The sequence below is a fragment of the Eschrichtius robustus genome, chromosome 10 (assembly GCF_028021215.1).
Source record: "Eschrichtius robustus isolate mEscRob2 chromosome 10, mEscRob2.pri, whole genome shotgun sequence".
NCBI classification, from domain to species: Eukaryota; Metazoa; Chordata; class Mammalia; order Artiodactyla; family Eschrichtiidae; genus Eschrichtius; species Eschrichtius robustus.
In genome coordinates, this window is record NC_090833.1 from 94,353,886 (window position 1) to 94,480,719 (window position 126,834).

Sequence of the window (126,834 nt, forward strand, 5' to 3'; positions counted from 1 at the left end):
ATAAAAATATAGATGAAACAACAACCAGAAGGTAAAGCAGAACCACAATAGTAAAAAAGAGGAGAAAAAAAAAAAAAAAGCTGGAAAACGCCTTGGCTGTGGGGGGCCAGGCTTAGGCAGGTGTAGGGTTTAGGTGGTGGGTAGGGCCTATGCTTAGGACCCACAGGCCTGGAAAAGGCCCTGGGGGGTGGGGCTTATACTCAACACACTAGGCAGTGTCCAGGAGTGCCTCTGGCCTTGGAGGTTGGAGGACCAGGTCCACGACCCCAGCAGGCTCACTGGGCCCAAGTGAGTGAGGGAAATGTTAGGTGCATTCCCCCCTGATCCTCCCCTGAAGGGCCCCTCCCCATTGGCCTCTCTTCTTCTTCCCCTCCTTCCTCCCTCCTATGCCCCTAGGAGCTACACGGCCAAAGGGGGTCCTGAAGGCAGGGGACGAGACCCCAAAGCCCAACAGGCTTCCTGGGGTCGAGTGGGTGGGGGAAACACCCTCTGCACCTCCCCTGATCCTCTGATCCTGGAGAGCCCCTACCCATCTGTCTCTCCTCCTCTTCCCACCCCCTGCCCATGCCCCAGGACCCCTGCAGCCAGAGGGGGCCTTGGAGAAAGGAGGACCAGGTCCAGGAGACCAGCAGGCTTCCTGGGGCCTGAGTGGGTGGGAGAAACATCTGCCACACCTCCCCTGATCCTCTGGTCCTGGAGGGTCACCCCCCCACCGTCCACCTCTCCTCCTCTTCCCCCCTCTTCCCTCCCTCCCACGCCCCTAGGACCCATGGGGCTTGAGGGGGCCCCAGAGAATGGAGGACCAGGCCTGGGAGCCCAGCAGGTTTCCTGGGGCCTGAGTTGGTGGGGGAAATGCCCTCCGTGCCTCCCCTGATCCTCCAATCTTGGAGGGCCCCTCCCCATCTACCTCTGCTTTTCTCCCCCCACCTCCTCCTACACCCCTAGGACCAACGCAGCCCAGAGAGGGTCTTGGAGGGTGGGAGACCTGGCCTGGGAGCCCAGCAGGCTTCCCAGGGCCCGACTGGGCAGGGGAAACGCTAGGCACACTCCCCCTGATCCTCTGAGCCCCAGAGGGTCCCTCCAGGCGTGGGAACCCCTCCCCCTCCCAGCCACCCCTCAGGGGCACCGGTCTTGTCTGGCCCCCACTTCTCCTCCCCCTTCACTCCCCCCACGTCTTACCTGGTCACTCAGGGGTTTCTCCCATCTCCTTGGGCATCAAGGTCCCCCACCAGCATCCAGCAGGCACCCTAGTTGTTGTCTATTGAGACTTAATTTATGGCCTAACATATGGTCTACCCGGGAAAATGTCCCATGTACCCTTGCGAAGAATGTGTATATTGTTCTTGGGTGAAGTGTACTGTATATGTCTGCTAGATATAGTTGGTTTAGTGTTTGTTTACATCCTCTATTTCCTTATTTATCTTCTTTCTGGTCGCTCCATCCAGTATTGTGATTTTTTAATTTAAAATATATTTTGTCTGATATTAGTATAGCTACTCATGTTCTCTTTTGGTTACTATTTGCATAGAATCTTTCTCCCATCCTTTCACTTTCAACCTGCTTGTGTCTTTGGATCTCAAGTGAGTTCTTGTAGACAATACCTAGTTGGATCATGTGTTTTTATCCATTCTGGCAATCTTTATCTTTTGACAGAAGAGTTTAATCAATGTATATTTAAAATAGTTACTGATAAGGAGGAATTATTTCTGTCATTGTGATGATATTTATTTTCTATTTGCCCTTTTGTTTTGTTTTGGGTATTTTTTGGGGGGGGCTGTCATTTCCTGCATTCCTACCCTCTTTTGTGTTGACTTTTCTGTAGTAAATTGCTTAAATTCATTCTTAATTTCTTTTTGTATATATTCTATAGCTATTTTCTTTGTGGTTACCATGGGAATTACATTTAACATCCTGAAGTTATAACAATCTAATTTGAATTTATAGCAGCTTAACTTCAATAACATACAAAATATTTGCTCCTTTGTAGCTTCATTCTGCCCCTTTCAGTTGTTGATGTCACAAAATTACACCTTTATACATTGTGTGTCCAAAACAAAAACTAATAATTCTTTTAAAAGCATTGGTTTGGGGTTACAAACCAGTGTTTCAGTAATACTAGCTTTTACACTAATTTTTTTCCCTTTAAATGTAGTAGTCTCTTGAATCATGTAGAATGCAAAGAGTGTAATTACAAACCATTGTTACAATAACACTAGCTTTAAAAATTGCCCATGTATTTACCTTTATTGTGATCTTTATTTCTCCATACAGCTCTGGGGTACTGCTGAGTGTTCCTTCATTTCACTTTGGAGGACTCCCTTGAGCATTTCTTGCAAAGCAGGTCTAGTGGCTACACCCTCAGCTTTTGATTATCTGGGAATGTCTTTATTTCTCCCTCACTTTTGAAGAGCAGTCTTGCTGGATATAAGATTCTTGGTTGACAGGTTTTTTTCTTTAGCACTTTGAATATATCAGCCCACTGTCTTCTGGCCTCTAAAGTCTCTGATGAGAAATCTGAACATAATCTTATTGAAGATCCCTTGTATTATGTAATGATTTGCTTCTCTCTACCTGTTTGCAAGATTCATTCTTTGTCTTTTGAAAGTTTGATTATGTGTCTCAGGGTGGGTCTCTTTGAGTTCATCTTATTTGGAGTTCATTGAGTTTCTTGGTTATTTATATTCATGCCTTTCATCAAATTTGGTAAGTTTTCAGCCATTATTTCTTCAATGTTCTCTCTGTGCCTTTCTCTCTCTCTCTCCTCCTTCTAGGACTCCAATGATGAGTAGGTTGGTATGTTTTATGATGTCTCACAGTTCCCTTAGGCTCCATTTCTTTTCTTCAGTTTTTCTTTCTGTTCTTCAGCCTGGTTACTTTCCACTCTCTTATTTTCTAGTTCACTGATTATGTCTTTTGCCTGCTCAAATGCCTTTGAATCCCTCTAGTGAATTTTTCATTTCAGTTATTGTACTTTTCAGCTCCAGAATTTCTTTTTTATTTCTTTTTAGGCTTTCTCTTTATTTGTACTTTTATTTTGTTTACACCTCATTTTCTTGACTTCCTCCACATCTTCATATAGTTCTTTGAGCATCTTAGGACAGTTGTTTTAAAGTCTTTGTTTAATATATATTCCATTAGGTCTATTTCATGGACAGACTCTAAATTATATTTTTTTCCTTTGAATTGACCATACTTTCCTGATTCTTTGTATGCCTTGTGTGAGTTTTTGTTGAATGAACACTGGACATTTGAATCTAATAATATGGTAACTCTGGAAATCAGATTCTCACCATTCCTCAGGGTTTGATGTTTTGATTATTTTTTCATAATAAAAATAATGTCTTCTTAGGTCTTTTCTGAGCCCTTCTTTGAGCACATTTAGTCACTTTCTAATTTCCCCCACATATGTAGTTGTTTTTGAATGTCCTAGTCTTTAATATCTGACTACCAAAAGGGGAAAAGCAAAAAATTAAGGCAGGAGAAAAGGGTACTGGCCTTTTAAGTTTCCTAGAAGGCTGTTCAGCTAGAGGAGAGAAGCTTGCAATGAGGTGGCAGTGGGGGGGGGGATGTGAGGGGAGGTGCAGCAACAATGGCTGCCTGCCTTTTTCCATGCACCTCTGTGATCAGAAGAGGCAATCAGTGACCAGAACACAGATCCCCAATATTTGGGGAACAGGGTCCTTTTTGTCCACCCTGGCTCCTGCAAGCTGTGTGCAAGCTGCTCAGTGCCTGCCATGTGGCTGGAGGTGGGGATGTGTAGCTACTACTGTCAGCTAAGAGCTGAAATTGACTAAAATTAACCAAAATTTACCATCCAAGTCTTCCCCAGAAGTTGCAAGTCTTCAACAGACTCCAGAGTTCCAAATTAGTTATGTCAGACAGAGTCTGCCAGTGTCATTGTTGTCTAGGTGGGAGACAGATTTCTGGTGCTTCCTACTCCATTATCTTCCCAGAATCCTTGTCTAGAGTTAATTTTATCTCACTACTAGAAGAGCCTTTTTAGTACTCTAGCTGATGACTTTTGAATGATGTGATTTTCCAATCTGTTGGGACAAGCACTACTTCTGGCCTCATGTGAACTTCAGGCACTGTATCCTTTCATCCTTCCCAACGGATTTTTCCTCTGCCTCAGGTAGCTTGCTCACATGTATTCACTCATTGATTCTCAGCTGAATATTTGTGGAGGAGTCTCTGCAGATCTCTGGAGTCCTCTCTTTGTACATCACTCCTCTTTCCAGTACTGCCCTGTGAATTCTAGCCATCTTGCCCAACCCAGATTCCCAGTTTCATCCCCTCAATTTAGGGAGGCTGCCAGGCTCTGTGGGTTCCTTTCCTTACATCATGGCCTCAAAACTCAACAGGCAGTGAGGTGGGTCAATTGTAGGGCTCATCTCCTTTGTTTTCCATTTCTCAAGGATCTGTCCTTCATTGACTTATGTTCAATGTCTTGAGAACCATCGTTTCACATATGTTGTCTGGGTTTTTTTGGTTATTATTATTTCAGGTGAGAGGGTAGTCAGTTCCTGTTACTTCATCTTGGCTGAAAACGAAAGTTTGAAGCTTCAATTTAAAATTAGTTTCTTCCTTATATGATCTCCTAGGATATATTCTCTGATCTTCCCATTGGTACTAATCAATATCTTTCTTGGTAATACAAGTTATATATGCAATTATTTTCTTTTCTTAGTAGTCTGTGAGTTTGTGGAGAATAAGATATAAATCTGAGTCACAATATGTACTTTACAAATATGAAAGATATGAATGCTTAATAAGCATCTACTTAGTGGATTAAACTATTAAAAATTAACCTTACTTGGCATAGATTTCTAGACTTGTAGGTCATGGAAATATCATGATGTATGTTGATAGCTGCAAGGAGTTCCATGATGTTTCCTATGAGAACTTTTGTGTTAAGATATAGATATCGATTTCTTAGGGTAGTTAAGTGAATTTGCAGTGAGTTAAATAAATGCAAAGAAAAAAAGAAAAATGGATCAAATAAAAATAGGACATGTTCTTTAGACACGTAGCTCACCAGTGATTCAGTATATAACCAGTGGCTTAAAATTCAGAAGGCATGGCTTTACAGTGTCTATATCTTTTAAGGACAGGGTATAGGAAGGGTCTTATCATGCATGTCATGAACATATATCTATTTTGGACATTCAGCATTCCTTTTCCCTTCCTAAAGATATCCAGATATCTTTCTCAGAAGTTGTATATTGTTTTGGTGAAATGGTCAATCCAGGTACTTGCTTACCATATTAACAGCAAAGGAGCCATATTCTTTTCACCATCAGGTTGGAGACATTAAATGTAATCTAATATGGGGCCAGACTGATGCAATTGTTCAGTTTGTTAGGAATTAAGATCCTTTGCTACAGTATCCACTAGACACATGCAGCTATTTAAACTAAAATTAAATAAAATTAAAAATTTAGTTCCTCAGTTGTATACATCAAGTGCTCAATAGCCAGCTATGGCTAGTGGCTACCATACTAGACAGTACAGCTCACTTCCTTCATCACAGAAAGTTCTATTGAACAGTGCAGCTCAAGGAACATAAATGTTAGGATAAGATTATTGAGTATATAATCTTTTCTTTTTTAGGGACATGGAAATTTTTATTTTAAAATATTATATTTATAGTGCTTCTTGGTTTGACAAAACTGTAGGTATCTGTTATAAGATAGATAGACTAACAAGCATTGTCTCATGACTGTGCTGAAATCCTTATTCCGGGTTGCACTGAAGTGGAAGATGGAGCTCTAGGCCCCAGTCCCCCATCCTGGGCCAGTGCTGCCTGTACCACCTACCTGGGACCCGCAAGAAGTGAGGGAGGGGGAGGAGGCAGTGATGGGCAGGGGAGGAGGGGCTGTTTCTTGCCTTCAGCTCTTTCCCAAGCTCAGGCTACTGCTCCACCCTGAGGGCATCTGCATTTAAGGCAGAACTTTCTCCCTGTCTTCCAGAGGCACTTGCATTCTTGTAGTTCCAAAGGCAAGCCTGACCTCTTCCTTTGGGAGCAGAGTCTGTGCCAGGAGCCTCAGCTCAGTTTCCAGAGAATGACTATGTGCTCTCACCTGTCTGAGGCCCCAGACACCCTGGAGGAGGTCAGATTCATGTGTTCCAGCATTGTCAGGGCTGGGTGCTTTTCATATTCTGGTGGGAGAGAACTGCTCCTACCAGAAACATTTTTATGGTTTTTATCAAATGCAATAGACCATTTAATGATAACTAGTCTCTACTTAAATCTTAAAATGGTTTTGTACTTATGAATGGAGATTCCTGGTTTAAAAAAATAAAATTTTCATTTGATTTATATCATGTTTAAAAATAAGATTTAGTTTACTAAAAAAATTTGGGGAGGGGGAATTCCCTGGTGGTCCAGTGGTTAGGACTCTGAGCTTCCATTGCAGGCAGCGTGGGTTCAATACCTGGTTGAAGATCCTGCAAGCGGTGTGGTGCGGTGCGGCCAAAAAAAAAATTATTTTTTGAAGATTCCATAAGGTAGTATGTAAGGGATGACTATAAAGTTCTTCTATTCAAATGAGAGAATATATGCCCAACTGAGTACTGTCTTCCAAAGCATCCCTATGGATGTTTGTCTACTTACTCCTCAGCACCTTCCAGACGTGAGGGTGGGAGTCAAGGCAGACTGATGCCTCGTGTCAGTAAGGACTGATGTGGAGAGGAAGAGGTCTTGGATACACAAGAAATGCCAGGAAGGCCTCTGTGTATTTCCACAAGTGGTGGAGAGGGGACACAGACAATCCTTTACAGACTTCAGAAAGAATGGGCACCAAAGAGTTCCCAGTTGTTGTTAGATAGGGAAGAGAAAATTAGTAATGAAGGAGTACAGTAACCCTTCAGCTGAGATGGTAACCAGCTGATTATATAAAATGTTTGTCAGCCACGCATTTGGAAACTCCCTCTATTCTTGAAAAGCCCCAGAAATTTGCATTTAATGAAATTCACTTATACTTTCCCATTGACGTACAATTTAAAACTATAATGTATACCTGTTTTAAAAAATTATGGTTGAAAGAGAAAATGTATTCATACTTCTGAAGAGAACATGACTTTTAATCCACATAACTAAAGACAAAAAGCACTTTTTAATTCCAGAATACCAAAACAAAAACAACTACAAAATCCTCAAGACTGCAGAGATACCTGTGTGTTCTTCCAGGTAATTTAAATTGACAATCAATTAACAGATTAGAGCTTAATGCAAGGTAAACATTACATGTTCAAATCCCAAGCAGAGATTAATTTGCTCTCTTCCAGGGTCACACATTTCACGCTTAGCCCCAGCCTGCGCCCCAGCCTGCTGTTCTCCTACTATATGCTAATGTTTACATGGGTCTCAATCACTTTAGTTGAAACACTGAAAGCTTAACCTTTTAGTGGATAGAAGCCTCAGCTAAGTAGAATATTAAGTAAAGTTATCATTCTACTACAAAACACTTTAATTGGGAAAGAATCATGTAAATAAGATAGACAATATTTTCCTACTTTGGGCTATAGATTAATTGATCAAAACTAAATTGGCTAAAATGTGAAAGAGCTGAAAATAAGTATTTCTGTCATTGGTTTTCCACACACCAGTAATTTTTGCATACATGGGCTGGCTCTCTTTGTCTATTAATCATAACTTTTTTCCAAAATCTCTTTTTGTAATTTTTATAAAGCATGGGGCCATGTCTTTTTTAGCATTTTTGTTTATTTTTCAGATTTTTTTCTTGCTTGTGGGGCAATCTCTTAGTGAAATTAAAAGTTTTCTCATATGCTGTAAGTGAAATGTCCAAAGATAAAGGTGGTTGCAAATAGGAAAGTCCCCAACCATTAGTTATCATATATTGTGAACCCAAGAAGATATTATAATTTTTATTAAATTTTAAATACAGATGTTTGCTTTTACCTTGATACTTAAAAAATTTAACTTCAACCAACCTCTGAATTTGAAGATTATATAAAATATTTGTCAGCCAAACATCTTGCCAGCCACTAATAATGTTACTCAAAACATACGAGAGTTTTTTTTTTAATGTGAACACATACCTAAATAGGGAAAGTAAGCATAAATCAATTTATGTTTTATACTTATGAAAATGAATTTTAAGGTTTCAAAAAGTAAGATAACTGATCCATGTTCTTAAGGATAAAGTTTATACAATTATAGGATGTGGAAGTAATAGTTACAAAAGCCAACATTTATTGGACATTTACTCTGTGGTAAGCATACAAATTGTCTCATTTAATCCTTATAATAATCTGGAAGGTAAATACTATTAATATCCTCATTGTACAGATGATAGAAAGCAAGGTTTTAAAAGATTAAGTAATTTATGCAAGGGCACAGAGGTAGGACTAGACAAATTTGGTAGTCTGACTCCAGAACCTTAGTCCTCTATACTGTCTTAAGATGAAAATAAATTTATTCTCAGAACCCCAGACACTGGCACCAAAGCATTTAAAATGTTAAAAGCAAGCACATTTAAAAGAAATAAAAACAGTACATAGCAAAAGTATATATGGAATGCAATGCTATAAATTAAATTACAATGAGTGATTAAAATTACTACTCCTAATCTTGTGTACCTACAGTGGATTATAGAAGGAAATTTGAATATTTGTGGTGTTAGAATTTAACGTGGCTTTAAATGGTTAAATAACATAATCCTGGCTTCATCTCTAAGTTTGTGTATGAGTAAGTGGCTTAACTTGCCAAAGTCTGTTTTTTAAAAATTAAACATACTTATCAAAATACCAAGAGCATTTTACTTATGTGTATATCATACTGGCCTATATTTGAGGTGAAGTTATAAGAAATGGAAAAATTCAACTTGCCTTTGCGGGGACAGAGAGTATGGAGGCTTCTTGGAACCTACATGGGTGCAGGCTCCATCTGCTCTGCACCTGCTGTCTGGGCCTGCTCCTCTACAGAGGTTTCTCCAGAAAAAAGAACAGACAGGAGGATTGGAGGTAAGTAAAAACGCCACTTCCAAACTTCAAAGAGTTCTGAGTTTTTAAATGCTTCATTCTGTAAGACATTAATCTGTTTTAAAAAACATTTTATCGAAGCATAATATACTTATAATATTAACCTCATTTAAAAAGCAATTACTGCTGAGCTCTGGGACAGAAGTCATGAAAGGATCTCCTTCCAGAAGATGCTACTACAGCAAGGATTTAAATCATTTTCCTTAGGAGGGGTTGCACAGCCTCAGGAAAGTGAGAGTTAGGGAAGATAGGCATTCCACAGTTGGAACTAAATAGAAAGGAGGCATTTCACATGCTGTAACAGATCTACTGTTTTTAAAGTCTCTTCGGTGATTATCTGACACTAAGGCTACTTGTATACTACATTATAGATTGTCATTTCAGTGTCTGGGCCATGAAATCTGTTACTGGTGTGAAAATGAAAAAGGGGAGCCTGAGGCTCCTTCAGACAGTGAAACCACTTTGAGTGGGTTGAGTCAGATCTGCCTGTAGGGAACCGTGCTACCTAAAAGGGAGCTCCAGTGAGGGTCCCGGCTCACACCGCCCTATTTCTCCCAGAAAAGCAGTAAACCCAGCGGGCAGTGGGGTCAATCTGCCACCTTTCCAACTTCCTCAGAATTACGACTCCACTCCTTGTGAACAACCAAAAGTCTGGAGAGTTATTTCCCAAGTTAATTAAAGATACCAACGCGATTAAGGTTGAGAGAGCAGGTGATCATTTCTAAAACTCGGTAACTACACTTGGGGACACAGCGCAGAGACTTATTCCTTTCTCCACTGGGGACTGTGGCTTCTGCTCCCTCCTCCCTCCCAGATGCACCCCGACTTCCAGTTCCTGACCAGCCTGCCCACTTTCCCTCTGCAGCCACCCCGGCCAGGGCACTGGTCCCACCTCGGGATGACTGGCCCTCCCGGGACGAGGACGGGACCTCTTTGGGGTGACCAGACCCCAGGGATTAGGGCTTCTCAGGGCACAGGGATGAGAAAGGGCCTCCTCTGCGTGACCGGTCCTTGGGGATGAGACAGGGCCTCCTCGGAATGACTAGACCCGGGGACTAAGATGGGGCTTCCAAAGGGTGACCAACGACGGGACGGGGCCTTCTCGGGGTGACCGGCTTCCGGGATGAGGCCTCTTCAGGGTGACCAGATCCCGAGGACCGAACGCGGACTCTTCGGGGTGACCGGCTCCGAGCGGGTACGGGGAGAGGGCTGCCTGACCGGCTTCCGGGGATAAGGCCGTCTCGGGGTGACCAGATCCTGGAGCCGGGGATGTGGCCTCCTCGGGTGACCAGCTCTGGGAGACCAGGAAGGGGACGAGATGAGGCCACCGCTCTGAGACCTCCCGGGAGCTCGCGCAGGCCCAGCGGCGCCGCTTGGGCCCGGTGCCCCCTTCCCTGGACTGGACCTCGCGGACTCTCCCAGGTCTGTCCTCCACGGTCTCGGACTGGGGTTCAGGATCGGAGTCCTGACCCTCAGTGTACCGACCGCTCAGTGCTGTGTACCGGCAGCTGAGCCGCGGCACCGCCTCTTCCGCCTCTTCCGCCGGCCCACGTAAGTCAGCTGGCATCGCCCCGCCCCTCCGCCGCCGCCCGCCCGCCCGCGCGAGGCCGCCTCAGCCTGGCCTGGGCCTGGAGCGGCGCACGGCGCAGGTCCCTCCCCGCCATGGCCCTGGGAGGCGGCAGCACATGGCGGCAGCAGCGGCCATGAGCGCGCCCGCGGCCCGGCCCGGCCCCCCCTAGAGCCCGCCGCCCCGGCCCCGGCCAGCGCCACGGCCCCGCCGCCCCCGGCCCCGCCGCCCCGCCGCCCCGCGCCCGCCGCCGCCGCCGCCGCCATGGGCGTGCAGGGCTTCCAGGACTACATCGAGAAGCACTGCCCGAGCGCCGTGGTGCCGGTGGAGCTGCAGAAGCTGGCCCGGGGCAGCCTGGTGGGCGGCGGGCGGCAGCGGCCCCCGCACACGCCGCTGCGCCTGCTGGTGGACGCCGACAACTGCCTGCATCGCCTCTACGGCGGCTTCTACACCGACTGGGTGAGCGGCGGCCAGTGGAACCACATGCTCGGCTACCTGGCCGCGCTAGCCAAGGCCTGCTTCGGCGGCAACATCGAGCTCTTCGTCTTCTTCAACGGCGCGCTCGAGAAGGCGCGGCTGCACGAGTGGGTCAAGCGGCAGGGCAACGAGCGCCAGACGGCGCAGCAGATCGTCAGCCATGTCCAGAACAAGGGCACCCCGCCGCCCAAGGTCTGGTTCCTGCCACCCGTCTGCATGGCGCACTGCATCCGCCTGGCGCTCATCCGCTTCCACGTCAAGGTGCGGCCCGCCGGGCGGGCAGGCTGGCCGGGGTCCGCGTGGGCCTGGGGGCTGGGGGCGGGGTTGGAGGCCGGGGCTGGGCTGGGGTCTGCGTGGGCGTGGGGCCGGAGTAGCTGGAATTCAGAGTCAGGGTGGGTCGGGATCTGGAGTCCGAGGTCGGGGTTGGACTGGAGTTTGGGGGACCAGAGAAGGAGCGGGCCAGAGTTCTGGGCCTGAGTCGGGGTCTGGGGTCCGGGCTTGGGCCAGGGTTGGGGTCTGGGGTCCGAGCGGGTCGGGGTCTGGGCTCGGGGCGGGCCGGGGTCTGAAGTTGGAGCTGGGCCGGGTTCGGGGTCTGGGTCCTGGGGACCGCAGGCGCCTCTCCCCTCCTGGTCTGAACTGCTGCAAAATGGACGCGCGGCCTGGAGCCCGGCCGGCGGCTGCGAGTGCCCGGGGTCTGGGGACTTCGGCTGCTCCAGGCCGTTCGAGAACCTTAGGACCAGCGGATAGCTGCAGGCTTGGAGGGTGCAGTGCCACCATCGCTGAGATCCGGAGTATTCCTCCACTCTTTGAAGCAGGTAGATTACTAACTTGAACTTTTATGAGACGCTGGTTTTCCTTTAGCAGGGCTTGAACAGCAACAGGTTTTTTTGGGGAGCAAGTGGGATATATGGCGACAGGAAGGGGTCTCCAGCCACTGAGGGTGGATGGAAGGTCTGCCTACTGCTGTCACCCCGGCTCAGCTGGGGGCAGTGACCTGGGCAAGGCCTGTGGAGTTAGCCTCCTCTTGAGAACGCAGGGCTGGGTCCAGGTTCCCTGGAAGATGACAGTTTTTAGAGAAATTGTCGGATTTTCGTGTGTGTTAGATTTCAAAGAATCATAAAGTTTGACATGCTGAAATTTTGTCAGTTCTGTGACTTAAGAGTCTACGTGAAAAAGTCTTTGGTTCTGTGTATCTGATGTGAAGAGAGTAGTTCAGAGTCAGGGCAAAGAGAATGTGAATCAGAGTTTACAGGATTTATTTCTCTCTGCACAGTGAGGATTCCACCACTTTGGGCTGTGCACTCAGGTAATCAGAGCTTTGACTGTCCGGCATTCTGCTGTGCTTTTGGCAGAGGTCTCCTCCCTGAACCCAGGCCAAGGAGTGCTTGAGGACCTAGCAGCCACGGCCGAGATAACATGCAAATCAATGACCCTTGACTTGAGTTTTGATTGCTTCCTTTTTCATTGTTCTTTGTTTAAAATTTTTAGGGGGGCTGTTTTGGTTTTCTGACTTTTGCCACTCTGCCTTCCAACGTGTTTGTCATTCCTTTATTTCTTCTTGAAACTGTGCTTGTTCCCAAAGTTTGTGAAATTCAAACTTCCTGATTGCTCTTGCCTGTGCTGAGATGGTGGTGGTTAAGCCTAAAGTGATAGCGGAAGTCCCACCCCGATCCTGTTGCAATTGGTGACAGGGTTTCTAAGTCTGCGGGTCGAGGCTGCTGGAAGAGCGGCGATTGGTCTGTGAGTATGGCAGAGACCTAGCCTGCGTCCCTGGGGAAGTTCGGCTGAGAGCCAGGGACTGCTGCTGGCATTTTCTGCCCTGGAGCCTGGGCTCTCTGAGAAGTAAGACAGTGCCGACTCCCAGGTGTGATCCACCTCCAGAAGATGCCCTGAGTGTTAACAGTTTTATCTTGTTCAGAGATGGAAACTGCTACTGGGAAGACAATGAGCTTTCTAGTCAAGTGGCTTTCAAAGGAACACTGTGAATTTTACTTAGGATTAGAGTCAGTGTTTGTACACAGTTGCTGTATCTTTTGAAAGAACTGCTAAATTCTTTTTTAATTGTAAAATTTCTTCATGTTTATCTTTGTGCCCCTGTAAATGTCTCACTTACCTGCTGGGTGCCCAGAATTTTGACCAATGTGTGAGTAAGTGAGTAAGAAACTAGATTTAAGATCATTTCTTCCACTTAGGTTTCTGCACTCAAGATATAATTGAGTCTATAATTATTTTGCTTTAGATAAGCTTTTAACTCCTTATATAGAATCACAATATAGTGTTAATTGTACAGTTTAATGTAGTAATGACTCAATTCCCTGGTGGACACTTAACTGGCAGCCTCACCTTTTTGGAAAATGCCTAAGAAATCTAACTACTAAAAATTTCTCAGCAGCCAAATGAGAGGTCAGGAAGCTTTGGTATAGTGACCCAAAAAGGAAAAAAAAAAGCTTTCTGTTTCCTCATTGAAGAATCAACTTCTCTCCCTTGTAGACTGCCCTCTCCTTTTCAGATGTAATTCTGATAAGCTTAGTTATCTATTTCTAAACTTAGCTTGAGAAAAGGGTGCCGAGGAAAGTCTGCCAGGCAGGCGCACCATTAATAGAAGGAAGTGACACTTCACAAGGGAGAAGATAGAAAAAGCTATAAAAAAACACACATAATTCTGGGGCTTCCTTAGAAAAAAGAAAGCAACCCTATGTACTTCAGTAGCCCGTGAGGGTGGTATGGTTTACTCTCTGAGGATGATTTTGAGCCAGAAAAATTTATGTTCAGCATTCTCTAAGGGAGTGAAGGGAGTGTACTGTTTTTTAAAAATGCCCATTAAATGGTTAAGTGAATTAAAACCATGATGGCATATCACTACATACTTGTTAGAATGGCTAAAATAAATAATTCTGGCAATGCCAAGTGCTGGAGAGAATGCTGAGCAATTGGAATCGTCCCACATGGCTGGTGGGAATGCAAGATGGCACGCCACCCTGAAAAACAGCTCCCTTAGTTTCTTATAAAATGCATTTACCATGTGGTCCAGCAATTGTACTCCTGGGTATTTTCCTAATGAAACTATTATTCACACAAAAACTGAACTTGAATCTTCATAGCAGTTTTATTCATAATAGCCAAAACTGGAAACAACCAAAATATCCTTTAATAGGTGAATAGTTAAGCTATGGTACCGTGCAGTACTACTTAGCAATAAAAAGGGAGAAACTACTGATACATACAACTTGGATGAGTCTTTATAGCTTCATGTTGAGTGAAAGAAGCCAAGCTCAAAAGGTATGGTTCTATTTATATGACATTCTCTTGAAGATAAGGCTGTAGTGATGGGGACCCGATGAGTGGTTGCCTGAGGGTGTGAATATAAAGGGACAGCAGGAGGGAGCTTTTTGGTGTTCTGTAACCTGATGGTAGTGGCGGTAGCATGTTTTAAAATCATAGGACTATACATCAAAAGTAAATAAAAGTTAATTTTACTGTATGATATTTGTATTTTTTTTAAAGGTTAAATAAAAATTGGCAAAGGAATTGATGCAAACATCTCACTATATATAATGTTGGGCACATGAGGCATTTTTCTTATAAAAATCTACCATCGTATTGGTCGTCTCCAGGGTTCTGTAAACTGGCAGAAAGTCTTAATTTCCTGTCAGCTTTAATTAGAGAAATCTTTTTTGGCTTAGAAGAGTATGTCTTTGCTAAAGTAATAATTGCATTTCTTTAACCATTAGAAGTTGGCCCACACATCAGCTAATTTTGTTCAGGTCATTAAACTGCCCGGCCTGAACTTGGCTTCTGTTAGTTACTAGGAGCATTTCCTCTTGTGTGCCTTGAGTCATCATAACCTTTGAAACTTGGTGAGGACTGATGTTGATTTAAAAATCTTGGTGGCATTAAATGCCTGGAGCTTTACTAAATGTTTCTGCCTGAAGACTTGTGGTGTTGGTGTACAGGTTTATAATGAAGTCCTTGAAATCTTATCCTGAATTGGTACTCTGGGGTATTTACTCAGATCTTACATAAAGCAGAGCTCATGTTTTAAGTCACTGGAAGAATGTGAGATTAGGCTGTGGCCTGAGATCTTGGGATGATGATCTCTTTCTTTGTATACTTTGTAGGGTGCCAGTCCCATGCTAGGTCATCTCTCACAGAGCTGTCTCATTTAGCCCTCAGTGTTTTGTTAATATGGGAAGAAACGGGATTGCTGATTGAGCAACGTCTGGGGACAAGTAACCAGTAACTTCAAGAGGGAAGTGGTGTGCTGAAGTCAAAGTTCAGTTTCATTGTGCAAGAATGCTGTGGGGTGTGCCTACCTGCAGTTCACTCTCAGGTCAGATCTGATAGCAAAACGCCTCTGCTGCTTTTCCCAGGTGGCACAGTTTCTATCCAAGAGACACTGAAAACTAGCAATATACTGTTATTCTTAAAGCTCTCTAATTGATCAGGGAATACTTACAATTCAGAATTGACCACATTATAACTCAAACCAGCCATACATTTAAAATACTTATTTTAAAATATTTATTTTCTTCAAGTGTACCAGTTTTGTGACTGGCTTATTTTACTTAGCGTAATGTCTTCAAGGTTCGTCCATATTGTAATGTTGTGTCAGAATTTCCTTCCCTTATAAGGCTGAATAATACTGTATCCTGTGGATGGACCACATTTAGTTTATGGATTCTTGGGTTGCTTCCCCCTTTGGCTGTTGTGACTAATGAATAGTGCTGCTGTGAATATGGGTGTACAAAAATCTGTTGGGAGTCCCTGCTTTCAGTTCTTTGGGGTATGTACCCAGGAGTGGAATTGCTGGATCATTTGGCAATTCTATATTTAATTTCTCGAGGAATCACCATACTATTTTCCACAGCAGCTGCCTATGTATATTTTATATTATATATTATATATCATATGTTATCAAAATAGTTTTAGTTTTTAACATTAATGTGATCACTACATTATTCAGCAATTTGTTTTTTTATAAGTATGTAAAAAATCTTTTGATGTCTATACTTACAGTTCTAATTCTTTTTAATGCCTGCATAGTGTATGATTTATCTATCCCCTACAAATGGTATGCACACACAGACTTGATAGATTGAAGAGTGTGCACATTTTAAATGCCTTACAAGACTATAGAGCCAAAATTGCCAGACCTTCAGATTTTTCAAGAAAGTCAGAAATCCAGATTTTTATTTGAAATTATCCCATTTAAAAAACACCTTTAAGCCAAGGAAAATGGACTCCGGGCTAGATTCAGATCTTGAGCCACCAATTTGTGACTTCAGCACTGATACTTATCAACAATTATCACCCATTTTTTAGGTTTAAAGTTAGACTTACCAAAGCCCATTGCCTCTTCCCTTCAACATTGCATTGTTGAAGCTTTTTTGATTATCAAAGCACTTCCATTTCCTGGAGTTACTGAAACACGACTTTCCATAAATGCCATAATTCTGTGGACCTTCTCTGTTATATACTCTTCTCATTATTACCCATATTACCTCTTTAGAGGTTAATACTATGCCCATATTCTTTCAACATCTGACAGTTTCCAGTTCACCTTTTACTGTTCTCAAAGACTTGAGCAGCTGGTTTTATGTACTTAGAGATTACTTCTCCCATATCCCATTCAACACACAAACTGACTATTCTCCTCTCTAATCTGATCTCAGATTACTCACCTCTAGTGACTATTGTAATTTCACTTTAGCTACCCTAGGGTTTGTTCCCTATAATTAACAGGAAGAATGATACCACCTTTAAGACTTCAAACTGCATGTCCCCCGTAGAGCCTGACTTCTACTGATATACCCTTCATTCTCCTTTCACTTTCCACAATTGTCTCTTCTCCCAGTCTGTTCTGATTTCACTTTTAGCCCTAACTGATTTGAGCCTGATGGTCACCTATTTCAAAGTTACACTTACCACCCTAGACTCATCTTTGGCATTTTTATCATTCCATCCTGCCAGTCCCTGCAACATGACACGTCAGTTCTAGCCCAGCAGTCTCTTACTTACACTTCTGTTCCTCATTTCTAGTATTCCCAACATGTGAACTCACCAAGTTTACCAAAAAGGTCTGGTGGGTTGTGAAACCAAATTATTGGGTGTTTATTAGCATTTAGAAAAATTCACGCGGAATAAAATAGAATAAAAAGTAGAATGCAAGACATGTATTAAGGGTAAATACCATTATATTAAACTGTGTCTTACTGTGGATAGTAGTCAGAATTGCCCCTGGATCTGACCAGGCCCCCATGCCTAGTATCAACAGTGGAACTCATCTTGCACACAATGTCAGAGCAGCCTGCAGGGTCCTCAGGTGAGTCATTCTCCTGGCAACCACTGTCAACAAAACCATTAATCCAAACTCCTTATTCAGGCTTTTACACCCTCCTGCAATCTGAATCCATTCTACCTTCCTTCCGTTTCACAATTCTTCTATTATACTTTTAAAATGCTCCCAACCAGACTGTTCACTGTTTGCCCAAGAAATGTCCATTTCCCAACTCTACTGATGTCTCTCCCTCTGTCTACCCCACTTTCGCTTGTCAGAATTTTGGTTCTACCTCAAAGCCCATCTCAACAGCTTTATTATGGCTACCTTCGTATGTATCTCCCCCACTAACTCTAAGCTACTTGAGGCCAGGGACTAATTTTACTCCTCCTGTATTTCCTATGTTTAGTATAGTCATTCAACTTTTTAATCATAAATTTACTTTGTTCTATTTATATAGGCAAATTTAATTATTTTCTTTCAACACCTGGATCAATGGCCATTAAGTAAGATTTGTTTTCTTACTTTAAATTTCTTATTCTCTCTTCTCTGGTTTCCAGTGATGATTCATTCTCCCTTTAGCAAACATTGAGTGCCTGTTATTGGCCAGGTGTGGAGGAGTGAATATAGCAGAAAAGAATGGAATCCTTTAAGGAGTTTACTCTAGTGGAAGCGGGGGGCTCGTTTACATCATTTTCCCATGTCACGTTTGGAACTTTCTTTGATGCCATAGGACAATCTGTTTAGTCAGTGAAGAGCAGTAAGTGATTCTCAACAGGGGCTAGAGGGCTGGTGATTTTGGCAAGGTCTAGAGACATTTTTGATTGTCACAGATGAGGGCATACTGGCTGCAGGCATCTAGAGGCAGGGGCCAGGGTTGCTGCTAAACATTCTACAATGCCCAGGACAGCCCCACAGTAAAGAATTATCCATTCCCAAATATCACCAGTGCCAAGGCTAGGAAATCCTTGTGTGAACAAGTCAAAGAATTCTAAGCTTTGGGCCTTAGTAAAGCCATATAAATGTTTGAAATAGAGATTTCTAAGTATACCAGGGAGAGAAGTAAAAAAAAAAAGAATACAGCTTAGTTTTCTAAATAAGATACGTACATACACACACCTTCTCTCATATATTTCTAGACCCACATTGCTCTTCATTTCGTTTTATACAATTAGAATTTATACAATGGAAAGAAATTAATTAAAACATACTACACATTCCAGCCTTAGTAAGAAATTGACCATAGGAATAAATAGCATGTAATATGAAGAGGAGTTCCTTTTTTTTTTAATTGGGATATAGTGGACATACAGCATTATATTAGCTTCAGCTGTACAGCATAATGATTCAATATATGTATATACTGTGAAATGATCACCACATTAAGTCTAGTTAACATCCATCACCATACATAGTTATACTTTTTTTCTTATGAGAATTTTTAAGCTCTCTCTTAGCAACTTTCAAATATACAATACAGTGTTAACTATACTCTCCATGCTGTACATTACATCCACATGACTTATTTATTTTATACAGATGACCCTTGAACAACACGTGTTTGAGCAGTGTGGGTCCACTTATATGTGGATTTTTTTCAATAGTAAATATTGCAATCTGTGGCTGGTTGAGTCCATGGATGCAGAACCGTGGATGGAGGACTAACTATAAAGTTATACGCAGATTTTTGACTGCGTGGAGGGTTGGTAAACACCTCCCTCCCCATTGTTCAGGGGTCAACTGTAACTGGAAGTTTGTACATTTAGACTTCCTTCACCCATTTTCTCCACCCCCACCCTAAAGAAGCGATACTTTAGAATTTGAAAAATTAGATTTATTTTCCAATGGGTTTATAGACAAAGTTTTGTAAATAGAACAGTTAGATGTAAATGAATCAGAGTTCAGATAGAAATATTCTAAAATTCTCCAAATGTCTCTATATAGCTGGAATTGTTTATTTTTTACTTATGTTTATGTTTTCTCTAGCAAGTAAGTCCTATGATGGATGACCACCTCTTAGAACATTATGTTATCCATCTCTTAGAACACTGGCATGTAGTAGGTGTTCAAAATATATTTGAGAAATGGACAAATAAATCAATTCCAGACTCACCAGTTAGTCACCTTGTGCAAGGCAGTGATGGCAGAAAGATGGTAGAAAGTTTGTGTGCAAACCCAGAGTCTAGTCAGTTCCACAGATAAGTAGTCTCAGCTTGGCCACCTGGCACAGAGGCTTTATCTTTGAGTAAGCCCTTTATGCTTGTTAATTTAGGAGCTGTGTTGAAGACATCAAAGGGGTGACTGCTTAGGGAAATGGGCTGCATTTAGCCATCTTTTTTTTCTCCCTTGTTATACGTGGCTCTATCAAACATTGTTTCTCGGCATTTTAGGGCCAGTATAGAGTTGAACTTGGCACACTGATTTATCTGCAAAGGTGATGGTAAATCTACAGTAATTAAGGATCTGTGATCTAGAAATGTGATTCTTTTTTACCCTGGTTACTTGGTATTTCCCGCTTGTCTCTAGAATAAATTTATTTCTTTGGAAAAACTGAAGCTACCCTGTTGGTATTTTGCCAATTAGTGTAGGAAAATATACTGGAAGGAGTATTACTGGAGGGTTGAGTTTTCATAGGTCTGGAGTGTATTGTTCATCTTCATGAGCAGGAGTGCCAGCCAGTCCAGACTGGGAGGGCCTCCCTGGACTGCTTGGATGAGCACAGGCACCATGGTTTTTCAATCTCCTGTACCTATGTGAGCCATTAAAGATGTCAGTAAAGAGTTTGCACGTGTCACCATTTTGAAATAAGTTGCATCAATCTGAGATTCATTTTTCTAAATTCCAAAAGTTAAATTTTGATGTATTTTGGAACTGGATTTTTAAGAAGAATACTATTGCTAGGAGTTAGCTGAATCATTAGGAGATTAATATAGTAGGCTGAATAGACACTGAATACAAATAATGTTGGTGTTTCAACGCTCCTTTTTTTTTAAATTAATTTTTATTGGAGTATAGTTGCTTTACAATGTTGTGTTAGCCTCCACTGCACAACAAAATGAATCAGCCAAACACATACAGATATCCCCTCCCTTTTGGACTTCCCTCCCATTTAGGTTACCACTGTGCAGTAGGTGAGTTCCCTGTGCTATATAGCATGTTCCTATCAGTTGTCCATTTTATCCATAGTATCAATAATGTGTATGTGTCAGTCCCAGTCTCCCAGTTCCTCCCACCCCACCCCTTTCCCCCTTGGTTCAACATTCCTTTTATTATTTTATTTTAAAAATGTCTGAAGTTTAACTTGCATTTCTTTTAGGACATTAACTCTCTTATTTAATTTTTTAACAGAGAAAGGAAACAGTTTTATTATTGAATAAGCATTGAAACAGATTGCAGTTGCATCACAGGCAACCTGCTAAAGAGATTGCAAAGAAGAAATCTCACCCTTTTATGTAGGCTGGCAGATATAATACATTACATATATGCTAATGTCATTATCCAAAGGAAAAATGAAACTTCTCTTTTGACAAGGAGGAAGTTATATCTTGGAGCTAAGTGCCTAGGATTTCTGAGAAAACAGGGAGACGGGGTGCCACCCTCTTATTATTATTATAATTTTTATCTTTATTTTTGTAATTGTAAACTATATATAACAAAAGTTTTACCATTTTAACCATTTCTTATTTTTATTTTTGTATTAATTTATTTTATTTTTGGCTGCATTGGGTCTTCATTGCTGCACATGGGCTTTCTCTAGTTGCGGCTATCGGGGGCTGCTCTTCGTTGCATTGCGCAGGCTTCTCACTGTGGTGGCTTCTCTTGTTGCAGAGCACGGGCTCTAGGTGCGCAGGCTTCAGTAGTTGTGGCGGGCGGGCATAGCAGTTGTGGCTTGCAGGCTCTAGAGCACAGGCTCAGTAGTTGTGCACGGACTTAGTTGCTCCGCAGCTAAGCATGTGGGATCTTCCCGGGCCAGGGCTCGAACCCGTGTCCCCTGCATTGGCAGGCGGATTCTTGACCACTGCGCCACCAGGGAAGCCCGCCCATTTTAACCATTTTTAAGTGGAATTAAGTTCAGTGGAATTAAGTACAATCTTCCCTCAGGTATATGTAGGGGACTGATTCCAGGAGCCCCCTCAGATACCAAAATCCAAGGATGCTCAAGTCCCTGATGTAAAATGGTGTAGTACAGTGAGTCCAGTCGGCCCTCCATATCAGCGGATGCGAAACCGCATTCACACTGCTATGCAGCCATCACTACCATCAATCTCCAGAACTTTCTCATCTTCCCAAAGTGAAGCTGTCCTCATTGAGCACTAACTCCCCATTCCTCTCTGCTAGCCTGTGGCAGCCACCATTTTACTTTCTTGTCTCTATGAATCTGACTGCTTAAGGCACCTCGTATGAATGGAATCACACAGAATTTATCTTTTTGTAACTGGTTTATTTCACAGAGCATAATGTCCTTGAGGTTCATCCGTGTTGTAGCATGTGTCAGAATTTCCTTCCTTTTCGAGGCTGCATAATAATCTTTTGTGTGGATAGAACACATTTTGCTTATCTGTTCATCTGTCAGTGGACTCTTAGGTTGCTTCTACCTTTTGGCTATTGTGAATAATATTGCTATGAAAATGGGGGTGCAAATATCTGTCTGAATCCTTGCGTTCAGTTCTTTTGAGTATATGCCCAGAAATGGAATTGCAGGATCATATGGTGATTTTATATTTTGAGAACTGTTATACCATTTTCCACAGCAACTGCACCATTTTACATTCCTACCAGCAATACGTGAGGGTTCCAATTTTTCCACATCCTCGCCAACACTTGCTTATTTCTGTTTTTTTTTTTTAGTAGCCATCTTAATTGGTGTGAAGTGGTATCTCATGGTTTTGATTTACATTTCCCTATGATTAATGAAGTTGAGAATCTTTTCATGTGCCACTCCCTTATTTTAAAAGAAATTGTTTTTCCTTGCTTTTAAGACTACTGCGACCAATTCTTATAGAATAACCAAGAGCTATATAAGGTAAGACATTTATTCAGCCATGATTACAGATTTCCTGAGGAGGAGAGATTTACTTTTAGAGACATTGCTAATGTATGTCATGACACTAAAATTGCTCTTTTAAAGTAAACAACAACAATAAAAATCTTCTACCAAGTTAGCGTTGACTTTCATGTTCTCACTCTTCAGCTTGACTTGAGTAGGGAGTAAGTAGCCTGAGTGAGTTTTACCCGCCTCACACATAGTGTCTAGAATTCTGCTGGATAAAGGTCAGAGCCTGATTTTTTTTTTTTTTTAACAAAAGAATTTAGATTGACTTATCCTCTTACGTTCAGGTTAACTTACATCTTTTAAGGCTGGTAGCTGGTTGAAGGACGTGTCACATTATTCCCTGAGCTTCTGTAAAATTATTCTAAAGAAAAACCACATATGATATTTTTATCTGTGTGTCAGAAAATCTTTTTATGACAACTCATAGTGTTTCAGGTCCTGCATGCAAAGTATGAAGAAGCAGATCCTTTCTCACATAGCTTACTTAAAAATAAATAGTACCTGACATTTATCAAGTGCTTATTATTTATGAATGATTCTGAGCTGTTTACATGTAGTAACTCATCTAATCATCACAGCTACCCTATGAGGTAGGAGAGTACTATTATTTTTGCAGATGAAGAAATGGAAGTACAGAAAGTATTAAAGTAGGCAGTGGAGTTCACCTGGTGCCAGAGACACAAAACCTCACTGTACAAGTGCTTCTTCACTGGAGATTAGGAGTAAGTAACGGTGTTACATTTTCATTCTTGTGGGACTTTCCGCATAGCTGCTTTCAGCATTAATAAATAATTACATTCACAAAGTAAGCTTGAGAATTTTTTAGTCATTATTCTTTGTAAAAAATACTGAATTTTGATGTATCTGCCTTTTTAATGATGAAACTTAAAACTATTGAGATAAAAAGATTTAACTAGGATTCTGTGGCAAATATATAGTTGTATAAAATTATCCCTAGCTAAATACAAAATACTTCATTGGGACCAAAAATGGGGCATTTTGCCAGCTACTGAAGATCTTCAACACTGATTGCATACACCATGTTTCTTGGTGACGGATGGGTGGAGAGGTGAGGCGAGGTGTTTGGTGGTTCCCAGCCTGGTTGTGGCTACCAAAGCACGTATCAAGTGGGCTTCCCTCGTGGCGCAGTGGTTAAGAGTCTGCCTGCCATTCAAGGGACACAGGTTCGAGCCCTGGCCCGGGAAGATCCCACATGCCGCGGAGCAACTAAGCCCGTGCACCACAACTACTGAGCCTGAGCTCTAGAGCCCGCAAGCCACAACAACTGAGCCCACGTGCCACAACTACTGAAGCCTGCACGCCTAGAGCCTGTGCTCCGCAAAAAGAGAAGTCACAGCAATGAGAAGCCCGTGCACCGCAACAAAGAGTAGCCCCTGCTCACCTCAACTAGAGAAAGCCCGCGCACAGCAACGAAGACTCAACACAGCCAAAAATAAAAAAATAAAATAAATAAATTTATATATAAAAAAAAATAGTAAACGACGAATGCTCTGTGCACTGTACACAGGAGCTCTATGGTTTCACTCCCTTGATCTGAAGTCGCATTTTGATGCAGTGGTGATGGCAGCCATGGCAAAAATCAGTCAAGGCCTGGTGCCTTTAAGGTGGTAGGCGGTCTGGTTACTAGCCTGGGGTTTTCTGTGAGGAGGCTATGCATAATTCCAAGTCTGGCTCACTCTCATAGGAGGCCTTAACCCTTTCTTTATCACCTGTGAGTAGGTAGGTCTCAGCTTAATTTTTTAGCTTGCTTTATACTCTTAGGGAGTTCAAATTGAAATAATCTTCCCAACATTGTATTTCATAGTTTTTACTCATTTCTAAAATAAGAATTAAGAACTAGACATACCATTTTCATTAAGCATAATGTGCCCAGTCTGAGCCAGGAGCTGGAAGGCCAGGGAATTGGAGAAACAGAACACGGGGAATAGGGTGAGTAGAAGAGATGGGAAACAGGAGTGAAAGGCATTCAGACCGGAAGAAAGACACACTCAAAGGAGAAAGAACAGCGATACCCTGTTAGACCCTGATTCCTAGAAGCTTAACCTCTGGGATTTAATTTTTATTTTTAATTAAATAACTACCTCTCAGGTTCTGTTTTGATGCAATCCAGGTGTTTTCCTATCCCCACCCAAACCTTGCATCAAGTCTCCTTTGCACCGCATCCAATTCTCTGCCCCTGACTCTTTACCAGGCTCTTTGACATAAGTCTTGAGGAATTGTTCAGTGGGCCTCTTACAAGTATTCTTGGTTGTTGGACTTTATTCTTTCATTCATAGGTTTATGCCGTCTGTGGTGGGCTTTCCTACTTCCCTTAGTTGGACTGTCTGGGGAGAGTTGTGTTTTCACATGATAGACTCTCGGAGACTTTGCCTGTCAGGCCTTTCAGTGCTTTGTTCACATGATGAAATAGCTTAAAACAGTCTCTCAGTTAGTGTCTTGTAGACCAGGGGTCCCCAACCCCTGGGGTACGGACTGGTACCGGTCCATGGCCTGTTAGGAGCCAGGCCGCACAGCAGGAGGTGAGCAGCGGAGGAGTGAGCAGAAGCTTCATCTGTATTTACAGCTGCTCTCCATGGCTCGCATTACTGCCTGAGCTCTGCCTCCTGTGAGATCACCTGCGGCATTAGATTTTTATAGGAGTGCGAACCCTACTGTGAACTGCACATGTGAGGGATGTAGGTTGTGCGCTCCTTATGAGAATCTAATGCCTGATGATCTGAGGTGGAGCTGAGGCAGTGACGCTAGCACTGGGGAGTGGCTGCAAATACAGATTATCATTAGCAGAGAGGTTTGACTGCACAGAGACCATAAAAAATCAATTGCTTGCAGACTCATATCAAAACTCTATCAGTAAAGGAAGCTCAGGGCTCCCACTGATTCTGCATTATGGTGAGTTGTATAATTATTTCATTATATATTACAATGTAATAATAATAGAAATCAAGTGCACAATAAATGTAATGCAGTTGAATCATTCCGAAACCATTCCTTCCCCCCCACCCGCCGCCTCCAATCCGTGGAAAAATTGTCTTTCAGGAAACTGGTCCCTGGTGCCAAAAAGGTTGGGGACCGCTGTTGTAGACTATTGTGTTTTTTTTTTTTTTTTTCTTTTTAAAATAAACTTCTTACTTGGGAATAATTTGGGGTTTATAGAAAAGTTGCAAAAATGGTACAGAGAGTTCCTGAATATCCTTCACTCAGCTTTCATGCGTCTTAGCATCCTATGAGCTAGTACAACTGTTACAACTAAGAAATTAGCATTGGTACAGTACCATTAACTGCATTATGTATTTCATTCAGATTTTTTCCATTTTCCACCTGTATCCTTTTTGGGTTCCCTGTTGCCTTTAGGCGTCTTGTCTACTTAGTGATCTCTGATCTGGGACAGCTTCTCAGCCTCTGCTTGTCTCTGTGGTGACTCGACACTTTTGGAGAACTGATCAGGCATTTTGTAGGTTGGCCTCCAATTTGGGCTGTCTGATATTTTCTTGTGATTTGAGGAGAACGCTCCAGAGGTGCAGTGCCCTTCTTCCGTATATCTACTGGGCGTCTGCTCAGTGTCATGCCTTTTAGTGGAGAATGGTGTTTAGAAACCATATCGGGGTACAGATGTTCTTTCTCCGGGGGTGTTGCTGCTTCTAGGTTTTCTGCTGACTCCTGGGAGATGTATGTGTGTGTTTATAGACTAATCCACGTGCACACACTTACCGCTAATGATTTCTGTGCCTGTCTGTCTGTGTTGTCATCTACTTGTGGGTTCTTACGGACATCTCCATGGCTAACCCAACACCACAGGGTCATGCTAGCCTCCTCCCTTTGCACATTTGTAAGCTCGTTCTCTGATAGGGAGACACTGAGGTCATCTACCATCCATTTATCCCAACCTTAACAGATGTGAAAGTGATTTCAGAGTTGTTCATTGGCACCCCTGTGACAGACAGTTTATAATACAATTCGATACATTTGTCAGTTTGCATTCTGACCTAGCATCCCTGACTGCTGGCTGATTTTTTTTTTAAGTTGTGTATATTAAAGTTTATTCTTTGTATGATATGTACAATGATGTGAGCTTGTACAAATGCATAGAGTCATGTATCCATCACCCAGACTCTTTCATTTAGGTGTTTTGTGGGGTTTTTATTTCCCTAACTGAGTAACTGCTACACCACACTTCCATTGTTCACTTGTTGGAAAGGATTGCATCTCTGTTACCTTGTGGTTTTTAATGCCATGTAACCTTCCTCAGATAAAGGCAAAATGGATTTTAACCAGTGGGGAAGAATACTAGAATTTCAGAAGTTGAAAGAACCTTAAAGATTCATTAATTTTACATTCCTAGCTAGGCAGGTTGGACATCAAGCCAGAACTCGTACCTGTACATTTTGGTTCTCCTCCCCATCCATATCACTCAGGGTACCTGAGGTAGGAAAGGTGAGCACGACAAGGGGCACAGATTGCTCCACCTTGCTTTATTATTATTATTATTCTTTATTGAAGTATAGTTGATTGAACTAACACAATGTTTTGTTAGTTTCTGGTGTACAGCAAAGTGATTCAGTTATACACCTTGCTTTAGATTTGAAGTCTGTGCTTACTTAAGGGCAGGGTTCCTTTATCTTCTGTTTTAGGAGATTAATTCTAGCAGACAGTTATTTGTTTAATGTTAGGTGTGCTTTGGGGGAGGATTAAGATATTATTAACATTTGCAAATTAGTCTTGTAGTGAATTATTAATAGTTCATTCACTTTGCTTATTAATGCCAGGCTGAAACCAAGTGTTCTGAATGAACGAAGAATTGTGTTTGGGGAAGGGTCAGTGGAAGGAGGTGACTGTGGAAAGCGCTACATTCCACTCTCCAGAGATAGATGAAACTGCTCTATAAGGCTCTACTGGCTGTTGGTTTCTACTGTTTAGAGTTTATAGTAATCTTTATAGATAATTTAAAGACTGTTTGGGGCCCCTGAACTGGGACCCCCCAGAGTTTTTCATTTCATAAATAGTCTTTACTGTGTGCCAGGCACCAAGCTAGACCCTTGATATGTAGATGAGCAAATTGCGTGCCTTGTCTGGCAGGAGATGGATGTGAAAGGAGGAGTATTTGCCCCCAGTGCGGTGGCATAGAGGTGGCCAGTGTGGGCGTGGCTTATATGAGGGCCGTTTCAACTTTTTATTAGATTTTTTTCCTTTAAAAAAGTTTTTTTTCTACCATAATTCAAAAAGAGTCATGTACCACAATGTTCATTGCAGCTCTATTTACAATAGCCAGGACATGGAAGCAACCTAAGTGTCCATCGACAGATGAATGGATAAAGAAGATGTGGCACATATATACAATGGAATATTACTCAGCCATAAAAAGAAACGAAATTGAGTTATTTGTAGTGAGGTGGATGGACCTAGAGACTGTCATACAGAGTGAAGTAAGTCAGAAAGAGAAAAGCAAATACCGTATGCTAACACATATATGGAATCTTAAAAAAAAAAAATGGTTCTGAAGAACCTAATGACAGGACAGGAATAAAGACGCAGACGTAGAGAATGGACTTGAGGACACGGGGAGGGGGAAGGGTAAGCTGGGACGAAGTGAGAGACTGGCATGGACATATATACACTACCAAATGTAAAATAGATAGCTAGTGGGAAGCAGCTGCATAGCACAGGGAGATCAGCTCGGTGCTTTGTGACCACCTAGAGGAGTGGGATAGGGAGGGTGGGAGGGAGACGCAAGAGGGAGGAGATATGGGGATATATGTATATGTATAGCTGATTCACTTTGTTATAAAGCAGAAACTAACACCATTGTAAGGCAATTATACTCCAATAAAGATGTTAAAAAAATAATAAAATAAAATAAAGTTTTTTCTCTTTCTTTTTTTTTTTAAGCATAATTGTGCCACCCTGCACAACTGTGTTAGTATTTGCTTACTCCCTTTCAGTCTTTTCCCACAGGTGCAGTTTTCTGTGGTTGTATGTAGCGGATATTGTATTCTGAAATGGTTTTGTTTAATATTTTGTCCTAAGCTTTTCTCAAGTTTCTCCACAACATTGTGTAGTTGCTGTGTTTACCCAGCTCCTTAATGTTAACTTATTTTTCCCATAGAAGGCTACCCTCACCCTTTTTATGCTCCCAACGTTTTTTATCAGATACGTTGGTTTCTTAGGCTCTATTTCCTGGCGTAAGATTGCTCCAGAGTCAAAGAGTATGAGTGCTTTACAGCTCTGGAAATATATTGCCTGTTGTTTTACAACGCCAACAGCCTTCCTTGAAAACCTGCCAGATTAGATCTGTCCCTGCCTACTCTGACTCCATCACCTACTGCTTTCCCCTGGGTCTCTGGGATGAGGCTGCAGACACCACACTCAGCTCTGAGTCAGTACACCTGCTGTTCCCCTGCTTGAACACCCCACTGAGTAACCACACAGGGCTACCTCCTTCTTTCCCCTCCAAGGGTTGTTGTGAGGGTAATGAGGTAATATGTGTGAGGCATGCAGAGAGTGGGTGCTTAGGGAGGATGAGTCTCTGGACCGCTCTTGTCCTGGAGCTGGGCAGAGCTAGGTTCTGAACTGCTGGCAGCCTCAGTGTCCTGGAAGAATAGGTTAATAAACTCTCTTGCAAAATATAGCTTGTACTGTACTCAACTCATACATTTAATTTTGCCCCATCTCCTCTACAGGATATCTGGCTCTATGAAGCAAGCAGCCATGCTGCCTTTTCTAGAACTCCTCCGAGGGGACTGGAGCGAGGGGGTGGTAACTCACAACCTCTCTTCATTTCAGGGCCTCTTAGGACGATTGTGCAGACTTTAATATTAAAGATGTCTGAAAAACAGGAATTGCTGGTGATTTTTAAATGCCTTAAGACATTGCTGTAAATATAAAGTTCTGTGTAATAAAATGATTTGAGGTAGAGGGCATGGACTTGGAGATTATCATTTCTAGATGAAGCTGGGCTAATTAAAAAAAAATTTAACTGTAGTTTTCTATTTTAGTGAAAGTACTCTATTTTTAGATTGAGATAAAACAGCATCATCCTATTCTAAGACAGAACAGTAAGTTGTTATTGTTTTCTTTGTAACGCAAAATATTTTTATCAAAATACTTATCAAGAGAATGCAAAAAATTATTTTTCCTTTAAATATGCACCTTTAAAAGGACTGCTTTGCCGCTGAGTTTTCATTATAACTAACTTTCTAACAAAATTTGGTGAAAGTCAGTGAGAGATGAGAGTAACTCTACAATGATGTCCATCTAGTAGGTGACCATTGAACACTTGAACTTAATTTTTAATGTATTTTTAATTTTAATTCAATATAGCCACAAATCAGGCAGTGTAGTTCTAGAAATTTATGTTTAAGGGCACTTGTTTTTAACCTTTAGGGCTCTATGGAGAGTTAATTTTCCACAGCTGAATCATTCAATTAAGTTTAAAATTCTGTTTTCTAAAATACCTTTATCCATTGTAGGGGGTAAAAAAAAACCTGCCAAATTTTAGTTGGATAAATGAGTGTGGGTAACAGCAGGAGAGGAATTGTCTTTGACTTTATATATATAATTTTAGGAAAATGTTTTTCAATGCCCTTTGGTATGTTTTTTGGAATAGAGAAATTCCGGGGGCTTTTTGCTTTCCTGTGGGCGTTGCTTCTCTGCCCTCTTTAGTATGTGACAGACACCTGAGATAGATGGGGTTGACCTTTCACAATGGGAGAGCCAGTAGATGTAAAGAAGCTTCAGCTTGTAGTTTTCATCACTAAAAAGGCAGTAAATTTAGACCTAGCCTTCACAGTTGTCCTGAACCTGGTGCCACACCACCAGGCATGGTCCTTTGCACAGAATAAACACGTGACAATTATTTGGGGGTAAACATGTTCATTCTTATTATTACCCATATGCTGAATACTTCAGGGTCTATAGTAACTAGTAGGTCGGTGATGGATAATACTTGGCTTTTTTTTTTTTTTTTTTTTTAATCCTTCTGGTTATTTCACCTATTTGCTTTGATTTACTTTGAAGAAATTATTTTGTTTTCACTGAGTGGCTGGCTTCTCTCTGTCTCCTTCCTTTACACTACTTTATTTTCCTCTTCTGTCTCTTTTTTCCCTGTCTGTCTCTTTTCCTTCAAAATACTGTCACAGGGGCCACCTGGCATTGTGTATTTTTAAGCACGGTGATCTTTGAACCTGATAAGAAATTGAAAGTTAATTTGCAGTCTGGATGGGATCGTAAGTTACTGACCAGGAGATTATTTCCCACTGAAATTTCTTATTTGAGCAATGTGCTGCATACTTTATTATTGTCAGTTTTGACTGTTTGGCTCTCTTGCATATCTTCCATATCTGGAATTTACAGGTTCTGTACAGATATGTCTGTGTATTGAGCACATGCTGCAGTGGTGCCTGGCCTCTGACGAAGTGGTCTTCTCACTTGCACAGGTTGCGCAGAGCATCGAGGATCATCATCAAGAAGTGATCGGTTTCTGCAGAGAAAACGGCTTCCACGGCTTAGTTGCATACGACTCTGATTATGCCCTGTGCAACATCCCCTACTATTTCAGTGCCCATGCCCTAAAACTGAGCCGGAATGGGAAGAGTCTCACCACAAGCCAATATCTGATGCACGAGGTTGCCAAGCAGCTGGACCTGAACCCAAACCGCTTCCCTATCTTTGCTGCTCTGTTAGGTAGGTGGGCAGTGTGAAAATTCATTTTATAAAGGAGTTCTATACTCGAAACATACTGTTGTTGTTTTTTTTAAATTTCAATGCTAGAATGTTTTGGATAGTATCGTACTTAAATTTAAAAGAACCAGGGAATGGGCTGGGCTTCTCCTCAGTAACATTCTTTACTCATTATTTTTTGGTGTCACTGAAAATGTGCTTCATTTGTTCTTAAGTGTTTGTTTGTGTATTGTTCCATCTAGGCCGATAAACTAATTTTGTGAAAAAAAAAATGCCCTTAAAGTTTGGGGAAAATAACATTTAAAAATCACAAATGTTAACACAGTCTCACTTATGAAAATTAAACATTTAAACCTTTGGCACAAATTATGTTTGTTATAGAAGAAAATATGCTGTGAAGTTACCACTGTCATGTTTTCCCCTCATTTTCAGGATTCTCACTACTTTAAAAGGAAAAAAAAAAAAAAATTACGTTACCCTGTTTCCAATGCCTGCATCTTAAGTAAATGTATAAATGTCTTTAAAAACTCCCTTGGAGGAATTCCTTATGCTGAATACCTAGAAAGGATGAAATCTGGTTTCAACTAAGATTTTATATATTAATTTCTTTCTCTTAAAAATAACTTGGCAATAAGTAATATATTTATTTATCACTTTATGTCTGTAGATTATAGTTATTTCTTTCTTTTCTGTCCACTTCCCTTTCTTGTGCTTGGAATGTACACGTTTCTAGCTACTTGAATATCCGGCTCTAGTTTGCTCAGAGTTTGTAAAAATTATGTCCACAGTATAAGTAAATGTGTTCTGAGCAAAGCCCTCCTGTGAGTAAAATCCGTGAATTTCAGTGATGGGATTGAGGGCTGTTTGGGACACACAGGCCCTTTTTGAAAGATATGTGGTCTCCAGAAAAGTGCGATCTTATTGTACTCTCTCAATTTCTATTCTGTAGTGCTTAGCAGTGCTGATCTGATACAACTAGACATTATAGTGAGAGAGCCATAATTTTTCATATATTATTTGGTGATAACATTTCAAATCGTATAACTACAAATCAGTCAAAAAATTTCTGATTTTACAAGTTGTCTTTATTGGGATCTAATCTCAAGTACATGTCTTTAAGTTAGTACTTGGCTATTTTCTGTCCATTTTCTTAGTGAACTCTTGGGACTTGGGATTTGGAGGATTAAAACCTAATTTCTAAATATATGTAGTACTTTCATATTTTCAGACATTAAAATATAAAAGGATATTTCCTCAAATGTTAAAAAGTGATGGAGTGGATGGGCACATTATGAAAGTTTCATATTTACTTAAATGTTACCACAATTGACTTTAAATGAATGGGAAAATTGTATGCTTTTAGAATATGGATGCCTTAACTAATTTGGGAAGGATATTTGTTTATCTTATTTAAGGAAACATTGAATAAATTTCTTGGGAGATAATGCCAACTAATACTTTTCTAGCTAACTTATTTTGTGAAATAGTAAAAGAAATGAAAAACAGTAGTAACATTGTGAATAATTTAGTAATAAGTTAAGGCTTGGAATTTCTTCAGAAAATTTAGGCAAGTTATAGATAAACGCTTAATTGGGTGAGCATTTTTAGTTTAGATTTTGTGTAAAAGTTTCAACGTCCTCAAATGAGAAAGATTATTTTTCCTTTTTTTAATACAAAGTATAATTTCTCCTTTTTGTAATAGAAAGTATAGCTATATAAGATGTTTTGTTTTAGAAAGGTTGAGTGAAATACTCATTTAAGTATTTGACCCAAGTTTTAACAGACTATTCTTTTTTTTTTTTAACATCTTTATTGGAGTATAATTGCTTTACAATGTTGTGTTAGTTTCTGCTTTATAACAAAGTGAATCAGCTATACATATACATATATCCCCATATCTCCTCCCTCTTGCGTCTCCTTCCCACCCTCCCTATCCCACCCCTCTAAGTGGTCATAAAGCACTGAGCTGATCTCCTTGTGCTATGTGGCTGCTTCCCACTAGCTATCTGTTTTACATTTGGTAGTGTATATATGTCCATGCCACTCTCTCAGTTTGTCCCAGCTTACCCTTCCCCCTCCCTGTGTCCTCAAGTCCATTCTCTACATCTGCGTCTTTATTCCTGTCCTGCCCCTAGGTTCTTCACAACCTTTTTTTTTTTTTTAGATTCCATATATATGTGTTAGCATATGGTATTTAACAGACTATTCTTGATGTTGGAGTTGGCTTAATATCTTTTCAGATAGAAGCTTCAAAAACAAATCTCAGATACTTAATACTTCACAGTAAAGTTCTATACATTCCATGAGCTGAGGAAAGCAGTACAAAACTCGGTAACTGGACAGTTAGGACTTACCTTTGCTCTTCTGGACATAATGACAGTTCGGTACATCTGTATCATATATTTGTGTGTTTAGAGTATTATGATTAGCAATGTTGCAAATGAACTCACCTTGTTTTGTTTTCTGTTAGCAGCTGATTAATGAATCTGCTTAGTGTGGAGGTGACTAAATCATAATATAAAAATTACAGAATTATTTAGGAAATTACTGCTTTTAAATTGTATCAAGACCACTAACAAACCAAAGATGTTAGTATATCAGGCATCCAAGCACTACACTGAAGGGAGAATGTTCCCCGCAAAATGTAGTTTCTCAGCTGAATACAGTTCTTATTTGTGACACAGCCCTGGTGATAGTGCATAGAGCTGATTGGCACTTCTTGATGGCACTTGTTGTAGTCTGTGCTTTGTACATCTATTTGTGGGTGGTGCTGGAAATTATGGGAGGAGGGTGTTGATCCATGTCACAGGCAGCAAACATTGTCACTTAACCTTCCTTAGAAATTATAACTATAGATTCTGCCTCTGCTGTTGAACCTACTTCACAGAATGCAGTTTGAACTATAGTCTCTCATAAACACATGAAAACTTGTTTCAAATTGACATTTGGCATCTGGCATTATCAGACTGACCTTAATACTGTGCTGGGGAATTACTTAGGTTTTTATGCAGTTTATTCAGTTTGAATGCTGTTGAGCCTCTACTGGAAATTCACGTTGTACTTGAGGCAGCTGCAAGAAGTCTGCCTGCTGTATGTTGCTTTGTATTAGAAGATGAAGAAATATTCTCAATTTCTGTGTGGAAGTTTTATGTGGTGTATCAAATGAGGTGGTCCTATGAAGTCATATGGCAAAGTCTGAAACTAACAAAGATAATCTACAAATTATAACATGCAATGATATTGAGTTTCCCCTGTGTCACTCATGATGATGGCTTTTATGGTATCCCTGTTTGTATTCCAGGAAATCACATTCTACCTGATGAAGATCTGGCTTCCTTTCATTGGAGTTTACTTGGTCCAGAACATCCACTAGCCTCACTTAAGGTACAGATTCATTTCATTTCCAACATTTGTTGATTTTGCTATTACTTTCATAATATAAATAATGTTTCTTTATTGTAGAAGGAAATATACCACAAAATTAGCAATATTCTGCTTCCCCCTAACTTCAGAATCTGTGTTGCCTTAAAAAACAAACAACCTGTCTTATCTTGTTCCCAGCACCTATATTTTAGGGAAATATATAAATGTCCTTAAAAATTCCCTTAGAGGAATTCTTCATGCCGTATACCTAGATAGGTGGAAATTTTTTAGCTAAAGTTTTTATGTATTAATTTCCTTACCTACAAATATTAATTTTTTTCAGTAGATAATACCATCTTCTGTTACTCAGATCAACATCTTAGCATAGTTTGATAAATTTCATAATTTTCTTACTAATTTTTCAATATTGTAAAAATCTATTTATAGTTTTAATGCTATTTGAATGATGGAGGAGACCCAAGTTCATTAGAGAAGTGGTCCATTTGTACTATTTTGTTAATATTTATTTTATTATTTTTCTCCCCTTCCTGTTTGTGAAAGTAATGGACATCCAAGAAGACTCACTTAACTGATTTTCTAGAGTGGGAAGGTTTCCGGTTTGATGTGAACATAGTAGTGAAATTGGTATGAGCCACTAGGGAACTTGGAGTTGTACTTGTGAGTGGCTTCCTGTGATTTTCCGTATTCCCTTTACTGGGTAAAGTGGCTCTGGTGTTCTCTGCTATTTAGTGTTGTGATCATAACTGCCACTTGTTAGGTGGGGAGCTGGGAAGTCAGGACCTACACTGGCTGGCAGCCTGGGCCTCAGTTCCTCATAGTAATAGGGAGGTTGCATGGAATGGTTTCTGAATGCACTTTTTCCTGTTGTCAGAATTGCCCTCCAAATTGGAGTTTTTGTGTTTTAGCTTATAGTGAGCTTTTGTGATACTTGCAAGTTCAAGCGGCATTCCTTTCCTGCCTCTTTCATCTTGTTTCTTGCTGCCTAGAATCCCATTTCTTTTCCACTTCTTATTGATGAGTCCTGATGTTTTCCTTTTTATCATAACAGTTCTTTGTATGGGGCTTTAAAACTTCTGTTCAAAAGTCAGTTTTTCTCCTCTTGTTAGAAATTACTTGTTTTCTTTTGCTTTTTTGTCCTTGAAGGGGAACAGCTTTCTATTTGCTATTGGCCAGAGTGTTCTTCATGTGTATTTTCATTTACAGAGTGCTACAATTTGTAATCTTGATTCCAAGCTCCTGGTGATACCATTATTGAACTGCAGAATAGGAAAAGTATAGTCCGAAATCAGGTGGACTCAGAAGAAGTATTGTGCTCATTAGGTTCATTAAGCAGTATGCTTTTGTAAGTTGAGACAAAATGAAGGCTTGTTTTTTAGAAGGTTTGTAGAGTTTTGAGTAGCAGGGGTGAGAGGCTCCCAGGATCCCAGACCATATACATATATCTAAATTGAGCTTGCCTTGTTTCATGTGTCAGAGGTTAGAAGTGAGGAGCTGTTTGAAGAATTACTGGAAAACCAACTCAAACTATTGGTAGGTTACAAACATCATTATCATGTATTTTTCCTAGTAGTTTGTTAAGAAAAATATTAAGTATGTAAAAAGTTGAAATAGAAAATGTCTATCAATATATCCACCATCTTGGTTAAACAGTTGTTAACAGTTTCTTCTAAAGTATATTTGTATCTGTGTGTTTGTTTTTTAACTCAACTATTTGGAAGTAAGTTGCAGATATCATAACACTTCACCTGTGAAAACTGTGGTTTACATCACCACCACCTAAAAATAAGGATAATCTCTTAATTATATTACTATTATCACATTAACTAAATTAGCAATAATTTCTTAATGTCATTTAATATTAAGTCCATGTTCACATTTTTCTATTGTTCTCTGAAAGTTGTTTATAGGATTGTTTGTTGGTTTTTTTTTTTTTAAAGCAAATCAGATTTTTTTTGCATTATCATCATGTGTATTTTAAATATTAGCTGGGTGTTTTTATGGCATAGTGAAGCAGTCCAAAATAATTTTTCAGTGAGTTAATAAGTTGTAGGATTTTTAAAGTCACATTCTGAAAAGCAAAGCATGTCCAGCTTTGAGTTCAAAAATTGCATAACTTTTATGTTTTGACCTTTTATACATAGTTTTCTGTGTATAGTATCATTTTAACAAAGACTGTGGGATATTGAATGTGGTTTTTTTCTCATGAACATTACTACTGTATAGAATTATCTGTATCCCATCTGCTTTTTTAGTCTCTTCTTTTTCACGGTAATAAAACTAACTACATCTTTTGAAAATTTGGTTAGTTGTTGTTTATGAAACTTTCTTATGATTTTCATTTGTTCCTTTTTAACACAGTATGTTGTATACACAGCTTTTAAAGATATCTGATTTTGCACCCCCAAGTTCAAGCATTCCTTTTATCATCCTTTATTTTGCCAAAGTGTTTCACCAAAGTCACATCTACTAGTTTATTGTTCACAGAGGGTTGGTGTTATATGAACTTATTATCTAATAAATTCAAATCACCCCTTAACATGTAATACCATAATCTTATCCCTGTCAACATTTCAACCATTGTATTCATTTTAATGGTTTTTGTGTTCCTAAACTTCGTATTCAGTTTCATGTATTTCAAGTTTTTATCCCCATCAGTCATTCATGACCCCCCCCAAGTACTTCCGGCCCCGGAGTCCCTTCACCACTTCCTTCATATTGGACAGGCTACTTTGCAAGTTTTATGCTCGCGTTTCCTCTCCCCAGACCTCCCACAAGTGTTGTTCTCCTGTATAGCTATTCAGGTTCTATTTTAGTCTCTCTATACCACCATCCCAATTGTGGCAAGCAGGCAGTGTGCCCCTCCCCTGGCACACTGCCTCCCCCCCCGCCACTCCCCCCAAGCCTAGCTCTGCCCATCAGCCCCGGGCCAGGCAGGTGCTGGTTTCTCTTGAACTCCTTCTCCCTCTGTGTGTCCAATTAAATTAAAATACGTCCTTGAAAGTTCCCTTGCTTGCTTCTGCCTCTTCTCAAAGCTCTAAGTCCTAGCTCTTGTACATTTCTCTTTCTGATTTAAATAGTCTTTAGTATTTATTGATATAACCCTACCTTCAGGTTCACTTATTTTTAGTCACTTTCCTTTTTTTTTTAAATTTTATTTATTTTTGGCTGCGTTGGGTCTTCGTTGCTGTGCATGGGCTTTCTCTAGTTGCGGTGAGTGGGGGCTACTCTTCCGTTGTAGTGTGTGGGCTTCTCATTGCAGTGGCTTCTTTGGTTGTAGAGCACAGGCTCTAGGCACGTGAGCTTCAGTAGTTGTGGCGCACGGGCTCAGTAGTTGTGGTGCATGGGCTTAGTTGCTCTGCGGCATGTGGGATTTTCCCGGACCAGGCATCAAGCCCGTGTGCCCTGCATTGGCAGGCAGATTCTTAACCACTGCGCCACCAGGGAAGTCCCAAGTCACCTTCCTTTACCAGCATTATCTTTTCCCTGAGGCAGCTGTATACCAGGGCAGTCTGTCAGGTCAGATTAGGAATGTTTTGTTTTAAATTTACCTAGAGTTTTACCAGAAGGTATCTCTAACTTTATATTTTTTACATGCCACCAAAAGTCACTGAGTAATCCTTTTTACCAATGCCTTTAGGGACAGGATGTGGCAGTTGACCCCGGGGAGGAGGGAGTCTGGTTCTGGGTGAGTAGCATGTTAGGGTCCCTAGGAACGTGGAGGTGGACAGAAGAGCCATCTGTGTCTCACCATGCAGTCCATGCAACCCCAGCATTCCCAAGGTCAGGGCACATGGCAAGGCTCGCAGTGGGCCCTCAGGATGAAGCCTGGACTCGAAGGATCTCCTCTCTCTTGGCTTCCCTGAAGGGGAAGCGGGTAGCAGCTGCACCTGCTGTGATCAGTGTCCAGCCAACCAGTGATCTTCATATCCACCGTACGTGGCCCCTGTCTGGGTTTCACACTGTGGAGCCAGCTGCCAGAGAGAAGAGTAGCATGATTTCAGGCATTTTGAGTTTTATGGTATATCTAATGTACTGTGCAACCTTACTAGAGTGAGATTGATGATCAGACTTTCTGGGATCCTTTTTGAAAGAAAGTTGAGTATAAATTGTGCATGAATAGAAAGATGGGCTTCAATTATTCTGAGTTCCACCTTTTAAAGCAGGGGTCCCCAGTCCCCGGGCCACAGACTGGTCTGTGGCCTGTTAGGAACCAGGCCGCACAGCGGGAGATGAGCGGCGGGCCAGCAAGTGAAGCTTCAACTGTATTTACAGCTGCTCCCCATCTCTCACATTACCGCCTCAGCTCCTCCTCATATCAGGTCAGCTGCGGCATTAGATTCTCATAGGAGCGCGAACCCTACTGTGAACTGCGCATGCTAGGGATCCAGGTTGTGTGCTCCTTATTTGCAGGGAGACAAGCTCAGGGCTCCCACTGATTCTGCATTATGGTGAGTTGTATAATTATTTCATTATATAAATGTAATAATAACAGAAATAAAGTGCACAATAACGGTAATGCGCTTGAATCATCCTGAAACCATCCCCCTCCCTGTCCGTGGAAAAATTGTCTTCCAGGAAACCGGTCCCTGGTGCCGAAAAGGTTGGGGACTGCTGTTTTAAGGCATTGCAAGAGGTGGCAGTTTGGGCACTTAAGACCTTCCAAAGAAGGAATTCCTGCTTGCATGTTAGAGTTAATTGAAGTTAACTCAATATATTCCTTTCTCAAAAAGTCATCCTATAGTTTCATAAGAGCTAAGAAGTACTTCCTAAAATCTAAAGACTTTTTGGGCTCTAGAGAAAATAACGTTAGGGGCCTGGAAGGTTGAAAAATTCAACCATTATGCATTGTGGAAGTGAGAGCTATTTATAATTGCACTCGTGGAAGAGAACCACTTTTAACAGATTGATATTTGGTACTCCAGAATTGTTTTAAAATGTAAATCCTACTAATATTATTATTATAATGTCATCATCATCATGCATTCAGTGAGCTGCACATTCTTAACAGTCTGGAATTTCAGTGCACAGATTAACGGTACTGGGCTTTAAGCTTTTAGGTCGTGGAAACTTGCTTTTAGTAAGAAGTCTTATTCTTTGCTCATTTAAAATTTATATATGGAATCCTTAAATGGAAAATAAAAGACTGAACTCAAAAGATTTTTGCTTGTTTATATCTTCCCATCAGAGCTTCCTTCCCTGTCCCCAGTTGGTTTTAAAGTGAAGATGGGGGACTTCCCCGGCAGTCCAGTGGTTGAGACTTCGCCTTCCAATGCAGGGGGTGCGGGTTCAGTCCCTGGTGGGGGAGCTAAGATCCCGCCTGCCTCAGGGCCAAAAAACCAAAACATAAAACAGAAGCAATATTGTAACAAATTCAATAAAGACTTTAAAAATGGTCCACATCAAAAATAAATAAATATTAAAATAAATAAATAAAGTGAAGATGGAAAGCTTGGCATTCTGAGGAATCTGCTGAAATCACTGGGACTCAAGAATAGCTTTACTGTCTCTGTTTTACAGATTGTGGGTGGATCACAGGTCACTTTGCTGGGAAGGAGGGACAGAGTCATGGGAGGGGTTTGTGTTCCCTAGTTGTTACAGGATTGCTTTCAGTTTAGCTCCTTCCTCTTGAGGGACTGGGCCTGCCCTGGGCCTGCGGGCAGAATTCTTCCGAGTGAGCTGAAATGCATGACCTAGCCAGAGGAGGGGAGATTCGTGGTCCAAATGCAATCTGAAAGATACAGTGTTTATAGTGCCCGACTTCTGATTCCTGGGGTGGTGAGTGATAGGGTCAATGAAACAAAAAGAAGCTTACTAGGGTATTTTTGCTTTCTCTGTTTCTTCTCGTGACCTGGAATCTTCTAGTTTTATGTTAAATAAGTGGCATATTCTCAGTTTTAAAAATGTGTGCAGACACTTTCAAGCTTATTTCCTCCCCCTGTGGGTCCACAATCTCCGCCTTGTTCATAAGTAGGCCTTCTCCATCACTCTGACTGGAAGAGATCACTTCTGCTGGAAATGTGGCTCTTTTGGCAGTTTCCCGACACTGTGTCTTGGGTGTGCACACATACACCCCTCACATTGCCAGCGGTCTCTCTGCTCTGAGCACTCCCAGGCGGCTCAACCGGAGATGTCACTTTTCTTGAGACTAGCCCAATCTGGGTCCAGAAGGACATGTGACAGAATTGGGGTTTGCTGGCAGTTTACTTCCAAATTGCCATTCTTGGTTAGAATGTTTTTTAAATTTTCTTTCTATAACAGTTTTATTGAGATATAATGACATATCATAAAATCTACTCCTTTAAAGTATACAATTCAGTGGTTTTTAGCTTTCACAGAGTTTGTGCAACCATCATCACTGTCTAATTTTAAAATATTTTCATCACCTCAAAAAGAAACCCAGTATCTTATCTGTTAACAGTCACTCCCCATTTCTCCCCCTCCTCTACCCTCTGGCAACCACTAATCTACTTTTTCCTCTATGAATTTGCCTCTTCTGGACATTTCATATAAGTGGAATTATATGACCTCTTGTGTCTGGCTTATTTCATTGAGCATAATGTTTTTTCAAGGTTCATCCACACTGTAGCATGTATCAGCACTTCATTTTTTCTTTTTATGGCCAAAAAATAGTCTGTCGTGTGGGTATACCTACCATGTTTAATCCATTCATCAGTCAGTGGACATTCAGGTTGTTCAGCCACATTTTGGCTTTGTAATGCTGCTGTGAATATTCAGGTACAAGTGTTTGTGTAGACATGTTTTCATTTCTCTCAGGTGTATACCTAGGACTGGAATTGCTGGTCACATGGTAATTCTATGCCTAACATTTTGAGGAACTACCAGACTGTTTTCCACAGTAGCTATACTGTTTATACTCTTACCAGCTATGTGTGAGGTTTCTGACTTTTCCACAACCTCACCAACACTTGTTATTGTCTGTTGTTTTATTTTTAGCTGTTGCAGTGGGTGTGATGTGGTTTTGATTTGCATTTCTCTGATGACTAATGATGTTGAGCACCTTTTCCTGTGCTCACTGGCCATTTGTTTACCTTTTCTGGATAAATGTCTATTCATATCTTTTGTCCATTTTAAAATTTTTTATTAGTGAGTTGTAAGAGTTTTTTAAAAAATATATTCTGTATACAAGTCTCTTACCAGATACATGATTTGCAAACACTTTCTCCCATTCTGTGGGTTGTCGTTTTACTTTCATGATGGTGTCCTTTGATAACTCTTCTGAGACTCAGGCAAGGTCAGAGTACTGGAGATTACCCACAGACAACTTGGCTGCATATTGTTTCCAGTAAAATAGTGTATACTATACTGCAGCCTTCTAGTCCCAGAGTCATATACTGGGTCTTCTCCCAGAAGAGCTCCATTTCCTATCGTACACTTTAATATCCCTTCTCCCTTTTGTCTCCACTGCTTCTATCTTTAGTATTCTCATAAGCTGACACTTGGCTCTTTTGCCCGCCCTGGGGCCTTCTGCCCATTTATTTGTTCACTGTTTCTTTCTTCCCTAGCTGGCCTGGACCTCTTGGTGGGTCATCTTGAACTGGTTGTACCAACATCACCCTTCTCTTGCTCCTTCTTCCATCTCACCTGCCCAGCAGACCCCTCCACCCTAGATAGGTACTATCTAGAGAAGATTTGAGAACCACACAGCTAATGGATGCCACTGCAAACTTATGGTCTAAGTTAAAGAAGGATCTAAATAAATGCAGAAATGTACGTGTTTATGGCTCAAAAGACTCTGTTGTTATATAGATTTACTGCATCCCAGTCAAAATCCAAGCAAGTTTTTTTTTAAGTAGAAATTGAAAAACTGATTTTAAAATTCATGTGGAATTGCAAAGGACCTAGAATAGCATCAGAGATGTTGAAAAGAAAGAACAAAGTGAAAGGACTCAGTATTAGACTCACTTTAAAGCTATAATAATCAACTCAGTGTGGTACTGACATAAGGGTAAGTTGAACAGATCAGTGGAGCAGAACAGAGTCCAGAAATAGACCTATATATATATTTAATTATTTTCATCAGAAGTCCCTAAGTAACTAAATGGGGAAGGGTTAGTTTTTACAATAGCTGGATATCCCTATGCAAAAATTAAAAGAATATAAAAATTATTCTAGAAGAAAATAGAAGAGAGGATCTTTATGACCTTGAGTTAGTCAAAGATTTCTTAGTTAAGAAAATGAAAAGCAAGCAACAACAGAGGGAGAGGAGCTATTTGCAGAATATTATCTCTGGTAAAGGACTTGTATCCAGAATATGTGAAGAACAACACAATAAGAAGATACACAGCCCAACAACAAAAAAAGATGGGTGAAATTTTGAACAGACGTTTTACAGAATATTCAGTAAGCACACAAAGAGATGCTCCGTGGAATTAGGGAATGCAAATTAAAGCCATCATGAGCTGCACTACCTGACCACTGGAATGGGCCAAATGAAGGAGACAGATGATGCCAAGTGTCAGTGCATGTCAGCACCCATAGCTCTGAGATGTGGCTGTTGGGAAGCAGAATCCAGAATGGTCACTTTGAAAACTGTCTGGTAGTTTCTTACAAAGTTAAACATATACCTACCATATAACCCAGCAATCCCGCTGCTAGACATTTACTCACGAGAAATGAAATCCTATGTTCACAAAAATAATTAAACCTGAGTGTCCTGGCAGCTTTATCCACTGTAGTCTCGAACACACCAAGCAGTAGTCAGCTGGTGAATGGATGAATAAATTGTGGGACAGTCATACAATGACATGCTGATAGCAGCGAAAGGAACCAACTACTTTCTTATAATATGTATGAATCCTAGAAGCATTATCTTAAGTGAAAAGTCAAACACCAAAGAAATATATGATTGCTTTTATGTAAAACCCTGGAAAAGGCAAAAGTGTGGTGATAGAAAGCAGGTTAGTGGTTGCCTAGGGCTATGATGGGAAGGGGCACAGGGAACTATTTGAGGTGATAGAAACGTTATACTTCATAATTATGGCGGTGCCTACACTAATGTATGCGTTTATCAGAGCTCAGTGAATTATGTGCTTAAAATTGATGAATTTTACTTTAAGTAAAATATCTCAGTAAAACTGATTTTTAAAACTATGGTCTCCAACTTCAACCAAACTATCAGTGTCAGCAGTTAATCCTTTTATTCTCCTTAATATTTATCTTAAACATTCATCATTTCTTCAGACCTCTCTTCAGTTTCACACTTTCTCTTACAGAGAGGCCCTTTATCCGAGGATGGTGAGAGTCCTCAGCTTCTCGTTCCCCTGTTTTCATTCTTCTTCATCCAGGCCCATTTTACTTCCTGAGACTAGTCTATACTGACATTCTTGAGCTGTTGTCACTGAACACATCCAGGGAGCCCTGCGTTACTTCGTCCAATCAACTCCTTGCTCCTGTGTAGACGCCCCCCTCTTTTGGTCGTTGGCCCTCAGTTTGTAAATGTGGTCTAGTCTCCCATATTCTCCTAACTCTCTTTTTCATCCTCGACTCTCCCGAAGGCAGCCTTCCATAATGTCCCCAACAGCTTAATCCACCCTCACCGCCCCCTGCGCCCCTCCCCACCGATTTCTGGTGGACACAGTTGGGTCTTTGTCCAAGGCTGTGGATTTGACAAATGCTTTGTCAAATGATTTTCAGCCTCTCTGGAGCACTTGACACTGTCAGTCATCCTGCTCTCCTCACCCCTCGGGGGAAATTCCTGCCTTGATTCCCAGACCCCAGCTTTGTTCTGTATTCCTTATTTCCACACCCTTTCCTTGTCTCTCGTGTGAGCTGGCTTCCTCTGGTTGCATGTGCATTCCCTAGGATCCATCTCTGTACCTTGCTGTGAGCCTCACGCTTTCTTTCTGGCACGTCTCATCTGCCCTTAAGGTTTCAACTACTATGTTGATGACTCTCCAGTGTACTTCTCCCAAGAGACCCCTTCCCTGAACTGCAGGGTGTATCCCACTGTCCACCAAGTCATCTCCACTTGGGCACTGCACCTGTGCACCAAATGTGATGTTTCTAACTTAGAAATGTCGTCACCTTCTCTAAATAGGTTTATCCTCCTGTATTTTGTTTCTCGCTAGTGATACCACTGTCCCTGCAGTCATCAGGTTAGAAATTGAGAATTATCTTTGATTCTTCTCCTCTCTGCCTCTGACTCTACATCTGACCTTTCCCACCTCGCTCATCCTGTCCTTCTCGACCACCTGTGTTATCGTTACTTAGGTTTGCGCAGGAGCTGCTAATGTTCCCTCCTTTGTTCCTCTGCCTTCATGCCCATCCTCCATGTGTCTGGAACTCAGGCCTGATTTCATACCTCTCCTGTTGAAAATCTTTCTGTAGCTCCCTTTGTTGACAACAGGGGTTTGGGTTTCACGGATCTGTTGGGGAAGACAGAAGTTGGGAGGGCTACTGTTGTGTTGCCAACTTTTAACTATTCTAAATAAGAATGTTAGAGGAAAAAGGAACTCGCCGTCTACCATCGTTTCGTAGAAAATGACATTTAATGCTAAAAGAGGCATAATTTAGAGACGACTAGACCAGAGTGTGGTGGCCAGGTGTGCAGTCTGCAGGTCGGGCGGTGGCCCAGCTACTCACCTCGTTGGCTCATATGGGTGCCTGAATGAACTCCTGTCAAATGGGGAGTACATTTAAGAGTACACCTGACAGCATTGTTCTGCGGATTAAATGAAGTGATGCATACTGAGAGCAGTGTGTGGCGTATAGTCTAGAAGAACTCAATCACAGGACCGTACAGCCCCAGCTGGATGCAGACACTTCTGCAGGAGGGAGCCCAGGCCTGCCCTCCTTTCCCTGTGAGCCTACTGGTGACCCTTGCTCATAAAACGTGATGGAATTTTTCTTTGTTGACACTTAATACTTTAAATACTTTAAATTCAAATCCATTAAATCCTTCGGTATATCTGCGTAACAGTTTCCACCTGCAGAGCTCACATTTAGCATTGTTTGTGATTAATTGCATTTTAGCCTCCTTTTCACAGCTGTATTTAAGCAAATGTATATACAAGATGTTGATACACGTCATAACTTTTCAAGAATCTCAAGGCATAGCCATAACGGTTTTGGTGTTTAAATGTTTTCCTTACTCTTGACTCTTTTAGAAAATACTAGCCCTCAAGATGTGTTCAGTGAGTTAGTGGTTGGGGGACTTATTACAACAAACTGCCAGAGCCCCCTCACGCAACTCTGTTCGTTGGTTTGGGGGCGCCAAGACGGCCCTGGGTTTGCACTTTGAGAACCACAGAGGATGCAGAAGCCTTTCTCCCTCCTCAGCTGGGCCATGATTCCTCCAGGGTGTCCTCTGAGGGCCCTGTTGGCGTCTGGTCAGCATTTTTTCCCCAATAAGAATGTGAGCTTCTTGAAGTCAAGACACTGGGGAGCTGCTCCATATTCTTATTTTCTAGAATAACACCTTACCCACAAGTGAATGTTGATCAAGTCAGGTTTCTAGTTTTCTTCCTGAAAACTGCCAAGATTTGCAATCCTTTCACTTTGCTCTTTCCCAAATGGCAGTGAAGTGGATCCGGTTCTTCTGCTTCAGCAACGATATTACGTGAAACTTGTTTTCCGGTTCACGTGCGTTTAAAGAGCAGCCAAGATACGGCTTGGGAGCAGTGGCACCAGCAGTCTCAGAGGAAGATGTGGGTGCTCACCCTGAGCTGGATTTGGAAGGCTGGATTAGGAGGGAAGCTGGGGGAGCGAGGGGTGGTGGGGCGTGAGGGAGGAGTCCGGGCCATGGGAAATTATAAAGGACGCAGTTTCAGGGTGGTGTTAATTAGCCTCTCAGAAGGATTTAGGGGCCCTCTAATTACAGGATCTGCTCACTTCAAGGATTTTATAGCCTTAGTGTTGTGGGGAGTGGGGGTAGTGAAGACGAGGATATCCACAGGAACCAAAATGACAGACTCTGTCATTTTCACTTGAGGTGGGATGGGACAGTGTGCGGCTGCCCAGCCGTCTGTGGTGTCCCGGTGTCAGGGTGCACACGCTGGGAGAGGCTGCCTGCACTACCACATGAGCTCCCAGCTGCTGGAGGAAAGCGCTTTTCATATTTTGGACATTTATGTACCCAGTAAATTCTGTTCTAACCATGTTAATTGTCATTTGTTCTATATATAAACTCCTTCTACAGTGGCCGGCCTTTCCAGTACTGTATGCAACATAATGAGGTAACCCTAGGCTTTCAGACTGCCAGGGGGCATTCTTTGGGCAACTAGTCTCAAACTGTAGTTAAGAGACAGAAAGTCGAGGCCCAGAGAGGGTGTTGTCCAAGGGCCTGGAGCCCACTGGCCATTGCAGACTCTCCTCAGGCAAGGCTGTCCCCTTCCCTGTGGAATGTGCTCACCAAGGGGGAAATGTCGACGGTAGGACAGCTCAGGGTTTCTGTCCTGACTCCTCGTTCCTGGGGCTGCCACCAGCTGGCCCTCCTCCCTGTCCTGGCTGTGGGACTATTAAACACCCCAAAAGGCGGGAAGCGGACAGAACTTCCATTGCACCCAGACTGGCTGGAACGCACTGTTCCAGGGACCTCTTCATCATGAAGCGTGTGTGTGTCAGTAGTTTTTCATTCTGCAGAGGGGGAATTGGGTTTCTAGGAATGTGCTCGTGGTCTGCAGCCTCAGACATTTTACTAGTTCCCTGGAGTTCATTGTGATGAACACTGACCAGAACAAGGAGATACATGCTTCCCTAGGAGACGGAGCAGCTGACATTTTCAAACATGGAAAACATTATTTCAAAAGAAAACCATTGCTTGGGACTTCCCTGGTGGTCCAGTGGTTAAGATTCTGCACTTCCACTGCAGGGGGCGTGGGTTCGATCCCTGGATCGGGGAACCAAGATCCTGCATGCCGTGCGGCACAGCCCAAAAAAAAAAAACCATTGCTTTTCTAAAGAGAAATTGAATATACTCATGTGCATCTGAAAATTTGCATGATGATACCCTAATAGTATAAATATCTATTTTTCCAGAAGTTCTTTCATTCTATTTGTTAATTTTTTTTGTTTTTTCTTTCCTTTTTTCCTTTTTTATTTATTTATGTTTGGTGTCTTAAAACAGCAAATAATATCTTACAGTTCTAGAGGTCACAACCAAAGCGGGTCTCACTGGGCTAAAATCAAGGTATCAGCAGGGCCAGGGGGAGTGTTTCTTCTGGAGGCTCCAGGGAGAGTGTTTCCTGCCTTTTCCAGCTTCTGTAGGTGCTGCATTCCGTGGCTCATGGCCCTTCCTCCATCATCAAAGCTGGCAATGGCCGATGGAGTCCTGCTCTACCTCATGTATGAAACCTGCTCCTCTGCCTTCCTTCTCCATTAGAGGGTCCTGTGATGACATTGGGCCCATCTGAATAATCCAGGGTAACAGGCTTGGCCTGAGGTTAGCAGACAGCCAACCTACCCCCTCCTGCCGTGTAACGTACCACATTCATAGGTGTGGTGGGCAGGAGTGCACAGCTCTGGAAACACAAAGCCTTTAGATGTTTTTGCCATCTTTTTTATCTTTATGATCTTTGTGACTAAATAGGAAATAAAATGTCATTTCATACTGTCATTCAATTTTAAAAAAATTTTTATAAACAGAGTTAGTACCTGATTCATCTTTGTTTCTAAGAACATGGGCATACCTTAATTTTGTTAAATTAAGGTATCTTTTTTCTTTTAGTTTTCATGAAAAAGTCCAAAACAAACCTTTTTTAAAAAAATTTGCTTACTTACCTTTTTCTGGTATCAACTATTCTTGGATAGAAAATATTCCTACACTTTATTCCATGTGTCTTTCACCAGACATTGCCCCTCAGCAGTCAGGGATACCATTATCCTCCCCTTCAGAGCTTACCTGGGCTTTTTGCAGTGGTCTCAGGCGCTTGGGGCTGCATTCATCCAGCACAGCCTCCTGGTGCCTGGTGTTGAAAGAAAGGAAGCATCTGTGGCCCAGGGCTTCTCTGTGCTGTGCTCACATGAGCAGGTTGCAGACATCCCAGAAGTAATGGAAGGCTGTCAGACGCTCTTTTACCTAGCCAGGTTGAAGCAGCTGAGTTATATTCAACAACTGAAAGGGAGATCCAGGGCTTGACTCTCAGACCACCAGAGTCTTGGGGCCAAGGAATCACAAATTGATAATAATCAGGCCCTTAGAAGGGAAACATCACCTGGAGTTTCTGGGCCTGTGTTTAGAATTAGTGTATTGACATGTGTGCTTGTATTCTTAGGTCCGGGCCCACCAGCTGGTCTTGCCACCGTGTGATGTGGTGATCAAGGCTGTGGCTGACTACGTTCGCAACATCCAGGATACCTCGGACTTGGATGCCATAGCTAAAGATGTTTTCCAGCATTCTCAGGTAGAAATACAAGCTCCTGGCTAGCGCTTTGTGCTATGGTGTGTGCTGGGTTTGGCAGGGGTTTGAGAGGCACACACCAGCCGTGTCCAGGAGTGCTTGCCCAGCTCTCAGGCCTCTGCCAGCCAGGAGGGCTGGCACCTCGCCTAGCTCCTCCAGCCTCCCCTCCGGCCTGCACAGAGGAGGGAATGAGGTAGATGAATGGTAAGGTCTCTGCTGCTCCTAGATTTGCCATCATAATTTAATGGGATTTCTACTAAGAAGACAGATGAATCAAATGGGTCAGATGGAATTGTGGATCTCTGATTTGTCCATCCCTTCAGGTGATGATCAGGGATTTCTTCTTCCTTTTTTGGAAAGTAAGGATGCGAGGGGGGTCAGGGTTAGTAGAAGAGGTGAAGTTTGTGTGACTTCCTGTTTGCTCTCTGAAGAACTAAAACTGCTCCCCCACTTGCTGGAGATGAAAAGTAAAACCTTTCTGGGTAGCACCAGAGACCTGGCCAAGGAAAAGTTGGAGGACTGCATCCCAGAACTCAGGTCTCCTGACTTCCATCTCAGACTCTGATAAGTACATTGCTCTAAGAGAGTTAATGTTCGATTTGTTTCTTTAATGATAATCTGTTGATTTTCCTTGAAGATTTTAATGTCATTCTAAACTCTCATCTAGCTTGAAAGGCTGCAGATTATTATACGTGTGCTGAATTATAAAAATATATTAATACACATGACCAGTGGCATACTGATTTACAAAGGTTTTCCTGCGTTTATTTCAGTCTAGAACAGATGACAAAGTTATTCGATTTAAGAGAGCAATTGGATATTATTCAGCGACTAGTAAGCCTATGGCATTTCACCCACCACATTACTTAGGTAAGTAACTCAAAGCCTCTGTGATGGATGCTGACCATGCAATAACCAAAGAGATTTAAATATTCAACCAGTAATCTTGTTGGTTTATTCTTTTGAATTGAGATTTCTATAGTTATACAAATAAGTATAGCAGAACTTCCTGGGCAGACTCAGTGGTAATTCCTGAAAGTGTTGAAGAGCAAGAGAAAACTTATGAGACTGTAGGAGAAGAGCAGGCAGCCATGAGGACCAAGGCTAGCAGATGACGGTGACGCTGAAATCTCTGTCTGTGAGGTGTCCTCTTGCAGAGAGCACCAAGGACATAGAAGACCCTCTGGATCTATAAGTGCCTTCATAAGTGCAGTGGATTTGTGTCTCCTCTTTTGTTGCCTTTTTTGGCAAAAGATCAAATTTCACTCAGAGATTTGAAATTGGGGAATAAAAAACAGTTATAAACTGTTTGCCTGAAGGCTGCTTGATAGTGAATATCTCACGGGAGTTTGTAAAGCACTAACCCTAAATACCAGCCTCCTTCCTGAGTGAGACTGCCTTTCTTAGGCTCCAGAGCAGTAAAGCTATGAGAAATCATATTGCCAACCATTGTTTCAGTTGTGCTTATTTCATGTAATGAAAGAAGTCATGTTCCTGAGATTGTCTGTAGTGACATTCTAGTCCTCATATGACAGTTGTACTTTAAACATTCATTATAGTATACTTGGGACTAGAACATTTAAAGAGAAGGAAAATGTGGGGAGAGAAAGGATAGAGAAAGACACTTGACTTAACATTTGGCATTGATCTGAGCTGATAACAGTTTGGAAGATGTTCTGAAGAGGAAGGTGAGTTTTAAATTAGGTTTAAGTTTGAACTTCTTAAAAATATTCACTGTTCTGTACTGTTCTATAAGTTCTAAAGTGCTTTCATGTTCTTATTAAATCATCAAAGGACATTATGAGGTAAGTATTTTATAAATGAAGTCAATACTCTTAGAATTCTCTTTCACTTTCACTCAGTGGTTTATGGAGAACAGTGGTGTAATTGGTAAAGAATTTGGGGTATTTAGAGTGATGTTTTCAAGCAGGTTAATGTAGGTGATAACTACCTACAAATCCTTCTATAAAGCATTTCCCGATGCTTCTGACTGTTGCAGTAATCTGAATTGTACAGCAAGGGACTTAACAAAGCACAGTCACAGAATTACAACAGGGCAGGAAGTTTGGGGCAGTGTAGAGTTCAGTGTATGGCCTGGAATATTGGGATGAAATTGAGAGAGGTTGAGGCAAGATTGGGAAGGAAGGTTTATTTCAAGTTAGATACACATAATTTGGAGCCAGCAGAAACAGATTAATGTAAAAGTCACTTTTACTGTTTTTTTTTCTGATAAGTATAAAGAAGTAAAAGTATCTGGAGATAGTGCTCATTGATTTCGTCTATATGTGCTGTTAGGGACCCACTAAATGCAGAGTGATGACTGAAACGGAAATCAAGAGCGTAGAAGAGGCAACACTGAGTTGGGGAAATACTTTCTTGGCATCCCAAGTGAGAACCTAAGACATATTTTCCACAAAAATATTCTTATAAGTAATAGGTAGGTCATAAGTGGTCTTTTCCAACCATAGTTCATTATGTTATTCTACAGGAAAACACATTCAGAATTTTGAAGAACCAATATTGGAAAATAACTTTCTTGTTCATTAGACCCTGTCTGTATTAATCGTTTTAGAAACTGGAATATGTGTAGAGTTTTGAAGAAGTCTTACAGAAAAATGGGGAGAGTTGACTCTACCCAGAGGTTTCTAAATCTGGCTGGAATTTAGGTTCTACCGCAGAACAGTTTTCAGAAGCCTAATTGGCCTCAGGGTTCTGTATTTTCAAAAGAAAAACCTTCCTGGCCAGACCCCATGTGGACTGGTGTTGGGGGGGTGACTGCTGTCTCTTCCATGCTTTTCCTTCTGAGTTTGTGGTTCTCTGCAGCATTGAGAAAAAAACCTCAGATCTCCATACTGTTATTGGATGGTGTGGAATTTACAAAGGAAGTGCACATGCTCCCTGTCCCATTGCTGGGAGGCCTGGTCTGCAATAGTGTGTGGTCTTTTTCAGGGTGGAAAAAGAATTTTTTCCAGCCCATGCTGTTTTTGTACTATGAACTCCCAGAAATTATCTATATTATATACCATATTATAGATTATGGATATATTAATATATAATACCTATCTGTATATATGTATATTTCTGAATTATCTACTAGATAGATTTTTTAAATGTTACAGGTGAGATTAATATTATTTTTCAAGCATTTACTCTATCAGAAACACTGTGTTGGGAATTGGGGATCTAGATATGATTATAATTTTTTCCTTTCCATCATAGCACTTAATGTCCACCATCTCCAGAGAATCTGCAGTCTAAATGTAAGATATGTCAGAATTGAGTTGTCAGCAATATTTGGCTCCCTGGTTGAACAAGTAGTTCTTAAACCTTAGCTGTGCTCCAAAATCATTGGCAGAATTTAAAAATAGCAAATAACAGAGATGTTAGAGGCCCGCCTCAGGTCTGTGAACGTGGACTCCGTAGGCGTGAACTAATCCTAGTGTATTTGTGAGAAGCTGCGCAAATAAAACAGAGGCCTTGTTAGTCTGAAGAAGCATGCACTGTGTCCTCTTGGCCTTCCTCAGTGAAAAATAGATGAGCTCTCACTGCACACCTACTAGAATAGCTTACGATCCGGAACACTGTCACCAGCAAATGCTGGTGAGGATGTGAAACACAGAAATTCTCATTTCTTGCTGGTGGGAATACAAAGTGTTACAGCCAGCCACTCTGAAGACAGTTTGGCAGTTTCTTACAAAACCAAACATACTCTTACCACAAGATCCAGTAATCCTGCTCCTTGGTATTTACCCAAAGGAGTTGAATACTTATGTTCACACAGAAACCTGCACGTGGATGTTTATAGTAGCTTTAGTCATAATTGCCAAAACATGGAAGTAACCAAGATATCCTTCACCAGGTGAATGAATAAATAAACTGCTACATCCAGACAATGGAATATTATACAGTGCTGAAAAGAAATTGGCTATTAAGCCATGAAAACCCATGGAGACACCTTTAATGTACATTACTAAGTGAAAGAAGCCAATCTGAAAATGCTACATACTGTATGATTCCAACTGTATGACATGCTGGAAAAGGCAAAACTATGGAGACAGTAAGATGATCAAGGGTTCCAGGGTTTGAGGGTGAGAGAGGAATAAATAGGCAAAGCGTGGGATTTTTAGAGCAGTGAAAATATTCCTTATGATACTATAATGCTGGATTTGTGTCCTTGTAAGTTTGTCCAAACCTATAGAATACACAACACCAAGAGGGAATCCTACTGTAAACTATAGACTTTAGTTAATAGTAATGCGTCAATATTGGATCATCAGTTGTAGCAAATGTAGCACACTAATGCAAGGTGTATACTTTCTGCTTATGTTTTCTGTAAAGCAGAACTGCTCAAAAAATAGTCTGTTTATTTTTTGAAAAATGTAAATGAGCCTTTGATGTATTCGCTTCCTGCCAGGCACTATGCTGAGTGTTGGACAGGGTGGTAGACAAGATAGATGTCATCCTTGCCCTTGTAGATGACTGAGACGAGGAATCATACAGGAATGTGAACAGGAAGGTCGAGGAGGACCAACCCGGTTAAAACAATACTTGATTAAACCAGTGTTTAGTTCTGCTCAATTAAATTAATGTTCAGGTGAGGTTTGAGTGTAGAGTAGGAATTTAGCAAGATGACGATAGAGCGGGAGTATATATGCAGAGGAGACAATGTGTAAAGGTCCTGAGGTGAGAGGACAGGATGTAGAAGAAACAGAAGAATGTGGTTGGAGCACAGGAAAGCAAGGGAAGGAATGGTCAGGTGATGCTTGTCGGGCCATGCATGGCCTTAGATTTTAGACTTACACTTTGGACCATGAAAGCTCATTGAAAGATTTTTTTCATTGTAAAAACTTAAATTATTTTGAAACTATCATACACACAGTATACTTGTACAGTAAATAAAACAAACTTCAGTGGAATATTACTAGTATCAGAGCCCTATCCCTGTCTCTTCCTGGTCACGTTCCCCTGTACTCCAGCACCCTGAATTTTGTATTAATGGTCCCCTTGCTTTTCTTTATTGTGTGTGTACCCTGAGTACTAATTGGAGCAGCGGAAGTAGGTCGGATGCCCTGGGGAGGTTTTCTGTGGAGCGCACTCTGTATGGAGGTCTTGAGATGGTGTACCTCAGATCAGGGAAAGGAGGTGGAGCTGGGGGCACAGGGAGAGCAGTGCAGCAGCCAGAATAGGAGTCGTGGCAAGAACAGTTGTCAGCAGAGGTGAGGAGGAGGCTTCTGTGGCACTCGCAGCTCCCAGACCCCTTGCAGGTGCGGGCGCCTGCGTGATCCTCAACGAGATGCAAGGGGTCCTAGGAAAAATAGTTTTTTAGCTTTGCAGCTTCTTCTGTGCTGTAAAATATGGAAGAGGGTGGGATAGGTGGCCAGCACCAGTCCTCCAAATCCACCTCCAATTGCTTCCATAAAGGGTGGGGCTTGAAATGGGAGGGAAGTTTGAACATGCTTAAACTTTTAGGTTGATGATGAAAGCTGAGAGGGGACTATGAAGGGAGATGGAAGGTTGGAGGTAATAGTGACCCCTGGTCCCTCGGAGCACAGAGGAGTAAGGGTCTGGTGGGGACCAAGGGAGCCCTCAGGGCAGCAGGCCACCATGAACAAATAATAGAGAATTGTGCAAAGAGAACCATATTGAAATAGGAGCTGTCACCACTAAAGCAAAGAACAAATTCTACATAGTGACCACAAAGAAAGGACCTCTGGCTATAGAAACTTCCTAGGTGCTGGCAGAGAGGCCCCATGGGTGTTTTATCTGGACGGGCTTGCCCAGGTCAGGGGCCTGCATCAGCCTGTGTCCTGACAGGCCCCCAAGGCTGGCCACGTTCTACCTGACTGGGTCAGAGGATCCTGATTCACAAAATGCCAGATGGCAAACTTCAGTGCCAACTGCTGGTGACCCATCTACAAGAGAACGTAAATGCCTACTGTCTTAACAGGAACAATTAGACTCCGTAGTTGGTGCTCCTGGACCACAGCTCTTGGGACCAGGGCTCAGAAAGGTGCATCTTCAAGTGTAAGGGAGAAGCAAGGACCAGTCAGTGGGCCCTCATTCTGAGCCATGGCCTTACTGGAAGGCATCACTTTCTGGTGTCTTGAGAAGGTGGGTCCCTGAGGCTACACAGTCTGCACAGTGCTCACCAAACTGTTCTATTGATTGTTGCTGGGCTTCTAGGTTGTGTTGACAGTCTTTTTGAAAATACATCTCTACCTCCCCAACAACACACACTCCCAGCATGAGAGGGGATGGTCAGGAAATGTCCCCCCTGAACATGAAGACACAGTCTGTGAAGAAGGATGTGGCATCTGCTGGGCTTCCTCAGCTGATGAGAAGAGGCTGTTAGGTCTCCAGGACCCAAGGTCACTCATTCGGGTCCACTGTGGGACACAGAGGTCATGCAGAGTCCATAACGTGACCTGCCCAGAATAGAGGGCGATGGCATGTGCACATGTGCCCGGGGAGCAGAAGTGAGAGAGATCGGAACGCTGCCCGCGCTGCTCCTGTGGCTCGAACTGTTGAACTCCTCAGCGTCACTGCTACCCTATGCCAGGTGACATGGCCCTCAGGACCTCGTCCACCTGCCATCGTCCATGCGCCCAGGCTCACTATGCAGGGGTGACACAGGCCTGCTGCAAGTGCTGGCTGTAGCCAGGCCGCAGGACCCATAGTGGGACTGACCGTGCATACTATAAGGCAACTTGCCCTGTTCCCACCGAACAGTGTGCCTTTGGAGCTTCCCTGTAACTTCACAAAGGTTTGCCTTAGTTTTGTTTTTGTTTTTTTTTGCCTTAGTATTTTTAAAGCTTGTCTAATGTTCCACAGTGGGGATGTGCTGTAATCTACTTAACCATGTTCTGTGGTCATCACTAGAATATTTTCAGTTTTTCTACTGTTACAATGATCAGTTTAAAAATTTTTTGTCACCAAGTAGATGATATTATACTGTTGCTCTACTCTACTAATAAGTTTTTGAAATTTGGCAAGTTATATAATATTCATTCTTAAAGTTTTGATTACTAAACCCACTCTTTCCAAGGTTTTTGCTTAAATTTTCTTATTATGGAAAGCTTTAAATATAACTGAAAAATACAAAGGATAATATCATGAGCATTCGGGTACCCACTAAACAGGTTTAACAAATGTCTTTAAAGAAATACATTAGGCTGTTCTAAAAGTCATGTCTGTCCCCCTCTAATGGTTTTTATAGTTCCTTACCTCGTATGGAATAATAAATCATAGTGTTTTGATTTTTAATTAAATGCTGTATTGTACCTGTCATTCTGTACTTGCTGTTTTTGAGATGTGTGCATGTTCATCTTTTTCAATTTTTATCTTTTTAAAGCTAATGCAAATGGCATCGATGTCAAGCCCCGAGGGGTCTGACAGAACAGGTGCTGCCAAAGAGAAGCTAAGATGCTATCACGTTAAACAGGAAGTCCACTTATTCTTTCTCCTTGATTCCTATGTGGATCAGTGGATTCTCTCAGTCTGTTCCTGTGACCTTTCATTCAGTTTTTAGTCAGTTCATTTCAGTTGATGTGGTATGCAGTGCTATAGGCTGTCTGGTCTTACGGGTTTTTGAAAGGTCATTTTTTTTAAAAACCTGAAAGTTAGTCATTTTAGAAGAACTGAAAATACATCTCCTTTCGGTTGCTGTCTGGTTTAAAAGACTGCAAGGTGTGTCTTCCTGAGATGGGCACAGCTTGTCATCAGGTCTGTTGGTGGCTTCTCAGTATTCAGTGACAGAAGGGGACTGCTAGTTCAGTTTATCAGTGACTTCCAAATAAAGGCCTTTAGACTTTTCTTTTAGGTTGTGCTTTTTAGAATTCACAGATGGACAGAAACTGCTTTGTCTTGATTTACCATAGACTTATAAAACCATGTAGGTGGCTGAATGAGATTTAAGAGTTCTTTTCTTTTGCTGTTTAACGCCTACGATTCAAACCTGATTAAGTGAACTCAGGAATTTAATAGATTTGGATAAAATTTGGGATAAGTTTCTCACTATTCAGACTCTTGCTCTTCAAGACTCAGGTATCACGTGGATTTGAATAATGCTGTATCCTTTGAGGTCCACACACGTGCTATCCAAACTCAAGGACAGAAGAGATTTGGATAACCAGGGATGCTGTGTAAGCACCAGGATACCTCCTGACCATGGTATATTCCTACACCAACAGTCAAGCAGTCAAAGCAGCCCTTGTCATTGTTGAACAGCTCTAGTTCTCAGAAAAGTCTTATTTATTGATATATTAACCTGAAATGTGCTTCCCTAGGTTAAGTTTTTTCATTGCTCATAATTCTTTCAGGTGCCTGCTTGCTTTATTCATGATCTTACTTTAATTTGCCCTATACTTAGCCTTCCATTGTGAGGGCTTCTCTCCTGGACAGTGGCCTCTGACTCTTCCTGTGGGGCCTTGCCAGCACTGTGGCTCCAGGTAGGCATCAGCTGCCCCAGCTCTGAGCTCTTGGGAGTTGGTACTCTGTAGAAACTGACAAGGTTCAGTCCTCTAAGAGCTGGGATGATTTCTGTCTCCTCCTTCCCAAAAGCCCCATGCCTCCTTGGCTATGCCCGGCCTACCAGGCTTCATAGGCCACACCAGTGTCCTGTTGGTTCCCACTGTCCCCCACCCCAGCTTGCCTTCGGAAGCTATTCGTTTGGGAGAGGATGAAAACAAATTACGTAAAATTCCCCTTCATCTAACTTTGTACCTTAAGTTCTGTAGAATGTTGGTATTGAGTAAATATGTCAACATGGTTAACATAGTTTGGAAATTTTGCATTGTTTTTTTGCAAGCATTGAAAACTAGTGTTGGTGGTAGGGAATATATTGGTTTATTTATTCTTTAAATTTTCAAAGCTATGTTTTTTGTGTAACACTTGAAAATCATGCATCAGCACCCATCTAAATTGTAGAATTAAAAAAATATTACTTTGTTACTATTGTTTGTTTAATGTAACATCTTCACAGTAACATGCCCAGTAATAGATGAATATTTGTTAGGTTGGGGTAGGGGTGACTAGTTCTCAGTAGAGTTTTTGGTTAACACCATTCCTTCTTTTAATCTTATTTTAATTTAGAGAAAAGCTGGTTAGCTTCATACAGGCACAGTAAGTAATTCAAGGGAGTGGATACGGCACAGAGTGTCTTATCTATGAGAGTTCACAGCTAACTAAGCACAGCTGTAAGGGCTGCAATGCATGCTTTCTTTCTCTTATTCTCAAAGCCTTTAATATTTAAATATTTTTTAATTATGAAAATATTTTTCAAATACTAATTAAATACTTTTTTCCCTTTCGTCTGTCTTCATTCTGCATACTTTTCTAACAAAGGCCTACCTCTCTTAGTAAGTATTTGTGAAAGGAAGAGAATGAGAAACTGGTGGTGTTAATCTCCACTCTGTGAACTGGTGTCAATTCTGAGAAAGATGTCCTTGTCACACAGAAGACAGACAATGACTCTGCTTAGCTGCACTAGGGCACTGAGAACAAGAACTGATTTATAAGAAGGCATGCAGTATGCAGAGGCAGGCCCTCGCTTATTAGGCATTTCTGCAGCCATCAGAGAAATGTAGACAAATTAATTCACTTAATAGACTAGGTTATGATAGAATAGTAACTAGTCCTGTGGGTTCTCAAAGGTTTATTTGAGGTCAGTGATTGAAATACGATTTTAGAAAATGTTCTTTCCTTGGAAATCTTTGCTTTTAAGTTATAGTTTTGTGTGTGTTTTTGTTTTGAGGGGTTTCTTTCTTTTTGTTTTTATTTTTGTTTGTTTTTTTTTTAAGGAAAGTTTGTGCTTTCAGGAATTTTGTAGCATATAATGGCCAAAAATAGAGTGAAACATAAATGTTCATCTTCACTTGAATGCTGCTGCATAATTGAAGAGTCCAGTCTCTCATTCTTATTACTCTGAAGTTAAGTATGGCAGGTCAGCTACAAGGGATTGTATACTAGACTTTTTACAGTGATTTAAGTTACAGCATTAGAGCTTGAGTGGATTTCATAATACTCTTTCACCCAAAATCTGGCTAAAATTCAGAATCACCTGAGAAGGGACTTTAACAGTTAACGGCATCACCTGTCTCACACTCGGAGGTTCGTAACTCATGGACTTACTGTTTGATCAAGAGTGTCTCCTTGTGTGTGCAAGTGCAGGCGAATGTGCATGTGTGTCTGTGTGGTGAACATTTGTGTGTATGTGAGCGTGTGGACAAGTGTGTAGATGGGACACCAGCCCCACATGCACATGTGCCAGCGTCACCATTCCCAGCTATTTGTCCCGCAGCCATCTCTGTTCAGTGGAAAGTGGAAGCTGGGCCAAGCTTTCTGTTCATGCGAGTTGAGATCAGAGGGCTATGGCATTTCCAACTTGAGCACCAGGCGCTTGGAGATGGGATCTTCCAACAGATCATGGCTTCTGAGGCTCATGAGTCTTGTGGGTTAGTAAGAAGTGAGCAACGGCCCAAACCTCAGTGCTCCCAGTGTCCTTGCGGCCCAGGACTGGATTGGCTCAGGGAGCCTCAGGTTAGGCATCAGTGGGAGTTTCCTTTCAGAGAATGAGAGGGAGGGTTTGGGGCACTTTATTATTTTTTTTAGTTAAATTAAATGTGTGTTTATTTTTCTTGCCAAGTTGGTAGTGGTTTATGGGTTGTGTGTTTCTCACCTGATGTCCCTCAGGTTTTGAGGTTAGAAAAGCACTCTTCCTGATAAATGACATTCGCGTTGAGGTAGCTCTAGGCTTGGTTTTGTTCTGTTTTTAAAAGAAACCTAAGGAAGAGACAGTGTGGCCGTGGGGGCACCAGTAGGGTCTGTTGTATGTTCTCACTGGGTGTGTTTTCTCTGTCTCCTGCAGTCTGAGTCCTGACGACACCCCCGGGTCTTGTAGTAGCCCTGGGCTGGCCCTCGCAGCCTGTCCTCTCAGGCACGCCACACCTAACTGTTCAGCAAGTGAACAAAGCCCTGAAGAGTCTCCTCATTTTTATCACATTAGTAAATCATGATATTTTGAAGTGTCTTTGACATGAAGGCCACACTCATCCCCCATCACCGCATGCTGGGGGCATTGCCCTACTGGCCTTGCTTGTGCTGACCCCCACCTCTCCTCAGGCCCGCAAGGAGACTGAGTGTTGTGGATACGGAGGTTTCTGAACCTTGGGCCGAGTTGATTGCTTTATGTCATGTCTTTAAGCTGACATGAGACCCACTCCTGCCTGATGTTGTGTTTGGGGCCGCTTCTCTACGTGGCTTCCATTCTGTGCTTCACTGTTAGAAGTTAGCACAAGGATAATGAAGAACAAATGCCAGCATACATCAGAACAGGTTTTATAAAGTCATTTTCTAAGGGAGCACAGAATCCCAAGTTTTACTGACCCTGCAGTGCATGTATAATGCATGTGTAACCTGATCATGGTTTCCTTAACGATGAAAACAAACCAAAAGTATAGGCAGTGACTACCACACTTCACTTTTTATATTTAAAAGTGTGCTAGTAGCTACAAACCTAATTTTAGTTTAAATAGAAAAATTCCATTGTTTCACGTATGGAAGGGGAAGTGCTGTGTCCTTCTTTTGTTCCTTTAGTGCTTAGAGTACTACAGGGCTTCCAGCTTTGTCAGCAGTGAGCAGAGAGAGAATAAGAACACCTGTTAAGTTAAAGACAGAGACAAGCCAGGCATTCAAGGACATGAACAAAAGCAAAAACACCATCAGGCATTAATTGAAAACTCTTGAAAGTTAGAATTCTAGCCCCAGTGTATAAAACTGGTCATCATAAGATTAAGTATTTTTAATGTTAAACATGAATTTCTAAAGGTTTCTGGGAAGTGGGGCCAGTGGTGTGCTGGCACCTGAGGAGGTGCAAGACAGATGGAGAAGTGTGCCGGCCACTGCTGTGTCATGGGGAATGTTCTTCTGCTCACAGTTGTTTTATTGTTTTCTTTCCATATTGATGAAACAGCCAGACCAAATCCGTTTGGAATGCCTGGGATAGTGCCACCGTATGTCCCCCCCCAGATGCTCAACATTCCACAGACCTCTCTGCAAGCAAAGCCTGTGGTAAGGCCTTTCCTTTCCTTCCTCAGCTGGTCTGCCCAGCCTTGGTGCGGGACAGCTGCCTTGAAAGCTGCATATGCATCAAATCTTAATGAATGCTAAAATAATTTCTTAAACTCATGATATGTGAAGCACCTGCTTCACAGTGTTTGTTGAATTAAAACTTAGCCAAGGCCGGGTTATGCTAATGTGTTCCGGGCCATGCAGGCAGTGTGTATGCATGTGTGATCCATACCCTCTGTTTCAGGCCCCCCAGGTGCCCAGCCCAGGTGCTCCGGGCCAGGGTCCACACCCATACAGCCTCGCTGAGCCGGCTCTCACCTTGGAAACCAGCGGAAAGAATCTGACTGAGCAGAACTACAGTAACATTCCTCATGAAGGAAAGCATACCCCACTGTATGAACGGTCCTCCCCGATCAACCCAGCTCCAAGCGGCAGTCCCAATCACGTGGACTCAGCATACTTTCCTGGTTCTTCTACGTCATCATCTTCAGACAATGATGAAGGCAGTGGAGGAGCTGCAAAGTGAGTGGTGTACGGAGTAGTTGGTGCTTCCGGGAACTGTAGCAGCTTCTTAAGTAGCTTGTAGTCTCCAGGGAAGCCGCCTTCTGGCTGGCCAGCCCGTGGCACCGATGGTTGTGCTCAAGTATGCTGTTTGTTATAGGTAGGTGACAGTTACTCTGTGCTTGGACCAAGACTCCTCAGACCGAAAGAAAAGGTTAGATGTTTCCTTGAGGCTTCCAAGGTTGAAAATCTGTACTATGCCAGACCAAAGCCTTGGCGTCCCCCACCCCCCACCCCGCTCTTTTTGGGTGGAATTTTAGGAAAATTAGTTTGTGTGACCACCAAACGTGGTTAAGTTATCTGGTCAAGTTCTGCCTGACCCTTACTCTCTTTTGGGCTGTGATTCCCCTAGTCCCACCCCCAGAAAGCATTTTAAGTTAGACTCCTGTGGCTTTCAGTCTCTTGGCTCCTGGATTGAAGGGGAATCAGAATTTCCTTTCCTTCTGAATTCAGCAACTTGAACCCCAACTCAGCAGCTCATAGGACTGTTCTTGAAATAACACTGTTCACCCAACCAAAACCATGGAAAGCTGCCAGACCCAGGTTGGAATTCTCCCTGTAGAAGGAGTATTTTAAACAATGTGTGTCCCTGAATAAATGCATTTTCAAATACTTAAATTTGTTAGAATCTGATCGAGAAAGTCTTAAAATTCACAGTCCTCCTCCTCCCCTTACATAATCTTATGTTTCTAAGAAACCTGATTCAAAAAAAGAAAGAAGAAAGGAAGAGTCTTTCTTTTCTTTACATCTGCATCTCCTTTTCCTCGGTTTGAACTCTGATTCACAGTAGATGCCCAGGGCTAGTTATTGCTCTGTCAGTTTCTGCTGTAAGAAATTCTGAGACACAGTTTCCAGTCTTCCTGCAAATTCTATGGGTGTGTCACCTGAAGCCAGAGATTCTTCCTCTTTTGTCCTCTTTTTCTCCATCTGTAAAATGGGCACTAAGTCTGCTGACCTTGGGCGGCAGTTACTGAGGAGTTTGCTGCCAGCCAGGGATGTGTGCTGTTGTGAAACAGAGAAGCATAAAATGCATAAATATTTACTTGTTGTATGTGCAATCCTAAAATTCTAAAATGAAGGAAAAAGTTGTAATTTAGCGTTCAAACTTTTAAATTAACCTTCTAGAAAGATACTATATTTAAGACCTACTGAATGAGAATTGCTGTGTTGGGGCTTAGAAATCTGCAAGTGTAAATGAGACCATGTGACTCTTCAGCAGAGAGAAGTATGAGAACAGCTGATAGATGTCTCAGGAGCCCTTTCACTCACTAAGGAACTCTGAGTTTTCTTTTAATAATTGACTCATGTCAGCAAGACCAAGATATCTATAGGCAGGTTCATTTTAGTAAGAAACATTCTTTCTAGACTCTGAAACACAGGTAGAAATAAGACGCAAAGCCACTGTTTGTGGCTTGGAGTCCTGTGCAGGTGATGAGCGTTGTGAGCCAGGAGAGGCCCTGGTCTGGGGAGGTCCAGTGGTGATCCTGTTCCTTCGGGTAGGGATGCGGAGATGATGTGAGTTGCCTGCTTAATTTGGCAAGCTGCCCTGTTAGGATATGAGTTGAACTTGAGTGGATAAGATTGCATGAGAGCCCCTCCCTTTTCTTGTGCATACTCAACTCTGCCCTGTTCCCAAAGGTTCTGATCCATGTTGCCTTCCCTGGAGCTTTTCCTCAATCTTAGTCATTTCTCCTACCTCTGAGCTCTGTGGCACTTAACTGTCTATACCCCCAACTCGGGGCATTTTTACTGTGTTTTTCTGGAGGCGCCTCTGGAAGGTGAACTCCATATGTGGGGATGGCATGGGCATCTCACCCTCTCGTGGTGTGAAATGTGGTAAAAAAGGCAGAGCACATCCACAATCTGGAATTGAAAGATTGCTAAGCCTGGATCAAGTTACGTGGCTTAGCAATGTTTTCATTTCCTTGAATCTGTTTTTCCATTTATTATAACAAATAAGAGATAGGTGTGTTAAAATTGAGAGGGAGGAGGGAAGGAAAAGGGGACAGGGAGCTTGTACCAGAGGCTTCAGGATCATAAGCCAGGCAGAGTAGGATCTGATTATGGGCATCCCTTACTTGTGGCAGGATGCTAAGAAGGGTAGTGTTCACGACTTCAGGGTGAGGATTCCGGTTGAAGTTATGTGTGTACACTTTTGAGGCCGTGCATAGGACAGAGAATTGCCCTCCTAGTTCAGAAACTAAGTAGGGGCAGTAAGTCAGGATTTGGTTTACCTTTGGTTTGGACTGAAATTGGGACTCCTGGATCTGCACTGTGCTCTCAGGATGGTCTTAAGGGAAAGAAATCATCCATTCATTTAGCCAAGCAACACCTGAGCACTTGCCATCTACCGGTGAGCATAGTGGCAGACAGCACAGACATGGCGTGCTGATGGAGGCCTGCAGAGAAGTGAGTAGACAAACGAACAGATAACCCAAGTGGTGAGTATGCAAGGCAGACACCAGACAAGTTGGTCTGGAGGAGGGATTGCTTCCTGAGAGGCAGGATTCGAGCTGTGACGGAGCGGGGAGAGAGCTGGACGAGTGCGGGGTGGAGGAAGGGGAAGCCAGTGTGGCTGCGGTGTCGAGTGAGGTGGAGGCTGGGTGGCGTACATTCTGAATTCTGTTCTAAGAGTGATGGGAAACATCCACAGTGTTTGCTTGGAATGGTCCTGGGGCTAGAAAGATCCCAGTGTTTCTTTGGAAATGAATTTGCTCCAATCTGGGTGCTCTTTGTCCTGGGGATGGGCAGGTGTCTGGGTGGCCAGGCCATTTGGCTGGGGAAACTACTGCACAGTTGAACTGAAGTGCCTCTGGTCATACCACCTTCTGCAGATTGACTGTAGAAGCATTTTTAATTGCCCTACCCTAAGACACCGACTTGTACAATAGAGAGGAGGGAGGCCTGCACCGGCCCTGGCTGGGTGTGCCCTTTCCTGTTCAGTTCCCTCAGGCATTTGCACTCCTTCCACCATATTCCCCGCAGTACCGGGAAATAATCCTGAATGTGGGAGATCACAAAATAAATGACCTCATTTCCCCAGTGGAAAAGCAGTAGCATTTTTTTTAAAGGATGGTGCTGACGGGTAATGGGGCCTGTTACAGAATAAGCCTCCCCAAAATACCCCCCCAAATAAGCCCCTCCCCCCAAAAAACCACCCAGCTTCCTACAAGTTAAAAAGATAACTGCTTTATATGGCAAAGAATATAAACATGCAGTTCACAGAGGAAACACAGATGGTCAATAACACGAAAGAATGTTGTTCACTCTCACTAAAAAAAAAATCAAAGGCATGCAACTTAAAACGTAACAAGGTACCTTTCTTTAACCTATGAAATTGGCAAACACTGGTTTTTAAAGATAAAGTTCCGTGGGGGACATCGGTGGAGTGGGTGGGACACGAGGTTTAGGCTCTCCTGGCAGGTCCTCGGTCTCTGTGGTCACCATGACCCACAGGTGTCTGAGGGCTGTGGATCTTCCTCCTGGGAGGGTTTGCACCATCTGTGTGCAAAGGTGGGTGTGGGGGAGCATTTAAGAGCAAAAGATGTGTGTATGCCCCAAATGCAGACAATAGAGACATTCCTTATGGGGAATACCGTGGAGCCACTCCAAAGAATGTCCTGATGTGAAAGGAAGTACGTGCTAAGGTGTCCTGTGGAGGAGTTGCGAGGTGTGAAAGTGCCTCTTGGCTGGTCTTCAGGTTCAGATGGTGGCACCTTTGCTGTATGTGTGTATGTATGCATTCGGCAGGCCCTGTCCTTTATCTCCCTCCCTTTTTTTAATACCTTACCTGGCATTTTAGTCTCTTCAGCTGGGAGTGTTCAGGTGTCTTTCCCATCACACTGCTGGAATGGACTTCCTGGGTTGTTGTTCTCTTGAAGTCAGCACGTGTCCCTGCAGGGTTTGCAGGTCTGTGCCAGACAAGGAGTCTTAGGCTACGAGAGGCCCCCTGCATACAGCTATGGTGAGTCGGGGTGTCCGGGCCAGGGCTAAAGCTGTCCCGAGTCTCCTTGGTGGCTTCGTTTCTGTAGAAACGCAGCCTGCTGCTCTTGCTGTGGTTCTTTGTGTGTCAAAGGACATAGGCCGGTGCCTGGGCAGCTATTCCAGGACAATTATTTTGAAGTAAAATAAGAAAGGAATGTGCTGCCTTCTAACAAAATAACTTTTTTTTCCTATTCCTTTTCTTAGAGTATCATCAACATATACTTCTTTCTCTATTATTGGTTAAAATGTAAAAAACAAAACCAAACCAAACCTCAGGCTGTATTCTTGTTTCTCTTTTCTTCTTTCCTGGTCTTTGTCAAATCTTTGTAATTCTGTTTTGGTTGAATTAAGAATTACAGTTGAATTCTTGTGGAGGTGTTTATATTATTTTCATATATTTATTGGCTTTTAGAATTTGAGTCTGATCTGAGGTTGCTAATTTTCAGTTTTCAGTTATTTTGTATCTTCTTTCTAATTACCATTTCAATACACAGTTATAGAATTCAAACATTAGAAAATACAATATAGGAACTCCCCCGTGATCCCACCTCTAGAGAGACAACTGTTTTCAAAAGATTGGTGAATATTCAAACACCTTATTTTTTACTGCATATACTAACATAGGGTTTTTACAATAATGAGATCTTATCTTAGGGACAGCAACTTACCTTTTTTCCTTTTTATACTGACTACACTTCTGTAAGTATGTATTCTTATTTGTATGTATAAGTGTAAATATGTATGTGTACACTGAATATTGCTTCATTGTTTTTGCATGTCATTACTGACATTTTTAAATGGATATTTAAAAGTCCTATTAGGAGAGAAGACTAACTTAATTTTTCTCCACTTTGTGACTTCATTTGTATAGATTTGTTCTCTTTCCCTGTACATTTACGTACACATCGATTTCGAGGTATCGTGTCATGGCGGCATCAGTTGTATAAGCTTTGCATGCCCCCATGTGGTCCCTGTGGGACCAGATCTGGGCTATAGAAGGTCGCTGTCAGTGCCTGAGAGACTGTAAACCAGTGCAGAGACCCAGTGCTGTCAGGACCCAATACCCCAAGCTCCCATGGCTTGTCTTGCTAGATACCAGTTGCCACTTGGGGTTATGTGACCTAGAGCTCCCTGAGCCCAATGTGCCCAATGTGAATGGGAGGGCTCTGGGTTGTTTGTGATTTAAATCAGTTGATGAGTAACCACAGTAAGTGACAGCTATCACTATTATTTAAAAACTAACTATGGTCCAATAAAATACCAAAACATATGACTTCATTCTTAATGTAAAATACCTAAAGAATTTCATTTAGCGCCCTTGATCTGGTGTCCTAGGAAACATGCTTCTTCTAATGCATCTTTTTTCCTTTAAGTGGTATTGGTGTTCTACTCTGAGTCCTGTCAGGCTTCCTCTCCAAAGAAACTGTGTGATTTGCAAAGACAATTACATGTTACCCTGCCCTAGGGTACCCAGTCCCAGACAGGCTAAATACAGCTGCACATTTTCCTTTCAGATTGTTACGCTGTTGTGCCAGACAAATGGCTACTTTACATTTATATTTTGATTTTTTAATATAAGGTAACATTTCTAATATCTTCTCAGAAAAACTATTCTGAATTTTTATGTTCGGTAAAAATTAATAATTATCTATGCCATCATAGGGAGAGGGTCTGTGTTTGTTCTAGCCACCTACTGACCCACGTAGGCATTTTATGTCGAGCTCATCTGACTCAGGTGTCTCTGAACCTTCACTTGGGTGGGAAAAGCATGAGAAGTCCTGACAAACACGAAAGAGTAGCATTCGGGACAAGAGGCCCATCTGACTGCTGCATAGGAACAAGACCAGTACTTCTCTGTGACCAGCTTTTTATGAAAGAATCTGAATGTGTGACGCTAGCTTAATTTGGGGCATAGGGAGACTGTACCTAGGGTGTTTGTATGTGATAATCTTGTGGCTTCCCTTGTCAGGGAGCTCAAATCTTCACCCTCTGTCGTAGGAGCACCTGACTGCCAGGTCCCTTCCTCAGAATTCTTGGGGGTCTGTTGAATGAGAACAGGCTGTGGATCAAGTCTCCTTTCCATTCCCGAGTTAGGGAGCATATGGAAATGAAAATGTATGCATGCTTGTTGAAGCTTTACATGATTTAACCATATCTGTGACCTTACACACATATACTAGATAGTGCTACTGAAGATTTGATCTTTCATGTTTTGCTTCTTTCTTCCCTTTAGTTTTTTTTTTTTTTTTTTTTTATGGCCGTGTTGGGTCTTCGTTTCTGTGCGAGGGCTTTCTCTTGTTGTGGCAAGTGGGGGCCACTCTTCATCGCGGTGCACGGGCCTCTCACTATCGCGGACTTTCTTGTTTTGGATTACAGGCTCCAGACGCGCAGGCTCAGTAATTGTGGCTCACGGGCCCAGTTGCTCCGCGGCATGTGGGATCTTCCCAGACCAGGGCTCGAACCCATGTTCCCTGCATTGGCAGGCAGATTCTCAACCACTGCGCCACCAGGGAAGCCCTTCCCTTTAGTTTTATTTGACTTTTCTTTCTTTCCTATTGACAAGTAAGTCAGCTTGTGGTCAATGCTATCTTCCTTTTCTGTTCCATAAAAACAAACCACACCCATGGCAGGGGGGCATGTGACCGGTCAGACACTTTTACACTTGGTGTGAATGGACACCAGTCTATTTCCATCCTAGCATCACCAACCTGCTGACTACAAAAATGTGTAGGAGAGAATTCAGTAGTTAGGAGAGTTGGCTACTTTCAACCAGCTTTAGTGCAGAAAAAGCCCCAGGTGTCCTGGAATGCAGTGAGGCCTTGCATCACCTCCTGAGAGTCCGCAGAACCTAGTGGTGTGATGCTGGCCTTTCTCCTTGCCACCAATCTGGTATGAGGGTAGTTCTTTTCTGTTGATTGCCTGCTGCGTCATAAGCGCATCTTATGGCTTTTTGGTAATAGCATGTGGTAATGTCTGGAATGGTGGGTCTGGGTTTGAATCCAGTCACTTTTGCTGTGGCTGTGAGTGGATTCCTTCTCTCTCAACCTGAATTTTACCAGCAGAGAGTTTTGCCTTGGGGTGAGCAGGAAAATTCAACTTGAGAACACATGCAGAATTCCCTGTGGCCTGCATGGGTCTCAGCAGGTCTCCCCAGGGCACAGCTGATGAAACTTCACATCGACATTAGCAGTTCCAAATGTGATTATGAGGTGGGAGCAGTTGTATAGAATGGAACCTAACTGAATATACAAGTAATTCTGAAATCTCTAATCTATCTTGTTCTTCAAAGCAAGGCATTTGTTATATTCAAATATTTTGTTTTCTTAAGTTGTAAAGTGATATAGTTATCCTATTGAAATATTCTGGACTTTAAAAAAATTGGCCATTGTCAAGATTATTTTCAGGCGGAATTTTAGATTTTATAGTACAGTATTAAAAGGTCTTATGAAGGACTTCCCAGGTGGTGCAGTGGTTAAGAATCCACCTGCCAATGCAGGGGATACGGGTTCGAGCCCTGGTCCAGGAAGATCCCACATGCCGCAGAGCAACTAAGCCCGTGCGCCACAACTACTGAGCCTGCGCTCTAGAGCCCGCGAGCCACAGCTACTGAAGCCCACATGCCCTAGAGCCCGCACACCACAGCTACTGAGCCTGCATGCTGCAACTACTGAAGCCCGCGTGCCTAGAGCCCGTGCTCCGCAACAAGAGAGGCCTGCACACCACAACGAAGAGTAACCCCCACTCGCCACAACTAGAGCAAGACCTCGCGCAGCAGTGAAGACCCAACACAGCCAAAAAAATAAATTTAAATAAATAAATAAAAGGTCTTATGAGCATTTAGATTATTACATTATTTTTAGTTTGATAATCTATATAAAACAAAACTAAGATTTATAAATAAAAATTCTATGTGATCTTAAGTGGGACAAGCTTTCCACTTGAGTAGTGTTGGTATGGTCTCCCCACCACACTGTACCCATATAAAACCCAGGTTTTATACCTTCTTTGCCATATACCTGTAGGCTACAGTTATGTGATTTATTCATTCAACTGTTGGACACTTGTTTAGTAGTGACTATAAGGTCTTATTATCTTCATGGAGTTTATAATTGAATGATGAAAACGGACAGTAATTAGAAATAGCGCTGAATATGATGCATGCCATGAAGGAAGCACAGAAATGAGAATAGCAAGGATGGGGTGGTCAGGGAAGGCTGCACCCAGTTGCAGCCAAGTCGTACAAGATGAGGCATCACATGTATACAAAAACGTCAATCTGTTGTAAAGAGGGAGGGGTGGCAGTCCAGTAGGGCATGGAAGATAATTGCAGTCCATACACCTGACCAAGAACTTGTATCCAGAACGTATAATTTCTTCCTATAAGTCCATAAGAACATTCTGTACATTCTCCACCTATTGTAGAATGTTTGAACAGGCACAACACAAAAGAAGATGTCACACATGGAGAGATGCTTATCTTCATCATTATCAGAGAAGTGCAAATTAGACTATGCTGAGATTCACTGCATTCCCTCCCAAAAGGCTAACACAAGAACAACAAAATACTAAGTGCATCAAGGGCAGGGATCTCCTGCAGGGCTGGATTACAGATCCAACTGTGGCGTGCCCCCACAATGGAATGCATGCAGCACTGAGACCGAACCAGCACTGTGTACAATAGTATTGTTGAGCCAAGACACAACAACAAGACACAACAACAAAAAGTGTACAATCGCATGATTCTTTTTATATCGCGTTCAAAACCAGATAGAAGAAGTCTTTGCTGTTAGAAGTCAGAATAACCGTTGCCCTTGAGGCAGTGTCTGGAGCAGGTCAAGAAGGGGATCCTGGGATGTCAGCCCTGAGTCTTGATTTGGTTGCTTACATGATGTGTTCAGTTTGTGGACATTCATTAAGCTGTTCACGTGTGCATTTTATTGATATGTTATACTTAAATGTTTAAAATTGTAGGTAACAAATGTTATGTTTCTTTATAAAACATGTAAATATCCAAATAATTTGTTCTAAAATTTCACAGAATAAAAGTCACCAACCTTTTAAGCAGCTCTATACCACATTCTAATGGAATACTCACTTTGGATGTATGTATGACAAGATTGTCCACTGTCTGTTTCCCTATTTCACAGGTCCTGGCACAGTTATCACATAACATGTCCTGACCAGTAGACACTCAGCAAATAATTGATTCACTAATCAATTTGTCCAGCTTCTTATCTGCTCACTCATGTAGTAGCTGCTTTTCTCTCGGATTTTAAACAGGATGGATCACTATGCTCTTGGAATACTTAGATTTATTTTTATGCCTTCTCATCACTTGGGTTTCCTCTGGTTTTGCAAAGTTGTAGCCTGAGGTTACACACATGAGTAGCAAACTTGGACAGAACAGTGGTTTCTCTGAGTCCTCACTGAAGATAGGGAGCCCGGATGCTGGATAACTGGGCATCTGGGCGACCTTGTTTCATGCGGAGGTATTGGGGTATCCCATCCCGTGACTGGGATCAAGGAGCTAGAATTAGACTCCAAAATATCACAACATGGGACACGATTCTTGGTTTAAGATGGGACAGGCTTCTCATCTCTCCTCTTTTTTGCAACTGCTTTTTTTTTTTTTTTTAAGTAGAACTAAAATGAAGTCGCTTGGAAGATAGAATTACCAAGTCTTAAAATCTCTGTTTGTCAGGCGAGTCAGAAAGGCAAACCAAGTAAAAGCTTTCTACGTTGGCTTGGCTTGCCTTGTGGCCAGCACTGGTTTTAGAAGGTAATTTTGGCGTGGAGCCCTGCAGGGGAAGGGACAAGTGAAGGGTGGATGCCTATAGTGGCCCAGGCCATCCCTACAGCTCACCAGCATTACATCCCTGCTCAAGCCCCTCTAGATTCTCTCCTCCTCCAGGAGGGTGCTTTTCACAAAATTTGCCCAGGTACCGAAGTAAATTTTCTTTTACATTGTGGCCCATAATACACAAATGCACAAAGAGTTTTTGAAATAATAACATTCATACCACATTCACTGCATCTGGTCTATTCCATTTCTTTTTTTTTTTTTTTTGGCTGCACTGCACACCATGTGGGACCTTAGTTCCCTGACCAGGGATCAAACCTGTGCCCCCTGCAGTGGAAGTGCGGAGTCTTAACCACTGGACTGCCAGGGAAGTCCCCATTTCATTTTTTTAAAAATGCGTGTTAAATCCACTACATTGTTTTCTAAGGCTACTAATGGATCACAACCCACAGTTTTTTAACAACACTGATTGAAATACCTCATTCTGGCATTTGAGATACTCTGTAATCTTCCCCATCTCTTTTTCCCACTTTTACTTTGCCAAATAAAGTTATTCCCCAAATAAGATTCAGTTAACTCCCTGTTCTCTGAGCTTACTAAATCCATTCCCTCTCCTTGGGCCTGGAAGGCGCCCTCCCACCTCTGACTTGTTCGTGTGAGTTATCCCGAGCCTTAGCTCCCATGCCCCTTACCATGAATAGGAATGCCCCCCTGAATTGTCACTTGACATGTAATACCTTACATTTATTTATAAATTGAGTAACATGTGACCCAGATAACATTCAATCTTCTACTGCCTGATAATTATCAATTAAATATGATTTTTTTAATCTTACTTCTCCAAGATGACTGAGCTCCCAAAGGCGAGGTCTGCATTTGTCTCCTCTGTATCCTGAGGCACTAGCACATCCTAGACCATCTTTAAGCCGAGCAGTGAGGCATAAGTTGGGTGCTTGATTTCTCTTCTACAGTGGGTGGTTACCACCTACCTGTTTGAAGTAGGTGGAAAGTGTTCCCGTGATAGGATTCTCTCTGGAGATACGTTGTTGGGGGAGGTGAGATCAGGAAAGCATAAGGTATCACTGAGTCTGTAGGCTTAGTGCAGGCCCTTATTATGAGCATGTGTGGGAAGTGGTCGACACTAATCAGTATTCTTGTTCATTTTATGTTCAGCCATATCAGTGGGAACAAAATTGGCTGGGAGAAGACAGGAAGCCATTCAGAACCTCAAGCACGGGGAGACTCAGGAGACCAAACAAAGGTAGTAAGTCTATGCCTTTTATTCTTTCAAATTCTCCTTCTCTCAGCATGTAGTGCCAGGGATTGGTTTAAAGTAAAATGCTCTCTCTCTTTTTTTAAGCATGTTATTTATGAGTAATACATTGGCAGGGGTGAGAGAGGAAGGAGGAACCCCAGGGCTGTGCTGCCGCCAGCCTGCTTTCTTTCACAAGGCAGGGTGGTGACCTAGTAGAGATCCTCTTCTCTCTGCTCGCTGCATAGCCTTCCAGAGCCCTCATTTCTTGTAGGGTTTTTGTGATGATTAAGTGAGAAAACCACCTGGGATGTATACATTAAAAATGAAAAAGATAAACTAAATTTTATTTTCCTTTTTTTTTTCTATTTCTACCTGTTAATATTCATCTCTAGAAATATCTGTTTAACTTACAAAGCCACATCTGTCCCCACATGTGAGGCTGGAAGAGGGCTTGTTTTATATAAGGTGATGGAATATTAGAAATCTGTTTAAAACTCTGAAATATTCTCACTGTTGAATGATTATCCTGCAAATAGGTAACAGAAATGCTTTCTGGATGCCTACTATTTGCAGAGTACCTCCCAAAGCATTTTCAGTTGTTCATGTCTACATTCTATGGAATGGAAAGTGTACAAAACACTCGTGAGTTATCCATGAGTTATTCATCTTAAGACTAATTTTGGCACTTTACGTTTTAATGGATAAAATTAAGCACTTGCTGCATACCACTGTAAAGAATACATTTCGTTTCAAAACAGAAAAATGTATATTTTTTAAGGTGCCACAAAATCAGTGAACAATTATTATTACTAGGATTTACTGTGAGAAAAAAAAGTTTACTGCAAAAATAATAATTGCTCTTGGTAAACAATTAGGACTTTGCTAAAATTTGTAAAGAGAAAACTAAGACTCTCCCTTTGCCTTTCCTCCCCTTGGTCCTGCTGCCTTGCAGCAATCCAGCACTGAGGTAATCATTTGGTGTCCACACTCTTTCCTATTCATGTACGTACATTCTGTATTTTGGTGATTGATTGTTACAGAATGGGTATTTTTCACCTGACAGTTTACCATGCACATATTTCTATGTTAGTATATACGGATCTGACTCATCATTTTTAATGGTATTAGCTTGTTCTTTGGTTTTAATTTTTGGTAGATAGTTCTCTACATATACTTAATTTGGGGCTTTTAATGACCTAAGAGAATGCCTGAGGTTTGTTTTTTGTTTCTTCTCTAAATAACAACTGGTGGTGGTGGTGAAGAGCAGGCCTGACTCGAGCCTAGTTTTGAGTCCCAGGTCCATGAGTTACTGGTCTTGTTACCACGGACGAAAGACATACCCTCTCAGAGCATTAGTTTTTTTATCTGTATAGAGGATGATGCCTATTTAGTTTAGGAAGGGTCTCCAAGGAAAGCAGAAACACAGGAGTTGACCACATGGGGAGAGCCAGGTGGGACCAGGGTTAGCAACCACAGAAGGCCACTCACCCCACGGGGATCCCAAGGGAGGAGCCATGGGTGGGGGTCACCCAGCAGAAGCTGCAGCAGTCCTCCAGGCTCCCACCCCCAACACAGGCATAGTGGGTGTCCGTTTACCACTTCCACTGTCCAAGGAGGAGTGGGTCATAGTTCCCTTGTCCTCATTGGCGAAGTTGTTAATCACGTCTCTCTGGATAGGACTCTGTGTTGCAAGTGGACAGACAGGTTAAAGGAGTGGAAATGTGACATGAAACCATTTTCCCCTCTCACCCATTGCTCTGTAGGCAGAAGGTTCGTCCACTGCCTCTTCGGGCAGCCAGCTTGCTGAGGGAAAGGGGAGCCAGATTGGCACTGTTCAGCCAATTCCGTGCCTCCTGTCCATGCCCACCAGGAACCACATGGACATCACCACCCCGCCCCTGCCCCCCGTCGCGCCTGAGGTGCTGAGAGTGGCCGAGCACCGGCACAAGAAGGGGCTGATGTACCCCTACATCTTCCACGTCCTGACAAAGGTATGCACAGGGGCTGTGGGTGTGGCAGTCATCTCACAGTGGTCACTCCTGTGGAGTGTGTCCTTGTTCCTTTTGGAACTGCTTTTTATCTTACAAGCTACTTGAAACAAAGTTCATTTTCCCTTTTCTAAACTTTGAGAAAAAAGATAGAAATTTATACTTATAATAAAAGAAGAACTTGGGAAAAGTCTTATTTTCCTCTTCAATTTAATACAAAATATTTTTGAAACTTCTAATTAATGGCACGTCATGTCATTTTCTAATTTGTAATTTTATTCTTTTTATTTCTAATTTCAAAATTTCCTACATCATATTTATGCTATAGTGTCAAGTTAAATTGTGATGTCACATTCAATATCTGATTTATCATCTGTCCTAGAAATACCCAACTTCTGAGTGGCTGATAGCAGTTCATGTAATTCGACTTGTTCCTCTACCTCACTGAGCACTTATAGCAAAAAATGGAATACAGGACCTCGTCGATTTATTATTATCTTACTAAATGTATGCTTAAATAGATATACAGTGTGGTATTAATTGTTTCTGAATCTTAGTGTCTTGAATAGATCTATGTGTACTTAAATTTCCTCAATGATTTGTAGTCTTTATGTTTCTAATCACAGACCTACAGTTTAACAAGTTAACTTGGTGACCAGATTTCTCATGCAGAATTGGTTCATTACTGTATGTATATTTAACATGTTTTCATCAGTATCTATACCACCATATATGATCAAACTTTTTTCTTCCTATTTTCTGTAGTCCATCTATGGTTTGTAGAATGGAGTCAGTAAATACAAAAGTCACTCCCATTCCACAGCACTCCTGAGCTGGACTTTAACTGTTAATTGACTAATTTGAACTGCTTACTTTTATATTTTATAAATTAAAGGACATGAAGAATATTATATTTTATAAAATAAAGAAAAATATTATATTTTATAAAATAAAGGAAAAGAAGACCAGTACTACTTATTCAGGTCCTTTAACGTATTTTTAAATTGTAATTGCCTCCAAGTCTCATCTGTTATTGACATGGGTATGCATGTGTGGTATCACTTCTCAGATTATGGTTATAAAGTAAACATTTTATTTTTCAGGTCCAACATAAATTGTAAGGGTAAGTGAAAGTTAACTGTTGCGGGAAAAGGATTTTGCTAAGCTTAAAGGGACCTGAGTTTGGGGAAGACTGTGCTCTTTCTCTTTGTGGTTGTTTGGAATATGAGGTCCCTGGACTGGACTCCCTGCTGTTTGTGCCTTGCCATGCTGGTGGATCTGACTTGGGGACTGTCGGTTAAGTCAGTCTGAGTGATGCAAACTGCCTGTCCTCCTCTTCGGTACTCACTGATTTCAAGGGCAAATATTGATAAAATCACTGTGGTTGAGAAAAGTGAACTCGACTATCTTCTGATTTTAAGGTGCCACCTAAAATTTTTCAATATATTTGGGAAAAGTTTAGACTAAAATGTGTGCTGTTTCCTGGGAGCTGAGTAGCTCTGGTATTAAATTGTCCAGGCTGAGACATTTGCAGTGAAGTGAAGCTTCATAGTAAGAATGTAGAGAATTATCAAAGCCTCATAATATTGAGAGAGTAATACTCACTAGATGAGTGTTAACCACATGTAGGTACTAGATTAATGAGTATGAAGGTTCTGATAAGGGAAAAGACCAATTTTGAAATTAAATTTATGTGAAAGAAAGAGTAAATACAATGACATAATTAAAAGTATGTATCAATAGAGTTAATATACATTGGAGGTCATAAATATATTTTTATGTTATGAATATACATAAATAAAATTCCTTGTGAAATCTCTTGAGATGTACCTTGATAGCATAAAATATTCAAGACAGGACCAGGGTCTCAGGTGCAGGTGGTCGTAGCAGTCATTTGTCTCCTGGAGCCACAACAGAGCCCCTGCTGTGTTGGCAGAGGTGGATGGGGGTGATGAACAGAACGGGGCTTCCTTCGTTGTCTGCCCCTAGTGACAATCATGCCGTCTCATTCAGTGTGACGCGTCTGTTGAGTACTTGGTGCACTGGGGCAGAGGCCTGATACATGCCGAACACTTTAAAAATGAATAACGCTTAAAAGAGTTCTCTTAGGTAGATCATTTTTGTGTATGGTAATTTTTTATGGAAGAGCTTGGTAAAGGAAATTTGTGACTGTTTTATTTTCAGGATGCTCATTTCTTGGATTTTATATAGGTCATTGAAAATTATGAATTTCATTACATATGGCTATCTTGACTCAAATAAAATTTGCCACTTCTCAGCATTTTCTATTCTATTTGTTGTCTGATGTTATCTATCTAGACTGTTTCAAAGACTTTGGGATCATCTACATGGTTTTCTTTAGTTCTTGGTTCCAGATTAAAAATAAAACAATGTAGATTTTATTTTGACTCTTTGAGCATATGTTTTGACGACAACCTGCTAAATGAACTCTTCCTAAACATCTTGATGTAGGCAACTTATTAAGCAATTGATTTGGAATAGAATTGCAATTTCGTTAACTGGAGATAATACAGTATATTTCTGTGAGTTTATTGTAAATTCAACATGAAAAACGTGCAATATTATTCTGCTTTCTTCCATGCAAAGGGTGAAATCAAAATTGCTGTTTCTATTGAAGATGAAGCCAGCAAAGACCTGCCTCCCGCCGCCCTGCTCTATAGGCCAGTTCGTCAGTATGTTTACGGAGTCCTGTTTAGCTTGGCAGAAAGCAGAAAGAAAACTGAGAGACTTGCTTTTAGAAAGAACAGACTTCCACCAGAATGTATGTACTGTAAAATCCATTGTTTGTTTTCCTCGGTACCTCGTAATCTCTTGTGCATTTTTAAAGCATTAGAAGGATCGTAACTGAGTTCGCCCTGAGAGTCCCCGCATAAAGGAGGTGGGCTTCATTGGGGCTCTTAGGAAAGGAGGACAAGCCACAGGCTGTTTTCCTTAGTAGCATCCCAGCAATGGTGTTCATTCAGTAAAATGATGAAACAGCAGGTGCATGCTTTAAACTGAACTTTGATCTGGAAACAGTCCTGATGATTGCTGTCCTGCTGTGGTTAGCATGTCCCAGGCAGAGCAACAGCAGTGTCTGCTCTGCTGTCCACGAGATATGGTCCGCTCTTTCCAGAAGTCAGTGTTCCTGGGGAGGTCCCACCAGCTGTCCACAGGGCCGCTTCTGTGCACTTGGTGTATTGCTGCACACATCTCTGAAGCTGAGAGGGGACTTGTAATGATTTCCCTCAGAGACCTCTGGGTGATCAACTCTGGGGGTGGAGGGAGAAGTGGAAAGACAGAAAATGTTGTTTGAAATTTTGGCAAAAGTTGAGGTCAGAGTATTCCCTCTTCTAGTGAGCCAGTGTAATTTTGGGGGGAAAATCATGCCTTTCTGTTCTAGGTAACTTTAACTACTAATGTAGGGAATGTAAAAGTCACTGTATATTTAGTAGGAAATATAGAAAAGTTTCACAAAACATGCAGTCTAAAATAAGAATATTATGAAGTGTGGAAATTGTAGATTACTAGATCATCCTCTAGACTAAGGCTATTTACTGACAAATCACCTTCTTGTATGGCAGGTCAGTGCAGGCCTGGTAACATGGGTGAAGCTGACCAGTTCAGGGACAAGTGTGGGAGTGGGTCTTACCTTTGGAACTCAAAACTAGAGAGATCCTCCAATGCTAAAAACTCAGTACTATAGATTCCTAAGGTTTCTATTTCTAATTACTATGAGACAATTGTGATTCTGTAAGCCTTTCAAATGAAGCCATCTGTCACTACCCTTACTTGAAGATAGTCGTACTGAGAGTGGCGTGTGACTGTAGCTGGAGAAGGTGATGCCGGCTCTGCAGGGCCACCTCTAGCTGATGCTCCTACTGCCTTGATCAGGGCTGTAGGCACCATGTGAATACCGAGTGTTGTCAATGGACACTCTTTTCAAAGGCCCAGTACGTTCCAGATGTACAAATCCTCATTCTTTTCTCACGCTGTGTGATTTATTTGCTCAGAAAAGAAGGACCTTTCTAACTTTGCATGGGATTGGTCAGTTTTCTATGCTGGCCCACCCAGGCCACCCTGGCTCCGCAGCTGTGACGTCCACTTCAGTTCACCTCCGTCTTCGTCCCTATAGCCCCTTGGGTCTCTGTTGGGCGTAGAATGCTGAGTGCTGCAGGGTCCCATGCAGCCCCACTTCCTGCCATGTCCTCAGCTCCGTAGCGCCACATTGGCTTTCATGGTGAAAGGCTGTTTCTTTCATTTGCTTGTATGTTCCAGAAACATAGTTATCTTTATGCAGAGACTCCTCGGGAGCTTTCAGTGGTCACAACCTGGAGACCCTCAGGTAGATCCCAGGTCGGGCTCCCCTTTGCAGTATTCACAGCTTCATACAGCAGCCTGAATATGGCTGGTGTGCTCTGTTCATGCACTCAGCAGTGGGCAGTGTGCATCCCTCATGTCTGGTTCAGGGAGTTCTGTGTCACAGGTGAGCTGCAGGTGCCAGGTGCTCTCAGGAAGTAAGAGTCTTGGTCTGTTCTGCCCTGCTGCCAGTCTGAGGGTTTAAAACACTGTGGAACACAGAGCTGGCAGCACACAGCATGCTCCACTCCCTCATCATTTAATTTGTACCTGGGTGGTACAGGTGTCTTACTGGCCTGGGAAAGGCTGGCCTGTTAGCAGACAATAGGGGAAGCAGAACCCAGGGGAGAGTATTAACTAAATGGACCAGCATCCTCTGAACATAAGCAAGAGAGAGGCACATTGTGGTGAAGGGCTGAGTGTGCAAACCACACCATAGGGCCTGATGCTGCTCTCGCAGAGAAATGACAGGGTCAGTTTGCCTGTGGCAGGCTAGTTCTGGCCGGGGCTGGAGGGCATGGGGAATGGCATGATCAAGAGAAGAAGAGAAGAAGGGTGGTATAGTCTGGGTGACTCAGATGAGCTCTGTGAGGCTCTGGATGGAGGTGCCTTGACTTCATTTGGAGGGGGGGAGGCACAGGGGAATACAAAGGAAAGGAGGAGAAAGGTGTACTAGTGTGAGGTGGACGGGCGAAGGGTGAGGTGAGTGGGAGAAGGCCGTAGCTTCAAAGAGAATTCGGCAGGCATGTCTTTTTCCTTTCCTCCTGCCTCCACTCCCCTCCCCACTCCTCTGACTTCCTTTTAAGGATGGGACAGACACAGTTGTTTGTCACTGCTATGTTACTTTTGGCTAATGGGAAACACTGACTCTTATGATGCCACTGATTTAGGTTTCCAAGCCTGAAACATCTACTAAGTGACTATGCATTTTACTATTCTTACCGAGAAAATGCTGTAGCTTCTTGATGGTCTGGATGAGATGGGAAAGCAACAATGTCTGATCATGCCAAAAAGAGCATTTTCTCAGGAGTTCTTGGTTGACAAGATTTGAAAATATGTTGAAATCTTGTTTTACCTACACTTATTCTTAGACCATATGTAGACGAAACGAAATCAATGGCACTTTGCAGGAGATTCATAAACCACGTGGAAGTGCACCGTAAGGTCCTTGGGACAAGTTTGTTTTCCACATGCCCGCTGGCTTTGCTTTCCACTTTGGTAGTCTGGTAACCAAAACCAAGCTATGTGGGTTCCAGGTAAACCCACCTACTCAAGTAGGTGATGCAGCTGCTTCTGAATGTGAGGGTTTCGATCTAACGTGGCTTCAGAATGCTGTGCGTACAGATAGATGCATGTTCCTGGTGTGGTCACTGTGACAACCAAGAGTTTTCCCAAGAGGGCTTTGTTGTCAGAACTAGTCAAAGGGCATATTGAAGTCTATAGGGTTGTTAAAAAATACTTAACTCTCATTAGATATAAGACATGTATCCATTTGGACATTAGTCTCTTGCTTAAGGCATATGATAAAACGTTCATCATCTACAGTGAATTTTCGTGTGACTTACCAAAGTTTCATTTTTAAAGTCATTATATGGTTAAAGTAGGATAGCTATAGTTGGATCCTTAAAAAATTCCAGCCTTTGAAAATCATATTGAATTACATGCTGGCAGTTTATTTTTCTATTCTTTTCTGTCCATTTCTAGGTTCTATCATTTTGCTTTTAGGAAATTAATAAGAATACTTGTTTTATTGTGGCAGCACGCTACTGAAGTCACTACTGTGGAATTCGAAATCCTACCAGTCCAATCAGAAGACTGTTGACCCAACACAAACAGACTCACCCAGACGTGTTGGATGGTGATGGTGGCAGTTGCTTTGGGGAGAGATGGGAACAGGGACCTAGCTGTCTCTGTAGCTGCTGGAATAAAGGCTGGGCCTGGAGACAGGCGCCTGGGTCTGAGCCAGCCCTGGCCTCGAGGCCTTTGTGTGTGAAATCCAGATGGCGTGGCTGCTTCTCAGATGCACTTCCGCCCTGGAGTCAGCTCTGGCCTTGAGTGCCCTATTGACTCTTCTCCCTGGGGGTGCTCCTCAGCCACCTGGGCACTGGGGTTCCCCCAGGTACTCCCCAATGGTGAAGGGGCCAGAAGAAAGGGATCAGGTTCTAGAAAGACTATAGGATAAGGAGTCGCCTCATCTATAGCTGAACTGCTAAAATTCCAGGAAGTGATTTGTGAATTTAAAAATTATTATCCACTTAATAAAACTGGCTTCTGTTTTCTGCAAGTCTCTTCAGTTCCTCAAAATTAAGTAAAAAAAAAGCAGGCTTGGGAATTCCCTGGCGGTCCAGTGGTTAGGATTCCACTGCAGGGGGCACGGGTTCAGTCCCTAGTCAGGGAACTAAGACCCCGCAAGCCATGCAGTGCAGCCAAAAAAAAAAAAAAGCAGGCTTGTAGAAAATAGATGGACATAAATTATAGACACGTGAGATGTAGTTATGGAAATAGAAAGCAAGTTTATATTATACTATGTTTATATTTACTATACTTATGCTATATTTGTATTTCCCCATATTTATTCTCTACTTTTTAAACTATCAAGAAAAGCCAAAAGGAACATTGATTTCTTTTTCCTGGTCCACTTTGCTTTAGAAATTTTGTTAGTGCCAAATAATTGGGACTGCTAATTGAAAATAAATAAGTTAAATTTGTTCATTGTGAATTACATTATAAAGCAGAATACTATAACATGACCAATATTAATTAGCATGCTGTTTCAATATGTGTGAAAATTGGTTACCATTATCATTTTTTTCTTATGATTTTATGAAGGCTGTTTATATATTAATCTGAATTTCTTTATTCTTCAAAGCTTTCCAGAAGTAGCATTAGCAAACTGCCTTTTCCTCACAGAACTTTGAGCAGCTGAGCTCGAGAGACAGCTGTTGGGGAAGGCACTGTTGTGTGACAGGCAGTGTTTGATGGTACTCTTTTGGATTAATGTTTATGTCATAGTTCCTTGAGCTTCGGAGTTTCTAATATAGTAGGAATGACATAAATGGGAAGAATGAAGACTAAGAATAGTGTTTACCACATGTCTATAACACCACGTAACACCATGTTCTATGTGCCCTGTGGCCTACTGAGCATGTATATGTCTGTGGACAGTAGGATACCCCCAGCCTCAGATATGAAAGGTTTAAGGAAAAAATTCATAGTCTTTTACTTTTGAGAGTCGTGGAGGGTGCTCACAGGTGCGTCAGCATGAGGAAATGGGGGACTAGCTAGTTGGAACCCCACAGCCTGTACACAGTGTTGCTTGGTAGTTAACCAGCAGTTTTCCCATTGGAAGGATTGACCAGCTGTCATTGCATCCATTTTTCTGTTTCTGCCGTGATACGAAGGAACTAGAGTTTTGTTTTTATTTATTTGTGTGGGTTTTTTTTTTTCTATAACTCCAGAGGAGAGCTCAGGGTATAAAACAATGGCTCCTCCGCCAGATACACACACTTGCACAGACACAGACCAAAGGGTCCAGTTAGCCATAGTATTGGAAGTTGTCTCCATCTTTTTCCTTACCTGTAACCATATTGTGTGTGTGCTGCAACTCTCACTCCTAAGCCCTTATAGCAGGCACTGCTAGTTGCTCATGGTGCTCTGGCACTGAGCTTAGAGACATACTTCATCATATGGCACTATAGGCAGCCACCACCAGTCAGTTGGAACAGGCTTACAAAATGAAACGTTCATTATTCCTGGTCTGGGATGGATCCCAAATTCAGCATTGTAACAGATTTCTAAGGTAGCTGGTTGTTGTATGTGTAAATGTGAAAATAGTAGATGATTAACGTCTGATGGAAAACATTGGGTTTTTACTGACAGCTTAAGTTTTAATAGTGTTTTATGTCTGGAAATTGTATTTGAAGAGGTACTTCTAGTAAAGAAGCTGCATTATAAATTTAGCTTCCAGTAATACAGAAAACTTGTGCTCTGGAGTTGTTTTTGCCAGTGTAAAAATTCAGTTTAGTTTCAGGTAAGGAAGACAATCTAATATTCAGTTTTTTTGAAGTTGTCCACTTGAAATCATGAGTTTTCCTGTCAGTAGAAAAGACGAGATAAATATTTATTGATGGTGACACACAGAAAATTTATTCATGGACAGTAGCTGGATTAGCTAACCTCTAGGATTCTCTTATTCTTGTTTTAACAAGGCAGCATGAACATGTCTTTCCAAAATGGTGCCTTCACAGAGAGGGTTTTATACCCCAGTGCTCTTGTCTGCATGCACTTGGAGTGTTCTCATAATCCAGCCGCCCCGTACCATCTGGATAATCCCTGTATAACCAGTGGGTTTTGCAAAAATGATAAGAGCCCAGATTACTTGCTGTTAGCTGGCTACTTTGCATCTGCTTATTCCTGTGAGCTGAATCAGAGACCGAGCCTTCCCTCCTGGGCAGCAGCGACTTGGGGAGAAGCCTGGAGCCAGAGGGAGAGAAGGTACCGTGTGTGTACCAGCCACCCCAACGAGCAAGCTTGTAACACAGAGGCTGCCATGTGTCAACTGGAAAATGGGATGTCCCTTGGAATTCATTAATCTATAAAACACTAACCTTTATTTAATCTAATGTGATGAGCCTATACAACATAAGTTGATCTCACACAGTTGAAAGCACATAACAGGTGCAAGATGCCTTTGTGTTTCCTCATCTGGATTGTGCTACAGAGTGAGTTGTTGGCCTGTTTTTTTAGTGCCTAGTTCCAGGGCTGGGCCAGGGTGAGGCAAGTGAGGGACCCAGGCCTCAGAATTTAAGGAGACCCTTGTTCTCACACTGGCACGTGGGAGTTGGCACCTGAGCCCTGGGTGCCTTTCCTGCCTCACCCAGTGCATAGTAGGTGCTCAATAAATATCTGTTAGGTGATTGGCCAAAGGTTCCACAGCTATTAAGTGGTGGTATACGCAAAAGATCTCCAAGTTTTCAGTTTAAAAACAGATAAATGTTAAAAAAAAAATAAAGCAAATTGGAAGCATCTTTGCTTTTGGAACAAAGCTTTTTGTTACTGCACATTTATTTTCTCTGATAAAGACATGTATTTCCTAAATTAGATATGAGCAATTCTTGTCATGAATAGTGCAGATAAGGAAGCTACTATATCTGATACCTCCTTTACAGCTGCAGCCTCCCCTGCCCTGTCCTGTGCTCCTGGTGGGTATGGACTGCATGTCCCTGCTAGTATTGGGGCAGTCCTTTCTCTAGGACACGGGAGTTCATGAGCATCAGCTGGTGGTCCTCAGGCATGAGTGTGCTCTCATCTGTAGCCTCTACAGGCTGAACAGGATCTGAGCACACAGCATCATGCCAGGAAAATTCAGGCATACTTAGGTCCCTCAGAGCCCCAACTAGTGTGGACAGCTGTCTAGGGCAGCTTCAGGGCACACTCAAGTGAACAGACCCACTTGTGAAGGGACCGCTGGTACCTCTGACCTCCACTTATCTTCGATGTAGGACATGGAACATAAAGTATGTGTAGGTCTAAGCATTCTGAACTTGAGAATGAAAATCCTCCACCAAAAATTTATTTCTAGAATGAAAACAATGTAATAAAATGATTGCTAAAAATTATTAAAGAGAGACAAGAGCAAAGCTGACAAAGGGGAAAGAAATAAATGGATGAAGATGAAGACAGCTTTAATAAGAATGCCTGTCTTGAGAAGATTCAAGGGAGACTCCTGGCACTATAATCTGAGTTTTTTAAGATGCAGTAAACTTATGCTCTGTGTGCATGCGTGTGTGGTGGGTGTCTGTGTGTTTGTATTTTGGGGGAAGAAAGTGAGAGACCTTAGATTAACTAGGTTATTAACCCAGATTAACAACCAAAGATAAAAATCTAATTAGTTCCATTAAATAAATCTTTGCCATCAAAATGAAGATGTTACATAGAAAAAATAGATTTATGCATTTTTGCTTGGGGGGCGTGAAAATGAACTTTGTGAACTGACCTAATAGAAACATAACATTACTAGTTGTCTTGTAACCTCCTTCCACCTGTTTTCTTGGGGCTGACAATGTGCCAGCCTCTCAGACTGTAGTTGGGACAAAGGTGGGTGGGGTGTACTGCACCTAGGAGGGCCCTGCGGTGGTGACGGCCACCCTCTGCGTACGGGTGGGCGACGTGTGGAGCTGTGCGCGCCGGAGGTCGGCAGGAATGGGGGTGAGTGCTAGATTGTGAGTCCGAGGACAGGGTCTGCTGGACGCTGGGGACCTTATGAGTTTGTGTCTGGCACCTAAAATATAGATAAATTCAAAGACACATGTATTTATATATACATGTATATCTCTGTTTTGACTTGATGGATTTTAAAACAAACATTTTAAGTTTAAACTTTTTTTTTAACATTTAAACACTAAGATATCCAAATGTAAATTAAAGGGATTTCCCAATGACAAAACAGTTACTTTTTTGTAAGAAAATTTTCAGAAACTGTCCTGACTTGCACCCCTGCTCAAGCAGCCTGCTCCTGGGAGTTGGGGTCCATGCAGAATGGCCGCGTGGCACTCCTCTGCGGCACACTGTCACCTGACTTGACTGGGGTTGATTGTGCAAAAGCTTGCTTTTCCTGTTGCTAATAGCTGTGTATATCCAGGTATCTGACTCCTGAAGTTCTTCATGACATTGGAAGAGATGATGGTCTTGCCTGATTCTGTTCAGACTTGGGGTGGAGCTAGAGATGAGCCAGTTAATCATTTAATTTTGTCAGGATTTGGGTTCTTCACAGTCTCGGTTTGCCTCAGGTGTTACTTTAGGGAAAATGAGCCCAGGAAGGGGGTATGGTTATTTGGATATAATTGATGTATCCAAGATCACATTAGAATCATAGCACCATCCTGGTTTCTGTATCAGCTGTCAGCCATGTGAGGGGAGGGTGGGGTATGCTAGCAGCTCTCTGGGCCAGGGGCTCCGTGGGGCCCTGCTTCAGTTCTGATGTTTATTGACCAAAGTGAGCTGTTTGTTACAAAATTCACACCCAAATCTGATGAAATTGTTTACATCAATGCACTTCGGTGAGAAATTTTAACATATTTCTCTGCAGTATGCTTTATCTCCATTGTTTTCCTTCCCCCGTCACAGTTTCTCCCTTAAGTTATCTGGAAATTATGTGGGAAAATGTGCATGTTTGTGTGTTTTAAGAATTAATTGATGTTAATAGTGGTAAAACTACGGTGGATAAAAGGTCATTTTTTGTATGAAATCAACTTAGTACTTCTTGATTTTTTTTTTGAAGTGAAATGGGGAATTTTACAGTTTGTCTTCAGTCTTGCTGAAGAGAAATACTGTGTAACGACTTCACTTGGGATTTCAAAACAGGGGCTGTCGCTTCCGCTTGCCACCTCACTGGGCCTTGGGGATCTCACTACATGGTAGTTTGTCCCTGCCAATCTTTAAAATAGACTTTAACAGTTATATTTGTTAAAGTAGGAGGTCCTTAAGTAAAGTGGCTACCAAATGCAAATGATTTCTCAGATCTAATTAGTGTGACATGTAGAAAAAGGTTCAATTAGGTTCAGTAGTTCAATTTAGCTATCTAAATTGGATTTTCCATGGATTTCTTTGATAATCACATACTTTCTGTAAGTTGTACCCATTGTTATTACTAAAACTATTAATGGATTTATAATATTAAAACAAATTTTATCTAACATCCTTGATTTATACATATTAGTTATATGGGGAAATCTAGCTTGATTTGATTGAGAAGAAATTTAGTCACCACTAAAATTGACTGAAAATTGCCTGACTGAAAATCTGAATGAGTCACCGAAGTTCATAGAGTAAAGAACAAAATGAGGATTAGAGGTGAGGATTGATGACCGATGGCTTACTAATGAGAGAATCCACTGTTATACCAGAATGATATCTTCATACTGTAATTATTAGAGCTGTTTGTTTTTGTTAGGCTTAAAGTAGCTGAGATAGGGCATAAATGGTTCTCTGATTTTCCTTCCTGTAGTTTCACCAGTGATCATTAAAGAGTGGGCAGCTTACAAAGGGAAATCTCCGCAAACCCCAGAATTGGTGGAAGCTCTTGCCTTCAGGGAGTGGACCTGCCCCAATCTGAAGAGACTCTGGCTGGGGAAGGCAGTGGAGGACAAGAACCGCAGAATGAGGGCCTTCCTGGCCTGCATGAGGTCAGACACACCAGCCATGCTCAACCCAGCCAGCGTGCCCACTCATCTCACGGTGCTGTGCTGCGTCCTACGGTAGGTGCTGCTGGCCGCTGCCTCAGCCGCTGTGTGTTCTCTAGCAGGTGCTTGTACAAATGCCTCTCAAAGACGCTTTCTGTATGAAGTAGGTGGGGGTTATTCCAGATAACTCATGTTGTCGGTTGAAGTTTGTCCTCATCTCATATTTTCATATATTATAGAAATATAGGCCATGTAAATGCAATGTGGATTTGAATTGATGCTATATAGTATGTTTATAAAATAGGTATATTTGATGAACCTGTATTTTATGCAAATATCATAATGATTTTAAACATAGTTTATCCTTTAAATGTTAAAGCTTTTGAAGGCTATTGGGGAACTATATTATGTATTATTTGTAATTATTCTTTAGGGAAAATGTGTGTCTTCTTCCTCCTTCATTTATTTAACCATATGTAGATCAGTATGGACTCGTGGTTATCTCTCTTTCTAGGGTTATAACCTGATATAACCTTGTTATTTGGTTGTTCAGTTTGTTCCAGCTCAGACCTTGGGAGTTCGTTCAGTGGCTCCTATGTCCCTTGTCCCCCCAGGATGTCCTTGCTTTCTGGCACCACAAGATGCCCAGGCTGTCCTGTATCTGCCCTGCCCTGGAACCTGCCATCTCTAAGGGGCTGGCTCCTGCCTTGGAGAGAGGGGTTTAAAAACCTAGATGTGGGCACTCTGTGCTTCCAGACCCTCTCAGCCAATGGGCCACAAACGCCTATGTGGACACTGTTGGCGTTTTGGAGTTAATTTGAATTGGCATGCGTACTTGAATCAAGTGAATTAGTTTTTTGAGCGTTTTTTTTTGGAACCAATTTCAAACTTAGGAAAAAGTTGCAAGTATAATACAAAGAGCTTTTTTTTTAAAATACTTGATTTAAAAAAAAAATACTTGTGATTTTATAACAAACAAGGACACTGTCCTATGTAACCACAATACAACCATCAGGATCAATCAACCTTAATACTTTATTTCTATCTTAACTTCAGGGTTTGTTTCAGCGCCTCCCTTTGTAGTTGGAGGTGAAGTCCCATTGGTCTTCAGCAGATGCTGGTAGAGGGCAGAGCTGTTCCTCTGCTCCTCCTGTCTCATCCATGCTGTGCATCTGTGCTCTGACCGCTTGGCAAAGGGGGTGTCTGCCTGGCCTCTCCAGCAAGGCCATTCTGTCCCCCTTGTAACTAATACGATTTCATGGGAGGCACTTTGTGTAAACATGCCATTCCTCCTCAGACTTCAGTGTATTTATATCAACATGGGCTCCTGGCTTCATCAATGACTTGTGGTCCACTACTGCCGTCATGTAATTTGGTGCTCCACTGTCACCTGTTGGGCCAGTTGTGGGCCTTGTCAGTCTGGCCTCTATGTGAGCACTTCTGTGCAGAGATTCTGACCTTACTGTGGATGCCCCCTTTTCCCAGCAGCCCTGGTTTCTAGTGATGGGGTCAGTATTGGACACCAGGCTCTTGACAGCAACTTTGCTGCTCCCAGACCTTCCCCAGTGTGCATACAGGCACACAAACAACTGCATGTTTGTAGACTTCCGCTTTTTGATATCTTCAACCTGCCCATCCTAGCTCTCCCTTCCCATGTGTATGGTCTCTGGCCCTGACAGACAGTGAGAGCCTGGGGCCCAGCTGCCATACAGGTCGTCACCTGCCCCAGCCCTGTGTGTCCCATCCCCCTGGGCTGGCCCCTTCTCCATGGTCCCCTGACCCCCACTGGGTCTCACCTGCTTCCTGAGGACGGGGGCAGAGCTTTAGTCAGGTGTTTATTTCCTGAAGTTTCTTAACATTCATAACCGACTTTAAGGCCAATAACTTATTTAGAAGCCTTTCCTTAATTAAATTGAGGTTGACTAAAATTAGCATACTGTATCCGTTTCTTATCTTTATCTCCATTGAGGATTAGCTAGTGGGAAAGACTAGTTTTTTTGTTTTGGTTTTAGAATCCTCTTCTCGTTTCCTCTGATGGAGAGTTCATTTTATATTAGCCAAAACGTTAAGATTAAGACTTTGGGTGCTCTAAGATCAAATTAGCAGTAATGATTTTGGTTACTTTGTTTGTGTGTCTTCCAAGTTTAAAATGATGTGTGGCCTTTAATCTAGTGGGTGGACAGCTAACTGTCTACCATGTACCTGACCTGAAGGTCCCACTGGGCACTGAGTGAGGACGATGTGTGCTGTGCCTAAGGCTTGTTTGGCTGCCTCTTGGCCAGAAGCAGCTGTACATTAGTGCAGGACAAGCCACTGCTGTGTTGATGTGAGCACAGTGCTCACATCATTTCATGCTCCTTGGGATGGCGGTGCCTTCACGTCTTGTTTCTCCATGCACTGGGCCTCTTGGGACACTGGGTTGCCTGGTGGTCTTTTTATTTTATATTGGAGTATAGCCAGTTAACAGTGTTGTGATAGTTTCAGGTGCACAGCAAAGCAACTCAACCATACACATACATGTGTCCATTCTCCCCCATACGCCCCTCCCATCCAGGCTGCCACAACATTGAGCAGAGTTCCCTGTGCTATACAGTAGGTCCTTGTTGGTTATCCTTTTTAAATGTAGCAGTGTGTACATGTCAATCGCAAACTCCCTAACAATCCCTTCCCTCCACCCTTCCCCCACTGGTAACCATAAGTTCATTCTCTAAGTCTGTGAGTCCACTTCTGTATTGTAAATACATTCATTTGTGTAATTTCTTTTTAGATTCCTCATATAAGCAATATCATACGATATTTCCCTTTCTCTGTCTGACTTACTTCAGTCCACATGACAGTCTCTTGGTCCATCCATGTTGCTGCAAATGGCATTATTTCATTCTTTTTTATGGCTGAGTAATATTCCACTGTATATATCTTCTTTATCCATTCCTCTGTTGATGGACATTTAGGTTGCTTCCATGTCTTGGTTACTGTAAACAGTGCTGCAATGAACATTGGGGTGCATGTATCCTTTCGGACCATGTTTTTCTCCAGATATATTACTGGGCCCCACTCTTTGTCTTTGTCCTTGTGGCCCTTCCTTGGTCATTACCCCAGAAACAGCTCTGCTTCTTTTAGGCACTGTTCAGATGGCCTTTGGAAAGTCTTTCCAGGTTTCAGGATTGTCCTGGTCCCTGTTTTTATTTTTTTGTGTTGTTTATAAAAAACGTACTCATTTTAGAACTTGAAAAGGTTAATAAATGCAACTAGTAATCTCTCATTTCACCAAACCTCCTCCTGTGCTTATCTCTGTGGTGTCGAGAAGCTACAGTGAGTGCAGCGCAGGTTCCCTCGTACTTGCTACTCTGGTGGAAGCCAGAAGACATGCTTGGTTGTGCAGACTGTTGTGTGCATTGTGGGCTTGGAGCCATGGAGTTTCCCACTGGGAAGGACTCACAGTTTCAGATCCTGAGGAGGAGGGGCTTACTGAGGCGAGGTGGTTGGGGAGAGATGAGAGGGAATGGCTTATGGGACCAGTCTCGGGGATTTGGGGCCAGGACACCAGTAAATGGGTTGGTCCACTTCTGCTAAGAGAATTTGTTCTACTTTCATGAGTGTTTTGGGCCACAGGGACAAGCAGGTAAAGAAGGATTCCCTGCATGGCTTCTGTTTGATTGATGGGTATGACCTGCTGAGAACGTGGGGTGAAGAGTGGGAAGGGCATGGAGCAGGGGGTTGCGGGGGGCGGTGCAAATGAGTAAGAGGGTTGGTGTATGTCTCCAAGGGCCTGCCAAGGACAGGCTGTGGCCTGGGGCCAGTGGCCCAGTGGTCTTTCTCTGGCGAAATTGCAGCTGTGTGACAAAGGTCTGCTGAGGATGGGGGAGGGGGCAACAAAGGGCAGAGCCTGTGTTCCAGATATGGTAAGGCCCTGTGGAGGCCACACAGCATGACCCTTGGCCTTGATGGCTGGGGCGGGGCAAATGTCAGCAGTCACAAGGTTGGGCTGTCATCCCAAAGGCTCTCCCCTTCCTTTAATCCTTTTTTTTTTTTTTTTAACATAATTTCAAACTTGAAGAAATTATAAGATTAGTACAAAAAGTTGGTGGCTATTCTTCACCCAGATTCCCCACCTTTTACTGCAGTGGCTTTCTCCTCTTCTCTCCATGTGTCTGTGTGTTTGTCCTTAATCCCTTGAATGGAAGTTGTGAGTATGATACCCCTTTACCCCTAAACTCTTTATGTTTCCTAAAAAAACAAGGACATTATCAAAATCAGAAAAATAATACTAATACATCTGATCTACAGATCTTACTCAGATTTCTCCTGTTATCCGAATAACATCCTTTGTTAGCAACGAAATCTTGCCTTGTGCTTGTGCTCAGGTGCCTTGTCTCCTCCAATCTCAGGAAGCTTCTCGTGTTTCTTTGGGTTGATGCAGAGATGTTTCTGAAGAATAAACACTGGTTTGTTTGCAGACCAGGGATCTGCAGATCATACGTCTTTTAGACAGCATGTGAACTGATGCGTGTGGCTGCTCCAGGAAACTGTGTTTAAAAACAGGCAGCCAGCCCCTGGGTGCAGTTTGTCAACCTCTGGGTAGACTATTTCTCCGTCTAGATTTGCCTGTGTTCCTTCGCAATGAGATTCCGCTTCTGCCTTTGGGGCAGGCATACCCCAGCCGGGAGGTGGTGGTTTTCTCTATGCTTTCACTAATGATATCAGCACCCATACAACAGCAATCAGGAGAATGGGGGAAGAAATGGCAGTCACATCTCTAGAAATCCTTGTAGTGAAGATGAGGAGGGGCCAGCATCTGAGCAGAGGTTCAGTGTGAGGGTGAAGCAAGTGTCCAGAACAGAACAGAAAGCAGCCTTTCCTAGGGTACAGCTGAGACCAGACAGACGAGGTCCTTATCCAAGAGAGCTTCTGAGAAGACAGACTGAGTTACGTTCTGGAGGAACTTAATAAATAAAATAAGGGAGATAGAGGGCTTGAGCCCCCAAACAAGTGCAGGCTTTTCCAACACCCCAAGTAGCATACCAGGGTCGAGCTGCCCATCTGTGCCAATAGGAGGCAGACCACGTTGGTCCCCCAAGTGACGTGGAGACCTGCTTCTGTTCCAGCTTCCATGCTTCTAAAGGGTAGTGAGAGGAGAGGTGACTAAGGGGGAACTGCAGATACCCTCAGACTTCCAGGGTAGGAAACTTAAGGCCCGACCCAGGAAGAAGACATGGAAAAGAATGTCTAGAGAAAACTGAGAAACACAAAGTGATTGAAAACACTGTCAGTGCACAGATAGGAAGAGCGTGAACACGTGAGATAACCAAGGGTCAGTTTTTGCTGCTCTCACCTTTGCCCCTGACTGCAGTGCCATCGGTGCCATCCATGTTCTATGGTATTTAAGCTGTCTATCTATGTACATGCATATCTTTATGAACACACTTCATACTCTTTCTACATCCAGAAAGTCTTTCTGAGGACTTACATTGAAAAAGAGATAAAGGGTGACTTTGTTAAAATGTAAATAGAAAGCCAAATGGAGGAAATGGTAGGTATTCTAACCCAAAAGACTTTTCATTGTTGCAGCTGAACTGACTGCTGAGAGTCTTTGCTGCCAGAAAAACCAGGAAAGATCTTAAGAAAACCAGCCTGTCCCCGAAACAATCTTTTTCTGATTCATAATTTTTAAAGAAACATCTAGCCTAGGGCTAGGGGATGAGGAGGGGAGTTAGTGTTTCATAGATCTGCAGGATGAAAAGAGTTGTAATGATGGATGATGGGAGGATATCTGTGCAACACCATGAATGTACCTCATGCCCTTGCACTATCCACTTAAAAATGGTTAAAGTGGTAAATTTTATGTTATGTGTATTTTACCACAATTTTTTAAAAATAAGAAATAAAAGGGTTGTATAACATGGATACTTAGGCAAAGAACATTGTATATTGAGCAAAATCTTTCCACAGTAATTTTTTTCAGAGAAAAGTAGGGAGACTTTCTTCAGATTTGCTGTTTCTTGCATCAAGCCCTGGTAAAAACTCAGTAAGACTTTTATTTAAGATTTTTGGCACTCAAACAATTGCAAAGGGTGTTATTTTTGTCATTGTAAATGTTGACAGTTTAATGAAGTAAAACTTTTATATCACTCGAATCTAAATACCATACATCCACTGTTTGTTTACCTTGAAACTGCATGCCCTTCCTGCTTCTAGTACATAATTTTACCATGAGGTATATAAGCTCTGTGCCTCCACTTCCCCATCTCTACAATGGGATAGTAATGGTTCCTGCCTCAGAGTTGCTGTGACCATTTGAGGAATCAGTGTGTGTAAATGCTCAGACTAGTGCCTGGCACCAGCAAGCACTTTCATTTTTCTATTGGGATTTTTATTGAAAATACTTCTCTTAATCAACTGGATGAAACTTCCTTCTTCACCTTTTAAGTTTATGTTCCTGTGGATGGATGTTAATTATTACAGAAATGAGAGCGGGCTCTGTATCAACTCTGATGCTGATTTTTGTTGACTTAAATTTTAAGCACTGAGAAAACTTTCTCAGCAGACAGTACTGGAAAGAGCTTTGTTAGGCATGTCACAGTTCTCCAGACTCCTTTTAAGCTATTTGTCAGAGATCACATAGGGATCTGTGTATCTCCAGAAGTTATTTTTGGTGATCATCTGGCAACTTGGCTAGGTCATCCTTCAAGTTTGCTGAATGCAGAGACTTAGGAACCACTGGACATGCAATGAGACTTACGACGAAGTTCTTAGTGGTTAGCCCTTTACTCTCTCACACCCAAATACTATTTGGGATTGTGCCTTTGCTTAATGTCCTGGAGGTTGTCACTGGGGCAGTGCCGTGCGGCAAGGTGAGTAAAGGGAAAATGATTGGCAGAGAAAAGGGACTGTGGACACCTGGCAGTTCTCAGGCAGATAGTACAAATGGAAGTTGAAGTTGTAGAAATTGATTTCCCTTTAGCTGCTCACACCAGGGTGGCCCCAGTAAGTCTGTGTGTCCCCAGGGATTGCAGGTACCAGTTCTGAAGGCTGAAGCTTTAGTTCTTGTCCCTGCTGTCCCTTCCTATTCCACTGCAGAGCATTCACCTGCCACTGCCAGAGCCCCTTCTGTGCAGACGGTTCGCACAACACTTACTCTTCATCAGGAGATAAATCTTGCTTATTTGGACCTAGGGCCTGCCTCCCAGGTATCCTGTCTTGAATTAAAATAGATAAATCATACAAATTTGCGCTTAACATATATTTATTTTCAGGGTTTCAGGGTAAAACTTGTGCTTAACTTTTACCTCACAAAAGTAAAGTTGTATCAAAAAATCACTTACCAGCTGGTTTGCAGTGTGTTTAAATTTAGTGTTATTTTTAATTACTCTGAACATTCTGATCGGCCCAGATGATGGATTAGGTTTTCACTTGTAATTGGCATCATCCAGTGAAAATAGAAAAGCTGGGTAAGAAATCCATATAGGCCTCCTTAGCTTGCTTGTGTCATCCTGAGTCTCCTTAGAACCTGAACACCAGGTTATGCATGTGACTGGTGACTGCTCCATCCTGACACCAGGCCTTCTCTGTCTACCCGCTGTAGGTATATGGTGCAATGGCCTGGAGCACGGATACTGCGTCGCCAGGAGCTGGATGCCTTCCTGGCACAGGCGTTGTCCCCCAAACTCTATGAGCCTGATCAGCTGCAGGAGCTCAAGGTAATTGACAAGCCTCATTCCTTGTTTTGGGAAGTCTTGTTTTGGAGTTCTGTGAGACACAGCTAACCTCACCGAGGAGTCACTCAGTGCACTAAACTAGTAATAAAAATGACGTGAACTTAGAGCCTTCAGGGCAAAAGGAATTTCCTTCCCGGTTATGGAAACAGTCAAGTCTACTTTTGTTCGATAAAGATTTTCCCTTGTTTACCAATGGGTGTTTATTCTTGTTTTCCACATCAGGAAATAAACTTGCCTTTTATTTCAGGTGGGGATCCCAAACCCTGGGAGGGCTTGGTCCTAAGAATTTACTAACATCTGGCCAGGATTCTTTTTCTTGTTTCGTTCTGTTGTTCCTAAATACAACATTCGTTTTCTCTAAAAAATAGTCTTTGCCCTCCTAGTATTGTAAATCCCTTTTAAAAAAACCACTTGAAGAACAATGTTATATCATCATCCCTGTGCCCTTTTAGTCAGCATTTAACATCGTATTCCTTTTAATTTTCCCTTCTAGTATTCCTTTTTTTCTTTAATTGTTTTGACAGTATTAATTTTCTCCATGTTGTCACCTGATTTTTTGGTGTGCTTATCTTTTCAGTGCACTTTTATTAGTCACTGTGTCCACATGGCTGTACTCGCTTTCTAATTTCTACACTAAATTTTAGAAAATTCAAGACTTTTCAGAGTTAGCTAAATTAGTGGATCTGCCTTTTCTTTTTAATGTACAGGGTTTTGTTTTTTTTTCTTTGCCATTGGTTTGGGTTTTTTTTTGTTGTTGTTTGTGTTTTTTGTTTGTTTTTTTTACAAAATTTGATTTGTAGTCAAGTAATCTCTTTTGACAAAATCGCCTTCACTTTTAGATCTTTTTGCCATTCTTTATGAAGGCGTTCTTTCCCTGCAGAAGAGTTTTAGGCTCATTTGATGGGTTTTCAGTATTCTATTGTTGGGGCTCAATAAATCTCTGGTTTCCCCTAAATTACTGAGTTAAATTCAGTAATCCAGTGTTGACCCTGAACTGTGTGGAGCCCATGTCATTTGTGGTCGCCTTAGGCTTCTGATGACTTTGAAACAAGCTAAACTAAAGACAACCAAACTTAGGAGAATCTACCTCAAATTGTATTCTTTGTAGTTTAAGCTTTTCTGTTTGTTAGGCAGAAATTATTTTTTTAAATGGTTTTGAATTTAAGTTTTCATTCTAGAATATTTGGCCGGGTGTCCCCCCAAGAGGCTGGTACTAAGTGCAGGCTCTCCCTCCCTGTGTCCTAGCGTGTGGTGCCATCACCAGCATCTTCATCAGCAGACTGTGCTCAGGGGTGTTGTAAATACTTTTACTAGAGTGTGGTGCCATCCCTCTACCTCTACTTCCTGTTTCTCTTATTTAGATTATTACATCAGTATTGACATCCCAGTTCTGAAAATCAGACCGCCAGGTATCAGGTATGCCCACCAAGCCTTATTCACCATCAACTTGCTTTTACTCAAAGTTCATCTTCTCCCATATCCTTTTCATTTTTGGATCAACACATAGGATATAACTTTTGAAAGACAGTCGCACTCTAAGCTTTCATTTTGGTTCTTTTGAGGTCTTAGTGCTTTCATAATTTTCTCCTGATTCTTCATCTAAAGCCAGGCGTTTCTAGAGCTGTGTTTAGAAAGACCCATTTTATGTGCAGTTACTTCAGGCCCACCACTATCCCTTTGGGTCTTGCTGGTCTGGAGGTCTGTGTTCCTTTCACCAAGGACAGCCTGCATCATTAGTGCTTCATTCACGAGCACCATAAATTCTGAAAGAGCTGGAAGGGAAAATAACAGCATTCATTGGGGGGAAAGATAGTTGGGGGTTTTTTAAGATCAGAGATCCTCTCAGCTATCAGATTGAGAACTGATAGGAATAATCATTATTTAAATGAACAAAAATCCCTATACAGAGACTGAGGGTCCCAAAATTCAGTGATAGAAAAGTAAATTTCAAAATTGCTTTCTCACTTAACCATTAAAGTGGTTTTGATATTTCAAAAACAATGACGATGCTTTTCTATAAAATACCATTTTCCTGTTGAGGATATAGTCAACTCTTGATTTTTGTTGTTGTTTTAGGGGCCATTATCCAGTTTGTGGATTGCCCAGATCCTGTTTTTCTTCTCCCATTTTTGTCCATTATATGCTTTGAGAATAAATAGGAGAAGAGAAAGAGAAGACCTAATTCTGAACAGTTTGGCCTCTTGATGGCTATTCTGTTAGGAGGTTTGGTGGGAAAAGGTGTTGAAACCGTTGGTTTAAATGAATTTGCAAGAGTTTCGTCTTGTCCAGTCTCTGTCCTCCCGCCATGACCCTGAACAGTTGAGTGTTCTGCGTGGCTCCTTGAGGATCCATGACAATGATTGACAGCCCTCACTTTTTCCCTGGTTTATTTTTGTGGCGCTTCTCCTAGGTTACCAGCACAAACATAATGACTAAGGTAAAATCAGCACTGACGCTGTGTTTGGAGGAGGGCGGGTGAAGGATGAGGAGAAGGACCTTTGCACAGTTTTAATATTTATCCAGTTTCTTTCTCCCTTGCTTTTGACATCCCTATAATTGCCTTAAATTCTTTTAACAGTTTCACATGCCAAGTGCAGAATTAAAAGATGGAAAATGAAGAGCTTTAAAGACAGTAGTAGGGACGTGCAGCATGTCTGTGATACCTGTAAGAATTGTTGTGCGTATAGGTAAATATGACAAATCAAAGTAAGAGTCTGATGCCCAGTAATTAGAAGTTGGACCAAGTAACCTCAGTGGAATTTGGTTCTTGAACTGATTGGCCAGAGATACATTCTATATTTGTGTTTCCTGTAAGATCATAAAATTTTGTCACTATTTTTCTAGTTGAGGAACTTTGAATAATGGTGAATATTTTATCTTATGTGGTATAAGAGAATGAGGTTGGAATGTGAATATTGCAACCATTTCTATGATCAAGGGTTCAGATTCTGGTGCCACCAGATCAGTTTTGTGACCTTGAGCTCTCTGTGACTCAGTTTCTCCATCTATGAAATGGAGTACTAACAGCAGTATCATACATAAGATTGTTGAGATGTTAATGAAATAGTATATGGAAAAATACTTAGAGTGGTGTCTGATACATATTTGTTAAGTGCCCCGTAAATATTAGATAGTATTATGTGTGTAATTAACATTTAGGGAATGAAATATAAAACACCACGTAAAGTAATTAAAAGTTTTTTTGAATGAAGTGAAATCCACACAGCAATTGAGATTTTATTCACATTATTTAGGCAGTTTTTATTTTAAGAATTTTTCTCTATTGAATTAATGGTAGTTGTTATTTCTAAAACAAATTGACTTGAAAATCATTTTTTAAACCCGTAAAAACACAGTTCTTCAACTAATGATGAGGCCATTTAAAATGAATATATATGTGTGTGGATAATGTAGATTTATCCATTCCTCCCATCCGCTCACTGGGAGGTTACTTGTCCTAACTAGGGTGCTTCTGTGTTCCATGCACTGGCTCCCATTTCTTAGCCTCAGCACTCAGATGGCCATCTGCCCAAAATGGTTTTGAGCTATATTAGTTAAACAAGGGCTAAGGGTGGCTATGACCAACACCACCAGTGACTAAGAAATGACAGCAGTATCGGATTTCACCAGAAGGACCCTGCTGGCACCTTGTTATAAAGCAGACGTCTTTAGAGCAGCATGGCACCATCGTTCCCGTCCCCTCAGCCTTGACCTGGTCCTCCCTCCTCTGGCCTGGAAGGCTGTGGGCTGACAGTGAGAGAGCGGCTAGAGGCCTGGTTGCCATCGTCCCTGCAGAGGGGCCGGGGGATGGGTTTCTGCACAGGCAGCCTCCACGCTTGGACTGGCATCGCTGCTGTGCCACTTTCCCACAGCGTCAGTGTTTAGGGAGGAGAAACTCCCTCTTTCTGCCTCAGGACTCAGAAGAAGGGAGTTTCCACTTCCTTTCTGCAGTGCAGAGAAAGGCAAGGCCAGTGGGGATCTAAGTAAGTTAGGTGACTTTTTTTTTTTTTTTTTCCATTTTGACCCTCTTTCTCTCCCCTTTCTGCTCATAAATGTAAAAAGGCATCTAATTCTATCATCCTGACCCCACCTGCCCTCAACTGAACATGTTTATTAGTTCAATTTTCTGACACTACATTAGAGAAGCAGGAGCCAGCAGAGGTGGGCTGGGAGGGGTGGACAGACTTCTCCAGGTTCAGGAAGTTCTTTACTGCATTGACTTCAAATTTTAAAAAAAAAAGGAGGGGGGGAGGGGGTTGGAAAACACAGTGTTAGCTGATAATGGGGAATGTTGACACTGACAGCACAAAACATCAGATAATCATAAATTCATTAGTATTTGGCACTGGAGTCATCTTTTTTATCTTTAATGAAAAGCCAGTTTACCTGCCACAATTAGGCATTGCTCAGTTTGGTACCCATAAAGACTGCATTCTCAAGATACCATCACCTTAGAAAATAGCGTGGAAGGTGGGAAGACAGAAACCAGGACAGTTAAAACTCAGTCCTGGATAATCCACAAACAAGGTCCTTCACAGATAATCAAGAGTTGACTGTATTTGTCAGTGTTTCTTATCCTACACATTAGATGCTAGAAGAAAGGGCTGTGTGTACAAAGGAAGGCTCACAACACTAATGACTGAGTGAGCAGAACCCACAGATACAAGTCTTTAGATTCTGATAGTCTGCATGGTTCAAATACAATGTTTTTGCTGTTGTGTTCTTTCATTTATAAGCTATCCATTTCTCCTAAAACATTTTGACAGTCTCATTAATAAGTTGCTATCTAAAACATTAACATATAAAATAATGTAAACATAAAGTACAAACTTTAGAATGAAATTATACCAAGTAATTTTTTAAGATAACTGCTCGAAAAATGCAGAATCTTAGTAGAATATTCCTTTTTACAACATTTCTATTAATATATTACCAGTGTTTAGAATCTTCAGTGTAAAATTTTATTTCGTAAATGAATTGTGGGCTTCTTAACTGCTAAGGAGACTATTAATAATTTGTTACTTTGTCATGTGTCCACCTTAAATACAGTATTACTTTATACTTGTGTAACTCTTTACAAATTCCAAATTGAAATATTTCAGTATGTATAGAAAACAGTCTCTTAAATTTAAATTTGTTAAATAACATAAGTCTTTCTGTTCAGACAAGTCAGTGTTAAGTCACTGTAAGGTAGTGATAGGGCTGCTTATGGGGCATTTGGTTGAGGGGTGTGCTCATTACGTGTGGAGAGTTGTAGTCAGACATTGCAAGAATTGGATACTGTAGTACTCTTACTCCATAGAAATCACTCTTTTCCATTTAAAGATTGAGAACCTCGACCCCCGCGGCATTCAGCTGTCAGCTCTCTTCATGAGTGGCGTGGACATGGCCCTGTTTGCAAACGACGCGTGTGGCCAGCCAGTGCCCTGGGAACACTGCTGTCCTTGGATGTATTTTGATGGGAAGCTCTTCCAGTCCAAACTCCTCAAAGCAAGCCGGGAAAAGACCCCACTCATCGACCTCTGTGATGGTCAGGTCAGTTGCAAGAAAGCAGGCTGGTTGGGGCAGGGAGGAGCGGGTGGCCACCTCCAACCAGAATGAAATAATGCTCACTGGCTAATCTGTCGTCTTTCCTACCGAATTTGTAATGAGCCTGTGTGACAGGAATTTGATTTAGATTGGGCCCAGCCCAGTGTGTAACTGAATGCCAGTTCAGTGCCCAGCTCAGGATATGCACTTGGTTCTCATTATTCACGGTAATTATATTCTATATATTCGCCTTGAACACTGAATTAGCAAATACTGAACCTTTGCTCTTAGGGGAAATATACGGTTAGGTTCCTGCAAGCCTCCCGTCACATCATCTTTGTCAAACAGTCGATACATAACCTTGTTTTACGTGTGTTTCTGTTTAAATACTTCTTAATGCATATATACTACTAATTCACTCACATTGAACTTATGGCCGACAGCACTATAACTCAGCCTCACCAAAGCTCATTTAACTAACACGTGCATTTTCTCTGTAAGGCACATCACAGCCTAGCACTTGGGAGCACTAGTCAGTACTCAGCACTGCTCTTGGGGCCGTTTCAAACAACAAAATCATTCACAAAAACACGAAAAATGTGGCACTAAGGAGACAGTGAACAGGACACATGTTTACAGTATAACAGCTGAAACACGAAGGCAATGCTGTCTTCTTCAAGCTCAGGTGGCAACTCAAACTTTATCCCACTTAGCAAATGTCTTCAAATGACTATGAAAATGCCAGGAGTATTGATTTTGAGGTTACAAGTAAATTTTAGCAAGTGGGTAAGTGTGCAGATGTGGAACTCATGAATAATGAGGATTGACTGTACTTTTTAAAAATCCTGATTTAAAAATAAAGTGAAGTAGGTTATGAGGTTATCTTGTCCCTTTGTATAAAAGAAACTCACATGTGCTGCAAGCTTTTTAACCTTAGACTACAAAACATGCATTCTCCCACGTGCTGCTTTAGTCAAGCTCAGTCTAAAGACAGATTTACAGAGTAAGCAGATTTTCAATTTCTCTGATTAAAGATTGGTTGCTGGTGTACATATTTATGTATTTATTAACAAAAGACGCTCAAGTTGAATGTTTCTGATGTTTATTCACAGTGGAATTTGACATAACACAAGTTGTATTGTCCACATTTGTGCAGGTTACTGAACAGTCATCTCACAGACAGCCCCACAGACAGATCAGTTGGGCTGTTGTCCTGTCCAGTCTCGAAGAGCTCCAGGCTTCCCTTAAAAAGCATCTATCACTCTGTGCCTCAGTTCCTTCTCTGTAAAATACAGTAAATACCTGACCGAAAATTAAATGGATAGGAAAGTAAATTTTAAAGATGTGAACTAGGCATCATCTACCTCCTGGTCCACAAGTGGAAGGAAGGCTGTGAGCATGATCTGTCTGGACTTAGTCATTGATTTTGAGAACCAAATTCATTTTCAGTTAATAAACTTTATAGTAAATGGTTCTCACCTGAAGATATGCTGAGAAAGTAGAAATTTAAATTCTTGTTTTATAAGATTAAGATTACGAGATGAAGAGGTATCTGTTAATTTTTTTTTTTTTTTTTTTTTTTTTGCATTTTTGCTTTTGGGGTCATGTTTGCATTCTGTAAACAAGTGTCACTGAGCAGATTGTGACTGTGTTATTTATGGGTAAATAAGTAGGCATGGCACAGTGGTCAGCATGTCTCATTTCTTTCCTGTTCTTTCCAATTCAATTGAAACCTTGTGAATGAAGTTTTCACATGCCAGTCCTTGACTTCCAGGCCGAGCAAGCTGCCAAGGTAGAAAAGATGCGGCAGAGCATCCTGGAAGGGCTGAACTTCTCCCGGCAGAGCCACCCGCTCCCCTTCCCACCGCCAGCGGCGCTGCCTTTCTACCCCACCTCCGTGTACCCACGGCACTTCGGGCCCGTGCCACCAGCACAGGGCCGAGGGCGGGGCTTTGCAGGTGAGTGTGTCCACCGCTGTATGTAGGGACTTGCTAGAGTGGGGAGACAGACGCACGTACAGCGTGCAGGCCTTCTTAGTGGGCAATATCTTGCTGTGTTGAGACCTTGTAAATAATTGACAGGCTTAGTTATGAAGTTTGCAGCAACATCTCTTCACATTAGAAAGGAGCAAACTTGATCCCGGAAGAGATTATGTATGGGAAAGGGAGCGGGAACTACAAAAGCTATTGCAGAGATAAGATTTTAAAATTGGTCAGTGCAGCTGAAAACTCTGCCCACGTTTGTGATTTAAGATTTTCTCATGTGTGGGGTCAGTGGAGCTCTCCTCCACTAAGGCCACCTCCCAAGCCTGTGGCAGAGCCCACAACAATAGTGTTCGGTCTCCAGAGGCTCCTGCAAGAGCAGGCAAGGCGACATTTCAGTGTTGTTGGTGACAAGAGGGGTCAGGAGTCTCCTCCCTGGCAGCTGATGGTGTAAGAACAACAGCTGAAGGACATGGGGGTTGCTCTACCTGAAAGCCCACTGGTGGCTCTCCCTGAACCCAGTTCCTCATGGCTTCTCCCATCTCTCTCCACCCGGGTCCCACAGGAGTCTGTGGCTTTGGAGGCCCCTATGGGGAAACTGTAGCGACAGGCGCTTACCGTGCCTTCCGTGTGGCGACGGCAGCAGGACACTGCGGAGCCTTCTCAGGCAGTGACAGCAGCAGGACTAGCAAGTCACAGGGCGGTAATTATGCCACACCTCCTCCTAGAGCTTCTGTTCGCCAGCAGCTTCCCGCTTCTTCTGGCTCTTCTTCCTCCTCGTCTGTCCTGACTCCAGCACCATATCCTTCCTGATAGGTCCCCACTCTGGCATTCACTGCTGCTCTTCTCCCAGCCTCTGCCTGCCCCCAGGTCTCTGCAGCAGCTTTGCTGTGGCCCATCTCTGCCTTCCAGAGGGGCCAGTGTGTGTCCACACACAGCCCTTCTTCTGTGCACCTGGCCTCCTAACCATTGTCTCCTGTGATAGAACAGGCTGCCCAGTAATACCCAGTGACGTTTTTTTCCTGTCGTATTCCCTAACAGCCCCCTCTGGGTAAAGAGGATGATGCTTGTATAGAAGATTCTAAGGGCATTGTACAGTTCTTGGCATAAAAAACTTTATCACAGTTTGTTTCATAGAAACATTTTTAAAGAAAGATCTAATATCAGATATATAAATAGTCTATTTTAAATTCCCATTGCTTCTCTTCTTATTTGTATTAGGCTTGTGAGGGAGAGAAGAAGTCTTAACATTTAGTCTTGAAATACTATCTTGTGATTTTGCTGTACTTTGAAGCCCATGACTTGTGACTTTGTCATAAATCCCACATTTTGGGACTGCGGATCTAAACGTGGCTATCAAGTCTACGTTACAGGATCACTCAAATACAATTTTGAAGAACTTTTAGGATAGGCAAGCCTTTCTTGACCGGGAATATTTTTCCAGCTCAGTTACTTGCGTACTTACAGAAGCTACCTAGAGACGTCTTTTGTAGCAGTAAGACTCTTACAGATGAATGCTGCCCTCTCTCTGTAGCTGTAGGAGCCACTTCTCCTCTCCTACTGCATGCCCCTCTCCTGCCTCCCCTTAGTTCTCCCGGCTGTCCAGGGTGCTTTTCCTCCTGTTACTGCGCATTATGCAGTGCACAGTAACGTGTGTTCTCTGCTTCACAATCGGCTTCAGCTTCTTGCAACCCTTACCTGGAAACTTATGCTGGCCTGCAGTTGTGATAAAATACTGTGGTGGCAGGGAGGGCAGGAGGGGGGAGTTCTGACTATGAACATTGTTTGGTCAGAAGTGGTTTTTTAGTCTGAAATGACAAGAGGAACCTGCTTCTTAACTTCCACCAAATTGTGTCTGGAATTCGGATCTGTGCTGTCCAGTATAGTAGCCACTGGCCACATGTGGCTCTCGAGCACTTGAACTGTGGCTCATCCAAACTGAGCTGTGTCCTAAGCACACATCTAATTTTACAGACTTAATACAGAAAAAAGAATGTAAAATGTCTCATTAGTAGTTGTTTTTTATATTGATTACATGTTGAAATTAATGTTAATTTGGGTATATTGGGTTAAATAAAATATACTTTTTTTTTTTTTTTTTGGCTGCACCATTGTGGCATGCGGCATCTCAGTTCCCCGACCAGGGATCGAACCCATGCCCCCTGCATTGGGAGCGCAGAGTCTTAACCACTGGACTGCCAGGGAACTCCCTAAAATATATATTGCTAATATTTATTTCATGTGTTTCTTTGTACTTTCTTAATGGGGCTACTAGAAAATGTAAGGCTTGTTGTAGATTTTGTTGAACAGCGCTACTTGGCTGTTAATCATCATGGCTAATACCAAGATGATGGAGAATTTATTATAATCCATTCCATGTGCCAGAAGAGAAGATGCTTGAGGTTCTGTTTTGTTTTGTTTTTATCAGAAATTTTGGTACCAACTAATTGTTTGAGGATTTTGTTAGGTAAGTCAGAAAACCTTAGAATATGCAGGCTACCAGTAATTAATAGAAGTTAGTGAATACAATGAATATTTGTAACCCTGTCTAAGGAAATTATTGTTTAATAATGCAATAAGAAGTAACAGGCTAGCTTTACTGATTAATTTCTGTAATGTTTAGTTAAGGTAGTAAACTTGTAAGTAATTACCCAAAGAGAAAGACATTCTGAGTTTGCAGATTTCCATCTTGGTAATATAGAAGGTGTGCCATATGCACCCAATACTTTATTGGATCTATTTCTACCTAACAGCCGTGCTCATTTTGCAGTTGTAACCTATTTCAGTTGTCGTGGGTTCTTTAAATAGCCAACACAGTTGTCTTACTTTCAGGTGTATTTTTAACAACAGCTTAAAAATAAAACCATTAAAATCAAACTTGTGCACATAGATAGTTCACATAATAAACAAGTCTTCACAAAGCAAGAGAAAGGGGCTTCATATGAAATGGAAACCACATTTGAAAAGAAATTGCTTGCTTATTTCTCTTTGCTAGTCCTGTGATTGTAAAGATTTTTTTTCATCTACTTTTGTGCAGGAATCCAACCTATACCTTCTCAGGGAGGGAAGCTAGAAATAGCCGGCACCGTGGTTGGCCACTGGGCTGGGAGCAGACGGGGCCGTGGAGGCCGTGGGCCTTTCCCCCTACAGGTAGTTTCTGTTGGAGGACCAGCAAGAGGGTAAGTTCTGAACAATGAAAATGTATTTGTATAAACTTAAAAAAACAGCCTCTTACTTGTTACTTTAATCATGAGTTTACTAGGAACATTTTTACATCATTAAATACATTCTTCTTTCACATCATTCTTAGTGGTTGTATAGGAATCCATTATATATAGCATTATGTAATTATTTAAACCATTATTAAATAATTATCCAAAAATTACTCAATTAACCATTTTTTAATGTTTTTAAAAAATCATTTTTGAAGTGCATTATTTTTAAAATTGAATACACTGGATATATACCAAAAAAATAAGATTGATTACTTGGACTAAATCTTTGGCGTGACCATGATTTAATAAAGTTTGTGCTTCCTATAGCACAGACTAGACACCTTTAAATCCATCTGATATTATTTTAAATGTTTAAATGTTATCTGTAACAGATTCAAGTCTGCTTGTTTTCGTCCTCTTTTATGTGTTTAGGCGTCCAAGAGGAGTTATTTCCACTCCAGTGATCAGAACATTTGGAAGAGGTGGAAGGTACTATGGCAGAGGCTATAAAAACCAGGGTGCGATTCAGGTAATAACACAACATAGTGCTAGTACCAGTTCACTCCTGAGTGCCTGATCGTCCCAGGCCAGTGTTTCAGTGCCTGTGTCCAGACAGGAGGGGTGTCAGAATGTTTCTGTAGCTATTGAGCTTCTAACACAATAGCGGCACATGGTGCTTACCAAATGTACATTCCCTCAGACCCAGATCATTTTAGCATCACTTGTGGTAAAGAGAGCATGATCTCGTGTTCACATGCTGTACATAGGAATTTAGCTGAGAATAATCCAGGAGCTATTAATGCTGTTTATATTATAAAACATTACGTAGGTAAATCACATTTAGGCTTTAAAAGAAAATTGTGACTTTAAATCCTGGAACAGTGCATCTTTTTCTCCTCCTGGACCATCGTGACTAGCTGTTCCCTGAAAGGATCAGCTTATGAGAAAATAAAGTCACGTCTGTCTTCATGAAAGAGCTAGAACTTTCTTCAGCTTTGGATATTCCATTTTAGGACCTGGATTCTGATGAACTTCCCCTTGAGAACAATCTTTTAAAAACACCAATCAGCCCTAACAATGTATTATGTTGTCTCACTTACTGAATTATGGCGTTTAGTCAAAGTACAGTTTTTTCCCATAGTGTCCTTGTAAACATTAAGAGGAGTACACTCTTGTGACTCATTTGTTAATAACCCATATTTGGAAACTTACTTGGCCAAGAGAAAATAAAACTTCTGCCTTTGCCTGGTGATCTTAGCGTCTTGGTAGCTTCTGTTTTGATGAAATACATCAAGCAAGTCAAGTGCAGAGGCAGTCTCTTTCCTGAAAGCAGGCCCAGGCAGCCCCTCTTTGCAGCACAGCATCCAGCAAGGGGGAGGTACTCAGCTCATTCTGGCTCTCCTGTAGCCCCACCCTGACCTTCCTCAGCCTTCACCAAAATGCCCTTTTGAGCTAGAGGCACTCTCGGCCTCTCGACAGGTTTACAAGAGGGAGGAGAACTTCATTCTTACTGGTTCTCCAGAGCTCGTCCTATAAAAATGCCTCTGGTTGTACGTTATGGTCATACATGGTGGATACAGGGGCCTTTCCTAAGCTGGTAGTGGGGAATATGTGTCCCTATGTTGCTTAAGCACTTTTATTTTTATTTTAATATAAAACCTAGATACCAAAAACCACACACACACACAAATGTAGCTTAATGAGTTATAAGTCAAATAGCCATGTAGCCATCACCTGTGTGATGAATAGCATTTTCCCAGCCATACCAAGAGCCCCTCACGGGCCCAATCCCAACACTAACCTCCTGCCTCCCTCTGCACAAAATAACTACAACCCTGGAGTTTTACACTCAGTTATTTCTCCCTTGTCTCTTTCTGGTTTTACTTGTGCGTTCCTAGACACTGATGTTGAATTGTGTTCATTTTCTTATAGTTTGCTATGTCTTCTAAGTCTCTCTGAATCAGCAGGCTTCCCTCCCTCCGTTTCTTTTCCTTCATTTATCTATCGAAGGACAACCCAGGTTATTTCACCTACAGACTTCTGGCTTTTGCCGAGTGCACACTCATACTCATGGTGCTGTTCCCCATGTGGCTCTGACCTTTCTTGCCCGCTGCTAGCTGGATCTGGATGCTGCATCGGACTTCAGTTTGTCCCTGTGGCAAGACTGTAGTGTGTGCTTTCATGTCTGCTTATCTATTTTTATGTTAGGACCTGTTAATCCATTCATATACTGCAGATTGCAAAATGAAGATATTCTCATTCAGTCATTTCTTTTTCTTTATTTATTGGGGTATTTTTATAAAAAGATGCTTCCCATTGCTTTCTGTTTGGTGCCTGAGTATTACAGCCCTTACAGGAACTAGGTCAACACATGGTTTTTTGTAGCTCACCTCACCCATCCTTGGCCACTGAGCCCTTTGCCGTGACCTCTAGTCTTCAGTAGCTTCCTATGTGGTGTATCACCCAGCCCAGCAGACCAGTGACAGTCGTTTCTCTTAGTTTCTCAGTTTCTTTAGTGAGAAATGGCATTTCAAGTAGGAGCACCAATGGACCCTGGCTGCCATAGGGTCAGTCATGGTTCCTAGTGTTCTGTGTACATAGACACACAGAGTCCTGTTTCTTTATATATGTAAACACACACACAACCGATATGCCTTTTTATTGTATTTTTTAAAGGTATGATTCTCATGAATTCACACTGATGTTTCCAGTTCAAACTGAGGACTGTAGGCTTTTATTTAGTCTCATTTCTGTTACATCTCTATGTTCTTTCTTCTACACCAAATCACCATTTCTAGGCTTTTCCTATGAACAGAGCTAGAGGGAAAAGGTGTACACATCCACACTCACGTATACTATGCACACACAAACATATATACATGTAATCTGCTGCTTTTTTCCTCCCTAATTAAACTGACTCTTCTTATTCAAATTTAGGATTTCAGGAACTTGACTTAACCTTTACTGTTTATATCAGTATGTCTTTTCTTCCCTTCTGAGAATCTTGGTTCCTAAGAACCCGGAGGATGATTAAATTAGAACATCCCATAACTCATTATTTACTTCATCCCACATTGCATACACAGTCTGCTAGGAATAGCTAATTCTTCCATCAACAGCACAATCACTGGGAACAATTAGAAGAAAATGTTGGTATATGCTTCCCCCATTTTCCCCTGTCATCCTCACAGTTTTGAAAAATAGCTTTGCTACTATGGTCTACATTGTCCAAAGTATACTCCTTTCAGCCACATTTGTCCAGGGTTCGTAGATAATTGTGTCCCGTGCCCCACCAGCCTTGAGTCTGCTGGTCCATTTTGTCCCTCTAAGGCTCTTTCTTTAGTGGGTTCCTAGGGAAGACTTAGGAAAACAGTGTTTAATTTGAAAACAGTTTATTTTCCTAGCAATTAGAAATACTGGTTCACATCTTCTCAAGTGACTTACACACTCTATGATTTTCTTCTGTTATAAAGCTTTGCTGTTAAAGGCTAATAATAATTGAATTGTCTTTCCCTTTGAAGTCATTTGCTGTTTTGGCCTAAATGCCTAAATTGTTTTCGTTTTTCCATCAAAGTTTAGTGACATGCCCTGCTGCTGGTTGTTCTTGGTCAGTGCACTCAGTATGCAATGCTTTCTTTCCAAATGCAATTTCAAATTTGTTTTATGTCAGAAAGTTTTCTTGAATTACTAGTTTTTCATTTCAGTTCTTTTGCTTTGCTTTGTTTTCGTCTCTGGTGCTCCTGTTGTACTAGTCCTTCTGGGTCTGTCTTCAGTGTTTGGCATACTCTTGATTCCTTTTCGTCTCTTCCTTTCTTTTTTGAGATGTAACTCATATACTATACAACTCACCTGTTTAAAGTGTATAATGCAGTCTCTTCCTAAGGTCATATGCAGTCACCGTTAATTCCAGAACATTCGTCACCCCAAAAGAAACCCCTTATTCATGAGCAGTCATACACCCCACCCCCATGGTCTCTGGTGGATCTGCTTTCTGTCTGGAGTTGCTCTCTGTACATTTCATGTAAATGCACATGTTGTGCCCCATACCAGGACTTCATTCTGTATTATTGCTGAGTGCTGCTCCATTATATAGATGCACTACAGTTTGTTTACTTGTTCATCAGTTGATGGACATTTAGATTGTTTCCACTTTTTGACTATTATGAATAATGCTGCTGTGAACATATATGTACAAGTTTGGTTTTTTTCCCCCCGGTTTTACTGAGATGTAATTGACACATAATATTATATTAGTTTCATGTGTACAGCATAATGATTCGATACTTGTATTTATTGCAAAATGATCACCACAGTAAGTCTAGTTAACATCCATCACCACACATAATTACAAATTTCTTCTTCTCGTGATGAGAAACCTTTTACGTGATGAGTATATCTTGTGATGAGTATATCTTTTAAGATAGACTCTTCTAGCAACTTTCAAATATATGAGTACTGTTAACTATAAGAGTGTTGTTAACTACTGTTACCAACTTTCAAATATATAAGAGTACTGTTAGCTGTTAACTACACATTTTCAATTCTCTTCGGTATGCATGTAGGAGTGAATTTCTGGGTCATATGGTAACTCTGTGTTTAAGCATTTGAGGAACTGCAAAACTGTTTTCAAAATGGCTGCACCATTTTCCATTCCTATCAGCAATGTATGAGGATTCCAATTCTCTACATGCATGTCAACATTTGCTACTATCTGTTGTTGAGTTTGGCCATCCTAGTGGGTATGAAATGGTATCTCATTGTGGTTTTGATCTGCATTTCCCTTTCTTCATCTCTCTGATTTTAAAAATTTTGTTCTTTCACCTTCAGGTACTATGATGTTTATTTGGTGTTGTTTCTTCTAGTTTAGTGTTCATTTTCTCGAATTATTTTTTTCTTTATTTTAAATTCTTCCCAAAGTTTTTCACCTCACTTTATGGCTTTTCCTGGTTTAATCTGTGCTCCTCTTCCTCAACCTGTCCTGTCACAGCCTGTTTTAAAATCAAAGGAAGCAGTCTTGGTCTTTTATTGACATGCCTTTCTGATGTATTTCATTGTCCTTAGGGATGTTGTTCCATCTTTTATTGCCGTAGTGTGTGGATTCCTTGGTACTTCCTGTTGCTTGTTTTTAAGTGAAGGTAGTGTTCTTGCACCTTGAGAAGGACAGATGATGAAGGGCAGCTTGTTTCCTAAGAGTCTCTGGCCTTCCTTTCTCTGTTGTTGCCATCCTGATGGGGCCAGTTCTGATACGATGTGTCAGTGGGACAGAGGAGGCGGTGCTGCCCCGTGCTTGTGGTGCATATAGTGGTGGGGGACTCCTTGCGGTGGCCTACGCTTGTGGGAAGAATTAGCTGTAGAGAGAGGGAGTGTCTGTTTCCAAACAGGTGCAGACTGGCTTTCTTTCTTAGTCTTCCTGCATCCTTCATAACTATAGGGAGGTTCCCTAATAAGCAGGCGCCTCAACACATTTCATGTAGCAGGCACCCATGGGGGAACTGCTTAATCACCACTGGCAATACTCTGCCACAAGTGTGTGTTTAGTCTGGCAAGTGGACTTTTCCTCGAGAGAGTGAGGGTTTTGAGATTTGAAAGCATGTAATTGAAGTCTTCAGTATTAATTTTCTCCGCTTCTTGGCCCTCCTATATTTTTATATTATGCTTCTCAAGGTTCCAAGAGAATGACAGTAGTATTGACTTCTAGAAAAGTTTACATGAGTGTTTCTGAACTATAGGATTGAAAACTAAAATGAGAACAGTCCTTCTGGGTCTGTTGAGCAGTCCTTCTGGGTCTGGGTCTGTGTAAAATTGAGCCCAAATGGGGAACACGGTAACCCGTGGTGTACAAGAGGGTGTCTCTAAAGTAAGGGTGATAGGTACCTCCAGTTCCACTCTGTATATAGACTACAGAGTGGATAGAGGATATAATAGAATGTTTAAAGTATAGAAAATTTAGATGACAGAATGGATAGCGTATAAAATAGAATGTATAGAGTGGATAGATTATAGAGTGTATATGGACTGTAAAGTATAGAGAGTACAGTTGAACCTCGGACAATGCCGACTCTCTGCGCAGTTGAAAATCCACATATAACTTTACAGTCAGCCCTCCTCCATATCCACAGTTCCACATCCGCAGATTCAACCAACTATGGATCATGTAGTACTGTAGTATGTGTTTATTGAAAAAAACCCGCATAATGGCGGACTTGCGCAGTTCAAATCCATGTTGTTCAAGGGTCAACTGTATAGAGAATGTATAGAGTATATAATAGAATATATAGAGAATAGCTTGCATAGAGTATATAATAGAATGTAGAGTATACAATAGTATACTATATAGTATATAGAGTATACAATAGTATACTATATAGTATATAGAGTATACAATAGAATATGTAGAGTTTAGAGAATATAGATTATGGAGGATATAGAGTATATAATGGAATGTATAGAGAGTATACACAGTATAAAATGCATAGGGTGGAGAGTACATAACAATGAGAGACACAGCCATGCACTCGCTGTGTTCTGTTCTTAAATCTGCAGTGAGTGTCATCAGGCCTCAGCTGTGGTGTCTCCTCTCTCCCGCTGTCTATCAAAAACTGCCTTATCGCTTGCTGTGCTTCATTTTAAATAGGGCAAGCCTCCTTATGCTGCTTCAGCAGAAGAAGTGGCCAAAGAACTGAAGTCGAGATCCGGGGAATCTAAATCCTCCGCTGTGTCTTCAGACGGGTCCCTGGCTGAAAACGGAGCGGTGGCTGAGGAGAAGCCGGCTCCCCAGATGAATGGGAACGCGGGCGACACCAGGGCCCCCAGCCACTCGGAAAGTGCCTTGAACAATGACTCTAAGACGTGCAATACAAATCCTCACTTAAATGCACTAAGTACAGACAGTGCTTGCCGTAGAGCTGATGCTCTGGAGGCAGCTGTCTTAAAGAAAGAAGAGTAAACTTATTTTTTATAGAGGGTGAAGGATGCTGGAAGGGTAAGGATTTAGGAATATCTGGAGAGAAAGAGAGCCTACAGTTATGTACATTTTTTCCTTTCCGTAAGAGAAAAATGAGGACTTTGGAAATTCGGATCCCTCTTTGATATCAGAGATTTAAACAACACATTTTTAGTTTTAACCAGTTGTAGTCAAAATGCTACAATAAAACAAAAAGAGAGACAGAAAATGAAGAGCATTTGACTCCCACACTTAAAATGAAGTACACACAAAGTTTAAACTGGTTAATGACAAAAGCCTATAGCTGTGTTTCTTGAACTATAAAGAAAACAAATTTTGGCAGTCTTTAAGTATATATAGCTTAAAATATCATTTTTAGCATTTGGCACCATATGTATGCCATTATCTTTGATTTTTGCATTACTGTTCACAAGAAAGCTTTGTCTAAGGCTTTGATTTTATGATTATGAAAGAAATTAGGCACAACCACAGTTTTTCTTTCTTACTTAAATTTCATCACTGTTGATGTGGTTCTTTTGTGTTAAAAAAAAAAGTGCAACTATCAAAACTGAAAAAACTATAGAGTAATATTGCCGTTCTGCTGATTTTAAATATACAGTACATCATACATACTTTACAAGCAAGTTAAATGGAGATAAAGTTGAAATCATAGAAGATGCAAATGACCTTTCAAAATCAACACACTGTGTTCTGAAACTTTTCGTGACTTAATACCATGCATCTGTGATCAATGAACTATGTGGTTTTGAATCGGACGTAGACCATTAGTGCTACTACTTGAGCTAAACTTCTGCATGGTTCATAATTTTTAAAGTGTGTAGTTAATATTATGCATGTTATTGTCCTTTCTTCCATTCTTACCAGTATGTGCCCATTTGCAAAACAAAAATGCTAATAATCAGTAATAGTCCTATAAAAGATGTTAACTCTGTTTAGTCATTGACTGATCTTTCTCTAACCTTAAAATTTTGTGATTATTGACCTCTGTTGCATTTATTCTAAAACCCCCCCCAAATTATCTAGCTGTTTCGAATATCAACATTACCCTGGTGTATTCACTGCTGTATGCATTATTGTTCTTTGTTGCTGTTTTATGCCTTCATATTAGCAAAATATGAAATTCTTTGAAAAACAAAAAAAAAAAATCCCTTTGATCTTTTAAAAAAAAAAAAAAACAACCCCCCCTTCTGTAGCAGGAAACAAATTGCTTGTTCTTGAGAACTTTCCCATCAAGAATTTAGTAGAAGCAGGTATACTTATATCATTTTGATGTTTTTGTTAATGTTTCCAAACAATGTACTTTGAAATCAGAATCACTTCTTATTCGTTTTCATATAATTCTCCTGATGCTCTTCATCACACATTAGTGATCAGAAATGAGATGTAATTCCCCAATCCCTGCCCGCAAGACCTGAGTAGGATCTTACTGTAAGTTGAAGGGAGTTTTGCCCTAACTCATGGATTGTGCAAGAATGAACTGCTGTTGGGTTTGACTGATTGTAGATGGGTTGTGGTGTGGTGTATCTGAAGGCTATTGAATGCAACTTACAATGCTTAATAAAAATCTTTATTCTTTTAGTATAAAGATGGTACGGCTTTTAAATTCCTTGTAAAAACATACATTTTACTGAGGTTTAATTCAAATTGAAACAGCTACTGAAGAGCTTAGTCAAATAACCAAAATTTAGAAATATTTTGCCCATTGCAGGTAATTCCAGGTTTCTAGCTCTAAAGAAACATATGTGGTCAAAATGCAAGTTATGCTGATGTCTGAATTTCATAGTTACAAAAAAACATTCTCTGATAGAGCAGGCTTAGAAATAGAAATTTAATTTAAAAAAAAAAAGCCCAAGGAAGAAATACATTTGATCTTGATTAAACCGCTTTTTTTTTTTTTTTTTTTTACCAGATCCATACTATATTCAGATTTGTTTCATTTTTACTTAATGTCTTTTTTTGTTCTAGTATCTACCACATTATATTTAGTTGTTATGTCTCCTTAGGCTCTTCGTTCTGACATTTTCTCAGACTTTCCTTGTTTTTGGTGACCTTGTGACAGCCTTGAGGAGTAGTCAGATATTTTGTTGAATGTCTTGTAACTGTGATTTGTCTGATTTTTTTTTTTTTTTTTCATGAGTGGACTGGGGTTAGGCTACATAAAATTAACATGCCTTATCGCCATTGATAGCGACCTTGATCATCTGGCTGAGTTAGTGTTGGTCAGGTCTCTTCACTATAAGGTTGCCAGCCCCCTACTCCTTTCCATACTGTGCTCTTTGATAGAGCCACCATGTGGCTCACGAGTGACTCACGAGTGGGGAGTCATGCTTTTAGTTATCTAGTAAATTATTTGGAATTCTTGTGCGTGGCAAATTTGTCTCTTCTCCGCCATTTCCCCATATGTTTTTACATCATTGAGTTCTGAGTGCTTAGCACAGGACAGGGGTGAACGGTAGGCATTTAATACATTTTGGTCCTTGTTTTGTGAACATCCATTGTAAATCTCTCACGTTCTAATAACACCTTCAATGATGATGCTAAAACAGGACGTGCTTTTTTAGAAGCACTGTTCTAGGTGTTTTAGCTCAATTAATGCTCACAGCAATGCTATCAGGATGACACTGTTATCACCACCGAAGGTTTTTAACTTATTGGAGGCCACACTGCTAGTGAGCGGTGGAGACAGGGTCTGAGTCCGTGCCCTTTGGAGCCCACGCTCAGAGCCTTTGAGGCGCCCTTTAGTCCATCACGCCCCTACACATGGCCCGCCCAGCTCCTCCGGAACCGCTTCTCCGGGAGGTGCGGGGAGGTGGGGCTGTGTCCCCGCCTCCGCGGGGTGGGCAGGAGGGGAGTGGCCACACGGGAGAGACGGGGGCGGAGGGGGCGGTGTCAGAAGACGTGTTATCAAAGATGCTGGGACTGCCGGCGCGCGCTCTCGGCCGGGGTCGGAGAGGGGAGGGCCGTCTCAAGGCCCCGCCCGCCCGGCCTCCTAGTCAGAGGAAGAGGCGCCCGGGATGCGCGCTTCCGGCCTTGCGTGGAGAGGGGTGGGGCCATGCGTAGGGCGGGGCGGGGCGGGGCCTTGTGTAGGGGAGGCCCGTTCCTCCCTGCGCTGACGGTGCGCGCGCACCTCTTTCCTCCTATCCTTGAGGCCCGCGTTCCGCTGCGTCCCAGCGCTGCTACCCAGGCCAGGCGTGAGGCGGCCGCGGGAGGTCGGCGGGGACCGGTTCGGTGTCCACACTGCCAACTCCTGGGGCCGAATTCCGCGCGCAGACAGCTGACCGGATCCTCGGGGACCGCGAGAGCTGGGCCGGGCTCCCTACACGGTCACCAAGATGCTGACATCGAGGATTTCAAAGCTAAAAAGAAGGAGCTAGAAGAAATTGTTCAGCCAGTTACTAGCAAACTATGGAAATGCAGGCCCTCCCCAAACTGGTGATGAAGAACCAGCAGACAACGATGAGTTGTAGACACTGCTCCGCTAGTGCTGTAATATTGTAAATAACTGGACTCAGGAACTTTCCTTAGGAGAAAATTGAGAGAACTTAAGTCTCGAATGTGATTGGAATCTTCATCTTGGAGTGGAGTTGAAAATGCTATAGCCCAAGTAGCTGTTTACTGCTTTTCATTAGCAGTTGCTCACATGTTTTGGGGTGGGGGGCGAGGAGGAATTGGCTATCATCAAAAGTAGGTGAAAAATCTGGGTTAGGATGTGTGTTCACCTTGAAAATGTCCTATTTAACAATTGGGTCATGTGCATCTGGTGTAGGAACCCTTTTTCTACCATAAGTGACACCAATAAATGTTTGTTGTTTACACTGGTCTTACAAAAAAAAAAAGAAAACCCTCCGGTTCTGGGGCTGGGCACCGGCACTGCATGTCCCTATAGCCTGGGAGCCACCTGTGCCTCTGTGGGACCCACCACGGTCCCCGGTGCCCGGGACTGACGAGGCACTGTCCTGAGTCAGTTTGTTCCAAGCCCTGAGTGTTCTCCTGGTTCTGACAGGTGTGCAGACTCCAAATGCTGTTAACCCTCTATTCCTACAGGCTGTGGCTCTGGGATTTGGAGGAAATAAAGGAAGCACCCACACCTCTCCTCCCTGACACTTGTCTGGTCAATCGTGTTGGCCCCACCGTTCCTCAGGGACGTAGGTTCGAGCTCCTCTGCATTCGTATCATGCTCTGGTCCACAGTACCAAGGGCCACGATGGCCCCCCAGTCCTTGCTTGCCCTCATTCTGCGAGGCAGTGGGGAGCAGGGGGGGCTTCCGCTTTACAGAAACCTCAATTCCAGTGAGGACTCACCGGCACGTTTAATCCAGTGTCAATTGCAAACGCCTGTCAAGTTTCCTCCGTTGGAATGTCTTTTCAGGGAGGGTTGTATTCTCAGTGCCACCGGCCCCTACCCCCAGATGCCAGCAGTGCCTCCCCATCATGACAACTGCATGATGCTGCCCTTCCCCTTCCCCACCGCCCCCTCCTCTCTGGATCAGGTCCTCCCCGCTGAAGAAGAACCCTGTGTTTTGGAGAGGGGATAGGGACGGAGGCACAGGCCTGGGCAGGAAGCAAAGGGAGGCCGAGGACACCACGCTTGCTTGGGGACAGGCTGGCCATCTCTCCCACGTCACTAGGATCACGGGGGATGGCCTGAGTGGCATCCAGAAATAGGCGAGGGGCCAGCAGCTGTGCGTGGCACTCTGGGGCTCGGGACTGAATTCTGACCCCAGCGTTGCTCCTAGGACAATTCACATACTCTCGTGGGCTGATGGTTTCTTTTCCCTTTCTTCCTTTTTGAAAAATAGCTTCTACTGATTTTTTTTTCTTTTTCTGGTTTCAAAAGTAATATGTTTATTGTAGTAACTTTAAGAAATACAAGTAAACAAACAAAAAAAATCACTATACTGTTAATATTGTTAATATTCGTAATCACCATATTGTTAATATTTGGCCTCTATCTTTCATTTTTCTATGTAATATATAATTATTTTTGCAGAAAATAAACCATTACACATGTTTTGTAACATGTTCTCCCCACCTACAAAATATTTTATGGCTCTTTCTCTCTACCATTTCATATTCTGCCATAGCCCCACGATTCCACGGGTAGCTGCACCATGAAGTACCTGCTTGCCCAGTGTGGCTGGACATGGCTTTACTTTGGCATCCCCCAGTATTGATGGATTGTTGGGTACTGCCCTAGGCCCTGAGGCTCAGAGGGCAGCAAGGGCCCTCCCTTCATGGGCATTTACAATTGGGGGCTGGGGGAAGTATACATGTGTACAAATAAGACTATTTCAGACAAGAAGATGAGGAAAATAAAACGGGGTGATGGTTCCGAGGCAGGGGGGGGCCTCTGGGATGGGGGATGAGAAGGATGGTGGTCTGTGGAGAATGAGGTCAGGCTTAGGCCTGGGGTAGGAAGCAGTGGATGGAGAGAATTCATGAGTGAGAGGGAAAGCCAGTGATGCAGGGTGAGGGTTCTGGGCATGCTGGTGGCCCTTCAGAGGTTGTGACCAGTCTCCAGGTGGTCACAGCCTGGGAGGCATGCACACCCTACAGGTGGTTAGCATTTCACCAGAAGGACTGCCTAAGGGTGGGATGTGAGGGTAGGTTGTCTTGGTCCTTGGTGCTGACCAGACCCTGACTCTTTGCTAGAAGGACGCAGAAAATGGTTTTCTGGTTTTCCTCTGCATTGCTTCGATTGCCAGCGAGGGTGATATATCCCTTCTTAGGTTTACTGTGCCCTCGGTTTACTATTTTCTAATTGACAGAGAACATCTAATGCCCTGGCTCTTTCCTGATTCCAAAATCCCAGGCCAAGGCAAGAATGTTAAGAAATAATTCAGCAGTTGTACCCTCATCCATACGATTGCCTGCAAGGACAAAGAGTTTCGGACACCTCCCTCCTCGTCCCCCCTCTTGGCCTCAGAGGGAGCCTGTTGCCGCACTGGGTGCCAGTTCTTTCCTGATGTAGGTGTCCTCAGGAGTAGCTCTCTCTTCCAGGGAACTTATTCTACCCTCAGATTTCCTGAGAATTACTAATTTATTACCCCCTTTTACTCCTTAATCCCCACTTAGTCGAATGAACCTTGCAGAGACCACTTTGCCTGGAGCCCTGTCTTTGCCCTGCCCATGTGGGCCTAGGCTGTTGAATGCTTGTCCTCTGCTCCTTGCTCTATTAGCTGCCCTAGCACAGACTGGGCCACAGATGACCCGAGGACCTGTAGACAGGGCCAGAGTAGCTCTGCACTAGATGCTTCACCCTGTGCTATGGGCTGGACTCGGTCCCCTCCACTTTCATATTTTGGAGCCCTGACCCCAGTCCTTCAGAATGGGACCTTATTTGGAAATAGGGTTATTGCAGATGTAATTAGTTAGGTTAGGATGAGGTCCTGCTGGAGTGGGGTGGGCCCTAACCCAACAAATCTGGTCCCTCTATAAAGAGGGGAAATTTCGACACAGAAACAGATACGCACAAAGGAACAAAATGGCCATGTGAAGACTGGACTGATGCTACCACAAGCCAAGAAGCTACCAGAAGCTAGAGAGAAGCTTGGAGCAGACCCTTCTTGGGGCCTTCAGAGGGGGCATGGCCTTGCTGGCACCTTTATCTTAGACTTCTGGCCTCTGGAACCCTGAGATGACACACTTCTGTGGTCCTAAGTCACCCAGTGTGGTACCTTGACATGGCAGCCGCAGGAAGCTGATACGCTCTGCATGCTGCCGTCCTGTTAAGTGCAGACTGTACTCTGCCCAGGGGTCTCTGAAACCATGGCGGGGGGCGGGCACCACCACCCCAGACCCTTAGCTGGGTGTGACTTAGCTCTGGCTGCATGTGTTTCTTTTTTCTTGACACCCAGAATAGTGACTGGAAATGGCCCAGGCAGACCTGAATGTGAAAGGTTCTACCTGGAATGAACCTGCCTGGTAGCAAGAACTATGGCCCTGCCTCTCAGACAGATGGAGGCTGATTTCAGGCTGAGGGTCTCGTCCTCACTTGGTATCAACCCAGCGACCATGTTGGATCCTATACGAGTGCTCCCAAACCCATGCATCTGGGAAGAAAGATATTAGGTCTTCCCTGCTTAGAGAGATTCCTGGATCTCCATCAGTCCTTCTGTCCACCTGTTGGTCATCTGGGTCTACTGGGGCTGGCGTTGTGCTTGTTGCTGAGGACTCAGCCATGAGCAGAATAGAGACCTCTCTGTGCTGTGTCACTTCACCTGAGTGGACAGTCATGTGGAAATGCAATGAGAAAAAATAAACCCATGTGAAAATGCAACAGCAATGATAATATGCTCTATGAAGGAAAATGCAGAGGAAAGGAGGAACTTACTATGGTGGAGGAAGGTGTCAGGGAATCCTCTGACGAATGACCTGGAAGCCAGGTGGGAATTACCCAGGCAGAGTCTGAGCTGCATCAGGGTGGGTACCCTGGTTGGCCTTAGCCTGCTGCATCTGGCAGGCACCGGCACCCATAGCAGACCTAGCCAGATCTCATCGTGCCACACCCCCTCGTGGCATTTGTGCATGTCCATCCCTGCAGACCTGAGTGACCCAGTGTGGGCTATAGGAGGGCCACCCTGGTCCCAGTTTGACCAGGATAGCCTTGTTTGCCCCTGTTCTGGTATTTTATTAATAGCACCCTTTTGGATAATAAATTATATGGTCATCCAGCTGAGTGAGTTTGGTCTACAAACTCACTGCTTCCAAACATCACAGGGCCATCCTAGAGATGGACAACAAGAAGGGCACACTTTCGTACCCATCAGAAAAATCCAGAAGGCTTTCAAAATTCCTGTGGCTTACTGTTCATTTCAATTGGTTCTGGTTCTGATCACCATGGTCCCAGTGGCCCAAGAAGCTCTTAGAATTTTCTTTGCATTCATCATATGGATTCATCTGATACAAACGCACGCATCCAACCTTGAATTAGTATGTCCTTTCTGACATCTCCCCCCAAGACAGTTATTAGTTTTCTGTCTCCTGCTCTGGCATATGAGCTCCTTGGAGGTAGGAATGGTGTATGCCTTGTTCACTGCTATAACATCTGCAGTAGTTGTGTGCCAACACATTGGATAACTAGATTAACTGAACAAATTCTTAGAAACACACAACCTACCAAAACTGAATCATGAAGATATAGAACATCTCAATAGATCTATAACTATTTAGGAGATTGAATCAATAATCAAAAACCAAGAAAAGCCCAGGACCAGATAGCTGCGCTGAATTCTACAACACATTTAAAGAAAAATTAACACCAATCCTTCTTAAACTCTTCCCAAAAACTGAAGAGGAGGGAATACTTCCTAATCCTTTCTTTGAAGCCAGCATTACCCTGACAAAAGCCAGACAAAGATTCTACAAGAACAGAAAACTACAAAACAATATCCCTTGTAAACACTGACGCAAAATCCTCAACAAAATACTAGGAAACCAAATTCAACAGCATATTAAAAGGATCATACACCCTAACCAAATGGGATTTATTCCTGGGATGCAAGGATGGTTCAACATCCTTAAAATCAAGAAAAAGACCCCAAAAAACAATGTAATACAGACCACATTAACAGAATAAAGGGGAAAAAATAATCATCTCAATTGATGCAGAAAAAGCATTTGACAAAATTCAACACCCTTTCATGATAAACAAACAAACAAACAAACAAAAAACTCTACAAACTAGGATAGAAAGAAACTTCTTCAGTGTAGTAAAGGCCATATATGAAAAGCCCAAACCAAACATCATACTCAATGGTGAAAGACTAAAAAAAGCTTTTCCCTTAAGATCAGGAACAAGAGAAAGATGCCCATTTCACCACTTCTATTCAGCGTACTATTGGATGCTCTAGCCAGAGTAATTGGGCAAGAAAAATAAATTTAAAAAGCATTCAAATTAGAAAGGAAGAAGTAAAATTATTTCTGTTCATAGATAACATGATCTTATGTCATGTAAAATCATCAAGATTTGGGAACTCTAAAGATTCTACAAATAACTGTTAGAACTAAAAAACAAATTCAGCAAATGTGCAAGATACTGAATTAACACACAAAAATCAGTTTTTTTTCCATACACTAAGAGTGAACAATCCAAAAAGGAAATTAGGAACATAATTCCACATACAATAGCATCAAACAAACAAAATACCTAGGAATAAACTTAGCCAAGGAGACAAAATATTTGTACACTGAAAACTTATATAAAACATTGCTGAAAGCAATTAAAGAAGATACAAATAAATAGGAAGACATCCCATGTTAATGATCAGAAGACTTACTGTTGTTAAGATATCAATATTACCCAAAGCAATCTACAGATTCAACACAATCCTTGTCAAAATTCCAATAGCTCTTTGTGAAGAAATGGAGAGGCCAATCCTCAAATTAATATGGAATTGTAAGGGGCCCAGAAGAGCAAAAACAATCTTGAAAAAGAAGAGCCAAGTTGGAGGTCTCACACTTCCTAATTTCAAAACTTACCACAAAGCTACAGTAATCAAAATAGTGTGGTACTGGCATAAAGATACACAAACAAACCAATGAAATACAATAGAGACCCCAGAAATAAACCCTTGGCCCATATGGTCAATGATTTCTGACAAGGGTGCAATGACCATTCAGTGGGGAAAGGAGTGTCCTTTCAACAAATGGTGCTGGGAAAACTAGATAACCATCTACAAAAGAGTTAAGTTGGACCCTTACTTCACACCCTATACAAAAATTAATTGAAAATGGATCAAAGTCTTAAACTTAAGAACTAAAACTACAAAACTCTTAGATGAAAACATACAGTGGAAAGCTTCATGACACTGGATTTAGCAATGGTTTCTTAGATATGACATCAAATACACAGGCAACAAAAGGAAAAAACAGATGAATTGGGCTTCATCAAAATTAAAAAATTGGGGGCTTCCCGGGGCTTCCCTGGTGGCACAGTGGTTGAGAATCTGCCTGCCAATGCAGGGGACACGGGTTCGAGCCCTGGTCTGGGAAGATCCCACATGCCACAGAGCAACTGGGCCCGTGAGCCACAATTACTGAGCCTGCGCGTCTGGAGCCTGTGCTCCGCAACGGGAGAGGCCACGATAGTGAGAGGCCCGCGCACCGCGATGAAGAGTGGCCCCCGCTTGCCACAACTGGAGAAAGCCCTCGCACAGAAACGAAGACCCAACACAGCCAAAAATAAATAAATAAATAAATAAATAAATAAATAAATTTATTAAAAAAAATTTAAAAATTGTGTGCATCAAAGGACATGATCAATCAACAGAGTGAAAAGAGAACCCATGGAATGGGAGAAGATACTTGCAAATCATATATCTGAGAGGGAATTAATATCCAGAGTACATAAAAACTTCTACAACTCAACTAAAAGCAACCAACTCAAAAAATGAGGAAAAGATGCGAATAGACATTTCTCCAAAGAAGGTATATAAATAGCCAATAAGCACATAAAAAGATGCTCAACATCACTAATCATTAGGGAAATGCAAATCAAGACCACAATGATCATGGAGTTTCAGCAGAACCAAACTGCTGCCGTTAAAAACTATTATATTGAACTATACATTGAGAAATCAATCAAAATAAAAATATTTACCTCAAAAAAAACCCCCCCCACACACACACACAAAAACCCACAATGAGCTACCACTTCCCACACATTAGGATGGCTATACAAAAAATAAAAACAAACAAACAAAAAAACAAATCCAAAACCAGAAAATCATGTGTTGATGAAGATGTGGAGAAATGAGGACCCTCGTGCACTGTTGTTGGAAATGTAAAATGCTGTAGCTACTGTGGAAAACAGTATGGTGGTTCCTCAAAAAGTTAAAAATAGAATTACCATATGATTCAGCAATTTCACTTCTGGGTATACACACAAAAGAAGTGAAAGCAGGGACTTGAACAGATATTTGTATACCCATACTCATGGCCAAATAGTGGGGACAACCCAAGTGTCCATCAACAGTAAGCAGATAAACCAAATGTGGCATAGCCATACAATGAAGTATCATTCGTTCTTAAAAAGGAAGGAAATTCTGACACATACTACACCATGGATGAACCTTGACGACATTCTGCTAAGTGAAATAAGCAACACAAAAGGACAAATACTGTATGATGACACTTATATGAGGTCCCTAGAGTAGTCAAATTCATGCAGACAGAAAGTAGAATGGTGGCTACCAGGAGCTGGAGGTAAAGGGTAATAGGGAGTTAGGGTCAGAATTTCAGTTTGGAAAGAGGAAAATAGTTGTAGAGATGGATGATGGTGATGGCTGCACAATATTGTAAATGTACTTAATGCTACAGAGCTGTACACTGAATAACGGTTAAAATGGTAATTTTTATGCTGTGTATGTTACAATTTAAAAAAAAAACAAAAGCCCTGTACCTGCAATTCAGTACACTTCGTTGAGTAGTAGGTGAGAGAATAAACACATACTGGAAGATGCTGCTTTTCCACTGGGTAATAAGGTGAATAAAACACGTCTTGTCCTCAGATGCTCACTGCAGGGTATGCAGCACTGCAGTCGTGCTTCACCAGAGTGCCAGGGTGGAGGGGCAGCACATGGCCTTGTAGTTTGGAAGCCCACCCCCCTCACCCCTACAGCATGCCAGGCTTCTTGGGGTGGGTGGTGAGGTCTTGATGCTTGCACAGACACATGGGTGCTGTGCCCTGGGGAATGGGGCAAACTTGGGAGACGGATGCTGAGGTCAGGGGCAGACCACATGGAGGGGCCACTGAGCTTAGTGTGGCAGAGTGCTAAGGCCACCCCTATTCCTTTCTGGGTCCTTGCAAGTAATTTCCCTTTGCTTTCCTTCCTCGACTCACCCCTTCCAGGCCTCTGCTTCCAGGTCACCTCAGGAGTTCTCCGCCTCTGCCCAGCCCCCACCCTGTGCCAGTTTCCCCAGGCACTGTGGTACCCAGCCCACTATATGTGTTGCTGTCTCCCTTTACTGCCATATGAGCTCCACAACACTTGGGGCTGCTGAGTGCTCCATGGCTACAACACTGCTCAGCACACAGCAGATGTTCAATATATGTTGAAGTAAATGAATGAGAGAGAGGGAGGACATAGAGATAAGGCAGGTTTTCTGATGGGGGATAAGAGGGAACTCATTGGGAGAAACCAAAGAGAGGAAGAGTCTGGGACCCATATTGAGTCTTATTTTAGTTTGTAGCTGGAAGGCAGCCTTGGAAGAGCTTTGAGTAACAGGAAAGTATTTCAGTGGACACTTCCAGATGCAAGTGGACACAGCTGTAGACAGGGGAGTCCTGGAGGGCAAGGAGTGGAGGTGGGTGGCGCAGGGTAGCCAGAGCCATCCCAGAGGTCAGCAGTGAAGGACTAGGGGTCAAGGATGGGCTCCCATGCCTAGTGTATGTGCTCAGGGTGCCCTGGGAGGTGACAGAGGGGCGGCAGTGCAGGCTCAGGCCCTGGAGAAGTCTGGGTTCCTGGCTTGCTCCTTCCTCTCACTAGCCAGCTGACCTCCTCCATGAGGCATTCAACTGCTTTGGGCCTCAGTTTTCACTTCTGAAAAATGGCACCAGTACTATACCTCTCTCTGATACCTGTTTATACACCTATCTCTAAAGTGGCAGCAGTAACACCTAAGGTGTCAATGTGAGTGCTGAGTATGTAATAATCACTACCCAGGGGGTATACTGAGTGCTTTATAAGCAGCTGGGTGAGTTCTGGTCCACGTCTGAAGAACTAAGCACAGTGCACTCTACCTGGTAAGCATTTGACAAATGCTGGGTACCTACTATCATTATTTGTAAAATAGGAAATGGAAGTGTCAGAGATGAGGACTGCCCGCAGTCAAGTTGGTCTCCAGAAGTTTCTGGCTTCGATGGATGATAAGTGGGGGGTTGTGGACACTGCTAGTTTAAGTGCTTCTGTACTGCCATGGGGGAAGGTAACTCAGCAGTGCCCAGGCCAGGCTCTTCTGGGCCTCCTTGCAGACTTTGATCTGCAGGCTGAGTAATGTTTATCTGCACCAATTCACATTAGGGTGTTAATTGTGGACAATGCTTAATAGTCACTCCCTTTCCAGAGCCATCCAGGTTGTCACCAGGAGGAAGGACTCTGGAGGTGAGCGTCACAGCTAGAATTCAGGTTGGAAGGCCTTGTGCTCCAGATCCTGGGCAGCTCACCAATGTGTGAGAGGGTGAGGGAGGGAGATAATCCCTTTCTCCCCACTTCCCCCTTCTCCATCTTCTTTTTCCCACTCTCACATTGTCCCTCCCAGCTAAGGCCCTGCCCCGGTCATTGCTGAGGCTGCGGTTGAGGGGTCACCTGTAGAAGGAAGGCGGCTGACAATGTGAAGGCAGATTTTGACTCAGCAGGAGGGAGAGCTGCCTACAAGTGGAGCAAGTTGCCCTTAGCAGCTGTAGGCCTCAGCTGAGTACCTGTCAGGGATGCTTCTGTGAGGTGAGCTGAGCCAGGTTTCCTGCCCCAAGCCTGGAATTCTGTGCTTGTGGTGGCCAGCATCTCCTAGCACCATGCATATTTTGCTTAGGGAGGGTGGGGAAGACCGACAGAGTGAGGGAGCACAGACAGGTTCCTTACTCTGAATTAGGAGCCAGCTCTGTTCTAGCATCCTGAAATGATCACGGATGCCCAAAGGATGCAGCAGCTGGGTAGGGGGCAGGGGAGAGCCTGCTACAGAATGCCTTGGGAAAAGATCCCTCAGAGCCAGGCCCCCTCCCCCTCTCACACTCAACAATTACCCTGACCACCACAGGTGAGGAGGGAGGACCACTTTAGGGCAAAGGATGCTGGGCCCAGAGCAACACTGCAGCACCTCTCGGTTCCCCCCTCCTCCTATATCCTTGTTGCCACCAGCAGAACTCAGCAATTTGGGACACAGACAGGAGGCCTGGGACCTGCTGTCCTCCCTGCACCTTAGGTCTCACAGGCCTGGGGGCTCCCTCCAGGGCTCCTGGGCAGCTCAAATTCCAGGTAACTCCTTTCTCTTTACAGAGCTGACCCGTGCCAGCATGCTCCCGGGTCCCCTGAATTCTGTCCTCTGAGGACTGAGCATCAAGATCGTGTGAGGGAGGGTGGGCTGTCCCCAGCCAGGAGTAAGGGGGAAAGGGAAGTTGTATTCCAGCCAGAAACTCAGTCGGTAAGGTAGGAGGGAGGAGGGAGCAGGAGGAACCCCCCACCCCTGGCTGCCCCCTGCTCCGCTGCTTATCAGATGAAACTTAGAGCCAAGTAGTTGCTCCTCGGCCTTCTTAACCAGGAAGGACGTCGTCCTCCTCCTCGGGGGTCTCACCTCACACCCAGAGGGTCTCCCAGACCTGCCTTCCCCCTGTACCCTCAGTCCACCTTCTCCCCGGGGAATCCCCCTACCCACCTTCTTCCAGATGACAGTCTGCTAGCCCACCTTCTCCCCTGGAGGGGTGTCCCAG

General features: G+C 42.3%; 1 protein-coding gene across 1 annotated transcript; it reads left to right on the forward strand.

Annotated features, from left to right (window-relative positions):
- The first annotated feature begins 10,798 nt into the window (after positions 1-10,798).
- Positions 10,799-113,995, forward strand: FAM120A (family with sequence similarity 120 member A). Its single transcript, XM_068551832.1, has 18 exons — positions 10,799-11,308; positions 30,828-31,074; positions 34,373-34,455; positions 48,687-48,815; positions 49,586-49,682; positions 60,781-60,878; positions 61,123-61,400; positions 72,397-72,484; positions 74,242-74,469; positions 77,074-77,248; positions 86,831-87,080; positions 94,588-94,702; positions 100,046-100,255; positions 102,024-102,207; positions 102,797-102,934; positions 105,269-105,410; positions 105,879-105,975; positions 112,081-113,995. The coding sequence occupies exons 1-18, from the start codon at positions 10,835-10,837 to the stop codon at positions 112,390-112,392; spliced, it is 3,345 nt and encodes a 1,114-aa protein (XP_068407933.1). The 5' UTR covers positions 10,799-10,834; the 3' UTR covers positions 112,393-113,995.
- The last annotated feature ends 12,839 nt before the right edge of the window (positions 113,996-126,834 follow it).

Excerpts from the sequence above, each read along its gene's own strand:
- FAM120A (XM_068551832.1), top strand. The coding sequence starts at position 10,835 with ATGGGCGTGCAGGGCTTCCAGGACTACATCGAGAAGCACTGCCCGAGC. Across the intron at positions 11,309-30,827 it reads TCATCCGCTTCCACGTCAAG|GTTGCGCAGAGCATCGAGGA; the intron begins GTGCGGCCCGCC and ends TCACTTGCACAG. Across the intron at positions 105,411-105,878 it reads GTTGGAGGACCAGCAAGAGG|GCGTCCAAGAGGAGTTATTT; the intron begins GTAAGTTCTGAA and ends TTATGTGTTTAG.